Raw genomic sequence first — 144,179 nt, 5'->3', positions numbered from 1 at the left:
GATGTACATTCACAAGCAGTAGGGATCATAACTAATGAGATGTTAATGGATTTTGTTACACTTTCTTAGGAAAAACGTTTTGTGACATGAATTCAGAGGACAGACGAATAGCCGGCCGGTGTGGCCGAGCGGTTCTAGGCGCTTCAGTCTGGAACCGCGCCACCGCTGCAGTCGCAGGTTCGAATCCTGCCTCGGGCATGGATGTTTGTGATGTCCTTAGGTAAGTTCGGTTTAAGTAGCTCTAAGTTCTAGGGGACTAATGACCTCAGATGTTAAGTCCCGTAGTGCTCAGAGCCATTTGAGAGACGAATAAATTTTGTCCAGTGTGACGATATTAGAGATACCTTTTTGGAAGAGAAGAGAGACAATCAGAACATCTTAATCCATCCTGTAGTGTCTGTTTCTGTTGGAAAGGTTTATTTATCAGCGATATTAGACTAGGGTAGTCTTATTTCAGTTATCAGTGAGGCATCTTTCAGTAAATGTCAGGAAGAGACTGTCTGTCCAACATTTTCATTGCAACGAAGCAAAATTAAGTGTGTAATTACTGGAAAAACTGTAGAGGTGATGAAACAGACATGTTTACATTTCATTTGTCAAGGTCATCATTTCTCTGCCAACTTCTTAATCGTGCCCCTTATTATCACACAAATGATATTAGGTGTTGATTTCTAGACTGAATTCAAGGCTATTCTAAATTTTAATGATGCTAAGGTGAAAGCTACCGTCCGTGGCAAGTTAGTTTGTTTACAATTCGAGGACGCGATTTCAAAGGAGGAAGCAGACGTCAACTGTTTAAAATTTATATCTTCGTGAAAATTACAACCTTCCACGGAACCTGTCGGTCGTAAATCAAGGACTTTTCAGGAGGTGGAACAGTCTTTTGATATCTCTGAAATTGTACACGATAAAGTAGAAATTGTAGCAGTTGCTTCTGCAGTAGACAGGCAAGAGTAATTTTATATCTTACAGTCACATTCTGAAGTCTTCGTCAACAAACCTCACACCACACGAAATGTTCTGTATGAATTTAAAGGCAAGGAATATAAGAAGTTTTTCCGCCATATGTTATTCCATACGTATACAGGGAAAGAGGAAAGAATGAAATTCAATGTAGGTAGAAGATCCATCTCTCTATGATGGTACATCAGCGGGCAAGTAATCCCTCCTCGAGCTGGGTATTACTATTCCTTCTTTTAATTCACGGTGCACTTGACTACTTCCACTGTTATATTTAAGCAATGAGAGTAAATAACTCTCTCCTACTATCCTAGTGTAAGTATGGTGGACCTTCCACCACAAGAAATTATTTTACTAACTTGATAACTTGCTACGAATTTTTAATAATTTGTGATTCATCTTTCAGAAGTCTACTGTAGTGATGGCTTTTTGAGATATTTGAGAATAACTTTGTGAAGCTAACAATCCTCAGCTTTAGGCTACTGATAATACAGAAATATTACTTGCAAATTACAGCCTCATGTTTATACTGTGAGAAACTCAACACAGTGTAAAGAGTGATTGACGATGGGTAAAGTATGACATTTATGTAAAAAAAAAATTACTGAGACCAGAAAGTAAGAAATGATGTGCTTATGATGTATTTGTATGATGAAATATGTTGACATTATGCAATAATGTAAATGCTACTTTTTTTGAGCAGTAATCAAGGAATAACATTTATGAATTATGACGTGTATCTAGGTGAAGATATGTTTTTAAGAATAAGTATTTTAGGAAGCCAATGAGGAGTATAAGATGATGTATGTGGATGTTTTTATGGATTATCTTTTCAGGTAGCCAACGAGGGGTAAAGGAAGATTTTTGTCTCAGTAGTGATGTTGTACGTGGTTAATATTATCTTTACAGGAACCCTGTGTGGCAGTGGAAACAAGAACCAAAACCCACTTAAAATGAACATTTTCTTTCAGAGTTGTCCTCTGTATGTGTGTCTTTATGAGAAATTCATTCAGCAGGTAGTAGAGCTACTCTGTGGTTGGCATCTTAACTCTGAATTTTCAGGAACTTGAAACTTGGACATTAATATTTCTTTGGAAGGTTGGCCATTGATTCTAGTGTGGTGTGCATACACGGACTCTGAGATATTGTTATCGCGAGTGGTAGCGAGTGAACAGCTGTTGGGAGTAGTCGGACGCAGCCTGCAGTGGAGAGAAGCTGTCCAACAGATGATGTCACTGCCTGCCGTGACCGTGCTGGAACGCTGGAGGAGACTTTGGTTTTAAATGAGGGATTCTGGTAAATTGGGCTTTTGCTGCGCGTAGTTGCTGCTGCTTGTGCACTGGAGGGACTTTGTCAGATTTGTGTATGCATAAATTGAGAATAGTATTCCTATCTTTGTTGTGACCAGATATGTGATTGTTTATTATAGACATTGTGGGATAATTAAAATTGTTGCTAATCAAACTGTCAAAAAAAACCAAAGGTCCAAGTAAAGTTTGGCAGTGCTTAAATGGTCAAATTTCAGAATATAGTAAATTAAAGGCTTTTTTTTTCCTTACTTCGCTCCAGGCTTGTTGACCAAATCCCTCCTGATCATTCAGTTTATATAAATGGCAGAAGTCATAACAGTAGTTGTGACAATGCAGTGCCCTTTGCATGGGTTGCAGTTTTTCTTTTGAATTATTTTAGCATGTTGCTGGATGCAAATCATTCACGCAGCAGCAAGATGAGGTAAGTTGTCTGTTGCGTGCAGAGCATTACTGTACTAATTGTTAGGAGATTTTAGAGAATATTTTTATAATCGCAGTCACATACAAGATAGTTTGATTTTTTATGATATTATTTATGCTTGTTTCTTTTCTGTTCTCAGTCAAGATACTAATATTATCAGTGGTAGAGCTTTAGACATTTTTCTATACCTTTCACCAGAACAATAATAACTACAAAATTGTTGTTGTTGTCGTCTTCAGTCCTGAGACTGGTTTGATGCAGCTCTCCATGCTAATCATACAGTAAAGCTGCATGTCCTCGGGAAAAATTACGGCTGTAGTTTCCCCTTGCTTTCAGTCGTTCGCAGTACCAGCACAGCAAGGCCGTTTTGGTTAATGTTACAAGGCCAGATCAGTCAATCATCCAGACTGTTGCCCCTGCAACTACTGAAAAGGCTGCTGCCCCTCTTCAGGAACCACATGTTTGTCTGGCCTCTCAACAGATACCCCTCCGTTGTGGTTGCACCTACGGTACGGCCATCTGTATCGCTGAGGCACGCAAGCCTCCCCACCAACGGCAAGGTCCATGGTTCATGGGGAAAGAACTACAAAATACGGAAGTAAATAAATTTCACCTGGTGACCATACCAGGATTTCGTTTTGTTGGATGATTTCGCAGTTAGAAATGATTTGTCTTGCTACCACATTTGCACAATTTAATGCTATATTAGTTGATCAATAGTTGCTGCATAGGATTGTTGTTGCTTGCGTGCTGCTACGAATTAGTTCATTTTTTTATTTCAACAATATTCTGGTTCAGAATTTGTTTATTAATTTTGTAACAGTAAAGTTAACAGTTTTGTGTCAAGATATTGGTTTTGCATTTTTGTGTCGTTTTCTTCAGTACTACGACAACTATGAAAACTAAGTTTGTTTATAAATAGCTCATCTGCTACCAGTAACGACTTTCTTTATTTTATTTTTCGCACGACGCGTTTTGGGAAATGATTCCCATTTTCAAACTTGTATATTATTTTCCTTGATTGCATTGTACAGCATATCAATTTCCTATTATGTGCATAACTCGTGTAATGTTATGTTTATATTTGTTTTTTACCACTTCTGCAAAACATCTGACGCCAGTTTTTGTGGTGTCACCGCCAGAAACCACACTTGCTAGGTGGTAGCCTTTAAATTGGCCGCGGTCCGTTAGCATACATCGGACCCGCGTGTCGCCACTATCAGTGATTGCAGACCGAGCGCCGCCACACGGCAGGTCTAGAGAGACTTCCTAGCACTCGCCCCAGTTGTACAACCGACTTTGCTAGCGATGGTTCACTGACAAAATACGCTCTCATATGCCGAGACGATAGTTAGCATAGCCTTCAGCTACGTCAGTTGCTACGACCTAGCAAGGCGCCATTATCAGTTGCTATTGATATTGTAAATAATGTACAGACAAGAGCTACGTTCAACATTAATGGATTAAAGTTAAGTATTCCACCATCTGCGTCCGTTTTTCTAATTTCTAATTTCCTTGTCCTGTTCCAGATCTCACGCCAGCCTGCGTGAGCTTAAACGCGTGCCTTTCGGCTTCCTCTAAATTTAGTGTGTTGGTCTTCTGCCAATCCACAACAGTTTTCTCAGTTTTGTTATGTAAGAATGTTACGTTTTGGTCTTTGTCAACATATTAGGAAAGAGGCACCCCGCAAAATTCTTAATAGTGAGGGTGGGGTTATGAAAGTTGGACGCTGATATTTATTTGGAAAACTGCATCTGATTCTACTGTGGTGCGCATACACAATCTGTGAGGCTGAGATATTACTATCGCGAGTAGTAGCGAGCGAACAGTTGTCGATAGTAGTCTGACGCAGCCTGCGGTAGAGAAAAGCCACACCACAGCCGAGGTCGCAGCCTACCGTGACCAAATATTATCGTCTCAAATATCTCCGAAAGTCGTGAAATTACCGATAATGTTGTGGGGAAGCCAAACCAAAGACTACGTTTTCTTGGCATAACACTTAGAAGATGCAACAGGTCTAACAAAGAGACTGGCTACACTAGACTTTTTTGTCCTCTGCTAGAGTACTGCTGTGCTGTGTGGGATCCTTACAAATACGATTGACTTTAACATACACATTGTGTTTACTGAGGTTTTTTTGCTATTATTTTAGCTTTGACCCGTTCAAGAATCAGTAGTAACGTCATTGACTACCACAGGCGAATATTCTAACAAAGTACCTATTCCTTATTTATTTGCCGGGCCTGTTGGTTTCTACGATGGTTTTTGCGAGTAAAGTAACAGATCACTTACTATCGACCACGTGGAGACTACCGCAAAATTTCTGTCTCATACTCACTACTTAAACATTTACCGGATTCTTAGTGAATGTGATTGGCATTCCGTCTCACACTGTGAATAACCGCTGTGCTCAATACGCTATATTAAAAAACGCCAACTTTAAGTAACGTGCACAGACAGGCCATTTTAACCACCAAATCTCAGTCGTTTTTGTTTTGTACTTACCTGGATTCACACTGTATGCACGACAGAATTCTTCGTTCTTCTAGTAACGTAGAACAAGCGTTGCTGGCGTTTTCCATTGCCACCTTATATCTAAAGCGTTAATTTCTCTTTACTTTCCGCGACAGTTATACGCAAGTCCTACCTAAGGATATTCGGAGCCTAAGCTAAGTTCTGGTGCTGAGAAACGTTGTTGTCCAGTTGTAGTTGAGGGCTAAGAAGTTAAATCCGATATTCTGAGAATAGTATGTGTTTTTTTCTCCGAACACCTTATGAAGCAGTCGTGCCGTTCCGCGTAAGAGATTGTGAAAGCGATCCTGGAAGCTGCTTCCCATCAAAAGGCGCACACGTGCTTCGTTGCACCTGCTGCCCGCCACATAAGATGCCTTCCAGTCGCTGACCACAAGACGGGCCGTGAGTCGGAATGTCTTCTTGTTACTACGAGAACAGCTTCAAATTTCAAGGTTGCCCTGTTCCAGATAGGCGGGTAACATTTAGACGAAGACCGCGCGTCTCGTCTAGGCGCATGAACCAATCCTGGGTGAATCAGCTGCTCCTACCACTGTTGTTTTGCACAACATGCAATGTTATATCTGGCCTTCAAAAACCATGAACGTGATTTTCATATTCGCTACGCGAAAACTATTAGTCCTACAGAAAAAAAATGAACGGGATCTTTCTGTACGAAATTCAATACAATTAAATTTTTTACGGTGATTAAATTTGGTATTGAAATACATTTTTACTAGAGGACGTAGTTTCTGAGTTACTCAAGGTAAACGTACAGAAGTGATCTTCAGACCCCCACACTCAGCCCCTTCCGGTCAGGATTTCTAGTATGCTGTCCATGGTACTCCCTCCTCCCAGCCGGCCGTAGTGGCCGAGCGGTTCTAGGCGCTACTGTCTGGAACCGCGCGACCGCTGCGGTCGCAGGTTCGAATCCTGGCTTGGGCATGGCTGTGTGTGATGTCCTTAGGTTAGTTAGGTTTAAGTAGTTCTAAGTTGTAGGGGACAGATGACCTCAGAAGTTAAGTCCCATAGTGCTCAGAGCCATTTGAATCATCCCTCCTCCCACTGTACAAAAGTTTGCGACTGCACGAATTATTTGCTACATGCAACCTTTTTTTTTTTTTCTTCATTGACTGGCCTTATTACACCACTGGATCAGTCTAGCACTTAAGAAGTGTAAAACGGACGTTTGGGTACATTTTACCTAACAATTTTGTGAATTTTAACAGCTTAAAATAAACAGTTACATCGTTGTATTTTCTTTCATTTCCCTCATAGGCACGTTCAAATTAATATGTTAACGAAATAGCCGGCAATGCTGATGGCATAATAGCCCAGTCAATAGAGACCAAAGAATGTCGAATATTGGAAATAGTTCGTGTAGTAGGTGCGTTTGTTGGTCACTTTTGTACTTTTTTTAAAAATAATTCAAAAACCGTGGCCACTGGCGAAAAAGTATCCCAGTACGAAATTTAACAAGATTAAATTTCCTACAAAAAAGTCTTGTTCATTTTTTCTGTAGGACTCTTAGTTTGCGTGCAACGAGCGAAAAAGTATGTAAACCTCGCGTGTGGTTTTTGAATGCCAGATGTAACATTGCGGGTTGCATACAACGACATCGGTAGGGGCAACTGATCACCCTGTGTAATTTAATACAAGAGCCAGGGAAAAAACACAGTGAACGAAAGGTTATCTGCAACTACAGATACCAGACTGCAATTTGAAAAGTCGAAGGATACGAAAGAGAAGCAGTAGTTGAGTGACAGGGTTGTGGCCTATGTCGATGTTTTCAATCTGTATATTGCGAAAGCAGTAAAGGAAACCAAGGAGATATTTGGAAAATGTATTGAAGTTAAGTAATAATAAATAAAATCTTTCAGGTTCACCGACGTTATTGTAACTTTGACAGAGGGGGCAAAGGACTTGGAAGGTTAGTCGAGTGTAATGGATAGCAATCTGTAAAGAGGATGTAAGACGAATATCAAGAAAGGTAACACCCAGGTAATGGAATGTAGTCGAATTAAATCCGGCGAACCTGACAGAATTATATTAGAATGTGAGAGTAAAAATAAATAGATGAATTTTAGTATTGGGCAGCAAAGTAATTGAGGATGGCGAACGAAGAGAGAGTATAGAACCAATCTAGCTTGGCAACAGAAAAAAAGTGTTTCTGAAAAAGAGAAGTTTATTAATATTGAATACAAATTAAAGTTTTTCGAAGACTTTTCTGAAATTATTTCGACTTAAGGCTATACGCAAGCGAAACGGGACTGATGAACAGTTCAAATAAGAACAGCATAGAAGCTACCGAAGATCAGATGGGTAGATAGTGTAACTAATAAAGAGGCCTTCCTCTTCTTCTTCTTTAGTGTATCTGTCTTATGATAGATTTCAAATGAAGGTTATCCGCTACGTCCTGTTATGAGCATCTTCCTTCACCTTTTTGTAAGTTCGTTTCCTTCTAATGACGTTCATCATTCCAGTTCTCTTCCTCACTCTCCCTTTCATTCCTTCCGATCTTCTCTCTATAATCTTTGTTGCAGACAATTCCTGCTCACTGTATGTCCCAGCCAAGTTGTTTTCCTCTTTCTTCTTTCTTCCCTTATTTTCTTCATTCTTACGTCTGTCAGCCCACTTCACCTTCAGTATTCTTCTCCATAGCCAGATTTCAAAACATGCTAATTATCTTTCTTCTTTCTTTTTAATGATTCACTGCTGTATAACACTACGCTCCATATATAACAGTTAGCAAAGATTTCCTCAGTGTCATTGGAATTCTTCTAGATATGAGTAAGTACTCCTCCTGTCTTTCCCATAGATTTTATCCGCCTTTTTTGTCCTGTATAGCTTCTGTTCCATGCCACTACACTTCCCAGGTGCAGAAAGGATTTTTCTCGTTCCATCTTTTTTCTGTCTAACAATTGGTTAACTGGAGCTACCTTCTTGCTTATTCTCATCACCCTTTCAAATGTCGTCTTTCCCATAGATATGTTCCACCTCTTTTGATCTGTATAGCTTCCGTTCCATGTCATTCCACTTCTCATGTGCAGAAAGGATTTTGCTCGTTCCATCTTTTTTCTGCCGAACAGTTGGTTAACTGGAGCTACCTTCTTGCTTATTCTCATCACTTTTTTCTTTCCTGTATTTATCTTTATTCCATACCCCTTGTCCCTTCTTGCAATCCTCTTCATCATCTTCTGTATCCCTTCTTCTGATAGCGCTAACACTGGTTCATCATCAGCATATTTTATAGTCTTTATCAGTTCTCCTCCAATCAGAATGCCTCTTGCATTCTCTATAGCCTTACGTATCAGTTTTTCTTCGTTCTCATCTATCGGTTCTTCTCCTCTATCAGTTCTTCATCGCCTTACATCCTTCAAATGTTCTACTGTTCCATCTCCTCATTCCCTAGTCTGTTACATTTTGCTTTATATGCATCTCCTTTATTAATGTTCCATATTTCCAGTCTATACCAACATATTTTCAAATTTTCAGCAATATACTTCAATTGGCTCTATCGAAAGCCTGAGAGGTTCCATGCCCCCTTTTGCAAGTCGCCTCTTATTTTCATCAATTTTATTAATGTTCTATGTCATTGCACGGTAGTAACAGACCGAATAAGGTTATTGTAGTGAGAGTATTTGTACTGAGAGCTCAAAACATACTTTTCACTTGATTCCTAAACATGTTTTACTTCCCTGGGTGGTCAGTGCGAGGCAAGCATTGGAGGACGCATCACACTGCGTTTCCGGTTGGGGGCTGCAATTCCCTGAAGTCTGAGGGATTCGTACAATAGGCTTAAGCGCCTGACGGAACGACTGACGTCCGTCGAGTTTCGCCCATTGTATGTAGGGCGAAACGACCTGTGAGACGTCTGTGTGTCGCCGCAGTTTATGTGGTTACTGTTCCGGCGCGCCCGGAACGAAGATTCCTGGCACCGACTGACTGCACTGTTCTCTTGATTCTGAGAATATTTGTGAACTGTGCCCTGCTGGGTGTGACTATCTGGCGCGGGTTGGCCGGTGGTCTAGGCAGGTTGTTTTCATAGCTGGTCAAACGGCAAGTTCACAGCCCTCAGCTGAATAGCAGAGGCATGATTGGTCAACTTAAACTGAGGCTAGTTGACGTCGTAAAGCCCTGCTCGAAATTGGAGGGAACGGTCGCTATTGGCAAGGATGATGCTCTGAGACAGCGTGGGATAATTTTGGAATCAGAACTGAATGCGGATTCGCATTTTTTCGAGGAGAGTGAGGAGCAGAGCAATGTTGGCTTCACTCTTGCGTTACGCGGGCAGTGGATTCGGGATCTGATCTTCGTCGGAGTCGGACGGTCTTGCGACTTGGTCGCTCGTTTTCGGAAGAACTTAGAATTCTCGGACAGCCTTCGGGGCCAGGGGTTGACACAGAGCTGCTGCACACCAGAAGTCGGCGTCTACATCAACAGAAAGCTGCCTACCGAACACCTGCTACAAATTTCAGGATTGGGAAAGTATTTTGCGGCTCCGGCATTGTAGGACCTATCAATTTTATACTGAAGTCCTCAGCAGCACGCGCGCTCGCTTTGCACAAGTCCTCCTTGCTTGTTTCTCTATGTGATCTCATGTGAGGCCTCATTACTAATCGCGATACTGTAATATAGTCGAGAGAGTTCGTACCGACTAAGGTCCAAAGCGAGGGGAAAGATCCACCGTGGTATAACAATCATGTACGAAAGGTACTACGGAAACAAAGAAAGCTTCATCATAGGTTTAAGAGTAGTCGAATCATAGCTGATAAGGAAAAGCTGAACGAAGCGAAAAAGAGCGTAAAGAGAGCAATGAGAGAAGCATTCAACGAATTCGAACATAAAACATTGGCAAACAATCTAAACAAGAACCCTAAAAAGTTTTGGTCATATGTAAAATCGGTAAGCGGATCTAAATCCCCTATTCAGTCACTCGTTGACCACGATGGCACCGAAACAGAGGACGACCGAAGAAAGGCAGAAATACTGAATTCAGTGTTCCGAAACTGTTTCACTGCGGAAAATCGTAACACGGTCCCTGACTTCAGCCGTCGCACGGACGCCAAAATGGAAAATATTGAAATAAACGATATCGGAATTGAAAAACAACTGCTATCACTTAGTAGCGGAAAAGCATCCGGACCAGACGAGATACCCTTAAGATTCTACAGTGATTATGCTAAAGAACTTGCCCCCTTTCTATCAGCAATTTATCGTAGATCGCTGGAAGAACGTAAAGTACCTAGCGACTGGAAGAAAGCGCAGGTCGTTCCCATTTTCAAGAAGGGTCATAAATCAGATGCGAATAATTATAGGCCTATTTCGCTTACGTCAATCTGTTGTAGAATAATGGAACATGTTTTGTGTTCTCGTATTATGACGTTCTTAGATAATACAAATCTCCTTCATCATAACCAACATGGATTCCGCAAACAGAGATCATGTGAAACTCAGCTCGCCCTATTTGCCCAAGAAATTCACAGTGCCGTAGACACTGGCGAGCAGATTGATGCCGTATTCCTGGACTTCAGGAAGGCATTTGATACGGTTCCGCACTTACGTTTAGTGAAAAAAATACGAGCTTACGGAATATCGGACCAGGTTTGTGATTGGATTCAGGATTTCCTAGAAGAAAGAACACAACATGTCATTCTTAACGGTTCAAAATCTGCAGATGTAGAGGTAATTTCGGGAGTACCGCAGGGAAGCGTGATAGGACCTTTATTGTTTACAATATACATAAATGACTTAGTTGACAACATCGGTAGCTCCGTGAGGCTATTTGCAGATGACACGGTTGTCTACAAGAAAGTAGCAACATCAGAAGACTCGTACGTACTCCAGGAGGACCTGCAGAGGATTAATGCATGGTGCGACAGCTGGCAGCTTTCCCTAAACGTAGATAAATGTAATATAATGCGCATACATAGGGGCAGAAATCCATTCCAGTACGATTATGCCATAGGTGGTAAATCATTGGAAGCGGTAACGACCGTAAAATACTTAGGAGTTACTATCCGGAGCGATCTGAAGTGGAATGATCACATAAAACAAATAGTGGGAAAAACAGGCGCCAGGTTGAGATTCATAGGAAGAATTCTAAGAAAATGTGACTCATCGACGAAAGAAGTAGCTTACAAAACGCTTGTTCGTCCGATTCTTGAGTATTGCTCATCAGTATGGGACCCTTACCAGGTTGGATTAATAGAAGAGATAGACATGATCCAGCGAAAAGCAGCGCGATTCGTCATGGGGACATTTAGTCAGCGCGAGAGCGTTACGGAGATGCTGAACAAGCTCCAGTGGCGGACACTTCAAGAAAGGCGTTACGCAATACGGAGAGGTTTATTATCGAAATTACGAGAGAGCACATTCCGGGAAGAGATGGGCAACATATTACTACCGCCCACATATATCTCGCGTAATGATCACAACGAAAAGATCCGAGAAATTAGAGCAAATACGGAGACTTACAAGCAGTCGTTCTTCCCACGCACAATTCGTGAATGGAACAGGGAAGGGGGGATCAGATAGTGGTACAATAAGTACCCTCCGCCACACACCGTAAGGTGGCTCGCGGAGTATAGATGTAGATGTAGATGTAGATTAGGACCTCCAGTCATTATCGTCAAGCTATTGCATCACAGAGAGTAGGAGCCCCTTGTTCTCGATCCAGCTCATATTCTCATAATATTTCAGTATACCCTACCCTTTAACCTACTGTTTGTGTCGATAATCATGTGCATTTATGTTGTGATGTATAATAAATATCATTGTAATATTTAATCCGCATATCATTTCGCAGATATATGTAGAATCCCATTTCCTGTTGTTTGTTACGATAAAGTTCTCTTTTTTGAGTAGATCACGATTTTTATTAAATTATTGTGAGTGTGCACTCCTTATTTTACCAACTAGCAGGGTCCACCATCATTTCCTTCCGTTACCGTTGCGCGCATAATTAATTACCTGGTAGATAAGGAGGGGATCAAGTGCATGTCTCGTTCTCATGGTAAAGTCGTCTGAATTAAAGAGGTACAAACTCTTCTCCACCCCGGCACCTCGCAAGCCTTCTACCAGTTGGCAAAACAAATATACACCTCCTTATTCATTTCCATTCTTCTTTCTCCAATCATTCAAGACAATGTAGAGCATCTTTTTTCCTTTATTCTTTCTGAACCCGAACTGGTCTTCCACACTTTTTCCCAGAATTTTCGTTTCAGTTCTCGTTAGATAATTGCCTGTAGTCTTTGCATTCTTTTGCGTTGCGCTTTTTTGGTAAAGTCGCTAGAATGAAGTACATATTGAGGCCAGATTCCTGTGTCGTAAACTCTGTTTACTATCTCAATCAATCTGGCTACTGAATTTGGAGCTAAGATGGTATTCTATCACAGCCCATTGCTTTCTCTTCCCGGATATGGTGACTTGCTTCTGCAGTTCCCTTTTCAGTATGTTAGGCCTTCGGTCGTCTCCATTCTGCTCACCTGCATCTTTCAAAACCAGTCCGGTGTTATCCGCCTGGGCACCTTGCAACACTGCCACATAATGTATCCAAACTTATTTCTCCTCTTCTATACACACTATCTTTTCCCCGTGCTCATTTAACATTCATTATTTGCTTATATTTCTTGCTTTTCTTCTTGTTAAGGATTGCACTGTTCTGTACACTCAGTCCATAGAGTGGTCAGTTACGTTTTTAGTACATTGTTCAATTTTCTGTAGTGGCTTCTGCCTTCTCCCGAATTGTCTTCTTTACATTTCCTGCACTTATCCGTTTTATCCGTTGTACCTTCTGTTATTCGCTCTTTCTTATTACTAGTTTTTTTCACCTCTTCAGTTTCTAACTCGAGTCCTTTTAACAATGGACTTTTAATGGTATTCCATTCTTCAGTCACTTCTTTATTTCTCCTTACATGCTCCAATTTATTTTCGCCTCCTTCTTAAAATTCTCATTCTTTCATTTCTCAACGTCCTGTCACTATATCTGTTGTCTTATCTTGACATGCTTTAATCTTTTCCTAATGTCTGCCACGAGTATGATGGGTGTTAGCATACGCACCTTGTTATGGAATCAGGCCAATGGTACAACACCAGAGAGTATCGATATCTTCAGTTATGTAAAGGTGACTTCATATAAACACACATTCATAAAAACTAGATATTTCACACTTACATATTCATATTTTACGTATGAAATAATACTAAACAGTTTTACTCAAAATTCCGTTCATTCATTTTCTTATTATTTTTTACCAGAAAATATCATTGTCACAGATGAAGCCTCTTTGCCTTATGTGTTATATCTTTGTTCTTCTTCGTTGTGCACATTCAATAAGTTTATGAATATCACATCACTTTCATAAGTTAACTTTCTTACTAGAAGTACTTTCATACGAAAACAAGGTTCGTGACTAACATCATGCACTTACAGAAGACAACGAAATCATAACGAGAAAAATTAGTTAGGTAATACTCTATGTATTTAGATGTTGATGCATGCTTCGATGCAGCTCTCTTTAAAATAATGATCAGCGTCCGTCTTGAAGACAAGTCATTGTAAATTGTACATTGAAGAGACTCATGTTGTTGTGGTCTTCAGTCCTGAGACTGGTTTGATGCAGCTCTCCATGCTACTCTATCCTGTGCAAAACAACTTGGAAAGGTTTTTGCCATCTTAATGCTGTTTTTGCTTCTCTGGTTAACTATAACAAAATTATTTGATATTTAGCTATATCAGCTGTAGCTTACCATGAGTATAGTTTTCACTGACAGTGCTTAAACTAAGTATTAGTAACCTAGAAATCAAATCGTTCACAAAAGGCTGTCAACTTTTCTCAACTTTCATCAGTGTTTCCAGTCCTGAGTGTCCAACTAGATTGTCTCTTCTTCTCTTCCCCACTATGCTATTCCAGTCTCATATTATTACAGTTCTTACTTGTCCTTCCCATTATCTTCGTATGCTTTCTCAATCCGCTCATATATTTTTTTCACTTTCTCTTCGTTTGCTTCTGATGTTGGCATGTAAACTTGAATAATCAGAGTATCTGTAGAGTTAGCCTTTAACTTCATTGCTAACACTGTATCAATAACTGGAATACTCTTACCTATGCTCCTGAGCAGGTCGTTGATTGATTGTCAAAGATCTTGGGCCACGCTCGAGGCCGTGCTACCTGCTGCCTTGCTAGGAGGTGATAGATTTGATTTGATTCAATTTTTATTTGGTCCAATTGGATTATATTTTGTACAGAGTGTGTACTGGTAATATAGGTCAAGTCAGCTTAAACCTATTTTCTTGCAATATTTAACCTATTTATTACAATTTAATACATCAAAGTGGCAATACTTACGAATATAATAATGTTGCATACATTTTACACCCATTTTTTAGGTCCTGAAAATCATTTACATACTACATTATATTCATATTTACATTTTTCTCTCAGTATTCTTGTTCTCAAGTTATTTACATACCACACTATATTCAATTTGTTACAGTACCTCTATAACAGTAATAGCAGTATTTTTCATTCATTGATACAGATACTCTTCAACACTATAAAATTCTTTTTCCATTAAATAATCCTTTAAAAGTTTTTGGAATGTCTTTTTGCTCACATTGTCCTGCAAATTCTTTGGAAGGCACTTTATGAGTCTGACACCCAAGTATCGAGGATGTTTATCAACAACTCTCAGTTGGTGTTGTACACTTCTCAGCTGGCCTTTATTTCTTGTTTCATATGTAGGAACATATGCGTTTCTTTCTAGTACTGCAATTCCGTTTATTAATGATGTTATTGTTTTGTAAATGTATAGAGATGGAAATGTCAGTATTTTTAGATGTGGAAAACAGTTCTGCATCAGACTCTTTGTTTCTTGATCCATATGGTCCTAACAGCTTCTTTTTCCAATGTAAATATTGTTTTTGTATTTTTGCTGCTGCAATTTCCCTAAACTGTGATTCCTTATTGTAGGTATGGCTCAAATAGAGCATGGTACATTGTAAATAGAAGCTCCTAGTTGGTGTAATATGTAAACTGTGTAAGTAGGCTGTTTACGTTTTTATGTTGGTAACACCACGTAGCGCTCTGTATGAAAATCACTGACTGTGCTGTGTGCAGTCTGTTGCTGGTTAGCATTGTTGGAACATTCGCTATTGTAGTGTTGGGCAATTGGATGTGAACAGCGCGTAGCATTGTGCAGTTGGCGGTGAGCCGCCAGCAGTGGTGGATGTGGGGAGAGAGATGCCAGAGTTTTGAGAGAACGATCTGGACGTGTGTCCGTCAGAAAAAGGAAATTTATTTAATTGGATGTCACAAAATTACATATATATATATTATGACTTTTGAACGCTATTAAGGTAAATACATTGTTTGTTCTCTATCAAAATCTTTCATTAGCTAACTATGACTCTCAGTAGTTAGTGCCTTCAGTAGTTAGAATCTTTCATTTACCTGACAGTATTGGCGCTCGCTGTATTGCAGTAGGTCGAGTAACGATGATTTTTGTGGGGTAAGTGATTCATGAAAGGTATAGGGTATTGTTAGCCGGGGCCATTCTTTTGTTGGGATTATTGAAAGTCAGATTGCGTTGCGCGAAAAAAATATTGTGTGTCAGATTAGTGATGTTCAGAATAAGTAAAGAGAGAACTGACTGAGTACGTTCAGTTTTGCTCAGCTGTTTGAAAATCAAATAACATAGGAGGTTTATCAGCACAGTAATTCATGAATTTTTCAAAGTGGGTGTTTCAACTGTTTCATAACAAATATTGCAGTGCTTAATTTACAGCAACCATTATCTATATGTTGAATCTCGGCTCTGCGGGAATAACGGAGCACGCACGGTCCTACTAAGGAGTCTCTGGGTCCCGTCTGCAAGCAGAGCTCCAAATGACGCCGGACAAGCAGTGTCTGCACCGCCAAATCTGTTATTGTGAGTTGAGGGGAGATTCTATGGGAGTTGTGCAGCGGCGCGCTGGTAGTTGGATACGTGGTGTCGTTCCTTGGGCGACGTAGCGCACCTTGCAGTGCAGTTACCGTATTAGCCATAGCGGATCGTTGACAGATATTGCCTGTTAATAGAGCGGGTCAACGTCGGAGATCTGAAACACCAGGCGGAGTTGTCAGTCACTCTCCATATAAGTCGCCTGCTAAGGATGCTTTCCGAGATATGTTGCTGATGAAGGACAAAGCAACACTTCAGTGCATGATGAGCATCACGTTTGCATGCAGTTGGCATTAGGACAAGAGGCTCATTCGTGCTCTGAACGTTCGGGTGTGTGTCTGGTCTTTGAAGTTCCTGAATCTGACAGGCCCTAAGGCTTTGTTGGTTCAAGAATTTGTTGTTTTAAGAATAGAGGTTAAACTGTTTAAAATTCATTGCGTGTTTGTTGAGTGAATACCTTTTAAGCGTTCTTATTGTGTTGGTCCTCTTATTTTAGTGCCATTAAACTTTCTGTACCACATTTTTAATGTAAGTGATTACGATGCTTGAAGCAAGTTACAAAAGATTACAGATAGCTTGTAATGCCTTGTGGCCCTCCGTCAGCTGTCTGTACTAAGCCGAAATTAAGTTTTCATAAGTTGCAAACGTTAAAATTCTGCCTTAAGATAAAGTGCATTTTCTGTCAAAATTTTGTCTTTGGCCTTCCTAGTCATAACCTTTTTAGTGAATATTAACTTCTATTACTGGCTCTTGAACACACCTAATTTAGTCGATTTTCACTACAAGATCGGACACATAAGTGTCAAGCAGTTTTGCTTTTAATGATGTTGGATGATTGTTTGTCAGTGTACGTTTTGCAATTTTTTAAATTTATGTATGTTCCAAATAGCTGACCCGTATTACTGCATTCTATGAAGGCTGCGGTCAGCATGGCCGTATTGGTTGTTTGTTTGGAGGATATGCCGTTCGCTCTGTGCCATTGTCACCGTTATTTGAAAATTTTGTAAACTATCCAGACAGTTATTTGTTCGCAATTTATTATTAAATAAGTGTATATAATATATGTGTGTTTCTCTGGGTTTGTTTCTAATGTCCTTTGACGACAGAATTAGGCGCACTTACGTTTTTATCCAGTACTACGACTAGGACTGTTCAGTTCTTATCTATATGTTTCCTACATATAATTTCATTTCCCTTTCTTTCCAGTTCTTTGTAAATTGCGTTGTATTCTCCAAATTCAAATTCTCCTTCCCATCGAACTTCACTTAGACCTAAAACACTGATATTATGTCTCTCCATTTCTCTCTTAACGTTTTCTAGTTTTCCTTTCTTATTCCTCATCTTCAAATTCCATGCAGCACCCTTCAACAGACATGTCTCCCTTTTCCTCTTCTTATCTGTTTGCCACCCTTACAAGGTACGGGTAATAAAGAGGGTGAAGAAAGTTCAAGTAAGAGTTACATGTTCCTTCAGATTTAAGTCATTGTGAGAATGTCACGTTGCTCACCCAAGCCGGCCGCTGGTGGCCGAGCGGTTCTGGCGCTACAGTCTGGAACCGCGCGACCGCTACGGTCGCAGGTTCGAATCCTGCCTCGGGTATGGATGTGTGTGTTGTCCTTAGGTTAGTTAGGTTTAAGTAGTTCTAAGTTCTAGGGGACTTATGACCTCAGCAGTTGAGTCCCATAGTGCTCAGAGCCATTTTGCTCACCCAAATCCAGTGGTATTTGTTACAGGAGAGGGATTGTGCATGATTTATAGGTAGGGACAAGAAAATTTTTTTTTAATTTTTTAAAGTTTTTTATTGGAAATTCCGTTGTTACTTTTCTCGAGTTTCAGTGTCATTACTTTTCAAGTAAGTAATGTCTTTTTCTTCATATTTCATTATTTTTCAGTATTACGTTAAAAAATAAGATATATGTGCCAACTGCGGTACATGTATTGACGTCACACATCTCATTATTGCCGTTATTAGAAAAAGATGTCTTTCAACTAAACCTATTAAATTTGATGACTTAAATAATAAATAACTCTGGAACCGAAGAATTTTGAAAGTTTTCGTAAGGAAGTTCCTTCCAGGCTCTCTCCCCTGAGACGTTATGCCGCTGGTCCATCAACATAACTGTAGTATAAAAACTGCTCTTGGGATCTACACTTTAATATGGAACCCAAACCATCTTCAGCAAAACATTGGTCATTTGACAGCGTTTATATTTTCTGCTGACGGGGAAACTTCCTTTTCCACTTAATTCTGAACAAATTAGTATCCCTTAAGAACATCTGTACTGTAGAGACCTGCCATTCCTTTTGCCTATGTCGTCATTCGCAGACAGTTCTTTATCATTCTAGAGTTGAAACACTAACCTAGAACTGTGAACACGGACTAGTGTGGACCTGTGATCACAAACATTGGCAGCTTAGTTTGGAAGTGCTGCCCAGGGCATATCAATGTTTTCTCCACCATTGTCTGAAGTTTCTGTCGTCATGTTCATCCAAAGCTGGCTATTTAGTTTTATAATCAAAAATTCCTTTTCCCATAATAACAAATCAATCTTCAAACCATTTTAACTAAGAACAGAAGTAAGAGTTTTATCTGCGGACGTCATTTTCCTCAACTGTTCCACAATAATTTGTCCTAAAAGCAATACACTTGAAGTGGTATATAACATGGCTTATCAGTTAAATTGTATATTTTTCAGTGCTTCCTTCACCTGTGCTTGAAGTATTTCTGGTTATGTTTTACAAATTTTGCTAGTTCCTGTATTAAAAACTCCTTTTCACATAATAATGAAGTCATTTTCAAACTGTTTTAACCTGGGACAGAGTTAAGTCATCCACCAACATTACGTTTGCCAACACTCTTAAATAACAAAATTACATCAAAAACTATTAATTTTGGAGAGATTTTTGTGTTGCGTAGCGGCTGAACTGCACACTTCCTTAGCGCACAGGTATTAGTGGAGAAATCTTTCAGTGACAAACTGCCCATTGGCTTCCGTCTCGGGTTCTTTGGCCGACGTTCATCTAATGATTTTACTGACGTTTCGCCAGCACGAGGGGCTGGCAGTGTCAAAGCTTCACCCTCCATTTCCGGTGGTGAACTGGAGCAAAGCTCTCTCTCTCTTTTTTTTTTTTTTTTTTAAAAAAAAAAAAAAAAGAGGTGGAGCCCCTCCACGCCCACACCGGCATGATGGGCAACACAAAAGGTCTACTGCCATCTCTGCATAAGGTTTAGTGTTCACTAAAAGTGAGGTGTTGCAGGATGTGGGTACTGCGATGTTTGCGTACGTCTGGTTAGGGTTAACCATTAATACACGCTCATCTGGAGATAGATTGGTCGAAATCGAACGAAGTGTAGCGTTTTGAAGGGCAGAGGAAAAAAAGTGCCAAGGCAAGAGCCAAGGGAAAAAAAAACCTCTGCGATAGTTAGGTCGGGTGGTAAGAGCAGTAGCGGAAGTCTTGCTGCCTGCGATAGGTCGTGCAAGGGTAGGCTTTGTTAGTAGTGGGTATCATGCATGTCGATACCTTGACGTTGTGCGTTTGTGCTGCTCGGCGGCTGGCGCTGGGTGCTGGTACAGAGTCCTCGTTCAGCGTCAGCAACATGCAACAGTTAGGTTTGTTATCGATCTTGTGTCCGATAGGTCATATACCGGAAGCACAGTGTGAGGGAATGTTGGCAGATTGTTCGTTCGTCTGTGGGCGAGCTCGTCGGTGTCCCCGCTGTTGCCTGTTGGTCGGCTCTAATAGCAGCTGGTAGTGGCCAGTCAGTGTTGCTGATATGCAGATCAAAGTGTGTCTTAGATCGGCAAAGGAGGAAAAAGGAACCCACTTGCAATGTCAGAAATATACCGTATACCATGCACATGCGGAAAAGTTTATGTCGGATTGACTGGACGATCAGTCAACACCAGGATCAAAGAATATAAGCGACATTGCAGGTTGGGGCAGGTGGAGAAATCGGCCATTGCAGAGCACGCACTGAGTGAGACCGACCACGTAATAAAATTCGCTGACACGGAAGTTCTGGCTGTAGAGAAGCACTATCACACGCGCTTGTTCAGAGAAGCTGTAGAAATACAAAAACACGCGAACAGTTCCAGCAAGAAAAAGGAAAGCCTTAAGGTAAACGGATCCTGGCTCCCCGTACTGCAGCGAACGACCGTCGCAGGTAGCAAGTACTGCAGCGAACGACCGTCGCAGGTAGCAAGAAGAGAATCGCACCGGAAATAACAGCGGAGAAGCCCTCGGACGTTGGCGTTCCAGGTACATATAGTTTGCGGCCGCGAGCTCGGCTCCAGTTCACCACCGGCAATGGAGGGTGAAGCTTTGACACTGCCGGCCACTCGTGCTGGCGAAACGTCAGTAAAATCATTAGATGAACGTCGGCCGAAGAACTCGAGACAGAAGCCAATAGGCAGTTTGCCAATAAGTGGCCACGAAAGCCTTAACAAATTTGTAAACCTTTAAGTGCAGCATTTCAGCTTCGCAAAAACATACTTGAATATTGTTCCTGAGTCTATGTTCCGCACCAGATAGGATGGAAGGAGAAAACATAGAAAATCCAAATAAAAGTACCGTACTTCTTTACAGGTTCATGTAGTAAACGTGAAAACGTCACAGAGGTGCTCAGTCAGCTCCAGTGGCAAACGCTGCAAGAGAGGCGTCCTGGGTCACAGTATGATCTACTGTTAAAATACCAGGAGTGTACATTAGTTGAAGAGTCAACGAATATATTGCTTCCTCCTACGTATATCGCGCGAGGAGACCTTGAAGATAAAATTACAAATTCAAGCCTACATGGAGGCTTACCAACAATCGTTCTTCCCATGAACCTTACGCGACTGGAACAGGGAAAATGAATAAGTGCCCACAGGGAGATCCGATTGTGGGCCTTTTCCGGAATATTTCTTCTCAGGAACAACCATATACGAGAGCTCAGTCCAGCGTTGCCTTCCGTATCCTATGCCGTTGGCCTTGCGACGCTCATTCGCCTTTAGGAGTGGTTCCCCACTTCAAGCGCAAGCGAGTACCTTGCCTTCTCACCGCTCATCCACCCTCCAAGGATGCTGTTGAGACTCGGCAGAAGGGATCTCCTTATCATGGGAGATGGTCAGTCACTGCGTCTTTAGGCGCTCGTGAGACATAGTGTTACCCTCTTCTCCCACGTGGAGGTGACGTCAGAATTTTCCTTTCATAAAGATACTGAATCGAATTAGGGAGAAATAATGTTTTTGGCACTACTTGGCTAAAAGAAGATATCGGTTGATAGCACACACAATCTGAGGCATCAACGAATCATGAGTTGGGTAGTGGTGAGAAGTGTGCAGGATAAAAACTGTAGAAGTAGAAGAAGCCGCGACAGGAAGCCGGTTGAAGTCTACAGTACGCAGTTTACAGGGGTTACACGGAGATGAAGAAGCTTACACACGATAGGTCAGCATGGGGAGTTGTGTCAAAACAACATTCTGACTGAAGACCACAGCGACAACAACAGCAGCAACAAGAACAAAAGACACACATCCACAGCGATTATAATTCTGCAAATATAATAAGGAAATATGGTTCTCCTTCGAGCAGATACAAATTCTTCATGTTTAACACCCAAACGTGTTCCGCTGAAGTTTCATCATCATCAGTGACTTCATTTATTCTCTGTCGAATAACACAAAGAAATCTGATAGTGAATAAATTAACCCACTTACGATGGTGAAACTTAACCGAAACATTTTTGGGTTGTGAATAAGAATAATTTATGTTTTCTCAACTACATTTGCATAAATATATATCTGAAAATAAAAACGGACAAAATGAGAGTTTCAACACGATTAAAGATGAATAATTCTGCGTAATACCGTCATTTAGTAATTTTAGAAATGGAAGTTAAAGGGATTGTGTATTCTCCAGACCTGTGCTATCAATGTTCAGAAGGACCAATGGCAGCTGCATTTGTAGGACATTGCAGTTGTAAGCTATGTGCATACACAGGAAAGTGTGTCGTAAAAAGCCAGCAGTTTGGACGCATTTGCATTCTAGGGATTGTGTGCTAATCTAATCTTCTTTACATTTTACCAGTACCTAGCACTAGCCAACATTTCGATTGTTAGTCTGGAATCATTTATCGAACCTTAGTTTAAGTAAATTGTGCCACCCAAACTATGATAGGAGCTGCAAAGTTTGTGGGACGAAAGTTTCATGGGACAACGGGGTCATAATATGACGTTGGTTTTTTGTTGCTAGGTGGGGTCGCGTCAGAGAGATGAAGGTCAACTTTGTTTTCTTAAATGTGATGCTATAGATTGGTGCTTATTTTCTGATAGCGGCTATCGAATCGAATCCAATGATGCGTAACAGTAAGGTCTTTGAAGGTCAACGAAGCTCAAAAAGGTGACGAGAACGTCCATTTGCAGAAGGTGTTCGAAGTGATGATCATTGATATCAATGTAGTGCTGCGATCTTCTTATCATAGATTGAGTGGTATACCTTATCACTTCGGCACTTATCGAACTACATACTCTGACAATTCTCTCTCGTATATCGTGCAAATAGTAAACATTCGCCGAATACTGCGTATCCATCAAACGTGCCATTGACATGTAAACACCATTCGACGGTTTCGCAATGCAACACTAATGGGAACGGTAAGACTAGTATCGTCGAATCAAGGGGATGTATTCCTTTAAGAACAGGTCGATATGCTTCTCATTTACGGAAATTGCCAACGAAATTCAGTGAGAGCTAGAGACTTACACGCTGAAAGGTATCCTCAACGTACTCACCCTATACGCCGTACATTTAAATATGCGGATGATAAATTGAGAGCAACTGGATCTTTCACGCATCGGTAACATATCCGGCAAAGGAAAGTTACTCACTGTGTGTTGTTGTGGTCTTGAGTCCTGAGACTGGTTTGATGCAGCTCTCCATGCTACTCTATCCTGTGCAAGCTTCTTCATCTCCCAGTACCTACTGCAGCCTACATCCTTCTGAATCTGCTTAGTGTATTCATCTCTTGGTCTCCCTCTACGATTTTTACCCTCCATGCTGCTCTCCAGTACTAAATTGGTGATCCCTTGATGCCTCAGAACATGTCCTACCAACCGATCCCTTCTTCTGGTCAAGTTGTGCCACAAACTTCTCTTCTCCCCAATCCTATTCAATACTTCCTCATTAGTTATGTGATCTACCCATCTAATCTTCGGCATTCTTCTGTAGCACCACATTTCGAAAGTTTCTATTCTCTTCTTATCGTCCATGTTTCACTTCCATACATGGCTACACTCCATACAAATACTTTCAGAAAAGACTTCCTGACACTTAAATCTATACTCGATGTTAACAAATTTCTCTTCTTCAGAAACGCTTTCCTTGCCATTGCCAGTCTACATTTTATATCCTCTCTACTTCGACCATCATCAGTTATTTTGCTCCTCAAATAGCAAAACTCCTTTACTACTTTAAGTGTCTCATTCCCTAATCTAATTCCCTCAGCATCACCCGACTTAATTCGACTACATTCCATTATCCTCGTTTTGCTTTAGTTGATGTTCATCTTATATACTCCTCTCAAGACACTGTCCATTCCATTCAACTGCTCTTCCAAGTCCTTTGCTGTCGCTGACAGAATTACAATGTCATCGGCGAACCTCAAAGTTTTTATTTCTTCTCCATGGGTTTTAATACCTACTCTGAATTTTTCTTTTGTTTCCTTTACTGCTTGCTCAATATACAGATTGAATAACATCGGGGAGAGGCTACAACCCTGTCTTACTCCCTTCCCAACCACTGCTTCCCTTTCATGTCCCTCGACTCTTATAACTGCCATCTGGTTTCTGTACAAATTGTAAATACCTTTCGCTCGCTGTATTTTACCCCTGCCACCTTTAGAATTTGAAAGAGAGTATTCCAGTCAACATTGTCAAAAGCTTTCTCTAAGTCTACAAATGCTAGAAACGTAGGTTTGCCTTTCCTTAATCTTTCTTCTAAGATAAGTCGTACGGTCAGTATTGCCTCACGTGTTCCAGTATTTCTACGGAATCCAAACTGATCTTCCCCGAGGTCGGCTTCTACTAGTTTTTCCATTCGTCTATAAAGAATTCGTGTTAGTATTTTGCAGCTGTGGCTTATTAAAATGATTGTTCGGTAATTTTCACATCTGTCAACACCTGCTTTCTTTGGGATTGGAATTATTATATTCTTCTTGAAGTCTGAGGGTATTTCGTCTGTTTCATACATCTTGCCCACCAGATGGTAGAGTTTTGTCAGGACTGGCTCTCCCAAGGCCGTCAGTAGTTCCAATGGAATGTTGTTTACTCCGGGGGCCTTGTTTCGACTCAGGTCTTTCAGTGCTCTGTCAAACTCTTCACGCAGTATCGTATCTCCCATTTCATCTTCATCTACATCCTCTTCCATTTCCATAATGTTGTCCTCAAGTGCATCGCCCTTGTATAGACCCTCTATATACTCCTTCCATCTTTCTGCTTTCCCTTCTTTGCTTAGAACTGGGTTTCCATCTGAGCTCTTGATGTTCATACAAGTGGTTCTCCTATCTCCAAAGGTCTCTTTAATTTTCCTGTAGGCAGTATCTATCTGACCCCTAGTGAGATAAGCCTCTACATCCTTACATTTGTCCTCTAGCCATCCCTGCTTAGCCATTTTGCACTTCCTGTCGATCTCATTTTTGAAACGTTTGTATTCCTTTTTGCCTGCTTCATTTATTGCATTTTTATATTTTCTCCTTTCATCAATTAAATTCAATATATCTTCTGTTACGCAAGGATTTCTACTAGCCCTCGTCTTTTTACCTAATTGATCCTCTGCTGCCTTCACTACTTCATTTCTCAAAGCTACCCATTCTACTGTATTTCTTTCCTCCATTCGTGACAATTGTTCCCTTATGCTCTCCCTGAAACTCTGTACAACCTCTGGTTTAGTCAGTTTATCCAGGTCCCATCTCCTTAAATTCCCACCTTTTTGCAGTTTCTTCAGTTTTAATCTACAGGTCATAACCAATATATTGTGGTCAGAGTCCACATCTGCCCCTCGAAATGTCTTACAATTTAAAACCTGGTTCCTAAATCTCTGTCTTACCATTATATAATCTATCTGATACCTTTTAGTATCTCCAGGGTTCTTCCATGTATACAATCTTCTTTCATGATTCTTGAACCAAGTGTTAGCTATGATTAAGTTGTGCTCTGTGCAAAGTTCTACCAGGCGGCTTCTTCTTTCATTTCTTAGCCGTAATCCATACCCACCTACTACGTTTCCTTCTGTCCCTTTTCCTACACTCTAATTCCAGTCACCCATGACTATTATATTTTCATCTCCCTTCACTATCTGAATAATTTCTTTTATTTCATCATACATTTCTTCAATTTCTTCATCATCTGCAGAGCTAGTTGGCATATAAACTTGTGCTACTGTAGTAGGTGTGGGCTTCGTATCTATCTTGGCCACAATAATGCGTTCACTATGCTGTTTGTAGTAGCTTACCCGCATTCCTATTTTCCTATTCATTATTAAACCTTCTCCTGCATTACCCCTATTTGATTTTGTGTTTATAACCCTGTAGTCACCTGACCAGAAGTCTTGTTCCTCCTGCCACCGAACTTCACTAATTCCCACTATATCTAACTTTAACCTATCCATTTCCCTTTTTAAATTTTCTAACCTACCTGCCCGATTAAGGGATCTGACATTCCACGCTCCGATCCGTAGAACGCCAGTTTTCTTTCTCCTGATAACGACATCCTCTTGAGTAGTCCCCGCCCGGAGATCCGAATGGGGGACTATTTTACCTCCGGAATATTTTACCCAAGAGGATGCCATCATCATTTAATCATACAATAAAGTTGCATGCCCTCGGGAAAAATTACGGTCGTAGTTTCCTCTTGCTTTCAGCCGTTCGCAGTACCAGCACAGCAAGGCCGTTTTGGTTATTGTTACAAGCCCAGATCAGTCAATCATCCAGACTGTTGCCCTTGCAACTACTGAAAAGGCTGCTGCCCCTCTTCAGGAACCACACATTTATCTGGCCTCTCAACAGATACCCCTCCGTTGTGGTTGTAGCTACGGTACGGCTATCTGTATCGCTGAGGCACGTAAGCCTCCCCACCAACGGCAAGGTCCATGGTTCACGAGGAAACAAAAATTTGTACACTTGCCACTGTGGTTCGAGATCCTTCTTTTAGTTCGCGTCAAATCGCAAGGGAATCTGGTATGAGCCAGACTAGTGTTGTTTGTGTTCTGCATCGCTGTAAATAACATCCTTACCATATCAGTCTCCGCCAAGAATTATCTGGTACGGATTGTATGCGTCGCATTGAATTCTGCCGATGGGCTCAACTACAGATTAAGAGGGATGTCACATTTATTAATTTGATTTCATTTACTGACGAGGTTACATTCACGAACCAACGGAAATGCTAATTTTTTAGGCAACTGAAAATCTATGTTGGCTGCGAGAAGTTGCACACCAAAAACCGTGGTCGGTGAATGTATGGTGTGGGATTCTGGAGCACAGAATTATAGGCCCCTATTTCATCGAAGGAAAACTTAATGACAGGAAGTACACCATATTGCTGCAAGAAACATTAGGTCTGTTATTGGAAGAAATACCTTTAGGAACAAGGAATAGAATCTGGTATCAACACGGTGGGTGTCCGGCACATTTTTTGCTGATGACTAGAAATGAGATGCAGAGACAATTCCCAAATCGTTGGATTGGACGCGAAGATGTGTCATGGCCGGCTCGTTCGCCAGGCTTCACGCCTCTGGATTTTTTCTTTTGGGGATTCGTAAAAGACCTCGTTTGTAAAGACGTTCCAACTACACCTGAAGATATCCGAGAGAGATTTGTTAGAGTATGTGCTTCGATAAGTGCCGATGTGATAAGGAATACCACTCAATCCATGATAAGAAGATTGCAGCACTCCATTGATACCAATAGTCATCACTTCAAACACCTTCTGTAAATGGACGTTCATGCCATTTTTGTGACCTTCGTTGACTTTCAAAGACCTTACTGGTGTACATCATTGGATTCGTCTTGATAGAGGCTATCAGCAAATAAGTACCAAATCATAGCATCCCATTTAAAGAAACAAAGTTGACCTTCATATCTCTGAAGCGGCCCTACCTGGCAACAAAAATCCAACGTCATATATGGCCCCCGTTGTCCCATGCAACTTTTGTCCCACAAACTTTTCAGCTTCTATCATACTTTCAGAGTTATTCTTTGTGGCAATAGTTAGTGACTCACCCTTCATATATAGAGTCTTCGATGTCTATACTTACATCTGTAAGAATGATACAGGTGTCCCATGTTAATAGCAGCACTCGCTCCGTGTTCAGGCCATGAGTGGCCTACCGCGACCATTCGATCGCCGTGTCATCCTCAGGGGAGGATGTGGATAGGAGGGGCGTGGGGTCAGCACACCACTCTCCCGGTCATGATGATGGTATTCTTGACCGAAGCCGCTACTATTCTGTCGAGTAGCTCCTCAATTGGCATCACGAGGTTGAGTGCACCCCGAAAAATGGCAACAGCGCATGGCGGCCTGGATGGTCACCCAACCATGTGCCGACCACGCCCGACAGCGCTTAACTTCGGTGATCTCACGGGAACCGGTGTAGCCATTGCGGCAAGGCCGTTGCCCATGTTAATAGCAGCAACATAAATAAATGGTTAGGGTTTGAGACCGATTCGACTAAATCAGTGACATACAAGCAATTAAGCTATTCTTTTGTTCCGATATGTCAGAGCAGTCAAGGAAACTAAAAAAATTCCTCTGAGCACTATGGGACTTTACATCTGAGGTCATCAGTCCCCTATAACTGAGAACTACTTAAACCTAACTAACCTAAGGACATCACACACATCCGTGTCCGAGGCAGGATTCGAACCTGCGACCGCGCGGTTCCAGACAGAAGCGCCTAGAACCGCTTGGCCAAAGCGGCCGTCAAGGAAATGAAAAGGAAATGAAAAAGAGAAAAGAGAGAGTTACAGGGTTTGGATAGCAGCGAGTGACGCTGTTTAGCAGAGACGCACGGAAGAAGCTGTGTGAGTTGCGTCATTATGTGTCCACGCGTTCTGTGCTGTCTGGACGGTTCGACGTTGTGAGTGCACAGGTTGCAGAGAGCTGATAGTGCCTGCCTGTGTCTAGCGTGTTTACGATGAACGCCCTAGATGAAACGAGTGAGACCTTATCAAATGTGGCGGTAACGCAGACGACAACGTGTGGCGCTTTTGAGGCGTCTTGTTTTGACAGACAAGACTAGAATTTTGAAGAAGCAACATTAATGTGACCGATATCTACTTTCTTTTATCGTCGTTACACCAGATCAGAGCAAAGTCAAATTGATATACAGTTGAGTGAGTTCCTTAAAATTGTGCGATGTTTCGATGAGTGCCATTCCTATCATGCTGTGGCGAGGCCTAAGGTTTTACCAAAACAATCAAATAAGAAACTTTTTTTTTGTAAAAATCGTCTAGTTGTTTCTCAAAATATTCGTCTTCAAAATCTATGTACTTAGTGTACATTCTAGCCAATTCCGAAGATATGTTTTGCACTCTAGTGTCGGTATGTGGGAGGCATGATTCTGTAACAATTCACAGCTTCGGGACGACATGGATTTCGCTGTTCACGGATTTTCGTTTGTGATGAGGGAACAAAAATAAGTCATTAGGTGATATATTAGGTGAATACAGGCAATGAGACATTTTTTCTCTGTCAAATAATCAATTGTTTAATGTGCTTTGCAACTTGTGCGACGCTTCCAGTTCTACTGTTTCAATTCATTCATGACTTGTGGCAAACAACTTGTTTTACTATACTATTCGGCACTTGCTGTCGATCCTCTAACGCAATGGTCGAGACATGTCCAATGTAATGAAAGAAACAAGCGATCATTCTCTGGGAAATGCCTCGAAAAAGGAAGGAAAATGATGTTTCAACGTTTCGTCGACTTCGACATCATTATAGACTGAGAACATCATCAGAATGTTTCAAGCATAGGGAAGAAAATCGGCGATGCCCTTTCAAAGGAACGAGTTTAGGAGAATCACGGAAAATCCAAATCTCGGTGGCTGGACGCGGATTTACACCGTCGTCCTCCCGGATAAAAAACCAGTGTGCTTACCATTGTCCCTTATCGCACAGTGGGAGTGGCTTGCGAACGAACCATTGCTGCTGGTTTTGGCTCATCGCGAAAACAACCAGATGTTTGAGTGCTGCTTAGTTTCCGGCTCGTACAAACATCATTAACAATAAGTCTCATCTCCCGTTTTGTTGTTGAGTACTGATTTTGCACTAAGTCCGTCATATTTACCCAGCATTTTTTTCTTTTTGAGCTCTGTACAAATCGTTTACAATCCGTATGGAACATATCTTTTTCACAGTCGTACAAAAGCTAAAGTACTAGAATCTTCGATATACCTAAGGATTTCTCTACATGACATCTCTTAAGACACATGCGGTACTCTCCACAGCTTCTATGTTTTTTGGAAAAACTCTGATTTTCGTCTACCATCTAGGGATGGATGTTATCGCTGAAACAATTGGTATTTCGGTTATATCTGTTTCTTCAACGCCAATTTAACGTGAGTATTGAAACCGCTCAAAATAACTAGTTTCTGGAATGACCGATTTTCGGTTATTTAATCCTGTTATTTCGTGTAATAAACGTAAAAATCGAAGACAAGATAGAAAAATTTTGGCCCTCTCAGTTTCACGATAAACATAATCTGAATACTAAATTAAATAGGCCAATAAAAGAAAACTTAAATGGGGCAAGTCTTGCTCACTTTCTGTATATGCGTACCATTCAGTAGGCCACTCCGTATGGTAACAGGTTCGTCACTGTCTCCGCAATGCTGTACCACTCCTTAAGTCATGTGTTTGTTGCTCATTGCTGTCGGCATTTTTATTAAAATAGCACTGAGCGCTTTTCACATTTTTATAATAACGCAATATTTCGAAGAAATTCAAATTTTTCGAATTAAAATTACTCTTTTTAAAAAAAGGTTTACCTAAAAATAGAAAAGTTTAGCACTGCCACTTTGGTTAACAGATATTTCGTTTTTTCTATCCTGTTATTAGCAAAAAATAAAAAAAAGCCTGTTATAACCCAGATCAAACAAACCCTGAAAAATATCGGTTATTCAGAACTGAAATGCTGGTATTGGTTTTAACTGGTCGGTTTTCCCATTCCTACAACCTTCACGAAAGCACGTAAGCACGGTCGAGGTGAACTACTTCAGATAAGTTATACTCAGTTTTTTCTGAAGGTGATTTGATAATCAAAAGTTGAAGCCAGCGATTGAAGACATTGTTGTAGAGTTGGAACTTGACGAAAATACGTGAAGAGAACCATTCAACAAAAATTTCACTTGGAATTACTTTTTTTTACAAGGCTGTTTATTTAAATTCTCCCTATTACAAATCTTAGCTAATTTTTGAGCTACCACTGTCTTAATAATGATAGATGAAAAATTTTTAAAGCCATAGTAATGTCACATGCAATGGCGTCATCTTTCTACAAGCTTGACTGACCAGCCTCATAGTAGTGGCAATAATTGGTACTGCTCGTAGAAAAAATTAAAAGTAGTTTCAGGGATGAGAATAGCGAAGAGAGAAACAAGAAAGAGCTGGAAGTTGCCAGAAGGAAACAGAAACTCGCTGTGCAAAGGTAAGCGCTTTGGAAGAGGAGGAGGACGTCGATAGGGAAGAGTAAGTGTTACAATTACGTGGCCGGAGTTTGAGGTAGAACTCAACACTGAGAGTTCAGACCCGTCAGCTGCACATCCCTCAAGTACCTTCAGAATCGCTACAATCGATGGAATGCATATCAACTACGCTATTTGTTTGGTAATACAGTGAAGAACCAAAGAAACTGGTACACCTGCCTAATTTCGTGTAGGACCCTTGCGAGCACGCAGAAGGGGCGCAACACGACATGCATGGACGCGACTAATGTCTGAAGTAGTGCTGGAGGGAACTGACACCATGAATCCTGCAGGTCTGTCCATAAATCGGTGAGAGTACGAGGGGGTTGAGATCTCCTCTGAACAACACGTTGCAAGCATCCCAGATAGGCTCAATAATGTTCATGTCTCAGGAGTTTGGTGGGCAGCGGAAGTGTTTAAACTCAGAATAGTGTTCCTGGAGTCACTCCGTAGCAATTCTGGACGTGTGGGGTGTCGCATCGTCTTGCTGGAACTGTCCTAGTCAGTCGGAATGAATGGACATGAATGGATGAAGGTGATCAGACAGAATGCTTACGTACGTGTCACCTGTCAGAGTCGAATCTAGTCGTATCAGGGATCTCATATCTCTCACACCATTACAGTGTCTACATCAGCTTGAACAGTCCCCTGCAGGGTCTACTGATTCATGAGGTTGTCTCCATACCCGTACACGTCCATCTGCTCGATACAATTTGTTACGAGACTCGTCCGACCAAGCAACATGTTTCCAGTCACCAACAATCCATTATCGGTGTTGACAGGTCCAGGCGAGGCGTGAAGTTTTGTGTTTTGCAGTCATCAAGGGTATAAGAGTGGGCTTTCGCCTTCGAATGCCCATATAGATTATGTTTTTTTGAATGGTTCGCACGCTGACCTTTGTTGTTGGCCCGCCGTTGAAATCTGGAGCAATTGCGGAAGTGTTGCACTTGTGTCACGTTGAACGATTCTCTTCAGTCGTCGTTGATCCCGTTCTTGCAAGATCTTTTTCTGGCCACATCGATGTCGGAGATATGATGTTCAACCGGATTCCTGATATTCACGGTACACTCGTTGGTACACGGTTGGTCGTATGGGAAAATCCCCACTTCATCGCTATCTCGGAGAAGCTGTGTCCCATCACTCGTGTGCCGACTATAACACCACGTTCAAACTCACTTAAATCTTGATAACCTACCATTGCAGCAACAGTAACCGATCTAACAACTGCGCCCAAAACTTATCTTTTGTAGCCGTTGCTGATCGCAGCACCGTATTCTGCTTCTTTACATATATCTGTATTTGAACATGCATGCCTGTATCAGTTTGTTTGGCACTTCAGTGTGAAAATCTGAAAACAAAATTACGCAACTGGCCATTAAAATTGCTACACCACGAAGATGACATGCTACAGATGCGAAATTTAACCAACAGGAAGAAGATGCTGTGATATGCAAATGATTAGCTTTTCAGAGCATTTACACAAGGTTGGCGCCGGTTGGCGCCTATCGCGATTGCGGTTTATCGTATCGCGACATTGCTGCTCGCGTTGGTCGAGATCCAATAACTGTTAGTAGAATATGGAATCGGTGGGTTCAGGAGAGTAATACGGAACGCCGTGCTGGATCCCCACAGCCTCGTATCACTAGCAGTCGAGATGACAGGCATCTTATCCGCATGGCTGTAGCGGATCGTGCAGCCATGCCTCGATCCCTGAGTCAACAGATGGGAACGTTTGCAAGACAACAACCAACTACACGAACAGTTCGACGACGTTTGCAGCAGCATGGACTATCAGCTCGGAGACCGTGGCCGCGGTTACCCTTGACGCTGCATCACAGACCGGAGCGCCTGCGATGGTGTACTCAACAACGAACTTGGGTGCACGAATTGCAAAACGTCACTTTTTCGGATGAATCCAGGTTCTGTTTATAGCATCATGATGATCGCATCCATGTTTGGCGACATCGCGGTGAACGCGCATTGGAAGCGTGTATTCGTCATCGCCATACTGGCGTATCACCCGGTGTGATGGTATTGGGTGCCATTGGTTACACGTCTCGGTCATCTCTTGTTCGCACTGACGGCACTTTGAACAGTGGACGTTACATTTCAGATGTGTTACGACCCGTGGTTCTACCCTTCATTCGATCCCTGTGAAACCCTACATTTCAGCAGGATAATACACGACTGCATGTTGCAGGTCCTGTACGGGCCTTTCTGGATACAGAAAATATTCGACTGCTGCCCTGGCCAGCACATTCTCCAGATCTCTCACCAACTGAAAACGTCTGGTCAATGGTGGCCGAGCAACTGGCTCGTCACAATACGCCAGTCACTACTCTTTATGAACTGTGGTATCGTGTTGAAGCTGCATGGGCAGCTGTACCTGTACACGCCATCCAAGCTCTGTTTGACACAATGCCCAGGCGTATCAAGGCCGTTATTACGGTCAGAGGTGGTTGTTCTGGGTACTGATTTCTCAGGATCTATGCACCCAAATTGCGTGAAAATGTAATCACTTGTCAGTTCTAGTATAATATATTTGTCCAATGAATACCCGTTTATCATCTGCATTTCTTCTTGGAGTAGCAATTTTAACGCCCAGTAGTGTATTACCACCAGATTTTGTGTAAAATTCTATTTCTGCCATCGAAAGAAGGATCAGTTAAATGTGAGAACAACAGGATATTGCAATGAGGTCTCTTTATTATAAGAAACACAGTAAAACTATAACAAGGAGAATAAGAAGAAAAACTGGAAGGATCGTAACTGAAAGAGATACGTGTTCTTTCGACACCTTTCTTTGATAACACGCCCAAAATCAACTCTTGTATTTCTTCTATCTCCTTAAAATTAATCTCATGTGGCGCAGTGCATTAAGTAATATAGGCAACAAGTCTTGCAACCTTGAAATTATCTTCCGTCTGTTTTCGTAATGAAACTCCTAGTAGAAACTCTTAGCAGACCTCGGAGTCTTATTTGTCTTCCCCCTGCCCCTCTCCCCCTCACACACACATAAACGTACACCCACAGCCACCAAGTAAGGAAAATATGCGATGGCCGCACAAACGATCGCTATAAAATGTAAGTGTCAAGTTTTGTACAGTTACAAGTTCACTACAAGGCGGACTTCGGCGAACGCAGAGTATCCTCGTAAAGATACGTTGTATCTGCATTGACTATTACGGCCAGCGACCAAGTCACGTGCCAGGCATTTGTCACTCATTCACTGGCCACTCAGTCGGGCTTACACACATCAAGCGTACTCCGTCCACGGGGCCAATGCCAGAGCTTGCAGTATCAAGGCCTCTCGCCCGATGTGCTGCGCTGTTGTTTACCACCCGTATATCTCTCGATGCGGTTTTTATTAGTCAGCAACTATTTCTACTCTTGTGTGCAGGGTTCAACGTCTTGTCGACAACGACTTCCGATGAAAACTGATCTAAATCATATTTACAGTTGCAAGGGCAATTGACAATATGGAAGTAACTGTGCACAGGTATGCCAATGAAACACGATCAGGTCTGTAAATCGCACTTCTTTTTTCAGAAAGCGTAAGGCAATTAACCATTGCCAATTACAGACATGTGTGCTGCAGTTCCATAGTCAATGTAATTTAATGAAATGGATAATTACTGTTCGCAGATTCTTTCACGACCGCTTTTTCAAAATTTGTTTCCGAGACAGACTTCTTACTTGAAAAATGACATCGTTCTACCAGACTGTGTTTTAAAGTATTTTATTTGCACCACATGATTCGGACAATACTCATTCTCAGTTGCATCTAAAAAACATACAACACGCCAAACAAAGGAGTAGAGCAAAAATATTAGTCATATAACTACACTGGATGTAGCGATAAACAAACAAAGTAGTCACCTATGGTAACAGAAATAGCTATATCATTTTCAGTTCCATAACAAATCGAGTGCCTTGTTCAAAAATGTTCAAATGTGTGTGAAATCTTATGTGACTTAACTGCTAAGGTCATCAGTCCCTAAGCTTACACACTACTTAACCTAAATTATCCTAAGGACAAACACACACACCCTTGCCCGAGGGAGGACTCGAACCTCCGCCGGGACCAGTGGCACAGTCCATGACTGCAGCGCCTGAGACCACTCGGCTAATGCCGCGCGGCGAGTGCCTTGTATATTTGTGCACAGAACGATTGTAAATGGTTATCTTGTAAAACATAAAATACATGACATGGCGTGCTTTTGAGAACAACAAAATTACTACTCTTTTAAAATGTCAAGCACACAAACCCTGCAATGTTTACTACAAATCACGCTATATACACACATCAAAAAAAGTTTTGCTTCACCCCAGTTCCCAGAACTCCTGAAGATAGACGTTGACTGTGGAAATTATATCACAGACACGGTGCCTTTGACAGAAACGTCACGAAACCCGCCCAAAGATGTAAACAACCACTCATGAGCAGCACCTATTAGACGCAAGGGGTCCGACAGCCGTTCAGTTCCAGTAATTCCACCAGGAAGGAGGTACACGGCTTGTGTTGTCTGTACTTCAACCATGCCTAGACGGTCAATACCGCGGTTCGATCGCGTCCGCATCGTTACTTTGTGCCATGAAGGGCACTCAACAAGGGAAGTGTCCAGGGGTCTCGGAGTGAAGCAAAGCAATGTTATTCGGAAAGGAGCGTATGGCATCGTTGACCGGGAAGCCCCTATTTGGGGGAAGTTCGACCGCCAAGTGCAGGTCTTATTTCATTCGACGCCACATTGAGCGACTTGCGTGCCGGTGACGAGAATAAAATGATTATGAGGACAACGCAACACGCAGTTCCCGAGCAGAGAAAATCTCTAGCCCGGCCCGGAATCGAACCTGGGCCCGCTTGCATGGGAGGTGAGCACGTTACCACCCAGCTAAGCATGCGGACGGACATGCAGCATATACAGAGAGAGATAGGAACTGTCGATAACATGCCTCGCTCAGGCCGCCCAAGGGCTGACTGCTATCGGCTCGGAGGAACCCTGACAGCAACGCCACCATGTTGAATAATGCTTTTCGTGCAGCCACAGGACGTCGTGTTACGATTCAAATTGTGTGCGATAGGCTGTACGATGCGCAACTTCATTCCCGACGTCGATGGCGAGGTCCATCTTTGCAACAGTAACACCATGCAGCGCGTTACAGATGGTCCCAACAACAAAATGCGAATGGACCGCTCAGGATTGGCATATTCTCTTGACAGATAAGTGTCGCGTATGCCTTCAAATAGACAATCGTCGGAGACGTGTTTAGAGGCAACCCGTTCAGGCTGATCGCCTTAGACACACTGTCCAGCGAGTGCAGCAAGGTGGAGGTTGCTTGCTGTTTTGGGGTAACATTATGTGGGGCCGACGTACGCCGCTTGTGGTCATGGATGGCACCTTAACGGCTGTACGATACGTGAATGCCATCCTCCGACCGATAATGCAGCATATTGGCGAGGTGGATGACAATTCGTGCCCCCATCGTGCACATCTTGTGAATGACTTCCTTCAGGATAACGACGTCGCTCGACTAGAGTGGCCAGCATGTTCCCCAGACATGAACGCTATCGAATATGCCTGGGATACACTGAACAGGGCTGTTTATGGACGACGAGACCCACCAACCAATCTGCGGGGTCTATGCCGAATCGCCGTTGGACTAACAGTGCCTTGATGAACTTGTGGATAGTATGCCGCGACGAATACAGGCATGAATAAATCACAGAAGACGTGTTACTGGGTATTAGAGGTACTGGTGTGTACAGAAATCTGGACCACCACCTCTGAACGTCTCTGTGTATGGAGTACAACATACAATGTGTGGTTTTCATGAGCAATGAAACCGGTGGAAGTGATGTTTATGTTGATCTCTATTCCAATTTTCTGTACAGGTTCCGGAACTCTCGGAACCGAGGTGGTGCAAAACTTTTTTGGTGTGTGTACTTGTTCATGTAACTGTCTCATGTGCATGAACGCACGCGAAAATTTCAACTGTCTGTCAGAAAATAGAAGTACAAGTATCTCACTGTATAACTGATACGATCTCAGAGTACAACTCTGTCTTATACTACCAGTGAAGTGGGAGTCATGAGTACCTACACACGCAAATCAGTGTAACATATATGCACCAGTTCAGTAACTTTTAGTACAATTGTCCAAACATGATTAGTGAGTGGAACATAAATATTTATACCATATAATTTGGGTACAGTGTTGCTAAGCGACACATACAGTGTGGAATCTCGAAACTAATATCTTAGTACATAAAACTGAAAATGCCTAATTTCTTCATTAATTTTTGGATTGCTCTAGGCTGAAGAGCAAGATATTGTACAACTGGCAGCGCCCCCCACCTATATGGGTCCAGGGGGTGAAATAATAAGAAGGGGGAAGAAAAATGCCGACGTCGTTATTGTAAAACAAAGCATCACAACTGTACCACGTGGAGAACAGACATCAGAAATCATACGCGGGTGAAATTAACTTGTTAAGCCTTTTATATTACCGATCTCCGCACGGACAATAACAAATTTGAAATAGTAACAGTGAATAACGGGTAAAGCGAACAACATCAAGGGGTCAAAATATATGTAGTGCTTTACATGATATATTTCTTTATACTGTACGGGATGTGTCTATGAGTTTGTGTTTACAGCTACTCATGGCTGCTGATAGTACAGCACAAACCATCTCGTACAATACAACAACTATTTGAAACTGTTCAGGAATTAAGAGATGTTCCTTGCAATATCATAAACTTATCCATTGTACAAGAAACCGCCAACATGGCGAACACATTCATATATAAAAATTCAATTCTTTTTCGTTTGGTTCTCTTGTTTTGGTTAAGATCCATCAAGAAAGACGTGTAGAACGTCTTTTTAAAGGAGAAGTAAAAGCTACACTGAGGTCACAGATCACGCCATAGAAGTCTGTTGTAATGCTGTCCAGAATACCACAGGGTGCAGTGTTCCTAGCGATCCTAACAGGACATGTGAGATGCCTCTGCCCACACACGTATTTACTGTGACTAACGTCTACCTGAAAGTCCAGCGTGAAGTGAGAGATGTCTGCATTGTTGCCAAAATTTATTCAAGATGGTAGATCCAAAATGGCAGCGATGATATGGCAACATTGCAATGATGTCATGGCGGGAAGTTTAAATTTTGAATGGTGGGCTCCAATGGTTCCCAAGTCGTGCAGCGACCGTAAATCATAAAATTACCAAATATGCAGCAACCAGGCGCAAAATATTGTTTTATTTATTCACTTTTGCAAATCGATTTCAACTCATTAACAGCCATCATTGGTTGAAAGCACCGATGATGACTGCTAATCAGTTGAAATCGATTTGCAAAAGTGAATATATGAAACATGATTTTGCTGCTGGTTGCTGCATATTTGGTAAGTTTAAATTTTGGCAGAAAAAAGGTCACTTGGGCTACCTCCATTAACCTAACAAAATGGTGGGAAAAAAGGTCACTTGGGCTACCTCCACTAATCTATGTCATCCGACCGCCAGCTCTTCCTAGGAATTGGTGGGGAAAGGACAGCCTTTGATGGGATGCTATATAGGACAGATGTAAGTCTTTATTTTGCATGCAGTGTTTATTTAAAAAATTTGAGGCAGTAGCTCCATCCAGTGTATTCACCATGAAGTCTGGAGTCCAGCTGACCTAGTATACAGTACTGTCACCAGAAGGCACTGTTATCCCTTCCGTGACATAATACAAGATGGCGGTTTGGAGAGAGAAGGGGAAATGGCGGAAAAGGACTCAGCCTGTGCTGGGCTGCTGGAGAGCGGATGGAGTGTACTTTAGGTATTTTTGAACAATTTATTTTGGGATGGACTTCACGTAGTTCATTTATTACACTAACACGAAACACTCGCTCTGACATGCTTGGGGTCATGCTACATAGCCTACAGACCTGCCAACTACACGTAAATTATCGAAACAATGCAGTACACTTATGCACAGACACGCAAACAACTCGTAAATTACCGAAATAATGCATTGCATACCCTGCAGAGGTATTTCTCCATCTCAAACAAGCGATGTTAGTCAATCATTATGTGGTAACTAATAGCATACCAGCGGATGGATGGGATGGAAGAGACAGCATCAATGGGCTGTAATAATAAGCTTCACAGTTGATAGTGCGAACAGTTTTAACAATTTTACAGTAATTTCAATACCAACCAATGATGCAACAACATGTTTTCCAGTTTCTGAATCATCACTAAACCACCCCTTTCCTTCTTCGTGAGTATCATTGCGAATGTATATAGATGACTGTGCAGTACATCCATCCACTGTTAATTCACGAACATATACATAATCAAAGTATACCAGACAGCACTCTACATATCTGTAGCACCTCGAGCATAGTGCTTAATTTACAGACTATCTCTATGTGGATGGGAGTCACAGGGCATTCTCGCAGTCTTAGGATAAAATTAGAGACTGAAAGATCCCCTCGTACTGTCTTTGACCAACCCACCGTGCAGCATCGTTACCAATTTAATCTGCAGCCAACCAGAAGCACACCGCTAAATGCCGTGTCTCGTCAGTGAGTGGAGCTTACCAAGTCCTCACACATCCAAGTGCACAATATTTCTCCAGATGCGCCCGTGTTGAGGAGGATAGCACTACTTATCAGCGATTGTTAACAGATTTGATAGTGTTGTGATGTAATAGAAGCAACAGGTGATGTTTATGCATGTTGGAGCTCCAGACGGGTGTATTCGAAGCATTTTATGTAAATCAACTACGCATATGTCGTAGACGGTTCTCAGGACCCGATCCTCCGGATGGTGGATAAAACTTCGAACATAGAACACGTGTTTGGACACAATGCGTGGTTGGTCCACCTGCGAGCCCTTTCCCAGATGCACGTGTGGTGGATCTGCCTCTGAACTTACGTCTGGATATATAGTGTGCAGCAGATGCGCAGATCTGCATCCTAACATCGCTCCTTACATTGTTCGGGCGGATCCACCTTCAAACTCTATCCCGGATGTGGCATCTCTTGGATCCACATCCCAACGTTGCTCCAGATATAATGCATGGCGGATCCACACTCAAATGTTAACTCAGGTCTACTACCAGTCCCGCTAGCCATCTGTGACACATGCATATACATAGACTTACAGAAAACGGAGCACACACTCAGCAAATGTGGAATATATGGGGTGGAGGCGACTGGATGCAATCGAGTACAGTGCTATTCTGTGCCTCCCGATCAGAAAAATAGCACATTTGTGCTAGGTGTTGGCAGCTGTACTACATTTACAAGCGATTTTAGAACATGGAACGAGAGACTATATCATGATTGCATGGGTAGAACTAACATAAAATCGACAGAATAGCGAAAATGATGGGAATATACATATAAATTGACCGAATATGCATCGAAATGCAGGGAAATTGAGGAAGGACTTGCGTCTTCCGGTTGGCGCAGAACATGGGGAAAAGTTTGCAACAGCAAGAGGAGTCCGAGAAAAAGTCGACATAGAAGCGAAAGGAATCAGGGAAACTGTCACTTTTTTCTGTCGAAGCAGCATTTTACTGTATGTCTATTGAGGTAACAGTGACACACGGAAGTTGCCTACTGTGTTTGATGCTTTTCAGGAAGCCTCTAAACTGACATGCATCTGCGTTAAAGGATAACTGAGATAAAGGATGACTGAGATGGTGCTGTAACGAGGTGCGATTTAATGGCTAACTGATGATGCATTCTAGTGAGGAAGAAGTTGCTGCAGGTCATTTGACCATCTTTTCCACTGTTCTGTCAAGATGCATCAGTCGCATGACATAGTCTGCATTCGACTTGTATACAACCACATGTTCTATATGTCATTTAGAGCACTGTCTTCTTGCGATTGTTAATGGCAAACCTCTCGGTCATCAGAGGACTTCCATCTCATGTGTGATGAAACGTGACCACCCTGTTTCGAATGAAGATTTATACAATGTACACCATCTCCCTGTCATATCTTGAGTGTAAAATTGAGACTTCAGTTTCATAACTAAGATGATTCTAAGTTCGCAATAGGTGTTTGTGAGACACTGAAATCCCCACGTGTACATCTGCTTGACAGATGTGCTGTTTACTGAGTTAGTGGTGGCATGACTTGTAATTTCACATGTCGAACGCTGCTGCTATGCGTTTATCTGTTTCCTTCTAAGAGGTATTCTCCATTACTAACGATCGATTGATATAGGACTGATGTGAGCATAGTATAATTTCTGAACCATGATTGGATGTGAACAGTGGACACTATACATCGCTGGAAAGCTATACTGTGCGTGTACTACACAGAGTCAGTGTTTTAAGGAAGTAGTTTTTTCGTTTTACAGTTTGTTACCATAGTTTATCGTAGAGAAACCTGCGAGAAGGATGTATGTCACGCGCTGGAAATATATTTCTTACATTGGAATATTAACAGCGCTGCATCCCATTTGACTAATAGGTTGGAAACTCAAGTAATCTAACATTATAGCCTGTTTTATGAGCAGAACTGTGTAGCCTTAGGAGTGCATGTGTTTATGTTCTCTCTTACCAATACCCTCCTGGTACTGATCCCAGACACAAGAACAACACGTTAAATTTGATAGCGTAGCTGATTTACGTAAAATGCTTCAAACTGTATCTGTCTGGAGCTCCATCAGGCATAAAAATCACCCGTTTCTTGTTCTTCTTAACCATATGCTATTACAGCACAACACTTCCCAATCTGTTCCTATACACCAAACAGGAGTGCTAACCTCCTCGACATGGGCGCATCTGCAGAAATTTTGTGCACTTGGATATGCGAGGACTCGGCAAGCTCCAATCATTCATGAGCCAAGGAATGTAGCCGTCTGCTTCTGGTCGGCTGAAGATTAAATCGGTAATGGTGCTGCAGGACAGGTTTGTGAAGACAGTGTGAGGGGATCTTTCAGTCTCTAATTTTATCTTAAGACTGCGAGAATGCTCTGTGACTCCCAACCGCATAGAGATAGATCGTAAATTAAGCACTATACTCGAGGTGTTAGAAATATATAGAGTGCTGTCTGGTATATTTTGATGATGTATATGTTCTTGAACTAACAATGAATGGATGTACTGCGCAGTCATCTATCTACATTCGCAGTGATACTCGCAAAGTAGAGAAGGGGCGTTTTAGTAATGATACAGAAACTCGGAAGCATGCTGTCGCATCATTGGTTGGTGTTGAAATTACTGTAAAATTGTTAAAACTGTTCGCACTATCAACTGTGAAGCTTATTATTACAGCACATTGATGATGTCTTTTCCATCCCAACCGTCCACTGGTATGCTGTTAGTTACCACATCGCTTGTTTGAGTTTTAGTGGAGGGGCAACACCTCCTGGGGATGGCTAACACCAAAACAATGATAGCATACGTGACTGCAATACGAGGAATCAGTCGAAACAGAATGCTGAGCCATCAGCTTTTCTGTCACTGTTACACATAAGGTTAAATGTAGGGTCGTCAACCACCTTCGCATAGCAGTTTGAAGATACTCAGCAACGTCACCAAACTTTTACAGTTTCCTTATGTTCTACCTGTCTTTTATTTAAAACCACCCAGTTTGCATGGTGTATTAAGGTAGTAGCAGTAACATATGATTTACACTGTGCGACGTCTAGTTTTCTGTGAGAAGCAATGGATCAGAATGTGTTAATGTCAGTTTAGAACCTGACAAAGACCTCGAATTGGTGGTGGACTAAACAACATGTATGTCAGTGTATAAAGCGCGTTTCAGCAGAAAAAAAACAATGTTTCAAACAAAGTCACAGGGTCAAATTGAGCATGTCATGCTACATACAGTATGGTTTGTGGGATACGGTCATCCTCCTACAGTACAGGAGATACAACTTTACACTGGTCTATGCAATGGATCAATGCCTGTATATTTAATAGGATCATCACATGTGCTCGATGCCGGCACACAGATGGTATTTGTTTTTGGTATATGGGAGGAGAGAGATGCAGTAAAAAATTGCGTTCTCTATCAGATGAAGTTAGTGGAGCTTTCATAGTTCGTAATTTTTCTCTGTTGGATGGTACAGAATAATGATGATAGCATGTTGGGGGTGATAGACTTGAAAGAGCCCTGAGGGATGCGGATCTGCTTCAGACAGCAGTACCTGTCTGTGGTTTGGATACACACCACAATACTGTAGCAAAATCCTTCTCCTTTTCTCCTTCTCCCAGTTCCTCCACTGTATTTTCTACTACCTCGTGTTGCAGGAGCAGGCTTCATTTGGTGCTGACCTTACACATCGTATACTGCTAGCGGAGCTACGACAACTTGTCCCCACTTCCACCCAATTGGTCAAACCATGGTCCTGTCGCACTAACTCAGGTCACTCTGTTTCTACATGGGTCGCAGAAGGTGGTAGATACAGCTCTCTCCGACTTCTGCTCAGCTCCAATTTAAATTGAAACGATCACATGCACAAAGCTACAGAAACAGTAACAGTTGCAAGAGGCATAGGGACTAACTGAAATTTAACTGCAGCAGATAGGTTCGAAAAAGGTGACTCGTTTTGAGATATGAGAGTGCCAGAAATATGACTCATTTGTGGCTGCAATCATTAAAGGACTTCTCCATCGGATACAAAGCATGTATGTGGTTGAATGGAAACTCTTGATTCCATATCATAGACATCATCTCTAGCCAAATGCGCAGCACTAGAGATCCGTAAACCTAGTGTATATTTCTTACGACCTCAATCAGCCCAGCATCTACTGTTTGTGATCCTTCACAATCAACCATCATCTATAACCCAGTTGATATATTACTGAACCTCTGACGTGCCATTGAGACAGACCGCTTTACAGATACTGGAGAAACTACTAGCGGTGGCGTGAGGGAGCTGCAAATACCGGCTACATATCATATTCCTTTGTCGAATCACTTTCTAAATTCGGTGACTTTATCACGAGGTTGCTCCATCGATGATGTGTAACCGCACTGTTGGCCTGATAATATACATTCCGGCGATCACTGTCTATATTCAGTGTCGCAGTATTTGTCCGGACAAACCGCTTCATTCAGAGGTAATGCCATATCTCGATTTATAAAGCCGGTATAGCTTTTAACATGGATACTTGTGTGCATCTGTAGAAACAAGACCGATTGTGATAATAATATGGTCGTTATGATCGTGTTTTTTAACATCTGGCAGTTTGTAAGACGATTACACCTCTCTTTCTAAGACACATCGGTACCACTCGCAAGCAAAAATTATGAGACATGTCCACCCATCGCTGATTTTCTCTCAGTATTACTTCGTATCACCAGCAATCAGTTATTGGCGAAGTATTATACTTAGCAGCAGGGGGAGCGTGATAGATTCGCCATCAACATTAGGCTTATAAAGTATGTGTGTGTGTTCCAACAAGTGCAAAGGAAATGACTATGTTCAGTAGTAAGGGAGGTATAGATTTGACATGGAATACTGTGATAGCAAAGGGGAACGTATGTCAAGTAGTAAGAACAGTACAGATATTTCTATTTCCAGGGCACAGCCGTCAACAGGGTGTATTTCCAATACTTCGCTAATTGTTGACTGTCATCCAATTGAGACTGCAATTGTAACATTTAATTGTAAGTATAGCGATCAATTGCGTATGTGACTGGTTTCCTAGGTTAATACTGTCTAGAGGTGTGTGGCGCGCCAGCGGTGCCAAGTGGCAGGAATGACTCACGTTTCTGGCTAAAGGATGGAGCAGTCCAAATGGAGAGGCCTGTTGGGATCCAGGAATGTAGCTGACTTAACCGTGCCGTCCTCTGGACGGTCTAATAGCGAACTAATACTTAGTATGGAGCTTTTGTGATCGCTTAGAAATTTGAGAAGATTCAATATGGTGATGTGTTTGCACTGGATCATTATTTCCGCCCATGTAAATTGTCTGACTGACTGCTTCTTCACATTTCCCATCTTTATTTAGGTGAGAGAACATTGATTGTGGTGTCGACGTATAGCAGGTGAAAGGCAGGTGGAAGACACGTTTACTGGTTTTCTAAACGTGAGAAACACCTTAATTGAAGTGAATTATACGGATGATTTGGAATGTGTTAATCCATGACATCGGTACTCGTGAGTGGAAATATCAGTTTCCTCTATTTTTTTCGAGTTTTCACGTAAAGGTCTTCGCAGATGGAATAAGTTTCTAGTTATACAGTGGTTTACAGCACACTCCACATCTCTAAACTTTCGGCTTTGTAGAGAAATAATTTCTAGTCTATATCTTCAAAATTACGTTGCTCAAGCAGTACTGCTGTTCAAGCGATATTGCTGTGTGCTTGATATCGAGAAATATTGCGCAAATGGTGTAATATTCTGGATAACTATGTGAAAATACATGTGTTCTTATAACCACAGAATGTGGAGATGCGTGTAAGAAGCAAGCAAGCAAGCACGTTGGGGCCAGAAACAGTAATGCCTTTGTGCTGAGGGGAACCGACCCTGACTTTGTAAAACCGTTCTGAGAGTGACTTCTGTCTACTGAGGGCACTCTGGTCATGTATTGGGAATGGAGGACTTGTGACTATGAGCTGTGGTTGATGGCCACCCGACCTCGCAGGAAATATCTAGTTCAGCAAGGAGTATACCTAAGATGCATGTCGTTACGCTGTCTGTCTTTGAGGTATATGCACGAGTGTCTGGCATTCATTAGCCATAAGCATGATGCAAAAGGTCCGATTTTGTATGCCACAGGATATGAATTGCATGTTTTCTACATTGACATGGTACGCAGTGATACATTGCCAGTTTGGAGATTGGTTTCACATTCTAATACTCTAGCTTCCATTCTCAGTTGCAGAGCAGCAGTGATATATGACGATCTGTACAAAATAGTTACGCCACTGAAAGTCTCGCCTGCAGAAAGAAGAACAAAGAGGACAGTGCTTCCACACTGGCAGCATCAGTAATCTGGCTGGTAAAATCAGTAAGAGCCGATCAGAATACTCCATTCATTCGAAAGACATCCTTTGTGCTGTGTATCAGGAGCATCCACATAGTGGCGAGCACATTTGCCGTTTCAGAGATGTATGTTGAAAGCAGGACGTCGCGATTTCCAGGAATGGTAACATGTGACGTATGGGGTGCCTCGTTAGGACGATCAGGAAGAATGCAATCTGTTGTGTCTAGACAAGACAGCCTAGACACAATGAGAGGAAGCCCAAAGGCACGCGCTAAGCTAAAGTAGGATGGCGTGAAGTCTGAAACAGGATACATAATGAATGTTATAAAGAAAAGTACGTAGCTTCTGGAATACTTAACTTTACTCCATCCTTTTGGTACATCTGGAGATTGTGGCGATACAAGTGAGACTCTTTAGATACATGCAATGTTACTAATGGCGCCTTGCTAGGTCGTAGCCATTGACTGAGCTGATGGCTATTCTAACTATCTGCTCGGCAAAGGAGCGAGGCTTCGTCAGTGTGCATCGCTAGCTACATCGTCCGTACAACTGGGGCGAGTGCTATCCCGTATCCCGAGACCTGCCTTGTGGTGGCGCTCGGTCTGCGATCACACAGTGGCGACACGCGGGTCCGACATGTACTAATGGACCGCGGCCGATTTAAAGCTACCACCTAGCAAGTGTGGTGTCTGGCGGTGACACCACATTGTTCCCCCGCAAATCGGCGAACGGTCGTGTTATAAGGCTTCCGCCCGCCGTGGGGAGGACCCGATGTTGACGTATGCGATGAGGTGGGGAGCCTAACAACAGGCGAGGCTGTGCCACCCGCACCCGGCCATTCGGTCCGAGGGGATCTAGGAAACGCCTGAAAACCTAGTCCAGGGTGCACGTCAACATGCGGTGTATGCGCCCGTAAAGAGACAGGAGGGGCCGAAGGGTCGACCTCCATTGCGTCGGGGTATCCGACGCGCGATGACGTCATATGGTCCGGAGCGGGCAAGAGTTCCATGGCAGAGGACAGCTGGTCACGGGAAGCGATCAGCGGCGCGTGACCCAGGGAGGCGCTTGGCGGCTGCAGCGAAGCGTCCACTGCGGGCGGCACCGGCGGGAGAACAGGCGGCGGCGGCGGCGGCTGCGGCGGCGCGTCGCCATGGGGCAAATTGGAAGGCATCGTCGGTAGCACCTGGGGATGAGGCGAGCCAGTAGATGGGTCCCCAGGGCGCTGACCGGACGGCACCGTCGCTGAAAGCAGACGGGGAGCGGCAGAACCCGTGCGACGACAGAGGCGCAGCTGATTGAGATGCCGACGCACCTCACCAGAGGCCCTCAAAACCAAATACCTCGCGCGGCCGAGGCAGCGAAGAATGCGCCCTGCGAGCCAACGCCGTGAACCGCGAAAGTTGCGATAGAATACAACGTCGCCTGGAGCAAAAGCAGGAGTCTGCCGCTGCACAGAAACCTGATGCGGCAGGTGCAGCAAAGACATCAAGGTTCGATGAGGACGACCGTGGAGCAACTCAGCCGGCGAGCGACCATCTCGGGGCTGAGAGCGATACGACGACAAAAAGAGCAACAACGCGTCCTCCCGAGAATGCGACTCTTACAACGTCAACAATTGTGACTTGAAAGTCCGGACCAATCGTTCAGCGGCACCGTTTGACTGAGGCGAAAACGGCGCGGATGTCAGATGTTGAATACCATTGGCCTGGCAGAATGAATGAAATTCTGCGGACATGAATTGTGGGCCATTGTCGGAAACAATAGTCTGCGGAAGACCTTCAATGCAAAAGATAGCAGACAACGCTTGGATGGTGGCAGATGACGTCGTGGAAGACATCCGGACAACAAAAGGAAAATTACTGAAGGCATCTACCAGAACCAACCATCGAGCATTCCAGAATGGACCAGCAAAATCGATGTGCAAGCGTTGCCAAGGGGAAGTGGCTTTTGGCCATGCAAAGACTTTCCGCGGCGGTGCGGATTGGTGTTCGGCACATATTCGTAATCGCAGCATCGATTCCGAACCAAGAACAGTGCTGACGAGCAAGTTGTTTCGTTCGCACTATACCCCAATGTCCTTGGTGAAGAAGCCGTAAAACAGAGGACTGTAACGAACGTGGGACCACGACTCTGGACTGATCATTATCAGAACGCAACAACAAAACACCACGTCGAACAAAAAGTCTCTCCTTGTGAGCAAAAAATCGGCGAACCAACGGATCCTCGATCCGAGACTTTGACAAAGGCCATTGCGTAGCAACAAAACGCAAAACGGTAGCAAGGACCGGGTCAGCAGCTGTGGCTGTAGCTACACGACGAAAATCAATCGGAAACGATTCGACCACTTCATCGGTTTCCGAATCAATGAACAGGCAAGCAAGTTCGGAAGAATCGAATGCTCTATCCTCAGCAACAGGCAAACGGGACAATGCATCGGCGTTGCCATGCTTTGCATGCGTGGGTTCGTATCCCATCCTCGTCGCCAAAAATTGTTGTGTCTAGACAAGACAGCCTAGACACAATGAGAGGAAGCCAAAAGGCACGCGCTAAGCTAAAGTAAGATGGTGTGAAGTCTGAAACAGGATACGTAATGAATGTTATAAAGAAAAGTACGTAGCTTCTGGAATACTTAACTTTAATCCATCCTTTTGGTACATCTGGAGATTGTGGCGATACAAGTGAGACTCTTTAGATACATGCAATGTTACTAATGGCGCCTTGCTAGGTCGTAGCCATTGACTGAGCTGACGGCTATTCTAACTATCTGCTCGGCAAAGGAGCAAGGCTTCGTCAGTGCGCATCGCTAGCTACGTCGTCCGTACAATTGGGGCGAGTGCTATCCCGTATCTCGAGACCTGCCTTGTGTTGGCGCTCGGTCTGCGATCACACAGTGGCGACACGCGGGTCCGACATGTACTAATGGACCGCGGCTGATTTAAAGTTACCACCTAGCAAGTGTGGTGTCTGGCGGTGACACCACACAATCGGTGTTATTCTGAGATATTTTCGTAAATAGCTCCTGTTAGGACAAGAATTTCTATACAGTGAAGCTGAGTCATCTCGAATGCTCCAACAAAAACGACCATTAACTATTTCGGGAGCGTTTTACTATTTCCGAGAAGTTGACTTGGCTTTTGTTTACACAGACATGTGACATCAGTATAACATTGAGGACCTATTAGCTTCACCTGCATGGATGAGTTGCTATGCAGACATCTCTTGCTTGACACTGCACTTGCAGGTAGACGTAAGTCACAGTAAATACATGTGTGGGCGGAGGCATCTCATATGTCCCATTAGGATCGCTAGGAACAATGCACCCTGTGCTATTCTGGGAAGCAATGCAACAGATTTCTATAGCACGACCTGTGACGTCAGTATAGCATTGACAACCTTTTAGCTGCATAAGCGATGATAAGTCGCTCAGCACTTAGGTCTTCTATGGATCGCAGGTAGAGAGGCATCGCGGCAGCAAAGGTAAACACGTGCGTGTCCAGAGAGTGACATGGCTCTTACTTACAGAGACATATGATGCAGTATAACACCCGTAGAATTCCGACTGTATACCCGAAAATAGCCTCGACTTTCACATACTGGCTATATGCGGTAGCAGCCTGGGAGCAATAGCTCACACCCCTGCATTCATCTGTCCAGCGGTGGTTCGCGTCGGCGACGGGGCGTGCACATGTTGGAGTCTCTGATACGTTGCAGTTGACGATAGTTCAAAAGAGATTTTTACGTCACTGACTGTTTGTGCACTGCATTATTTTCGGCTGTTTAAGCGTTGTGAGTGTGTTTGCAGAGCCATTTACATGTATTATTTTTTTTAAGAATTAACAAGTTGTTTGCAAGTCTGTACATCAGTGTACTGCATTATTTACGAGAAGTTTTCGGGTCTGTAATCTATGTACTGCATTATTTCGACAGATTACAATTAGTAAGCGTGTCTGAAGAGCGTTTTATGTGCATTATTTTGACAATTTTAGAGTTGTTTTCGTATCTGTGGACTGTACAATACATTACTTCGACGGTGAGCGTTTCTGCAGAGCGGTTTACACGCATTATTTCGGTGATCTACGAGTAGTTTGCAGCTCTGTAGCGTGTGCAATGCATTATTTCGGTAATTTACGAGCTGTTTGCGTGTCTGTACATAATTATACTTCATTATTTCGATAATTTAAGAGTAGTCTGCAGATCTGTACGCTATGTAGCGTGACCCCAAGCCTGTCAAGGCGAGTGTTTTGTATTAGTGCAATAAATGAACTACGTGAAGTCCATCCCAAAATAAATTGTTCAAAAATACCTAAAGCACATTCCATCCGCTCTCCAGCAGCCCAGCACAGGCTGAGTCCTTTTCCGCCATTTCCCCTTCCCTCTCCAAACCGCCACCTTGTATTATGTCACCGAAGGGATAACAGTGCCTTCTGGTGGCAGTACTGTATACTAGGTCAGCTGGACTCCAGACCTGATGGTGAATACACTGGATGGAGCTACTGCCTCAAATTGTTTAAATAAACACTGCATTCAAAATAAAGACTTACATCTGTCCTATCCAGCATCCCAGCAGAGGCTGAGTCCTTTCCCCACCATTTCCTAGGAAGAGCTAGTGGTCGAATGACTTAGGTTAGTGGAGGTAGCCCAAGTGACCTATTTTCCCGCCATTTTCTTAGGTTAGTGGAGGTATCCCAAGTGACCTTTTTCTCCCAAAATTTGAACTTCCCACTGTTTCCTGTGGGGGGAGGGTGGAGGGGTTGGGGGGGATGGGTGGGTGTTAGGTTAGTGGGGGTAGCCCAGTTAATCTATTTTCCCGACAAAATTTGAACTTCCTGCCATGACGTCATTGCCTCATGCCGTATCTATCGCCGCCATCTTGGATCCGCCATCTTTAATACATTTCGCAACAACGCAGAGTGGGGTGACACATAAGTTGTCACACTACTCGCGACAGGAACTGATGATAACTGTAATGAACTCTTTTGTCGATCTTATAATTACAGTATTAGTCCCTACGCATCAAACATCTGTACACAACACATTGGACGTATACTCTTTGCGATCAATGTAAAACGAAGATCGCAAGTGTGCCTGATTGCACCCTTGACTCAGATTAGCTATTCTGCAAAAAATGTTGCCTGTGCAGTACATAAGCGGTAGACAGTGTTCTATTTAGGTTATGGTTGTTGCTGGGCAACACAGCTGCGTAGCAGATATCGTGGTACTCTTTTACGTTATTTTACTTGTGCCTTTGCATGAAATGTAGCCTAAGGAATGACTCTCTTAAAGCATCGAAATTCTCAGACAGGACATATTTCTCACGTACGTAAGCGCATCTGGCAGAAAGGTAATCACCCTCACGAGGCATCACACTAATACCACTTCTACACTTGCTAATGACCTCAGTTCTGCAATGAAGAGTGTCCACAAGCGTTTTTGGATATCCCGTATCCAGCTGAAGCGATTCATTGGTGATTACGACACATAGAACTACCAAAATTGCGGGGATGTTGACTGCTACATTTCACCAGCTGCCCCAAATAGTTCTGGACATTGTCCACGGCATTAATATCGGGTGATTTAGAACGCCAGTCGAGGTATGATAAGATGCCCTAGTCTTCGTCAAACAAAGAAAGTATACATGCAGCCCAGTGAGCACAGCTGTTGCCATCTTGGACGACGAGAGTGTTCGCAGCATACTCATCATGGACAATGCTGAAATAAACATCACGAATGAGGCAAGTCGTAGTGTGAAAAACACACCTACAATGTCACAGAGCTACCTCTGGCCTGAACTGCATCCTACAAACGCTGCGAGGTGAATGGCCCATTGGACAGTCAGTGTGCCCAGTGCCTTGTATTACACTCTTTTCTTTTCTTTTTTTTTTAGTGGGTAGAAAAGACCCACCCTGAAGGAGTTATCCGAATTTGGCCTGTAATCTTACTGACTGCCCTGATGACCACTGAAGACATGTCTGGAGACGCCCTGGACAGCAGTGGGATACCAACCTGACTGTCGCCAGCCATATGGCCTGACAACCAGGAGTGATGGTCTGTGGTACCGTTTTATTTCATAGCAGGACCCGTTTGGTTGTCATCCACGGCATCCATACAGCACAGCGGCACGTCGACGATATTCTACGTCCCGTTTTGTTGCCCTTCATGACAAACCATCCTGGGCTTATATTTCAGGAAGATAATGCTCGCCCACACTGGGCGAGAGTTGCTACCGCTTTTCTCGGTGTTTGCCAGCAAGGTAGCCCGATCTCTCCCCAATTGAGAACGTTTGGAGCAGTATGAGCAGCATATCTAAGTATATTGGGATTCTGACGATCTAACGTGCCAATTGGACAGAATTTGGTACAATATCCTTTAGGAGGACATCCACCAGGTCTGTCAATCAGTGCCAAGCTGAACACCTGCTTGCTTAAGGGTCAGATGCGGACCAACGCGTTATTGGCTTGCAAGATTTATGAAGCTCGTTCTCTTGAATTAATTATCCAAGTTTTCTTAAATTGTAAACATATATTTTTCTGTACATGCACACCACATCGCCCGATATCCGTCCTACTCGTGTAATTCCTTCATGGTGTCTTTTTTAATTTTATTTTTTACGTGCTTCTAGTCAGCTGATATCCATTTTATGTCTTGTTTGGTCCAATTGAAGACATGCAGCATTATTTGCAAAGTACTCTACTCAAAATGTCTGCGTGCAATTCTCTTCCGAATATTCGCTCTGAAGCTGGTTGAGATGGATCTGCGCTCCCTGACCCCAGCGATTTCTGTCGGATGTGAAAGCGATTGTCATTGAAAGACTAGAGACTCGTCTCCAATCTGCTGGTTAGGATCTTTTGACGATCGCTTTTCATATGCCGTGTTACGTGGCTGCGAATGATCCAACATTCCTTGAGCACACGGATCATAGTCCGCGCTGATACACCAAGAGACAGGGGACCTTCATTTTCAGTGCAGTCGTGGGCTCGTTCCGAAACAATAGCTCCTTTCTGCCGTCCCGTCATGTCTCCATACCGGCCAACCATATTGCGATACTTTCATGCAACTGACTGGCACATACGAACTACTTCATTGGCGTGGCTTTCGTCAGCGATGGGAGATCACGTAACATCCTCGTACCAGTTCTACAGAATCTACAGCGCTCCAAAGCGATCAGTGTGCTCTTTTAAGAGAGGTATATATTTTATCTAGTGAGCTTGTTTTACTTTTTCTTTAAATAGAGACTCCACATACATCAAGGACACATTCTTTAAATAGGAGCGGTCTGTCACTTTTGTGTGACGTTTTATAACATTACCGCCTATAATTATGTGAGATTTGTTATATATATATATATAATGATCAGTAACGTTGAATGTTACGTAAAATTATTTATTGAAACTCTGTCTTTGGCGGAAACGTTATAAGAAAACGGGGACTAAATTACATCTTTGATTAAATCTCAATCGCTTTCGTTAAGATGGAGAATGATAGTAATACTGTTACCTTTCATTCACTTTAAAACTGTAAACCAGCTACGGCCCACGGCTGGCTTGGGAACAGTTCGTTTGGTATTTTACTGGCCGTGAAAAGAAATGAAGATTACTTTCGTAATAGTCACACCCGGAAAAATTCCCGGACTTAGGAGAAAAGTAAATGACAGTAGGTTCAAATGAACGTAACATGCAAATACTGATTGTACACAAAATGGTTTCTGAAACAATCACGAACCAAGTGAAAAGTTTCTGTATTTAATTTCCTCGCTTTTTATGAATGAAATCAATTTTCTTTTTTATCCAAAGTAAAAGAGAATCTTCAAATAACATAGTCGTAATACAGACATAAATACAGCTCACAACAGAGCTTTTTACAGCCGTACATGTCCTTTTACAATACTCGGACACTGTCACCTTTGCATAATTTTTTTCTTAGTGCTAATTACAAGGTTCACGCATCGTTGCATTACATAGATATTTTAATCAATAAAATTAAACACTGTTTCACTTAAGCGAACAAGACGCCGTCATTTAGCAATTATTTGTCTTGGTATGGGGGAAAATTCGTTAAATCCGACTGTGACGCCACAGTTTGCAGGCTTTTTATTCGTGCTCTAATTGTTCTAGGATTTTCTTATTGATTTATGCCAACATGTACCCCTGCCATTTGGCTGAGTATAAGTTGTTGTTGCAAGTTAATATAAATTGTGATTCGAATTACAATGGGCATTTTGTGTATTGCAAGTTTCAATTAATAGTGAACTACAACTGAAGTTGGTCATGAAAAAAGTAAAGGAGCTGTGCAGTTATAGTCGCTAACCGATAATTTGCCTGTTCAGTAACAGTATATGATTCGGTACAGACACTCAATGCGTAACATTCTTTCACAGTTTTCCAAATTAGCTATCAAGACTGTGGCTGAGCTCTCTCGACCGAGGAAGACAATGTACTGATGTACCGGAATGGTTAAATAGCCCACTTCTTTCACTTCCTGGACATTATCCAACCGAACTAAGTTGGAAGAGCGTGGGACACAGAACATAACGATAGGGATGCAAGTACTAGTTGAATACACAGATTCACGCCAGCAGAAAGATTCATTCTGGAACAAACTCCTCTGCATGGTGGAACTTTTACTCTGTTACCGCTGCCATTCATGGAAAGCACACTGAATTATTCGTAGTTACCACCTAACCGATATACCACTCGAGATGGTGCAGTAATATGATAACGGACTCTTATTCGAGAGTTGCGTGGTCTACAGCAGTAATAAATAATCAGATTTGTTCTTTCTGTATATAGAGAACACACTTTTCACGCCGTGATCCCAATGTACACACTTGTAATGTTCCCAGAACCGGTATCAACAGTCTTATACTACCATCATCTGATCCAATGGGAAAACATGAACATAGTGAGAGAGGGAAAGAGAGTACAATTAATTTCACCAATTACATAAAACACAAAATTACACGTGCCTTATGATACTTATTATAAAATTGCCATTTACGTTGTATGAGTTCAAAGGCAAAAAGGCTTGCCAATAATTCAGTTGATAGAATGCACACAGTTGATAAAATCCTCGCACCATCCATGCATATTGACAGCGAACATAGCTTTCTCAAGCTTGCTGCCGGCGGAATGTTAACACAGAGACGGCATATCCGCTACAAAGTTAGCTATCTCGCCTCTGGATAGCGTATGTAGCTAAATGATCACATGTTGTGATTGCAAGCAATGAACAGCAGTACACTAGAAATAAAGGTGGATTTTTCAAAGAGCCTGATATAACAATTAGGAGCGCCACCTGACCATACACATAAAACTACCATGGTCTGATGCTCCGTGTAAAATCTATACTAATCACAAAAAGGAAAGGTTCAAATGTGTGTGAAATCTTATGGTCATCAGTCCCTGAGCTTACACACTACTTAACCTAAATTATTCTAAGGACAAACACACACACCCATGCCCGAGGGAGGACTCGAACCTCCGCCGGGACCAGCCGCATAGTCCGTGACTGCAGCGCCTTAGACCGTACTATTACATACTCTGTGCTTATTCATAGTGAGAAAACAACAGCAATAACCAAATAATTCAAAAATAACCTATATTTTTATTTAACGAAATAATGTCACGTTTCTCTGAATCAGTTAAGGCAAATCCCATGATGGTACCTTTAAAAAGCTTGACCTCTGTCTCTCTGATCTTTGATCTCGTCGTCAACGGGACGTTAACTCGTGAGCTTCCAACCTCCCTCCCCACGTCCCACTCCCTGTGTCTGACCGGCAGTATATTATGTTGTGACTCATAACAGATATGCGTAAGAGGAAAAATACACAGGAAAGAGGAATCTTGAAAATTGCCAGTTATACGTATTATATGGTGCAGTCGTCGTCGTGGTAAGACACGGCCCCATCCCACAATACAGGGTTAGGTTATCTGTGGTTTCCATAAGGTGAATGCCAGAATCGTTTCTTCGAAAGGGTACGGCCGATTTCCTTCCCCATTCTTCTCCTGAAAGTTGTAGGCCTCCGTGGGCACTTTGTCTCAAAGAATCTGGAGTCATTTAGACATCTGCCGGGACAGGATATCGCTGGGTGGAAGCTTTAAGTCTTCTAAACTTTGATGTGGTTCAGCTAATAGAAAAGCTTAACGGGTAGACTCGTTTTAGTTGTCGTCACACCGAACGAGTTAGCTAATGTGAGGGACGTTACTTCCTGCTATTTCACGTTGAGGAGCCATTTTGTCACGCGAAACACAAAAAAGTTCTGCGATATTTCGGAACGAGCCAACTAAAATATAATCAGTAGGAAGCAACAACGATCCCTTCGTCACAAGCAGAAAACGACACGCCATATTGTATTTTTCGTGTTCCGTGGCAGCTTATATTCGGTGGGTTTTATATTATGCCTTACACTCTATAAATATCTGTTGCTTCTAAGCATTAGGTCATCGAATGTCTTGAGCAGGAATCGTTACTAATACGATTTGCTGTGCTAAAATAACGGGAAGCATATTGTTGGTTAAAGAATTCTCATTTTTAGTTATTTTCGTGTTATAACTCGAGTGTTATTTGTGCTGTTTTAAGGCGACAACACGTTGAAGATTCATGAAAATCGCGTCATGCTTGTTAGCATTTGTTATAATTAAATGTGAATAAGATTTCGGCGATTGAAGCTTCCAGAAGGCATAACATAGAAACAAGATCGCTGGCTGCAGAGCCTCTTCCTAGCGTAGTTGGTTGGTGCACCATGTTTCGGAACAGAGAGTAGACTGGTAGAGGGTTTGTGCGATGTTGTTTCAATTTTATTTGTTTGCGTTTCCTGGAAGGTTGTGGGACTCTGTTGTGGAATTAGCAGAAATAAATTCTGTAATATTTTGTGTTACGTAAATGAAAATGCGTTCTCAGACGGGATTAAATGAACTTTTATTTGTTGTTGCCTTACTGACCGATCATGTATCTTTCCTTTTTGTATTACTACATGTTCACAATTATTGACGTTTATGTTTATGTGTACCACAGAGAGATCAACGTGACTGTCACATGGACAAGGGAGGAAATGTACGTTTTAAGAGAGCTAACGTAGGAATTTTACGGTGTACATTTTCTTGAACAAATCGTCTGATTTTTGAGACAAATAAAGCCGATAACTGACGCTGGAGAGCGGCGAGAGCGCGAAATCACGTTAACCAGTTGGTGGCGTGTGCCAGCGGCTTTAGCGAGGGCCGTGTCGTTGGCAGACAAAGCGTCTCTCTCGCCTGGACTCGCTTGCTGCTGTGAAGACGTACTGATTTATTCAGTACAGACGCTTCGTCCTGTGATAATGAAATGAGCACTTTGAAGCGACTTCACTCAGGATTATGGTGAGGTGGTAGCTAGCTCACATGCTTGCACTGCATTTGCGTAATTATATCTTTCGTGGTTTTGCGGAACATTATATTTCTTTCCGCAAGATAGCTTGTAGTTTTAATTAACGTGGAACATGTTACATCTTTGTTCACAGCTTCTTTGGAACATTTGGAAATCAATATCCAGATTTCGTCAGTCATCTGAGTTTCCATACTGTTTATCAAGTTGCCCTTGTACTCATCAAATAATATTTCGGGCATTAACGTCAACTTCTGAAGTTTTTCTTTCCCTGTTATATGTCTCTGGTAACGTAAAGACACGGGTTCGGTTGAATGGGATTTTTAAATGAAGCACAAGATTTTTTATTCAACTTCTGAACCGGACTTATTTCTCAGTCCTTCAGCCTTTATTCAGGGTAACCTTTTCTTTCATGTGTCTCATATTTCTACATGTGTTCACTAAAGGACTACTTTCTAGAACGCACTCCATTCGCTTAAAGTACACGGCCCAGTCACATTAACGTGCTCACCTTTTCAGGAGTCTGAATAATCACGTTTCGTAGCGCGGACCGCTGCAAAACGTCTGGGAAGTATGTCACTGAGGTTCTGGAAGGTACCGACATCAATGTTATAATGGTCGCCTAGTCGTAGATATTGCTATAATCGCACTATTTCACTCCCATTTACGGAGCTTGTTAGCACTTGATGTTATATTGGCGCCATTAAAATGCATTGTGGTAATCGGTGCTGCTTGCTGGATCGCTTCTGTGTCTCGATGCTAATGCTGGCTCTAAATCTGGTTGTCTAGGGGTAAAAAGACGAGGTCCCGTGTTTTTGATGTGCTTTTGATGATAAATATTGAGCGAAACCAACAAATATTTAAACTTCAAATATTTATTACTCTGGTGGCCATCTTAATTCCACTGTCCACCAAAGACTATGACCCAACACAAAGTAGCACTTCTTTTACATGTTCTTTGCAATGTTTATCCATCTCGAACAATAACACACATACACTTTACCAAAGTGACATTCACACTCCGCTCCCGACCCTGCTTGCTGCTAGTATTTATAACCTTGTCAAAGAACTACTAAAAAAGAGATATAGTTTATAAGTCACATGTACATCTGTTATCGTAATTTGTGCAGAAAAGTTATTAATTTATATCGAGTGACATAATTTAACAGGTTATTAAAATGACAGACAGATTTGTTGACTTGACAGAATAATTCTTTGATACAAAAAGGCCGTTTTTTAGAAGTTTGTCAATTGAGTTCTCTAATTTGCATAAATAAGTAAATAACATGAATTATTAAGAATTACATTGGTTTTCGTCTAAAATAGGAGTGTTTACGTGAATACTGAGTGAAAACGGTTCTAGTGAACAAGTAGGTTTCACTGGGTGATTTTCATTTAAGGAGACCCAAAATACGTAAGTTGGCCACTATTTTTCGTACTTCATATTAATTATTTAAGATGAACTTAGTGTTTTTACATGATGACATTTGCTGAATCAGTGATCAAGTGATATTAACTTTTGTGTGAGTCAGTTATTCAGTATAATTTAATGGGTTGATTGTTTATGGAGACATGTTATGCAATCACTGTTAACATACACAATAACTTTTCTATAATCATAAATACTCGTTAAACTGGTTGAATTTGGAGGGTATCGCATACTCCGGTAAAGCCTTTAATAGGTTCCGTTACAATGTGGAGCCATGCCGACTCCAGTTCCATGGCCAGCAGTGCTAGACTTTATGGCTGAGGATCCACGGGGTGAACAGCCAGATCGAGGTGGCCCCACAGATTATCGATTGACTTTAAATCCGGGGAGCTTGGTGTCCAGGGGAGTACGGTAAATTCACCCCAGTGCTCTTCGATCCGCGCACGTACACTGCAAGCTGTGCGACTCGTTGCAATGTCCTGTTGGCAGGTGCCATCGTGCCAAGGATAAAACAAACTGCATGCGTAGTGGACATGCTCCACAAGGATAGATGCATACGTATGTTGATCCACTGTCTCTTCCAGAAAAACGAGATCATCTAGTGAATGCTACGAAAACATTCCCCAGACCATAACAATACCTCCTCTGGCCCGGACCCTTCCGACGGTTGTTGGAAAGTGATTGCTTTCAGACGTTTCAAGCCGTACGCGCCAACGGCCATCTGTCCATTGGAGCATAAATGGGCCTCCAGTTGCGGTACTCGCGTGCAAATTCGAGCTTATGAGCCGGCCGGTGTGGCCGAGCGGTTCTAGGCGCTTCAGTCTGGAACCGCGCGACCGCTACGGTCGCAGGTTCGAATCCTGCCTCGGGCATGGATGTGTGTGATGTCCTTAGGTTAGTTAGGTTTAAGTAGTTCTAAGTTCTAGGGGACTGATGACCTCAGATGTTAAGTCCCATAGTGCTCAGAGCCATTTGAACCATTTTTGAACCAGCTTACGTCGCCGATGAACAGCAGCTAGCATGGGCGCATTTAACAGGCGCCTGCTGCGGAGGTCCATACGAGGCATTCGCCAGACGATCTTTGAGGAGGCGCTGTTGGTAGCCCCTTGTTCATCTGGGCAGTCAGTGGCTTAACAATTTTACGTGTAGTTGCATGCACACATTTCCGCAGCTGTCGTTCACACTTCCCATCTATGGCCCATGATGCACCACAGTTGCCTCGTCGCCGATTTCGTAAAGTGCCATATTACCATCCACGGTCTACTTTAACATCAACGGCACGCCAACAGTTTACAAACGTAGCCGTTTCGGAAAAGCTTACATCTTTGGACTGAAAGCCAATGACAATGCCGTTTTGGACTTCAGATAAATTGCTCCGTTTCTGCCTTACGACAACGACTGCACCGTTTTCCGCTTCCTCCAGAAGCACTTTATACAGGGTATTACAAAAAGGTACGGCCAAACTTTCAGGAAACATTCCTCACACACAAATAAAGAAAAGATGTTATGTGGAAATGTGTCCGGAAACGCTTAATTTCCATGTTAGAGCTCATTTTAGTTTCGTCAGTATGTATTGTACTTCCTCGATTCACCGTCATGATTTCATACGGGATACTCTACCTGTGCTGCTAGAACATGTGCCTTTACAAGTACGATGGAGCTCCTGCACATTTCAGTCCAAGTGTTCGTACGCTTCTCCACAACAGATTCGATGACCGATGGATTGGTAGAGGCGGACCAACTCCATAGCCTCCACGCTCTCCTGACCACAACCCTCTTGATTTTCATTTATGGTGACATTTGAAAGATCTTCTCTACACAACCCCGGTACCAAATGTAGAGACTCTTCGTGCTCGTATTGTGGACGGCTGTGATACAATACACCATTCTCCAGGGCTGCATCAGCGCATCAGGGATTCCATGCGACGGAGGGTGGATGCATGTATCCTCGCTAACGGAAGACATTTTGAACATTTCCTGTAACAAAGTGTTTGAAGTCACGCTAGTACGTTCTGTTGCTGTGTGTTTCCATTCCATGATTAATGTGATTTGAAGAGAAGTATTAAAATGAGCTCTAACATGGAAAGTAAGCGTTTCCGGACACATGTCCACATAACATATTTTCTTTCTTTGTGTGTGAGGAATGTTTCCTGAAAGTTTGGCCGTACCTTTTTGTAACACCCTGTATACCCTCCACTGCTAGTGGAATAAACTTCCTGCAGAAATGACTATATTTTTTATTTTAAATGAAATTCTCAGAAATGCAGGTAAATAGTATTGCTGTGGAACTTCATTACATGTGCTTGCTCGAACGGAGAAAATTCTGCCATAGCGCTATCTCATATCTTTTCCATTTGCAAGGTGTTGTAGGATACAGAGTGCAAAAACATTTCATTGAACGAATTCCTTTACAAAAGAAAAGCCAGGGATATTGCCCCAATTTAATTTTCGCAAATTGAAAAGGTCCGTGAAATACGAGGGTTGTTCGGAAAGTAAGGAACGATCGTTCGCGAAATGGAAACCACAGTGAAAATCAAAACTGTTTTCTTTGCACATTTAGCTACACCTTCCAGGTACTGCTCTACATAGTCGCCGCTCCGACTTAGATATTTGTTGGAGCGTTATACCAAATTTCCAACGCCATCGTCATAGAAGGCAGCCGCCTACGCTTTCCGATAATATTGTCTACGCTGGTCTATAGCGCGTAGCCTGCGCCCAATCGTTGTCTTCGTATCCAGCGTTTCATGTGAACAGAGATGATACTCAGGACGAGCCAATTAGGGCTGTGTTGTGGGTGATCGAACATTTCCCATCGAAAAGGCTTCGGGAGCGTCTTGAGTGCCCCTGCAGAGTGCGGCTGAGAATTGCCATGAAGAAGGAAGTGCGTGGCAGTTGTGTTAGGTGGGCTGCATTCATTAAGGCGAAGCTCTTAGCGGGTCCTCCTACTTGGCGGGTGACATTGATGTTCCAGACAACTTTACTCGATCACAGTGCTCTCACAACTGAAAAGAGTGTCTTGAAACGATCGATGGGCGTACTAGAGACACTGCCCAAAACGTCTGTGAAAAGTCTCGTTGGATTTTCACAGTGGCTTCCATTTCGTGACCGATCTTTCCTCACTTTCCAAATAGCCCTCGTAGATATTAGTGTCAGTGGCGTTGAAAACAGCTGAAATCAGTAACACCGGACAAAGCTCCGGGGCCTGATGAAATTCCATTCAGATTCTATACTGAATTTGCAGCTGGGTTGGCCCCCGTTTTAACTACAATCTACTGCAGATTCTGTGAACAAAAAAAATCATCCTCAGTAGTTGAAAAAAAGCACAAGTTACACCTATCTACAACAATGGTGGCAGAAGTGATACACAAAGGTGCTGTCCAATTTGTTGCAGAATCTTACAATTATTCTAAGCGCAAACTTAACGAGGTATCTAGAACAGAATGAACTCCTTCGTGCCAACAAACATGGATTCCGAAAATACATATCATATGTAACACAGGTTGCACTTTTTTCACATAACATACGCAAAGCCATGGATAAAGGCAGCTAGGTAGATGCAGTATTCCTCGATTTCCAACAACTCTGTGCCACATCAAAGCTTATTATAAAAAGTACCATCGTATGGGGTATCAAGTGAAATTTGCGAGTAGATTGAGGAGGACGCAGCAAGTTGTCTTGGATGGAAAGTCATTGACGGATATAGATGTAACTATGGGTGTGCCCCAGGAAAGTGTGTTGGGGCGCCTGCTGTGCCTGCTGTACATTAATGACTTCGCAGCTAGTATTAATAATAATCTCAGACTTTTCTCACATGATGCAGTTGCCTGTGCTGAAGTATCGTCTGAAAGAAGCTGTGCAAATATTCAATCACATCTTGACAAGGTTTCAAAGTGGTGCAAATATTGGCTACTTTCTTTAAATGTAAGAAATGTAACACTGTACAGTTTACAAAACGAAAAAATGAAGCATCATATGTCTATAATAACAGTGAGTCATAAGTGGAATAGGCCAACGCATATAAACACCTGGGTGTAACAATTTGTGGCAATATGAAGTGGAACGATCACATAAGCCCAGTCGTAGCTAAAACAGGAGGGAGACAGCGATTCGTTTGTAGAACACTAGGCAAATACTTTCAGTCTACACAGGAGACAGCTTACAAGACACTCCTGCGACCCATCCTAGAACACTGCTCAAGTGTGTGGGACCCTTAGCAGACAGGACTAACAGTGGTTAATGAACGGATACAAAGAATGACAGCAGAAATGGTCTCAGGTTTATTTGATCCACGGGAGAGTGTCACGAAGATGCCGCAAGAACTCTGGTGGCAGACACTAAAAGACAGATGCAAAGTATTACAGTACTTAGAATGTTTCTTAGAACCAAATTTAATTGATGAATCTAGGAATATGTTACAACCCCCTATGCATCGCTCCCATAAGGGTCGTGAAAACTGGATTAGACTAACTATAGTATGCGGAGAGGTTTTAAGCAATAATTGTTCCAGCGACCAATGCGCGAATAAAACTGGAGAAAGCCTTAATAATTGTTAGAATGGGATGTACCCTCTGCCATGCACTCCTCAGGGGGCTACAGAGTACTATAGACGTAGATGTAAATTACACCTATACAGTGTAATTCATACACACAGATAGTAATTAGCTGCATAAGATCTGATGTAAGGATTATTGTTTTAGATTTTGTCTTGATTTAATTCCCGTTGAACCTCTCTTCAATTACTCCGTCGCTCTATGGGAAAGTTCCTGCCACTGCGAAATTTCAAAACAAACTTAATCAGATCACGTTTATTCATATATGGGTCAGATTCAAATACATAGTTGTAATGTTTCAGGGCATTAAAACCAAGGTCATAGTCTGTTACGAACTGACATACATAAAATAGTGCAAGGCTTTCAATCTCAATTCCAGATTGTGCTCCAACCCTAATGACGTCGTCGAGATGCTGTTGAACCGTAATCTTCCTTCCTTCCTTCCTTCTTCTTTTTCGTATTCTCCAAATTTAAAGGAAAGACTGAAGGAGAAATGCGTTCGAACGGACACAGACGAGCATTGAGAATCTGAAGCAAGTGATGAAGACGTTGTTACGTAAAGGTAGTACTCGTATCTGCTCTCGTCATTACCGTAGTGAGAAAAAAAATTCAGCGCCTTCGACTGGGAAGGTCGGGTTACTTTAAAGTAGAACTGCGCCTCCGGTACCGACTCCACATGACACCGGATGACGTCAGCACGGCCGCTGACCCCTCGGCAGCACGTTCATGAATCATGACTCTCGAGAGAGAATTTCCGTGAAATCGTTACACCAGCTTGGGAGGCAACCGCTACCGACGCCGCTATCGCAGACGCATTTTTCGGTAGCGACCGATACAGACTCTTTTTCCTATTATTGTGATTTATGTTTCAAAGTAGCATTTATCAGGCAGTACCATAGTTGTTTCGAAAGCAGCCATATCCTCTTCTGAACGTTTTGGCGAAGAAAGATTTTATATCTGAAGAGTTTACGATGATGTTGGGACATTTTCATTCATGGCAGAAGAATAATTTTCGGACAAAGCGTTCAGTACGATTTCGGGCGACGTTTTATGCCTACCACCAAGTGAAACTGTATTTCCGCCAACGTATCGAGGTTAGACTGAAGTCACTACCAATTATAATTGTATAAGTGGGATGCCTGTTTGAAACGAGACTCAAGTTTTCATTGAACTGTTCAGCAACTGTATCAATTGAGTCACGGGGTCAGTGAAAGGAACTGATTATTAATTTATTCCGGTTTTTTAAGTATAGCCTTTACCCATACTATCCTGCAAGAGCTATCTGCTTTGATTTCACCACAAGTAAACCATTCTAACAGCAACAAATATTCCACCAACAACTCTATTTAATCCATCCTTTCTGAACACCGTTAGGTTCTTTATAAAAATTTCGGCTGAACTTTTCTCTGGCTGTGGCCAGCTTTCAGTACCTATAATGATTTCAGCTTCAGTGCTTTCTATTAACGACTGGAGCTCTCGTTCTTCCCCGACACAGCTACGACAATTTACAATACCGGTTGTTACTAGGCCTACCCTAGTCCTGTGTTTTCACAGTACCCTTTGAGTCTGAAGCACTTTCTGTAATTTCCTGAGACCCTCTAACCAAAAAACCGTCCAGTCCACTTCACAAGCCCCTGCTACCCGTGTAGACGTCGCGAAATAAAAACCACTGTGAGAATCGAAAATGTCTTATTTGCTACAGTTACGTACACCTTCCAGCTACTTATCTACATAGTCGCCGCTTCGACTTAAACATTTGTCCTAGCATTGTCTCACCTTCCCAATATCCTCGTCATAGAAGGTAACCGCCTGTGCTTTCCGCCAATTCTCTAAGCTTGACTACAGCTTGTTGACTGTGCCAAAAAGTTGTCTTCAAAGCTAGCGATTCATGTGAGCAGAGATGAATCTCAGAGGTATCCAGTTTCGGGCTGTATTGTCGGTGATCAAACATTTCCCATACAAAACGATGCAGGAGCATCTTCGTTGACCCTGCAGAGTACAGCCGATAACTCTCATAAAGGAGGAACCGCATGACGGTTGTGTTATGTGCGCTGCATGACATCACGCGAAATCTCTCACTTGGACCTCATTGTGCGATCAGAACTGAAAAGAGCGACATGGTACAATCGACGGGCATTCTAGGGACGCTGCCTTATTCATCTGTGCAAAGCTTTACCGAATTTTTACTGCAGTTTCCATTTCACGTCCGATCAGACCTTACTTTCCATATATCCCTCGTCTTAAGTGGAACACGAAACGCCAACACCCTATGGCACAAGTGGAGGAATCTGCAGGCTACATACCCTGAGAACCATCCGAGCCTCTGCTTCAGATCCTCCACCCAACTCTGTAGCAAAGATGTGCAGTCGGTCCTGTCGACGATGCTGCAGATTGCCAGCTTCACCTTCATCTTGCAAAAAAGACTGACAGTCTTTATTGCTTCAGACAGCCGCCCAAAACCGGAGAGAGCCTCCTTCTATCCAAAGCCACACACATCTTTAGTGCTGACATGAGCTAGCACCAGCTGCTGGCTGCACCCTGTGCTCATCATGTAAGCTGGAAGCACCTGTTCCATATCTGGGATCCTCCCCTTCAGTATGCTTACAGGGTGCACACTGGACTTCTTTCTCTTCTTGGCAGACATATTTCTAAGGCAAGCCATTAGGTAGCTAACATTGGAGCTTCAAGTACCAGTGATCCGACTCTCTGAGACTGCTAAGATCTGGGCAGATCTTGCAGGCCGAGAGGCATTCTTTGAAAAAGGGCAAGCGACTGCTTCTGGCTCTGGTTATCACACAAAGATAGCACCTAAAACCTGTTCAGCAGATGAACTGGTGAGGCCTTTCGGTTGGTGGTCGAGCAAGGCTTTCGCTGCCTGCCATATCTTGAAATGTCCAACTAGTCGATCATGGATGAGGAGTCAACATCATTCTGAGCAGTACTTCGTGCAGCCATAGTGGTGGACCGATTGGAGAATACATGGGATGTGCTGGACGTCCCTTAGATTCCCACGTCTGATCTGTCACAGAGATGCCCATTGGCGACAGCCTTAAGCTGGCTGGAGCGAACACAACCTGGAGCTGAGAACGAGGCTTCACCATCTCAAATCGCATCTGAACACAGCAGTACTAAAGACAGCGGAATTACACACTAGACAGTTATTAAAACATCGTAATGTGCTTAGTACATACAAAAACACACAATAAATATAGGGATTTAAGCTACAAAATGCACAGGTAAACCAAATAAGTCACTTATTATTACAAACATGTAAAAAATTACAAACGAAATAGTGTGTTCTGATGTGCTGCTACAGAGATGGAAGCTAACACGTATCTAAAATTGGGGATGATGTTTTATGTCTGTCACCGACCAGAAATATGTATTTTTGCAAACTTATCGAGGGTTATAAGTACCTGGTAGACTTTGAAAGGGGCCTCATTGTGGGTCTCCGTTTGATTGGCTGATCGAATTGTGCAATATCCAGATCTTGGAGCCATTCGGGTATGAAAGTGCTCCAGTGTTGGACTGCATGGGAAAGTGAGGGCAGGCATACTCGTCATCAATGTTCCAGTCAACCACGCCTGACCACCTAGAGGGAGAATTGCCATATTGTCCACCAAGCACACTGCCACCCCTTCACATCTGTGTATGCCAACCGTGAACAAGTAATAAACCCTTTGAAACATTCTATATCATCCAACACCATCGGTCGCAGAACAACAGCAGTCGGACTGGGAAATTATAAACCTGTGCGTAGGCTGCCATTAACACCACAAGAAAAAACGGGTGTGTTTGGAGTGATGCCATTTATGGAAAACATGGACTGCTGATGAATGGCATCCCATTGTGTTCAGCAAAGAATCACAGTTCTGCACTATGCCGGTTGACCGTCGTCTAAGAATATGACAGTGACTTGGAGAGAGGTCTCGTTCTTCCAGTGTTTTGGAGAGGTACAGCTGTTATACCAGGAGACGCGGTATGGTGAGCCATCAGTTATGGCTTGACGTCACGGTGGGTAGTGACTGAACGAAGTCTCACAGCACAGTGGTACTCACGGACATTCTGCATCCTCATACCTAACCTCTTCTGTGACATGTCGTGGTGACATTTTTCAACAGTGCAGTGACCGTCTACACATAGCACGTGTCTTTATGAACTGTCTGCTTGATGCTGAGGTACACTCGTGATCAGCTAATTTTTAATCTGGTTAAAAAAGAGACTGGTTAGAAAGTGTGCCATCAACAGTCTCATCATGGAGGCTTCCAACGACAGGATTTGAAAATATTTTGATATCTACGTCATTCATAAGTAATGATTGCAGCTCCGGTAGTTACTCTAATATTTTCAGTCAGACTGCACTCACATTCCTCAGACCACAGTCAATAATGTATGAAACAGTTAACAGCCCTTGTTACGCCGTTCACCATTTCTATGCTTGTTCCCATCTTTTAGAAACACCACAACCGTTCTGAGATTTAGTCACTACACAGTTCTTGCCAAAACATCCTGTTTTCATTACCAGTTTCGCTTTTATTTGATGTCTTCACTCCACTCATATTAACAGACAACATCTAAGTTGATAATTGAGTAAAAAATTGACATCAACTTTCTTACCTCAAACGAAGAAAAAAAATATTGTGGAATGAAATACCCAAATAGAAATACGCAATATTCTTTATTTTGAACCACAACCGGTTTCGTAGCTTAAAGCCACATCTACAGGTGGTATCTCAATACAAACGGGAAATACCTGTAAAAAAATCGAATGTTCCCCCAATCGCTAATAACGGCAATAACAAATAAATACATATAATTACATTATTTGAGATCCAAATGTGGGAGGGGGAGGGGGCGGGGCTCAGATTCTACTGTGCAAATAAAAATAATACACCAAGAGAACGTACTGTGTCAATATCCCCGGAAAATCAAGCCGGAACCTGTAACATAGTCAGACTGAATGTACCCTCGAAACGGAACTACCTAAATTCAGGAACAAGATCTCATCGCACCACATGAACTCCAGCAACATGTCAGTACTGAGCCTGCAGGAACAGGCGGCAACCTACGACAGCGTGACGCATGCATGTCGGCCTGGCACATGCCGCACCATCGTAGTATAGTCTCACACCGTGAGCTCCTGTCCAGAAAGGGAAAGTTTAGTACCTCCTTTGCAAAACCAAATTCCTTTTAACAGCAGACGACGACAATCCAACGTTACATAATTACCACTGGACACAAGCCCACAAACTACTGACTTACGACAAGGTGTAACTAAACAACATCTGATCCAACAAAGCAAGTGAAAAGTCTTGTTAATAATGGAGAATACTTCACTGGTATCGATCTAAAAATACCCACCTCCTGTCCCCCTATCCTATGAAGAACCGCTCACACTTGAATCCAACTACTTAAATCATACAAGTGGCAGTGGACTGAAGTCAGTACGCAGGAACCGTGAAACAAAGTAGTGTGGTTGGGGGATAAGTCCTCCCAGTAAAAAGCTACAGCAAGCCCCTACACCCTGTAAAAACTACTGCTGACAATTTTACATAAAAACTATAAAAGGAACAGAAAAAACAAAGAATAATAGCACAATTAAAAGATAAAAGCCGAATACCAGTAAGGAATTGACGGTTACCGATTACGACGGCTAGAGAAAGATGAGAGGCAAACTACTTCTATAAAAAAAAAAAAAAAAAAAAAAAAAACTAGCACTAAATGTATACAACATTCGATATTTTTTACAAAATTTTTCCCTAATAATAAACACCCCAAACCGTACCTGAGTTACGTGTTTTATCACATTTGGTATAATATGGCAGACGTTTGCAGAACATCTTCTCCTGACCTCTGGACAGTGGTTTGTGGCGCTGTTATTTTTATGCAAGTTGTCTAACGCTTTTTACAGATCGACAGATTCTATGAGCGTGTCTTGATTTTTCTTTAGTCCTGGTTCCACTATCAACCGCAACGCAGGATGTGCCTCTCGGGGGCTTTTATCTTTCCTAAAGCCAAACTGACCGTCATCTAGCTGATCCACTACTTTCTATTCCTTTCTTCTGTGTATTGTTCTTGTCAGTAACTTGGGTACATGAAGTGTTAAGCTGACTACGCGATAACTCTCGCACTTGGCAGCTCTTGCAGTCTTCGGAATTGTGTGGATAATATTTTTCCAAATGTCAGATGATATCTCACCAGATCATATGCACGTAATCTACAAACCAACGTGAACAGTCGTTTTGTTGCCACTTCCCTTAATGATTTTAGAAATTCTGATGGAATGTTATCTATCCCTTCTGCGTTATTTGGTTTTAAGTCCTCCAAAGCTCTCTTAAATTCTGGTTCTAATACTGGATCCCCATCACTTCTAAATTGACTCCTGTTTCTTCTTCTATCACGTCAGACAAATCTTCCCCTTTCATAGAGGCCTTCAATATACTCTTTCCACCTACCCGCTCCCTCCTCTGCATTTTACAGTAGAAGTTCTGTTGCACTCTTAATGTTAATATCCTTTATGCTGATTCAGTCCTTCCCACAATCATTTCTTTTTCGATTTATTTATATTTTTAATGCAGCCATTTCCCTGCCCTTCTTATTTATTTCATTCCTCAGCGACTTGTATTTCTGTATTCCTGAATTTTGCTGAACGTTTTTGTACTTTCTTCTTTCATCGATCAACTAAAGTATTTCTTCTGTTACGCATGGTTTCTTCGCATTTACCTCCTTTGTACGTATGTTTTTCTTTGCAACTTCTGCGATTGCTCCTTTTAGAGATGTCCATTCCTCTTCAGCTGCACTGCCCACTGAGTTATTCCTTACTGCCGTAACTATATCTTAGAGAACTTCAAGCGTATCTCGTCATTCCTTAGTACAATCCAGTATCTGTTTTCGGAATCTCTGTCTGACCATGATGTAGTCTAACTCAAATCTTTCCATATCACCCGGCCTTTCCGAAGTATACCTCCTCTTCTTGTGTTTCTTGAACAGAGTATTCGCTACTGCTAGCTGAAATTTAATACAGACCTCAGTTACTCTTTCTCCTCTTTCATTTCTAGTTCCAAGCCCATATTCCCCAGTAAACCTTTCTTCTCTCCTTCCTCTGCAACCGCGTTCTCTGAGTCTCTGCTCTACCTTCCTATTCATAACGAATCCTACTCCCGTTATGCTATTTTCTGCTGCTGTGATTTTACCGTATACTCATCTAACCAGAAATCCTTGTTTCTTCTCACTTCACTTCACCCACACCACTATGTCAATACTGAGCCTTAAAATTTCAATTTTCAGACTTTGTAGCTTCCCTACCACGTTCAGACTTTTGACGTCCCACGTTCCGACTCGTAGAACGTTATACTTTCGTTGGTTGGTCAATCTTTTTCTCATGGTCACGTCGGGCGCGGTCGCCGAGCGGAACCATGCGGCTGCTACGGTCGCAGGTTTGGACCCTGGATGTGTGTGATGTTCTCAGGTTAGTTAGGTTTAAGTAGTTCTAAATTTAGGGGACTGATGAACTCAGCTGTTAAGTCCCATAGTGTTTAGAGCCATTTTGAACCATCTTATGGTCACCTCCCCCTTGGCAGTCCCCACACGGAGATCCGAATGAGGGACTACTCCGGAATCTTTTGCAAATGGGGAGATTATCATGACACTTTTTCAATTACAAGCCACTTGTGCTGTGGGGTCACACTATGTGTCTTTAATGCAGTGATTTCAATTGTCTTCTTATCCCCTTGCCGTTATCATTACTGATGCTTCCACCTTTTTGGGCAATTTCCTACCAAAGGACAAGAGAGCACCCTGAACCTCTGTCCGCTCCTCCGCCCTCTTTGACAAGGCCTTTGGCTGAACGAGAGTGACTTCTTATGACGGAAGTCTTTGGTCGCCATTGCTGATGATTTTTATTCAAAATTTAAGAGGGGTTGTAACCCGTGACCGCGGACGGTTTGATTACTAATCATAGACGTTGCCCCTAGCCACAGGTCCATAATTCAGTATTGCACAATGTCTTGGTCTATGCTTTGGACGCCAAATGGTTATGAATGCAATTCTAGTTTAAATAAATACGTATTGAGACTGAAATGTTTAGAATAGCTAATTCGTTTGGGATTAGCTTATGTTTAAAGGGTTCATTACACTCAATGAAAATTTGCTAAACTGTGCATGCTATCGTGGAAGAGAAATATCGGGAATGAGGTATAGAAATATGGGTATCAGGAAAAGAAAACATTAATGTTTCGAGAATTCGTTTTGAAAGGTTGAAGAAAGCATAAATAACACAAAAATTTCAGAACTGAATGATGATTGATATATATATATATATATATATATATATATATATATATATATATAATCTTTCACCTTTCATTTTCCAGAATAGATAGTGACATCAGCTGATGCACTAGACTTGCATGGAATAACTTACTGATTTTTATGTGTGTTCGACGTTGCTTATTTATTACGATCGGTTTCTAAACTCTTATGTCTTTATCATCAGGCACATTCAGCGATAATCAAATTCCTGCACACCAGCAAAGTAAGCCCTATACACAAGGAAAGTGTCCGGACTGTCCCATGCAATAAAGTGTTGATGGTTTACAGCGCTATTGACCACTAGAAGTTGCAGGAAGCGGACCCACCTGCGTAAAAGGAGGCGGGATGTATTGTGTTTTAAGTAGAGAGGCAGAAACAGCAGTATCGGTCGGTCAGGATTGTTCAGTGAGACCGAACGTGGACAAACCATTGGATGTTAGCCGGCCGAAGTGGCCGTGCGGTTAAAGGCGCTGCAGTCTGGAACCGCAAGACCGCTACGGTCGCAGGTTCGAATCCTGCCTCGGGCATGGATGTTTGTGATGTCCTTAGGTTAGTTAGGTTTAACTAGTTCTAAGTTCTAGGGGACTAATGACCTCAGCAGTTGAGTCCCATAGTGCTCAGAGCCATTTGAACCAACCATTGGATGTTACCTGAATAAAAGTTCCATCAAGGACATTTCAACTCCTCGAAAACTGTCTAGGTCTACGGTCACGTGACTATGAAGTGGAAACGCGAAGGGACAACCATAGCTAAACAAAGATCAAGCAGACCTCGTGGCCTGACGGTCTGGGACAGCCGACCATTGCGGAGGATGGTTGTAGAAAATTGGGTACAATCAGTGGAAGAAATCAGTCGCGTGTTTCAAAGTGCTACCAGCACTCTAGCTAACACGATGACTATGCATATGGAGTTAAAAGAACGGCATAGAATGTTGGAGGAGCTACTTGTCAGTCACACACTTTTGTACCGAACACTAGAGATGGTAAAAAGAGCGACGGTACTGGACAGTGGATGACTAAACGAGAGATTTGGAGTGATGAATCAGGCTGTATCCTGTGACTGTCCGATGGATGGGTTTGTGTTTGGCGGAAGCTTGGAGACAATTACCTGCAATCACGTGTAGGTCAAATAGTGTTGCGGTATGGGGGTATTTCTCGTGATTAGGGCGTGTCTCACTTATTGAACTTACGAAAACGCTAAGTGCGGAAGGAAATTAATATACACTCCTGGAAATGGAAAAAAGAACACATTGACACCGGTGTGTCAGACCCACCATACTTGCTCCGGACACTGCGAGAGGGCTGTACAAGCAATGATCACACGCACGGCACAGCGGACACACCAGGAACCGCGGTGTTGGCCGTCGAATGGCGCTAGCTGCGCAGCATTTGTGCACCGCCGCCGTCAGTGTCAGCCAGTTTGCCGTGGCATACGGAGCTCCATCGCAGTCTTTAACACTGGTAGCATGCCGCGACAGCGTGGACGTGAACCGTATGTGCAGTTGACGGACTTTGAGCGAGGGCGTATAGTGGGCATGCGGGAGGCCGGGTGGACGTACCGCCGAATTGCTCAACACGTGGGGCGTGAGGTCTCCACAGTACATCGATGTTGTCGCCAGTGGTCGGCGGAAGGTGCACGTGCCCGTCGACCTGGGACCGGACCGCAGCGACGCACGGATGCACGCCAAGACCGTAGGATCCTACGCAATGCCGTAGGGGACCGCACCGCCACTTCCCAGCAAATTAGGGACACTGTTGCTCCTGGGGTATCGGCGAGGACCATTCGCAACCGTCTCCATGAAGCTGGGCTACGGTCCCGCACACCGTTAGGCCGTCTTCCGCTCACGCCCCAACATCGTGCAGCCCGCCTCCAGTGGTGTCGCGACAGGCGTGAACGGAGGGACGAATGGAGACGTGTCGTCTTCAGCGATGAGAGTCGCTTCTGCCTTGGTGCCAATGATGGTCGTATGCGTGTTTGGCGCCGTGCAGGTGAGCGCCACAATCAGGACTGCATACGACCAAGGCACACAGGGCCAACACCCGGCATCATGGTGTGGGGAGCGATCTCCTACACTGGCCGTACACCACTGGTGATCGTCGAGGAGACACTGAATAGTGCACGGTACATCCAAACCGTCATCGAACCCATCGTTCTACCATTCCTAGACCGGCAAGGGAACTTGCTGTTCCAACAGGACAATGCACGTCCGCATGTATCCCGTGCCACCCAACGTGCTCTAGAAGGTGTAAGTCAACTACCCTGGCCAGCAAGATCTCCGGATCTGTCCCCCATTGAGCATGTTTGGGACTGGATGAAGCGTCGTCTCACGCGGTCTGCACGTCCAGCACGAACGCTGGTCCAACTGAGGCGCCAGGTGGAAATGGCATGGCAAGCCGTTCCACAGGACTACATCCAGCATCTCTACGATCGTCTCCATGGGAGAATAGCAGCCTGCATTGCTGCGAAAGGTGGATATACACTGTACTAGTGCCGACATTGTGCATGCTCTGTTGCCTGTGTCTATGTGCCTGTGGTTCTGTCAGTGTGATCATGTGATGTATCTGACCCTAGGAATGTGTCAATAAAGTTTCCCCTTCCTGGGACAATGAATTCACGGTGTTCTTATTTCAATTTCCAGGAGTGTATTTTTCAACATTTTGTACAACTACAATAGAGGAACAGTTGAAAGGCGACGGTTGTTTGTATCAGGATGACTGCGCACCAATGTCATAAAGCAGCATCTGTGAGTTAATGATTTGTGTGCAATAAATTCCTGAAATGGACTGGCCTGCCCGGCGTCCCGTCCTGTACCCAACAGAACACCTTTTGCATGAGTTGCAATGTCGACTTCGCTCCTGTTCCCAGGGTCCAGCGTCACTACTTGCTGTGGTTTTGGCCCTTGAGAAAGAGGCATTCAGAAGCCTGACTGAAGGTCCCCCAACAGAGTTCAAGCCTTCACAAAGGCGAAGGGTTGTCACACTCTACATTAATGTCCATTAATAGGTGTCCATATACTTTTTGATAAGCTAGTGCATATGCATAATCATACAACATTATGAAATATTGCTTCGGCTTACCTGCTTGTCATTGACGGTAATGAAATATACACATATACATTGGTATTGGAAGTTCTGCGACGCTGGCAGCAATAATGTCAGAATCTGCCGGCAGGGGCAGTCATTGACAAGCAATAGCGATTAGACAGACACATTTCAGGCCTCCAAGATGTAACACCCCAATTATAGAACCCATAATAAACATCCTTTTGTTGCAAAAATAAATAGAAAAACCAACAATCCTGACAGTGATGACAACTACTGACAACAAAATTTACAAAAAGCTCTGAGCACTATGCGACTTAACTTCTGAGGACATCAGTCGCCTAGAACTTAGAACTAATTAAACCTAACTAACCTAACGACATCATACCCATCCATGCCCGAGGCAGGATTCGAACCTGCGACCGTAGCGGTCACTCTGCTCCAGACTGTAGCACCTAGAACCGCACGGCCACACCGGCCGGCACAAAATTTATACTCTTGACAGTTTGATTAACTAGAATGTTATGTAAATACTAATGCTTATCATAAAGAAAGGACTAAATGAAAGAGTACCATACGATACGAAACAGAAACTTTAAAGAAAGAATTCAAGAAAATTATTATTTACGAAGGTTAAAGCCCAGACCATAATTTGTCCAAAGATAACATTTATCCTAGAAGAGAGTTGTAGCCGCAACGAGCTGTAAGTTCGCTGTGACTACAATGTAACTCGGCAATGGAGATGTTCATTTCTGCCTTGTACTCTTACAATATTATTAAGCATGTTAAGCGCTACCAGATTATTTTAAAACCGATCTGAAGTTTAAAAGTTTTACAGTTGGAAGTATTAGTCAGAAGACAGACTGAAGTAAAATCATCTTTTTCGTTTAGAGAAATAACGGGATAGTTGATATATGTGACAGAAAAATAACTTGTGTGATTGCTGATGTTTGATGGGATTTAGCCTCCGTGATACTTAATAGTCATGAACATCAAAGGACACAGAAAGAGAGAGACTGATCACCGACATAAACTCAATTATTAGACTTGAGTAGGCGACAGACAAACGCAGTCACGAAGAACTTACAATTGCGCCGTGTTGTCAGAAGCTATCGTCAGAGTCAGAATTGCTGATGCTAACAGACGCAATTCCCTGAATGAAAAATCGGTGTGTGTGCTCGGTGTAGGGACAAATAATTTCGAAGAACAATAAACTTTATTTAAACTTTAAGTCTAATTCTTCGTCTTGCATACAACATTTAATGGACATTTAAAGTGTATTTGTGGAATTAACTGATTCTTCGGATAGCATAAAAGTGAAAAGTGATTTAGTGACAATTTAAATGTAAACAGCAATAAGTTTACACTGAAATACGACGCATTCTGAACGTTGTTCAAGGGTATGTTATCTCTGGAATTACGTCGCGTTGTTGTTAAATACGCGACATAGCGACGCCTTGACGACGGAATAATAATTAAAAACTCAATATCCTCGCAAAAATCATAATGTGACATCGGCTTGGGTGATGGATTGATGATTCAAGACATTATATTTTCAACATTTGAATATCCATTCTCAAACCGGGCATAAGAACTGCAATCAGCAAGTTTTCGTAAACTGGAAAGTCTGTCGCGAACACCCAGAGACTTTTGGTTATCATTTCAGATCAAGGTGCAGTCGCTATATTTATAAGTAGAGAAGATCGATACACATCGAACACCATTTCTTTAATTACAAGCAAGGGCTTCACACACACTCCGGCGTGCTGCTCCATCGAGACGTTGATATCAGTTTTGAGAGACAGTATCTGAAAAATAACCAAACCGCACGAGGAATTGCTTTTTATAGTAGTTGCGTACTGGCGTTGTCGTGATCGACGGACGCCGTTCTATGTCATCTCGGCTGGGACAAGCATCACCACCGAGCCGAGACAAAACGAGACGTCACAGTGACACCTGCAGGAAAGCGTTCTGGAAGTGGCCTCCCAGGTTCTGACCGGAATCGCTGCTCACGAAGTGTCCTCATGCTCCGCTCATCTACATCTATATTTACGTATACACTCCGCAAGCCACATTACGGTACATCTCAGAGGGTATCCTGTGTCAATACTATACGTTTTCTTTCCTGTTCCACTCGCAAATAGAGCGAGGGAGAAACGACTGTCTATATGCCTCTGTATGAGCCCAAACTTCTCGCATCTTATCTCCGTGGTCCTTACGCGAAATGTTTGTTGGCAGCAGTAGAATCGTTCTGCAGTCAGCTTCAAATGTCGGTTCTCTAAATTTTCGCAATATTGTTCCTCAAAAACATCGTCGCCTTCTCTCCGTGGATTCCCATTTGAGTTCCCGAAGCGACTCCATAATGCTCGCGTGCTGATCAAACCTACCGGTAACGAATATAGCAGCCCGCGTCTGAATTGCTTCGATGTCTTCCTTTAATCTGAACTGGTGGGGATCCCAAACACTCGAACAGTACTCAACAATGGGTCGCCCTAGTGTCCTATCTGTCGGCTCTTTTGCAGATGAGCCACGTTTCCATAATATTCTCCCACTAAATCGAAGCTGACCATTCGCTTTCCCTTACATGCTCGTTCTATCTCGTATCACTTTGCAACGTTACGCACAGATATTTAAAAGACGTGACAGCATCAGACAGGACACTTCTAATGCTGTATCAAACGTTATGGGTTTGTTTTTCTTACTCATCCGGGTTAACCTACATTTTTCTACATTCCATTCATCAGACTGACTACAAATTTTGTCTAAGTCATCTTGTTTCCTCCTACAGTCACTCAATTTCCACATCCTCCCGTACACCACATCATCATAAAAAAAAGTTCAAATGTGTGTGAAATCCTATGGGACTTAACTGCTAAGGTCATCAGTCCCTAAGCTTACACACTACTTAACCTAAACTATCCTAAGGACAAACACACACACCCATGTCCGAGGGAGGACTCGAACCTCCGCCGGGACCAGTCCATGACTGTAGCGCACCAGATCGCTCGGCTAATCCCGCGCGGCACACACACCATCATCAGAAAACAACCGCAGATTGCTGCCCACCATGTCCGCCATATCATGTATACATAGAGAGAGTAATAGCGGTCCTATAACACATCCATGGGGCACTTCTGACGATTCCCTCGTCTCTGATTAACACTCGCCGTCGAGAACATGCTGGGTTCTATTACTCAAGAAGCCTTCGAGTCACTTGCATACATTGGAACCTATTCCATATGCTTGTACCTTCGTTAACAGTCTGCAAGGGGTACAATGTCAAATGCTTTCCGCAAATCTAGAAACACAGACCCTGTCTGTTGCCCTCATCCGTAGTTCTCAGTATATCATATGGGAAAAGGGCAAGCTGAGTTTCACACTAGCGAGACTTTCTAAAATAATGCTGATTGATGGACGTAAGCTTCTCGGTCTAGAAAATTTACTTTATTTGAACTGAGAATAACTTCAAGTGTTCTGCAGTGATACGTTCTCCAGACAATGCAATGTACATTGGGAACCTATGGCTTGCACTAAGTCTCTCTGATGACAGTTTACGCATTCATCAAATAGATTCTTACAGGAACACGTTGCGTTCGGAATTTCCATGTTTAGCGTGCCGAGATCTTCTGGCAGTAGGAAATTTCCTCCAACAAACGGCCAGGTTCCCATCGACATGCGTATTTGATGTAAGTGTTCGGACCGCTGCTGTTGTTCTCTGGTGACGGACATTTCCTGTGTCCACGTTTATGGCCTACGGCTTAAGAGCTTACAGGGGTCTACCAGGCCACCTACCGACTAAGAGCTAACGGGAAGTTTCCAGAAACATCCGTTCTTGACCTAGCGGTATGACCTCCTTCTCCACGAACTGTAGTTGTGAAACTAAATCGTATACAGTGCCTACATAGGTACCTCCGATGAAATCACACGTAAATCACATATTATATGTCTTCACGCCTTCGTTTGCCACCACTCGTACACATTTCTCGCTTAGGAACGCAGTACTGCTACAAGAATTAGATGTTACTGAAGTATATGTTGCAAATAGGAAAAACAGAATGACAGAAAACAGACAACATGATGGAAATTCTCGACAAACGAGAAAATACAGGTGAATATCAGGTACACTACATACTAAACAAGTAAAACCACCAGTAAACATCAGATATAGAATACAAACAGAAATGCCAATAAGTGTCCAAAGAAATCATATTACCAAGAAATAATGTGGTAAGGAAGTAGTATGGAAAGAGTAGGAGGTTACTATGGATAAGACAGGATTGAATATCATCATAGATGAAAGTGAAAACGGAATTTTGTGCATAATGTGAAACGAAGAAGATTTTTGCTTGAGGCTGGTAAGAGAGGAGAATTGCGTTGTACTGAAGAAATAATTTATCCAACTTTTGATCTGAAGCAGAGACAGTTTTGCAAGAAGTGATTTGGTACAAGGTTGCAAGAATCAGCCATGCATTCTCAGAAATATTTTAAATCTTAAGAAGCATAAAGCTGTTTAATGGGTTTGATCACAATGAGCAAAACCACGTATAAAACACACGCAAGGAACTGTGACCATAACGGTAATATTTATTTACTGAAGTGCTCAGGCTACGATGAACGAATATTAAGAAAGTACGAAGAGACACTGCATTATCATCAGTCTCATTTTGGCAACAGACAAAGTTCTGTTTTTTTAACAGTATTAGAAGGTAGAAACAATATAATTCTAAGATATTTCTGTAATACTTGCAGATATAAGAAGTGATTACAATTAACACTTGAGTACAGAGAAGGTTGCGAAATTTCACTAGCTGCACGTCAAAATTCAGAGTTGTAGGAATTCCGCTGTTAAGAAATACATTCAGTCGACAAGGTAAAGAAAGCTAGGAGTTAGATTGAAGAAAGTAGTTTCAAGCCTGAGTTTGAGTTTGAAGTGTCTGAGAAAGTTTATATGGTTTTTTTTTTTTTTTTTTTTTTTTTTTTTTTTTTTTTTTTTTTTTTTTTTTTTTTTTTTTTTGTGAATCCAGTCACTAGCAACTAAACACTCAAAGTAGATACGTATGTCTAATAGAGTTCTCGAGACTCTTCAAATATCTTACCAAGTGTGATGAATCCTACGGTTTCCATTATTCCCTAAAGAACTACAGAAGAAGACGAAGACACAAATTTGTGACGTAAGTTCTCATTAATTTGATTTCTAATTTTTTTCTTACTAGTGCAAAGAATCTAAGATTTTCACAAGACAACAAAAAGTCTTTGCCATGCCTAATGTAATAATAATAAAGTGATCCTACTTGGTCAATAAGACGTAAAAAAAAATTACAGTAACATAACGAGGAAGTCATTGACGCTATATTAGGCAAGCCCAAAAACTGCTGGCCTATAAGATGGTCGCTTTTCATTTCCTCTAAATCTGTCCCGTAAGTTCATTCAGTAAGTTCACATCTTAACTTGCCGTAAACTTATGCCTAATTTCCTACGAACTTGAAGTACATCACAGAAGCCAGATAATTCAAAATCTCCGTTTTTTGTAATGTAGCAGGTGTCCTCTGAAAGTCTTCAGATGAAAATCAGTAGTTTCAATGCAGTATGCAGAAGTAATTGTTATTCGATTATTTGAGCTGTTAAACGTTATTCTAGATTAACGTGGCGAATCATAAAATATCATAGAAACAAACTCGCGAATTCGATACATAAACTATTCTGTGTCATGGTGTAACACCGATGAAAGCTAGTTGCAATACTGCGCTTCAGAACCGAATTCTCGAATATCATTTCTACGTATTTCATTCACGTCAAGCGCCATTGACGTACAAGATAGAAAGCGTGTACGCAAAGAAGTTGATACGTTTCGTAATCATCGAAGCAAACATGGTTACGTCATTGTGTGGCGAATTGACTACAATAGGAAATACTGTTTTTGAGCAATGCTGCGTAATACACAATCAGACATAAAAGAAGAATGGGTTATTCGACGTCATTAAGCTGGGGAAATTGCACGTTTGAACTTACAGAGAGCAACGTCAGGAAAACAGTCGTTTGCAAAAATTTCTCGCAGAATTTGTACACGTAAACTTGTGCTAACGTAATCAAAGCTGCACTTCCCATATTAGTCAGTTTAATTTTTACGAATAATTTGTGTCGACCACTTTAAACTAAAATTTAACATTTTTCGTATCTCATTATTCTCAAATGAGTGTAAACAAGGAGCGCTCGACCTCAAGGAATACTGAAAAACGGCTTCGGTGGAGTTACGTAAACTGGAGTAGTAAAAAGATTCTTTTTACACCTACATCTACCTTCTGCATATTACTGTATACGCTTGACAGAGGGTAGTTTTTTTACTGCCCAATAATTTACGGTTTCCTCCCATTCCATTCACTGGTGAGAGACGGTCAGAACTATTGCTTAGAAACGATGATTCGGCTGAACTGTTCACCTCAGATATTTCCGGAACCGTTTAAGATATCGTAACTCTGTTTTAACACAGATGGCGTGTGAAAAAGTACTCAGAAAACGACGTATACTACCATTCCACATCTACATTATTATCAGAGAGAGCTGCATCAACTACTCTTTTTCAATGAGACTACAGTATTTTCTGCTGTTTGTATCGTAGTTGTAAGAAAGGCGAATTCAACGGCGTTTTACTCTTCAAGATCTGAATGGTTGTTTCGCAGAAATTATAATTTTAAACATCAGGATTTATCTGTTTCCAATATGAAATCTGTTGCTGTCTTACGTGGAAGTTCTTGATTTCATACCCAAATAAGGTGATACGTCACATCGATTGCACTGCCGCGATGCTGGTATAAAAGGAGCACAGAGGATATGCAGCTTTCATTCTGCCTGTATCGTTTAAGTGTGCCAAATGGTGGCTATTTTGAAAAAATAAAAAAATAAATATCTTTAATAAACCAAGAGAAACTAGATTTGCTGCTTCTTTACGGAAGATGCGGGAGGAACGCCAAATGAACAGTTGAGCTGAACGCATAAAGGTATCCTGACAGATATTGTCCAGCAAGACTGCTAATTCAGCGAATGTGTAAAAAATTCTTATTGGGAGTGCACTGAAATACTGCGTACAGGGCAAAGAGTTAGCATGCAACAAGCAGAACGAATAAAATAGATCTTTTGACAGTTGTTGCTCATAATCGACGTGCTAGTTCCAGACAAATTGCAAATGGCTCTGGAATAAATTAGCTCAGCGTTCATCGTATTTTGTGCGCAAACAGCTTCCATCTGTATCATGGGTCACCTCACCAACAAATTAACCAGCGGAATTTTATCGCTCGATTCTGTTGCGACACTAGGGCTATGAGTTCTCTCTTCAAAGAATTCTTTTTACCCATAAAACTCCCTCTACGAATAATGGAGAGCTGAATGTAATAAACATGCATTATTAGGCCGCTGAGAATCTGCTCTGGTTGAGACAGGTTGAATGTCAGGGGCAATGGAGTGCAAACGCTTGGCACATGATTAGTGGTGACTGAGTGGTTGGTCGTTATTTCATTGTCAAAACCTTAACAGGTAAACGATACGTACAGTTTATTACTAAAGAGCTATCGGTTATGCTAGAGAAAGTACCGGTTGAAGTACAGTAGGCAAATATATGTGGTACCAGCACGATAAGTGCACGTATCATTATTCGCTTTCCTGGTGCTGGAATGTAAGTGAAAGCCTTGTCATTGACGTCACTGGACTTCCTTCTCTGGGATAAACCAAAAAGTTAAGTCTATGCACAAGTTCCGACTATCTAAGAGGATTTAGAACATTACATTATTGCAGCTAGTGTAATGATATCGAAGGAATGTTTTCAGTAAGTCCAAAAGTCCTTGCACCAGTGTTTGCAAACGTGTATTTCTGTAGACGGTGAGCGTTACGAGCAGTTGGTGTCATAAATGGAAATTTAAGGAAGTGTTTATGACGACATTCTTTTGTAATTTCGCCGGCCGCGGTGGTCTAGCGGTTCAGGCGCTCAGTCCGGAACCGCGCGACTACTACGGTCGCAGGTTCGAATCCTGCCTCGGGCACGGATGTGTGTGATATCCTTAGGTTAGTTAGGTTTAAGTAGTTCTAAGTTCTGGGGGACTGATGACGACAGATGTTAAGTCCCATAGTGCTCAGAGCCATTTTTTGTAATTTCCTTTTTCTTGCTGTTGCAGATGTAGTTCAGCAATGTAGGGGTGTATCTTGTCACGAAACTCATGACACGAATTTACGAACCAATGGGCCCACAGCATACAAAATATCTCTTAGAGACATTATGTAATTTATACAGACTGCTGCTATAGTAGTTTAATTATATTGCGATGAAACCATTTCGGCTAAAGGGCATCTTCAAACCATCTGCGAGAATTATAACTGTCCAGGGAAACACCAAGAAAGACTAAACCAACATACATACGTGTAACGTATTTAGGTACAATATCAATCAGATTAAACGCAGTAATAGAGAACACACGTATCCAATCCGCCTAAAGAACCGACAGCTATATCCGGCATAGACTTCACTCAGGAAAAACAAAATTACCAGTATACACAAACCCAGGCATGTACAAGAACGAATGTCTGGATTAAAATAAAATTTGTACATGAAAAATAGATCACAAGTTCCATATAATATATAGAGAACACACGAGCATTACAGAAAATAATCCATCTACATTCTCGAACCACCTAAAGAACGATAACCACAAAAAGAAAGAATAGAGTTAGCAATGCAAATTTTACATATATTAACTAAAGGTTTAACAATCAACGTACTTGAAGAGACAGAAATCTGCGTACACGCAATACAACACCCTGATGACATTTTAAATGAACAAATGGATTTAAAAACAGAAGCATTTCATAGAAAATTTTTTGTATTCCTAACCAAAGATAACGGATATACACAATCAACTACCCACAGACACATCGATTACAAAGATCATACCCATAGCAACACACCATAGCGTAGACCATAGAGAATATAGACTGCGCATGGCATCATTTTACTGAAACCAACATCTAAGTCACGTGACTCGGGCCACGAAGCCGAGGATGTCTTTACGTATTAATAGTGCACAATTTATGACATTTTAGTTACAGATCAAATGTTGTGCTTTTTACTAGATGCAGAAGTAAAGACCTTCACATATGCTCAGATTAGATAGTTGTTTTGTATCCCACAGATTAGGTAAAGTGGCGAAAATCTTAGTTGTGTAAGTGAATTACTTTAAAATACTTGCAGAGGTATTTCCAAAAGTTGAAAATTACTTTCGATGTTGGTCCTTGGATGTAAAACTTGGTGAATGACTAAGACATATCCTTAATATCTAGCTCACTGGTATAATCAACGTTTTGTAATATATTATGCTTCCTATCTTGATGCCGTTTTGGTGAAAGTACTGGATTAAGCAAAAGTCAGAAAATTGTGCTTATTTTGTGTCAATACCTGACATTATGCACATAAACGAATTTCCTTTCTTACAAAAGCTTACTAAAGCATTTCACACATATTCTTGTGGAATCGTTAGAAAACTACGCTGCGTTCGAAATTGTTATTTTGTCTTTCACTTCTGTGAAAGCGGCAAACTACAAGAATTCACAGCGCAAAAAAAAGAAAAAAAAAGCATTCAGTAAAGAACAGTCATTCTGCCGCTGTTAGAAGAACTGTCAATACATTTCAACTCGACGACATGTAAAAACGATAACCACTGCTTCGTTATCAGGAAATTTGGAGAAACTAGGCTAACTGCACGACTACATGTGTAAGACTAGTACTACAGTTCGCTGAATAGTCAATATCAATGCTTGATTTCAGCTATAAATGAGAGAAACTGTAACTGAAGTGGTTCACACAGCGCATAATGACAGGAACTAGGCTTTCTGCCCCAAGTCACGTGACTCAGATGTCGATTTCAAGCGTTAACACGGCAGAGGTAGGTACAACCGCGGTCTGTGTTATATATGGTCTATGCACCGTAGCAACTGTAACCATATAGAATCTTTGGTCTACTGTCACAACTGTCAGCCTGTCAAATCTGACGAAGAAACGTCAAATTATAAGAATTACAAGAAAGGACATTAAGAACAGGAGCAAACCATAAAACAGTTTGTAGCATAAGAGTCCTAAACCTATAACGCGTTGTAATACAATGCAGAGTGACAGCGACTACAGATGATATACGGAGATAAGAACCAAATTTTTATATCCAAAATTATGATCAACCAACACCATAATGAAACGAAAATGTTGTACAACTTTCTCAGATTGTTTGAAGATGACATTCTAGCCGAAATGGATTCATCACAACAAATACATCACAAAACTTAGTACTGCATCAATCTGGATTTTATAACCTGATACGAAGTTGTTAACAATCTTTACATCTCAATTCCCTATTCAAAAAATCCAATCAGTTTCTGACGTGTGCATTTCTTTCAGGGTTTTTGCAGATACTAGAGCCGAACTGTTACCTTTCGCGGTCGAAAATGAGAATAATACAGGTAAAGGCATGCCCCATCCGCTTGGACAGACCTTCGCCGAAGAATCCTGTGTTCAACATAACTTGTAATTTCTAGAATACCCTTCCATTTTAGAGACTCTTAATTTTGGTGCCACCTTATTATCTGAAAAGTAACTGATGTACTTAAATATAGAAACGCTTTCACCAAAAGGAGTGCCGCCGCTGGACTCTGGAATCATGAAGGAAAGTCGCATGTACTGATACGTCGTGGACACGTTAGTAAGTGTTCGTTGCGGAACACGAGGGCATCGAAAACTACGTATGGAAATTTTGAAGATGCCACTATAAACCAAAAATATTTTTTGTAGTAATGTTTGTTTGCAATATTGACCTACTGGCATATTTGTGGCTGGCGTGTCTCAGTGTGATCTATAAAATACCTTTTTTCCGTCTACTTTATGTTCATTACTTCAGAAATTGTGGGTGGGTATGATTAAAGTGCTGCTTCTCACAGACATCTACTGTGGGCTAAACTGATCATATGGCAGCGAAACGTGGTAGACATTGTAATGCGCTAATACGGAACCGATTTATGCTGGAAAAGAATTGGTTGCAATTTTGGCCACCAGGTGCAAACCGGTGCTACGAATGCAAGAAAGACATAATATAAGTGTTTCCGTACGTAATGGATTAGGAACTAGATGTGGACGGAGAAGGACAAACAAGTGAGAAAGGCACATCGTTCATTTTATTATTCATCGCTGCTTACACACTTCGCTCAATATGAGCACCAGAGACATTGACAAGGTGCTGTACAGCGCCAGATTTGCACCTGGTGGCCACAATTGGAAATAATGTTTTCCAACGTAAATCGGTTCGGCATTAACACATTAGCGTATCTACCTTATTTCGTTGTCATAAGACAATTACAGCCCTCACTGGACCTCTGTGAGTAGCTGCATTTTAATTATAACCAACCAATATGTTGTGTTATTCCTTGAAAACTATTTATTTGTACCTAAATAGCGTATTTCTCTAGGAAGAGAGTGTTGTTCGAATAACGACGCACTCTAGAGTGGGAGACCTTTCAGGCAGATGATATTCGAACTGTTAGTGGGACAGATGGAGTGAAGGGACCTTCCAGAAACCTTGACCAAAACTGGGAAATGAGACCTAGTTTTAATTTGATTGCGGGACAATACGTCCAAGACAAAAATCTGAAATCCTAAGGTAGCTGAAAGTGTATTTATTCATACGTGTTGAAAGTAAAGTCTTTTACTTGCTCTACATTTGCAGCCCACCTACACTTATGAGTCAAAACATTATGGACACATGCTTAATACCGTGATGGGTCACCTATGGAACATAATACGGCAGCGATTCTAAAGCCGGCTTTTCTTAGGAGTGGGTATTTTCAGCCATGTGGTACGGAATGCGCCTGGTATAGTGCGTATTGTGCCAGTCCTTTACGTCAGGTGTGACAGACGAACTGTGTCGGAACGAGTCTCTTGCCCTCTAGATTACATTAGATTAGATTAGATTAATACTAGTTCCATGGATCATGAATACGATATTTCGTAATGATGTGGAACGAGTCAAATTTTCCGATACATGACATAATTAAGTTAATTTAACAACATACTTAAGTTAACATAACAACTTTTTTTATTTTTTTGTGTTTTTTTATTTTTTTTTAAATTTATATCTAAAAATTCCTCTATGGAGTAGAAGGAGTTGTCATTCAGAAATTCTTTTAATTTCTTCTTAAATACTTGTTGGTTATCTGCCAGACTTTTGATACTATTTGGTAAGTGACCAAAGACTTTATTGGCAGTATAATTCACTCCTTTCTGTGCCAAAGTTAGATTTAATCTTGAATAGTGAAGATCATCCTTTCTCCTAGTATTGTAGTTATGCACACTGCTATTACTTTTGAATTGGGTTTGGTTGTTAATAACAAATTTCATAAGAGAGTATATATACTGAGAAGCTACTGTGAATACCCCTAGATCCTTAAATAAATGTCTGCAGGATGATCTTGGGTGGACTCCAGCTATTATTCTGATTACACGCTTTTGTGCAATAAATACTTTATTCCTCAGTGATGAATTACCCCAAAATATGATGCCATATGAAAGCAATGAGTGAAAATAGGCGTAGTAAGCTAATTTACTAAGATGTTTATCACCAAAATTTGCAATGACCCTTATTGCATAAGCAACTGAACTCAAACGTTTCAGCAGATCATCAATGTGTTTCTTCCAATTTAATCTCTCATCAATGGACACACCTAAAAATTTGGAATATTCTACCTTAGCTATATGCTCCTGATTAAGGTCCATATTTATTAATGGCGTCATACCATTCACTGTACGGAATTGTATGTACTGTGTCTCTACGCTGCGTACTAATGAAGGAGTTGCTCCAAGTCAAGTCAAGTTCACGTACAAAATGGCTACAAACTGAGGTAAAACCTATAAGTGTGTTTCAGTGCCGATGAAGATAAACTATTAATTAACGCAGCGACACAAACATATTGCTAACAGTTTTTCTGCGCTCTGCATAGGCTGGAACAGATAGTCAACTTGTCCATCATCCATTACACAAGGGTTATGGAGAACGGCAAATGTGTGAATTTGAGGTAAGGGAGCCTGGTCCAAAAACGACTGAATGGAAAGATCTACGCGAAATCGTTCTGATGTATCTGACAGTAGAATACATGTGCTGGTGCTCAAAACAAGAAAAAATGTCTAGTAAACATGAGCTCCAAAATGCTATGGGCACTTGTTCATCTTCGCTACTGTGAAACACATCTCTTCTACTGAAGAAGTGGCCTTAGATCTTAAGGCACGTATTCATAGTCCATGTTTACGAGACGTTTATGTTCTGCTCCATACTACGACCTCTGAAAGTTGCCAAATCTATAGTCTTTAGTTACAACAACACCGCTATACGTATTCCGTTGTCAGAGGTATCAGAACGATTTTCGTTTCCATTCTAGTCGGTCGTAACCGGACCAAGGTCTCTTACCTCAGATTGATACATTTACCCTCCTCCATCATTTCTGAAAGTTTGTAACATCATCACGGAATCACTCTGTATGTTTACTGTCAGCTACCACAGGACTTTCCTTTTCCTTTCTCTCGCCCCATCCATCATTACTGTCCAGTATACAGGATGTATAAAAAAGAATCATCCAATTAAAAAATATATATAACTGTTATGTTATTTCAGATATGTGCGTGAGCAACGTAGATCCTACTATTAGAAGGAGCAAACTCACGAGTTATACACGGTACCCGCTAGGGAGGGCAGTGTGCGCCCACTTCAGTTTTAGTAAAAATAGTGTCGGGGCAACAGAAAGCGATTTGTGTTCTAGTTTTACGCAGTAAGTGTCAGTAACAACTGTTCAGCGTGACTTTCGTACTAGGTGTGGCGCGGATCCTCCTACAGCACACAGCATTAAACGATGTCATGAACAATTCCGAGAAACAGGTTGTTTGTGTGAAGGTAAATCGTCGGATCGTCCCCGAGTGTCTGACACAGACGTCGAAGGCATCCGCCATAGTTTCAAAAGGAGTCCGCAGAAATCCGTTCGCCGTGTAGCTCGACAGCTCAGCATGTCCCCGACGTCCGTCGTGAAGGTGGCAAACAACAACGTGTGAAATTCTGTAATTTCGTTCTTGGCAAGATGGAGGATGACAGTTTTCTTCCACGCTTGGTGTTTAGCGCCGAGGCAACATTCCGTTTAAATAGAAAAGTGAACCGTCATATTGTGAGAATATGGGGTACGGAACAACCACATGAAGTTGTAAAACATGAGAGAAACTCTCCAAAATTTAATGTGTTTCGTGCAGTTTCACGGGGAAAGGAGTATGGTCCATTTTTCTTTGCCCAGAACACTGTTACAGGAAGCACATATGTCGATATACTTTAGAGCTTTCTTTCCCCACAGTTGGAGACTGATTCGAACGACTTCATTTACCAACAGGACGGGTCACCGCCACACTGGCATCTGGAAGTGCGGGAACTTTTAAATCAAACGGTTACTGAACGATGGATCTGTCGCTCTGGTCCAAAAGATTCAGCCTTACATTACTGGTCCGCAAGGTCAGCCGGCCTGACTGTATGTGATTATTTCTTGTGGGGGTATATGAAAGACTCTGTTTATGTGCCTTCGTTACCAACAACAGTGAATGAACTGAGACACCGTATAACAGCAGCTGTGGAAGCCGTAATCAAGACATGCTAACTGCAGTGAAGGAACAATTTGAATACCACAATGACTTATACCGTACATCTCAAGGGGGCACACTGAACACCTATGAAAAAGTGTGAAAAAAAAGTTTTTTGAGTTTCCCGTTCATCAGAAAACAAAATTCATTGTATATGTTTATTAGTTTCAGAAATGTAGACGCGCCAAATCGAATGATACTTTTTGGTACACCCCTTTGGTTAAAGAACAGCACATTGAACGCTCTTACCAGACAGCACGTGTGGACTGAATAGTTAATACGCTTAATGAACAACGTATTTAAGTTTAGTTTCCCTTCTGACAGAAAACGCCCTGTTGTGTTCGCGCCGAGCAAAATTCCTGCTCACTGGAAAACCCGACTTAAGTGGCACGGAATCAGCGTGTCCCGGTAGGAGTCGTCTGCTATGGAGCTGCGGTGGTGGTGGTGGTGGTGGTGGTGGTGGCGGTCGTGGTTAGTGTTTAACGTCCCGTCGACAACGAGGTCATTAGAGACGGAGCGCAAGCTCGGGTTAGGGAAGGATTGGGAAGGAAATTGGCCGTGCCCTTTCAAAGGAACCATCCCGGCATTTGCCTGAAACGATTTAGGGAAATCACGGAAAACCTAAATCAGGATGGCCGGAGACGGGATTGAACGGTCGTTCTCCCGAATGCGAGTCCAGTGTGCTAACCACTGCGCCACTTCGCTCGGTTATGGAGCTGCATTTGCAACTATGTGCACTGAACTGTGCGCTCCGAAACACTTGGGCCCCTTACCGGCATTGCTCTCTGTTGTCAGATATGCCACACACAGCTGCTACACCTGCTTTAACAGAGCGGGTAACAGTCCGACATCAACGATCTATGATGAGGCGTGGACGACCAACCACAGATGCTCATTACAGTGGGACACGAACAGCCTATCAGTTTCTGCTTAAGGGCAGCTTTAGATTCACAAGAATATGGTAAAAATTTATGTTGTAGCTCTAGGACGAAAATGGCTCACCACATTTTGTGAGACGGAAGCTTCACATGTTTCAACATTCGTTACTCGACTTATGCCCCTTCCCGACAAATTTATGAAGATGTGTTTGATTCCCTTGTTCATTGCTGTGTTTCGGAACACTCTGCGTCCTGTGGTCTACTTTCGAAAGACCTCTGATTATATCGTTTTCTGGGTTCCAGTGATCCGCTTTTAACTGGTTTGTCTTTCCTTTAGCAGAGATTGGACGATGCCAGCTAAATGACCTTGTTCGTTGGTTTTCTTGTTTTGATTCGTGGAAACGAGATATGCAAATCTATGATGTACACAGAAGGCAGCGGCTTCTTTCTTCTCATTAACGGAAGACAATAAAACGCAAAATCATACAATTACCTAACATGTCTTTACTACTATCGACCACAAGCAGTTGTAATTCATTCCGCAGTGATGTTTCAAGCATGCTTTGCTTTGGCAGACAGACAAACAAACAGTTGTCAAGGCACAATGTTGTATAAGGCACAATGGCTATTGGAATGAAAATGAAATGCATGAATAATTGAGGTGAGAGGATGGAAAGGAAACTGGATGGGAAAGAGATATGAAGGAAATAATGACTTGCAGCTATACAGGGTATTGCAGCAATGCAACGGCGAGAGTTGTTTTTAAGTGATCACAAAGCAGCCATGACAGGGAGGGCAGGAGAGCCAAGCGGGCAGGCGTCGCGATCCGAGGTCTCCCAGGGACGTCACTACCACCCTGCTGAGACGGATGTGACGGGAAAGGAATTAGTGTCTGGGAGAGGGTGGAGGGAGAGTCATACGAGGCCAGGACCGCGACATCGCGTGGAGACAAGCACGTGAACTAAAACTAAAACTCAGAAAAAAAGCAGGCAGTCGGCCATTCAATTCTCCTGCACACATTCAGCTCGTCGGCATGGACTTGTTAGTACGCTGCACCCTACACGTGTCCAGGAGATTGGGTGCTCCCCAACTACATAGTGGAGGGGGTGTTGTTGATCACACTGTGCAAATAGTTAGTCAAGGTCCGACGATAGGTGAGTGAACGTTAGAGCGTACTGTGAGCTTCCAGTATATGGCTCCAAAATAGAGTGTGGGGTATCACAGCCAATATACAGTGTATTAGGAGCCGGACGTCGAGTTTCTTTGTGCATGTTAGGTGGTGTTCGTCGATTTCTTTGTATAGGCAACCTGTGTAAAGTGGCGACGCAGTCAGACCGATACAGTTTAGTCTTTGGTTATTGAGTAACTTACAATTAATAATGTCGTATCAAAACGCCCTGATGTCAGACGGAAGGAAATGTGATTGCACAGCCTTCCACGCTGTCTATCACCGGACGTCCAGGCTTTGTGCCTCCAGTGCGTTCCAGGGAGTCTGCATCAACAACTCAAAAAAACCTTTCGGCTGTGGAGGGTGCGTTGTAGGAACAGCATACGTAACTAAATTCGACAAAATAAGTGGAAATGTGAGACAGCGCCAGAGCAATGTGTTGATCGGTGGGACAGGTTAAGTCCAGCGTAAGCATTTTCAGGATACAGTGTGTAAGGGATGGTGAAAGTTCCCTCTAACGTCTCAACATAGTGTGTATATGTAATTTTTTTGTTCTGGCCCAAACATGGACAAGACAGAGGCCACCTTTTGTAAGAGGTATCGCATCCGATTTTGAAGATGGTACCAGCTGAAATGAAATACCAAGTTGCCTGCTGTAGTTGACGTCCCAGGATCGATGGTAGGGGGAGCACTTGGGCGGTAGGGGCCAGTTTATATGTCACGTATGTGCTGACAAAACTCACTATCTGTAGTGGGTTCAGAGTCCCCAGGAGGTTCTGACAAACGTGCTAATGGATGGACTGCAGCAACCGGCGGTATGTTTTCGCCACTGTATAGTGGATGGACCCAATAAAGTCGGCACACAGGTAACGGACATGCCATTATGCACTAAGCGACGAATGGTGTCTATGAATGATGGGTGGAACCCCATGTGTTCTGCCACCGAGAGGAGAAAATGGTGGCGGCTTCGGTCGAAGGCGCTGCTGAAACCTATTGACATTAGCGCTGCACAGAGGCGGCAGTATGCAGCCAGTGCAGTAAGGTCCCGATATCCACATGTGGATCTCTGGAGGGTGGCCCCTTAGCCTCGCAATGTTTGTTCCGCAGAAAGTACTGCAGGTAACACCACACACATGATTGTTGCCAAGACACGTGTGTAGATTTTATAATCCATTTTGAGCACTGTGAGTGTGCGAAAGTGAGTGATGCTCCTTACACCTGCCGGTCTCAGCATCAGTATCAGAATGCCACTGACGGGGTCTGGTGTTATAGGGAAGGAAGGACTGAACGACTGCTGGAACATCTCAGCCCAATGTGGAAGCATCAATGTTCTGAACGTCAGATAAAATTCAACCAAAAGCCCACCAGGATCGCCTTTGGCGATCGCGTCCGCCACCTCATCTGCTGTGATCTTTATCACCAAGGATGATACCACCACGTTGTTAAGGGTGTGGGTGGGAAGTTGGAGAACGTCGTCGGAAACCGTTGCCGCCGGTTCGTCATCATAAAAACGCTGGTAATTATCAGCGAAGGCTGATACCACCGCTGCGTGGGTATTGGGACACAGTAGCCGTTCTTGGCAGTAAGGGTACAGACGAATGACCGTCGTCGACGACAGAAGTCGGACGTATATGTTGCATGGTTGGAGGCTCCTTGTCGGTGGTGTCTTAACAGCGTGACTGGACCACCGCGTCTCGTAGCTCCTTGTGCTGAAGGGACAGAAGCTTGGCTTTGATACACCGGCGTTCATGATAGACGTCGAATGAAGATGGGAGGGCATCAAGCTCACATAAGATGGTATAATAACAGTGTGTAGTATCCCAGTGCCACACTGCTGCATCTCTGCTGCATTGAATGGACTCCCTCTTGATCACTGACTTAGCACAAGTGATCGACCATAGCAGCGTTAAAGGGTACTGAGGAAGTCATTGCTTGCAGTAGGTCCATGTAACAGCAATGCACTGTCGACAAACTGGGGAGAGGGAGAAGAAGTGTGAGCTTTCTGGGACCTCGAACACACCAGACTGGTTGTGGTGGCAGTTGCAGACCACAGATGGACGCGCAATGGTTGGAAAAAGCCAAAGGTCACGTTTCCGTGAAAGACACACCCACTGGGAAGGTTGCAAGAACGTAAGTCTGATCGATTCGACTGGTTGAATGGCTTGTGTGGTGGGAGTGACCAGAGATTTCGCCGTGTATGATCTCCCATGCGTCGTTGAAATGAAAATCATCCATCAATGTACATAAGGCAGGACATCGTGAGTAGACAAGAGTCTCATCCTTTGGACAGAGGACGCAGTTGAAATCGCCTCCTACAATCTAATGGTCGTATCGTCCTGCAAATAACGGTGCTATTTCACTAGTATAGAATGCAGTTCGTTGACGGTGGTGTGTCGTACCTGATGGTATCAAACTGTATGAGGGCCATACCCTGCCCAGACAGAATAACAACATCTGTGAATGGGATACCTTTCTGGACGTAGAGCGCCAAATGCACCTTGTGTGACTGCCGACTGAAAAAAAATCGAATCTATAAAAAGTCAGAATAGTAGCAAGACACACCTCCTGTAGAACAGCGACATCAAGTTCTTATTGCCTGAGCATGTAGCGAAAGAGTTGCAACTTCGCTGTGCTGTTGTCAGTTTTGGTACTGAGAGTTTCACACTAGTAACTGTGGAGTGGTGGTGCTGGAGCACCGGCAGAAGCAGCGGATGTTGGTGTCGATGGTTGTCACCACTCTGTCTTCCACAGTGTGGATGAAAGCTATATTGGGTATCGGTGCAGGACGGTGACAGCAACTCTGCGTGACGTGCCAGATCGTTCTCGACGTCGTCGCTCCACACTCCCATGTTTGGGGACTACATTGTATCCATAAGGTCTTCTCTGAAGAGGGAAAGGAGGTCGTGTGATGACTGTGGGGAGACTGTGGTCTCAACTCAAGTGTCCAATGGAAAAATTCCATAATAGTTGATGGCCACAAGGTAACTGTCGCGCAAGGCTATTCATCACAGTTGCCATTGTTTGACATAATGGTGAGCGTCATCTGGCCAGGCAGGATCAGCGTCGTCATGGGGGACAAGGTCGTCACGCCCAGTAACAGAAAACAGCAATGAGTGCAACGTCCCACCTCAAAGGCCACTGTAGACACAATAAATGTATCGAACAGCTGTAGGATGGAGTTACTCCTTCTGTTGTGGGCCAGAGGAGAAGGCCATAAGGCAGCATTCTCGTTGTTAGTAAATGCAGTGATGTTTTATGGTTCAAATGGCTCTAAGCACTTTGGGACTTAACATCTGAGGTCATCAGTCCCCTAGACTTAGAACTACTTAAACCTAACTGACCTAAAGCCATCACACACACCCATGCTTAAGGCAGGTTTCGAACCTGCGACCATAGCAGCAGTGCGGTTCCAGACTGAAGCGTCTAGAACCGCTCGGTCACAACGACTGGCGCAGTGATGTTTGAGTGATAGTGGGGAGACGCATGGTGCTAATCAAGGTAGACATGTGATGGACTGGAAGTTGTTGTCATCGCGGTGAGTGCTGCCACATACGTCACTGGCAGGAGAAGTGTGGTGATTGGTGGTGGCATGACCTTCACAGGATATTGTGCAACACATCGTTGAACGCATTCTGTTGATGATCCTCTTTCCCGCAAACAGAGCATGTTTGTGGTTGACCACCGATCAAAATTATGGTTCAAATGGTTCAAATGGCTCTGAGCACTATGCGACTTAACTTCAGAGGTCATCAGTCGCCTAGAACTTAGAACTAATTAACCTAACTAACCTAAGGACATCACAAACATCCATTCCCGAAGCAGGATTCGAACCTGCGACCGTAGCGGTCGCTCGGCTCCAGACTATAGCGCCTAGAACCGCACGGCCACTCCGACTGGCTCAAAATTATGGCCCTGCACCCTCCAAGCAGGTAGCAGGAGGGTACATGGCTCCAAAGTTTGATGCAAACTTGCCGAACACAATTCAGGACAGGATATGATCTGAGTTGTGCCCACCTTTCGGCACCATTTTCGATGAACATACTGTAGGGTTGAGGGCCTTGATCACAAGATCCACATAGAGTTCAAGCTGTAGTTTGAAACCTCTGATCATTATGACACTGAGACTGCATGGTCTACGGTAACAGGCCTTTTGTTGTCGTCGGAATGAAAAAGCGTAGTCCACGGTGGACTTCTAGTATACTTTTGTCACATGCCACATTGACAACCGTTTTCATATAGACACAACTACTGACTGTGGAAGGACAGATCCCTTTGACGTCGGTCGGCGGTATCTTCGCTCCGTTCCACAGTAATCATTCAACATCAAGCGTCTTGGGGCAGGCAGTTTGGGGCAAAAGCTGAACCATAATGTTGCTTTACGATAGCTCTTCACCATGATGTATCGCTGGGAACGGCGGCACGCGGTTATAGCGATGGTAAACACTAACACCTGCTAGCCGCGCCTCGCTACAGAACAGTCACGCCGGCCGGGTGGCCGAGCGGTTCTAGGCGCCTCGGGCATGGATGTGTGTGATGTCCTTAGGTTAGCTAGATTCAAGTAGTTCTAAGTTCTAGGGGACTGATGACCTCAGAATTTAAGTCCCATAGCGCTCAGAGCCATTTGAACCATTTAGAACAGTCACGTATCTGTACCGTAGCACTGCCGAAGGCACACTATCGGTCATCCGAACACGCTTTCCATCAGACCCAAATTCCCAACTTGCCGTTCGCCATACCCCAACGACCCCCTGCATTAACCACCTACTCGTAGATTTCTGATTCCCATAGGAGTTCGGTAGTTTGTAATTTTTTCATCAGACGATTGTCGCGATGCTGTTCTATTGGACTTGGCCGACCAAGGAAGATCTTTGCAAGACTCCAAGAGAGTAAAAAATACCAAGAGGGCGACATAAGGGAGGATGTGTAAATTGGACAACGAAATATGCAGAAACAATATGGAAGCATACAGATGGAGATCGAAAAGTCTATAAGAAGCCTGTACTCAACAATAATTTCAGATAACCGATTATGAGGTTGCAGCATATTCTGTGGCTCTTGTGACTACGGAAAGAGTTGTTTGATGGCTACAACTCTGGGAGATTCGCTGGAGCAACATGTAAATATCGACATACCTGTTCTCTGCACCGACTACATGCACAGTAAAAAGAATCAGATAAAGCTAGATGTGTTTTTTGTGTGGAGTATTCAGTGGAACACTCTGACACATTTCAGGAGCAATGACGTGGTATGATCTGTTGCTCAAAGTATTATTCTCCTACAGGATACTAAAAGACAAGTGCTTGTCACCTGCCAGGAGGTTCTCATGCAATTTTCAATTGTGAGACGTTGTCAGAGTTACAAACATATGAAGGTAAACTGCAGAGTTACAAATTTTGGTAAGTGTTACGAATGTAGATAAGTGAGATTCTTACAGCAACTTTCAAACAAAATGCAGTACTCCGTTATAAGCAGCGTTAAATCTAGCACCTTTCGTAGAAATGGATAACGACGATAACGATAAGTGCCATGTAATTCTTTTAAAGAGCGGATTGCCTCCAAAAAGATGCTGAAACGAGTGAAGATTGCGGAGAATATACATCGACACTCACGAACTAAAATGGATGAAGATCGCAGGGATTATGCATAAACATGTATGATCACATGATGCTCTGACGACGCTCTACATACGTATATAAAGAATTACAGCAAGCGATGGGTGCCGTTAAAGAGTTTCAAAAACTCTGGAGGGAGGAAATTTCGAATTCATTTTTTGAACGATTGAAACGTATTCTCAAAAACTTTTCGATTCATTGTGTGGCTACAGACGAAACATCAATACACCATTTCATCTCACGTGCAAAACTACATTCTGTTCAGTGGACAGGAAAATTTGAAAATGCTCCTGAGGAAGTGAAAACTGATGCATCTTTGGGAAATAGAATGGCGACACGCTCGGCAAGACACAAAGCTATCATCAAATTGAATATTTGTTAAAGACTAAAGTAGTGACTGGTTATTATTATAGTGTAAATGAACTGTTCATTTTGTAAGCTGTAAAAGATGCGATCAAACTTATCTCTTATACTGAGGCAACGCACGTGTTCATGCATTGCCCGTTGAGATACAAAGTGAAATACACTTTCTGGAAAAAATGCAACATATTTAAAACCAAGGTAATAGGGTAACGTGTAGTTCATCCTTGCAGGAGTGTATGATAACAAATGGCTCTGAGCACTATGGGAATTAACTTCTGAGGTCATCAGTTCCCTGTATGATATCAAATTCAAACCAAATAAAACACACATGCCACAGTAAAGGATGCCCAAAGAGTCGCATCAATACACAGTGTACATAAACTGGCGCCAACGCAGACGTGAATTCCTGCGTGCAAACGATGATAAAGGCGCCGAATGGCATCCTGCATTGACTTGTCCCAACTACATTGCGCCTTTTGTTGCAGTTCGGCAATGATCCATGCGGCTTCCGAAGAACGAGCAAGTTCCCTCTTCACTATGCCTCACACGTGTTCAATTGGCGAGAGTTCTGGAAACTTGCTGGCTAAGGCAGTTGTACACAATGAAGAGCACGTTGCGTCTCAGCAGCCTATGTGCATGTGCATCGTCCTGCTGAAAAAGCACATCACCTTCCAGTTGAAGAAATGGCAGTAACGTGGAGATAACAACTGTGCTATGTAGGTGTAACTATTTTTTTCCGTTATTGTAATTTCCATTCCCCATCAGGGGTGTGCTGTCAGCAGCACAAGCGCTGATCTTCAGCCGAGAGACATAAGCAGAGAGGAAAACATTTAAAACAATATAGAGAAGAAAACATGGCGGAATATAGAAACAAAAAAGGCAGGAACTTAAGAAAAGAAATCATACAAAGCGGTGACTGTAAAATGGAGGTAAAAATCAGAAAAAGTATTTTACACAAAAACACACACTGGTTAAAATACACCAGGCAAAGCATGGCCAGCGCATAAAAAGTCACAGGACGATTAAAACAGCCACGTGACAGATGTTGGAGCATGGAACAATCATGGACAATAAACATGTCGAGCACACAATTAAAACCACATCACTAGATGACTCTGTATAATGGCACTGAAACACAACACTAATGCAGTACACTGATAGTGAATAAAAACCTGAGAGGATCTTCCAAGGGAGGTGGGGACAAGGGAGAAGGGAAAAGCAGGCGAGCATGAGGGTAGAGAAAGGGGGATGAGGTGGGGGGCGCGCAAAAGGAGGGAAGGGGAAGTAAGGAATGGGAAAGGAAAACAGCTGAGGAGGGGGTGCAGGGACTCAGGGAGGGAAGGAGGAAAGTCCGCTCTGGGAGAAGGAGGGGAGAGGAAAAAGGGGGCTCTGGGGAGGGAGGTACAAGGGCAGGTTACAGTTGGAAGGAAGGGTAGGTGTCACGGTGAAGTTCAACAACTGGGAGGGGGAAGTGCTGGAAATAGCCCTGATGAAGGAGATGGAGGGTGTGGAGGTGGAGAGAGGGAGGGATACAGCGATAGAGACATGGCAATGGGCGGGGGGTGGAGAGGAAGGAGGAAACCATGGGGTGGGGGGGATCAAGACTGTGGACAGTGTAAAGGATGCAGAGATGATGTTGGAGGAAAAGGAGGATGTGGGGGAAGCAGATGATGTCATACAAGAGTCATGTGGGGGAAGGAAGGCGGTTATTGAAGGTAAGGTGGAGCACATGGTGTTAGAGGATTTTGAGGGCCGTGTAAAAGTGGGGGGAGGCAATTCTGGCATAACAGAGGATAGGACGAATGAGGGGTTTGTAGATGCGGAGGATGGTGGAAGGATGCAATAACCATGTACAGCCAGACAGGAGTTTCAGAAGGCATAGGTGGGAACGAGCTTTCTGCTGGATAGTCAGGAGATGAGGGGTCCAGTTGAGGTGACGATCAAGGGTAAGACCAAGGTATCTCAGGGTGGGGATGAGCTGGAGGAGATGATCATAAATTGTGAGGTAGAAATCGTGGAGACAGAAGGAGTAGGTGGTGCAGCCTATGATGATTGCCCCAGTTTTGGAGGGGTTGATACGAAGGAACCACTCGCTGCACCTAGTGGTGAACTGGTCAAGGTAGGTTTGGGCGTTGGGACCGTTGAAGGGTAGGATAGAGAGCCAGGAAGGCGGTGTCATCAGCATATTGGAGGGGGTGGACAGGTGGAGGTGGCTTGGGCATATCTGCTGTGTACAGGAGATAGAAGAGAGGGGAGAGGATGGAGCCCTGGGGGACGCCAGCCGTGGAATAAAAGATACAGGAGTTGATATTGTGGAGGATGATATAGGATGGACGGTGTGAGAGGATGGAAGCGACCAGATGGACAAAATTGATAGGCAGTGCGTAGGTTTGGAGTTTAAAGAGGGGACTGGGGTGTGATATGCGATCGTAGCCATTTTGGAACTTGATGGAAACAAAAATGGCAGAGCAACGGGAGTTAAGCTGGAGGGAGAGAAGGTGGACGAGGTTAAGGAGTCGGTCTTTGGCGAAGAAGGAGAGTCAGAAGCGACACTGCCCCAAATACTGGAGACTAGGAGCAAATGGAGCAGCCGAGGTATCAGTGCGTTCCATGACGGAGGGAAAAAGAGATTAAGGTGGTGATGGATACGACGGGAGAGGATGGATTTGAAGACCTTACTGAAGACGGTGAGGCAGATGGGACGATAGGAAGAGGCGACGGAAGGGGGTTTGTTGGGTTTGAGGAATAAGAGGACATGGGAAGTCTTCCACAGGTTGGGGTAGAAGCCTGTAGAGAGGATGACGTTGTAGAGTGGCAAGGACAGTCAGGAAGGAGAAGGGGCTTTCTCTAAGGTGGCAATAGATGACACAGTCGTGACCAGAGGATAAGCTTAATGTCTTGTGCTGTGATTGGAGTGTTGATTTCGGAGGGGACAACTGCCCCAAGTACTGGAGACTAGGAGCAAATGGAGCAACCGAGGTATCAGTGCATTCCATGAGAGAGCCGAAAAGAGAATAATCAAAGTGCGTTGTAGCTAATGGCCTCCCACACCATAAAGCTTGGGGTGGGACCAGTGTGTCGTGAATTAATATATACTACAGAGTAGGTAAATGACCGAAGCTATTCAATACGATTACGAAGTCATCGGTGGGGCATGGTTGTACCCATAATGAATGTTGCAAACACTTTTCACCTCTAAACAGTTACTGTCTGCAGCGCCAAAACAGTGGGCGCACAAGTAGGCCTCCCTAGCCCCATCTAATGGCCGATGACCGTGACAAATGAATCACTAACACTAAAACCCCTCAGTGTGCATATATTATACTCCAGTGCCACTGAACGTATGAAAATTAATGAGCATATCTGGGCTGCCTTGTAACGTGCTGTTAAGAAGAGATCTCCACCATCTCGTACTCTTACGGATTTATGGACAGCCCTGTAGGATTCATGGTGTCATTTCCCTCCAGCATTACACCAGTCATTAGGGAAACCATGCCACCTCCTGTTGCGGCAATTCTGCGTGCTCGACGCGGCCCTACACGATGTTAGGCAAGTGTACCAGTTTTTTGGCTCTTGAGTGTATTTTGATGACAGACTGCTTCACCACAATCAGCTCCCGAAACATCAAGGGGTTATACTGGATCGAACACCGTTCTACAAGAAGCATCTGGAAAACACTGCAGTGAAGATACAAACTAGGAGAAACATCCTTCATAAGTTGTGCAGAATAACCTTGAGTTCCGCTGCTGAAACTCTGTGCACTTCAGTACTTGCACTAGTATACTCTGTTGCAGAATATAGTGCTACTGTATGACTCAATAGCGTGCACACACAAACGCTCGACGCACAGGTGAACAACTTAGTGAGACTTATCAGTGGTACACTAAGAGCAACCCTCGTCCAATGGCTGCCGATACTGAGCCACATTCCTTCCCCTGGCCTAACTTCTTCTTCTTTACTGTGCCTAATTCTGATTTACTGCTGTTCTGTTAAGACTGTTTATGAAAAAAGTTGCAGAGACTGTCAAGTTGCAGGGACTGTTATTTGCCTAAGTTTTTTATAATGATTTAGATTTTGTCCTACAAGTAAATACGCAGCTGATACATTTTCCCACCATGTTAATTAGCTTGTAAAATTTGAGAGTGCTATACTGCACGTAGCACATAAAGATTCCTTAGCATAACGTCCATCAAAATCCCTCGTAAACTGTTGGGATAAAAGAGCTAAACACCTGTCTCTTTAATACAACCACCAGACAGTTTGGTTTTTTATCCTGAACTAGTAAGTTTCTGATATTATCTGGTAGATAGTGTCTGTCTCTAAGAAAGGTTGACAGGCACCACAGACACAGGACACGAGCACACTTAAATAGTATACAAAATGAATACATACAAGTGAAAAGCATAAACAGATAAAATATCTACTAATATTAATTAGCAAGAGCTGCAGTAACAATAAATAACTGTAGGCTATTGTTTGCTATTGAAGATGGATGCTAATCGACAGGAATATTGTTGCGTCTGGGAGTGAGGGCGCTTCCTTGGACTTATCGTGAGTCAGCACGTAATCATGGTTGATAGTACATATATCCACTACTGACGCGAAAGTATTGACAGTCTGATGCATTTCCCTCAGTCAGCCCTATACTTGTTTACTGTAAAGTCATCGCGTGTTCCCAATAACGGGCAAGTGCAATAATATCGTAGTTGATTAGTATGTGGATAGGCAGTGCAGCCTTATTACGCGCAAACATCTTTGACAAAACCAGTAAATTTGATGCTTATTGGCTTATAATTGATAGTAATTTAAATCTGTTAGAAATTAGCACGTCCTTGGTGAGAAACTTCAATTATTAACCACTGCAATCAAGAAACAAGTAAACGAGCCCTCACTGGAATAAAGTTAATGGCAGCACTGTAGAACGAGTAGTGATCTGGTTTGGAATGGCGCAGCTTAAACAGTTTCAACTTCAAGTCGTTGTTAATTGATTATAAATGCCTTTATCGTTTCTTTAATAATGGTAGTTGACAACGTCAACAGAAGAAAATTGTCATCCCTAGTGTCTTCAAAATAACGTTACTTGACAAGTAAGTAAAGTTCTGACTTGAAATCACCCTTAACAGCACAAATGTAACTTTCATTTGAGGTGTTACTGTAAGAGAACTGTTGAAAGGTAAATTGAAAATAGACTTGAATCTATGTAACACACTTTACAAATTTATTTGTATTTATACTCCGCAGCAATGAAATGTCGGTTGACAGTCGACAGTGTGATTGCAGAGATGTGCTTAACATCTAAGAGTTTATATAAAAATAAAATATATCTGTGAGGTAGCTTAACATAGAAACATATCAAGTGTGTATAGTGTTTTTGTTTTACTTTGTGTCTATGTATGCATGTTATTACGTTCACATAAAGTTACAACAAAATTAAGATAAAAATCACAGCAGGTTATGGCCCCAGAGCAATAAGAAAATAGAAAAGCTAAAAATAGAAGGCATGAATAAGGAAGGAAAACAGTTGAAAGGTGCAGAGCAAGTAAAATGCAATGTTCATTGTGTGTGCTTTAAAAAAAAAAAGAATAGTGCTTAAAATCTAAGAGTTTGTATAAAAATAAAATATATCTGTAAGGTAGCTTGACATAGCAACATATCAAATGTGTATAGTGCTTTTTTTATTTTGTGTCTATGTATGTGTGTTATTACATTCATATAAAGTTACAATAAAATTAAGATAAAAATCACAGCAGGTTATGGGCCCAGAGCAATAAGAAAATAGAATAGCTAAAAATAGAAGGCATGAATAAGGAAGAAAAACAGTTAATGATGTTTCAAGAAAACGAAGAATTGCGTGATATACAAGTGCTTAAAGATAGTAGTACATTCAATCTGTGGGATGTTGAAATTAGAATATTACTCAATACGCAAGACCTGTGTGATATTGTGGATGGAACTGAAACACTGAAAAATTGCAAAACTTTAGAAAAACAGAAAAACGGCAGAAAATGGACAGCAAAGCAAAACATTATGTATTGAGAACAATTGATAAAAAGGTAAAGCCACATGTACTATGTTGTGAAACTTCCAAGGTAATGTATGATAAACTTAAAGTAATTTATAAAAGAGATGCATCTCAAAGAACTCAGCAGTTGCTTCAAGAATTTTATAGTTTCAAGTACTGTAAAACCAGAGACATAGCTAGTAATATAAGTGCACTACAGAATATAGTATTTGAACTAAATCATCTCTACTCAGAAAAGATGACAGATATTATGATCATACCCAAGATATTGTCTATTTTGCCGGAAGAATACAAACATTTTTCTCCAACATAGGTTTCGTCGCCCAGGGGTGAGAAGACTATAGGAAATCTAATTGCAAGGTTTATAAGAGAAGAGGAACGGCTGAAAAACAATAATCAAGAAGAGGGTATTGCCTTTGATGTTGAGTTTAACAAAAATAAAATAAAAGATATAATTTGTAAAATTGTGGAGGTTATGGACATTTTGCAAGAAATGCAAGAAGCCTAAGAAGAAAGAACACTATTCTATATGCAAGTGTTACTTTAAAAATAAAAATAAAATTCAAGAACCAAAATTGAGATCTTTCAAGTCCTGTCCTCATTGCAAAAAGACTAACCACAAAGGAGCAGATTGTTATTTTAAGAACAAAGGCCGCGAAAGAATATCATTTTGCACTTTTGAAGACATAGCAGAAGATCTAGTCACTCAATGAAACAAGAAACAAGACATGATGAAGAAAAGAAGGTGGAAGACACTGAACATATTGCATATGAATGTAACAAAGGAAATATTTCACAAGAAGCCAGTAAGAAAGAAGATATGGTCATGGTTGTTGATAGTGTATGTACAGGACGTTTGTGTAATGAAGTGGACAAGTTAACAAATGTGAGACATTATGATAGTATTGCAAAAGTTGCCAAACAAGGTGTATCAATGAAAATAGTTGCAACAGGAAACTTTGTAGGAGATAACTGTGTTCTAAAAGATGTTATGTATGTTCCTGAACTTTGCAGAAATCTGATGTTTCTAAATGCAATCACTGAAAAAGATTGTGCAGTTGTATTTACTGAACATTCTGATCAAATCTATAAAGGTGAAATACCTCTTTTGAAAGGACAGAAAACAAGAATTGGGTCGTATGAAGTGAACATTAAATGAGGAATGCAATCACTACTGACACAAGAAGAAAAACAAGAATGGCATAAGAAAATAGGTCATCCAGGCATAAGCTGTACTTCAAAGATCAAGGGAATGTGTGAAGGAGTTCCTAATAGTTTATGCTCAGCAGAACAATTGTGTGAAGCCTGTGTGAGAGTTAAATTAACAAGAAAACCATTTTCTACTGTGATAGAAAGAGCAACAAGACCTCTTGAAATCGTACATACTGATATATGTGGAGAGATAGCACCCCCAACATTTAATGGATATAGGTACTATATGACTGTTTTAGATGATTTCACTCATTTCTGTGTAACCTACTTATTAAGATATAAGTCAGAGGCTGAAAGGTTCATAAGAAAATATGTGTTAGAAAGTGAAAATAAGTTCAATACAAAAGTGTCAAAAATAAGATGTGTTAAAGGTGGTGAATACACCAGCTGTGAGTTTAAGATTTGGTGTGAAGGAAAAGGAATTGTGGTAGACTATAGTGTTCCTTATAGATCTCAGCTCAATGTGAAAGCAGAGAGACTAAATCTGACAATAATGAACAAGGCAAGAGTTATGATATTCGACAGCAAACTAAATAAAGAGCTATGGGGAGAGGCAAAAAAATGGCTCTGAGCACTATGGGACTTAACATCTGTGGTCACCAGTCCCCTAGAACTTAGAACTATTTAAACCTAATTAACCTAACGACATCACACACAGCCATGCCCGAGGCAGGATTCGAACCTGCGACCGTAGCAATCAAGCGATTGACTGAAGCGCCTAGAACCGCACGGCCACACTATCCGGCTGGGGAGAGGCAGTGCTCACAGCTACATACTTAATCAATAGAAGCCCAACTATCAATCAAAGTGGCACACCTGCAGAGAAGTGGTTTGGGAAAATACCAGATCTGTCAAGACTACAAATTTTGGAGCAAGAGTTTTGCCAAGAATTTAGGCTATTTGAAGAAACTAGATGTAAGAAGTAATGCATACATTTTTGTTGGTTATGCAACAAATGGCTACAGACTGTTTGATGCAGAAAGAAGAAATATTGTTGTGTCAAGAGATGTTGAATTTGAGCAGAAAGTGACAAAAGAAACTCTACAGAAAAGTCTTGTTTTTGGTGAGCTATCAAATGATATTAGCAATCAAGAAAATGAAATAGAATACCATGACAATCAAGGAGAAGAAAATCAAAAAGTAATAACATACAATGAAGACACAAGAAACAACAACCTTAGGAAAAGAACTAGTTTGAAGAAACCTGTAAAATATAATGATTATGAAACAGCTTTACTTACCTATGAAGAATGTATGAGTGGTCCAGACAAAGAAAATTGGTTAAAAGCAATTGGAGAAGAAAAGAGATCTCTTCAACAGAATGAAACATGGAAGTTGGTTAGTCAAGAGGAAACAAAAGGGAAAAGAATCTTAACAAGCAAATGGATCTTTAATGTCAAAGATGATGGACAATATAAGGACAGACTAGTTATCAGAGGTTGTCAACGATAAAAGGATATAGATTTCAAGGAATTATTCAGCCCAGTATAGATATATGTCCATTGAGACTGTTGTTTGCGCTGGCAGCAGAGAAAAACTTCCATATGAGGGTGTTTGATGTCGAAACAGCATTTCTCTATGGGAAACTGGATGAAGAAATTTTTATGAAGATACATGAAGAAAACAAAGAAGCTGGAAAAATCTGTGTTTTGAAGAAAGCTCTGTATGGACTTACACATGCCCCATCCAGATGGAATAAAACATTGACAGATTTCCTAAAATCAGAAGGATGAATGCAATTGAAATCAGATCAGTACATATTTAAAGATGCAACTGAAGAAATGTACATGGCTACACATGTTGATGATGGAATAATGATAGGAAAAAACTTGGAGAAAATTAAAAATATACTAAAGAAACTTAAGAAGAAATTTGAAATGGTTGTGGTAGAAAATCCAGATATTTATTTAGGGATACAAATAATGAAGACAGAAGATAGAATATTTTTACACCAAGAACAGTATGCAAAGAAAGTACTCGAAAAATTCAATATGACTCACTGTAAGATCATGAAGTCTCCATTAGTTCCAGAGGGAAAGACAAATGAAGAAAATCAAGAAAACGAACACATTGAATTTGCATATCGTGAAGCCATAGGAAGCCTTCTTTATTTGTCCTGTAAAACCAGACCAGATCTTGGATTTACAGTAAATTATGAGAGCCGCTTCACAGAAGACACCAAAAAAGAGATTAAAAAACGTAAAAGGAACTCATAGGTATCTACAAGGTTCCAAGAATTATGGTCTTTTCTATAAGAAAAAAGAAAGTGGAGAAGATGACAGTATTCATCTAAATGTTTATTGTGATGCCGATTATGCACAAGATTTAAGAGACAGAAAAAATACAAGTGCATACATAGTTCTTTATAATGGTGCTCCCATTAGTTGGTGTTCTAAGAAGCAAAGTGTGACAGCTACTTCATCAACTGAAGCAGAATACATTTCAGCAGCAGAATGCACCAAAGAAATAAAACGCATCAATACCCTAATACAAGAGTTAACCAGAAGAAAAGTGAAAATCATTCATCATGAAGACAATGAAAGTGCTATCCAAATGATCTAATCAGGACAGTTTGTTAGATGAAGCAAACATATAGATGTAAAATTTCACTATGTTAGCGAACAATACAGAGAAGGTTTGTTCGAGATAAAATATTGTAATACGGAAGAACAATTAGCAGACATACTGACCAAAGCTCTACAAAGATCAAAGTTTGAGAAATTTAGAAATACTATTATGAAACAATTACCATAACTGTGTGATACCTAAAGTTGTGAAGCTTGTGATTTAGAGTCATTAAAAACAAACATTTTATTTTAAGGGGGGATGTTGAAAGGTGCGGAGCAAGTAAAATACAGTGTTTACTGTGTGTACTTTTTTTTTTTTTTTAAAAAAAGGAATGGTGCTTAACATCTAAGAGTTTATATAAAAATTAAATATACGTGTAAGGTAGGCTGACATAGCAACATATCAAGTGTGTATACTGTTTGTTTTACTTTGTGTCTATATATGTGTGTTATTACAGTCACATAAAGTTACAACAAAATTAAGATAAAAATCACAGCACGGCAGCTTCCTACCTCAGACGACTGCTGCAACATCTCTGATGCCGACGCTCCGTTGTCTCGCTGATCCGTCAGAATACTCCATAAATAAAACCTCATTGGAACAAAAGCAGAACGAGACAATACCAATCGAGTTAATGTATTAACAAGAACGCAGATTTCCAGAAACAACAGTGTACGTTTGGCCGAGCACCAACCCCGACGCTTAGTGCGTCCGTTTATTTTCCACTTCATCAAAATTAAACCGTTCAGGAGCTCCCACAGATTCCAATGCAGTTTTGAGCATACCAAACAAGACATAAACATGTCATTGCCCCATTTCACTCGTAAGATTCAGCTTAATGCGTAGTTGCAACGCAACGCTCTTCAACTGTCACTCTGCAGCATTATTCACAGATATTAATTTTCCTAGAGGACCGAAGTTCCTTAAATAACAACGAAATGTAATTAACATTACACGATAAATAACAATACAGTATTTACGTAATATATTACATTGCATGTGTACGTTCAATATCATTACAGTTCAAAGTATTCAACGTTAACATAGGAAAGAGAAAAAACACGAAATAGAAAAAATACATACTGACCTCGTTAATATCATACAGAGCTGTAAACGAGTAATAGTGGTAGATGAACAGTACAATAACGTAAGCCGAATAAGCCCGTCACAGCACGCTAAGATCAAATCCTCTTCGAATGGCTGCCCATATGGAGCGACGTCCCGTAATCTGGCCTTCAACGGGAAGCAACTCTTCTCATGAGTTTAAACCAATACAAAACAATGCGCAGTTTCCTGTCCATCAAGACGCGGTTATCCTAGAAACAAATCGCTTTTTATCGAGAAATCCATCCACGAAAATACCCACGGAACTTCACATGTCAGTTCGGCTTAACCGAATCATGGAAACCAGACTGGAAAGAGGCTTGTCCTCCACACTGTCAGCAGAACTTGCACAGCATAAGGAATTCTGCTTCGACCAATCGCACAGAATATGGACAACGGCTGACAGAGTAGGCATCAATCATGTCAAAGGCGCAGACACACTTCATACGTGGGGTAAAGCTCCATCTCCAAAACGCGTTCTTCACATTGTTACAGAATGTACCACCGGGGTAAATTGTGGAACTTTCAACGATTTCCTGATGGCAACGAACAACGCAAGTGATTATATTAAAAATGTAAAGGTCTCTTAGTGAACTACATGTGCTACTGTCTGTATTTGATTTTATCTCCTGCTTAAAAACAATAAGATAAACAAATAAATAAATTTACCAAACAGATCAAGCCGTCTTAGACGAAGATTCTCTGATCATTCTTCATTCGCATTTCCCATAACGCATAGTTTGACGGTACACACAGCCTGAACTGGATTGCGCTGTCACAGGAAGTCCATCACACAGTGTGCCTAATCCTTAGCGACTGCTAAAATATACTACGAAAGGATGCTGAAAATTATATGGATTGATAAGACAAGAAATGAAGAGATTCTGCGCAGAATTGGCGAGCGTAAGATCAAGTGGAAAACATCAAGAGGAAGGGAGAGGGTGATAAAACGTACGTGGAGACATAAGGAAATATCTACTATTGTACTAGATTGAGCTGTAGAGGGCAAAAACTTCAGAGGAAGATAGAAGTGGGAATGTATCCAGCAACGTTGAGTGCCGGTGCTCCTTGGAAACTGAATGGTCCTACAGGAAAGGAAATCGTAGCGAACAGCACAGAACTAGTTTGAAGATTGATGAAAAAAAATCATTCCAAGCGATCTTTCGAGGTTCGAACACACATTGAAACATTGGCAAGTAATATTGTGTTCATGCTAAACTCTCTGTCAGACGACCTATGGTTAGAAGAAGTACTCACATCAACAACAAGTTCTGTATAACATGTTGAACCGAACGGCTCGGGTGGTACGTCTACTCGCATGTTGTTGCCCAAACTTGAGTTGGCGAGACTCCTGCATCACTTTGGCCTACAGTTCCAGGTCAGCAGACAACTCATCAACGTCCTTAATTAAATCTTAAACCTACCCGTCGTGTCTCATGAATAGATGGCAAATGACGATGGAGAAAGGGGTCTAGCCCTATGGTAACAAGGGTCAGGGAGCGCCGACCGTTTGAATTGTAAGAATGAGGCGATGAAAGTCATGAGATACCTCCTAATATCATGTCGGACATCCTTTTTCCGGCATAATGCAGCAACTCGACGTGGCTTGGGCTCACCAAGTCCTCTACAGAAAAATGGGCCCGTGCTGCCTCTACAGCCAGCCAAAATTTCGAAAGTGTTGCCGGTGCAGGATTTTGTGCACGAACTGACCTCTTGCTTATGTCCCATAAACGTCCGATGGGATTCATGTCGGGAGATCTGGGTGGCCAAGCCAATCGCGAACAACTATGGACCAGTGAAATCGCACGTTGTTGGGAAAATGAAGTACATGAATGGCTGCAAACGATTTGAAAGTACACGAACACAACTATTTCCATTCAATGATCGGTTCAATTTGACCAGAGGACCCAGCCCAGTCCATGTAAACACAGTCCACGCCATTATGGAGCCAAAACCAGCTGCATAGTGCCTTGTTGACAACTTTGGTCCATGGATTCGTGGTACTGCGCCACACTCGAACCCAACCATCAACTCTTACCAACAGAAATCTGGACTCATCGGAGCAGGCCACAGTTTTCCAGTCGTCTAGGGTACAACCGATATGGTCACGAGCCCAGGAGAGGCGGTGCAGGTGACATCGTGCTGTTAGCAAAGGCATTTGCGTCGGTCGTCTGGTGCCATAGCCCATTAACGACAAATTTCACCCCACTCTCCTAATATTTCCTGACTTTTCTTTGGTTTATTCGGTTTGATTCGGTAACGTTCATCACTTGGGCAACTTCTGCCTCCGTGTTTGTTTTTGGGAAACAGCTGAATTTGTAACTCAGTGGGTAACAGTTCTATGGCATTTTTAAGTCGAAATCAGTCTACTAGAAGTAAAAGTGTGTTAGATAGTAGAGGCTGACGTTTCAGTTAGTGAGAGATTTATAGCTTAGTTTCATCTACGTCTACGTCGTCTTAAGTCTCATATTGATTTCTACTTGTCACCTCAGCTTAATTCGCACTTGTTTACTTAAAAATTAATATTTCAATATAAATTGAATCTTGTTATATCCCCAGCATTGCACAAATTCTGTAGAGTAACATATTTAATATGATAATTAGATACAAAAACATTTGTGACACCTTGTAGTTTAAGCATATTTTCATAAATATTTTTATAATGTTTCTCATTTTTCTATTAAGTATGAGTGTGGGCTTAAACTGTTGATATGAATAAGCACGTGTGAATGTGGTTTTGTTTCATTTTTTCCCTACATCCTCGTTACAGCGCTCATTGTGTCTGTGAGCTGCATTCTAATCAGTGTTGTAGCCGTCATTATTGTAGCATTATATTTTTGCTGTACTAAAGCCTGTATCTCTTGAAGTACTATAAGATAATATTTCCTGATTTTTCTTTGGTTTATTCGGTTTGATTCGGTAACGTTCATCACATGGGCAACTTCGGCCTCCGTGTTTGTTTTTGGGGAAACAGCTGAATTTGTAACTCAGTGGGTAACAGTTCCATGGCATTTTTAAGTCGAAATCAGTCTCCTAGAAGTAAAAGAGTGTTAGATAGTAGAGTCTGACGTTTCAGTTAGTGAGAGATTTATAGCTTAGTTTCATCTACGTCTACATCTACACTCAGCAAACCTCCGTAACATGTATGGCATTTGGTACTTTCCATTGTATTAGATTGTTGCATCAGTTCGTAGTGTGTTTGTTTTGTGTGTTGGTATTCTGCTTGCTATGGGTTTATTGACCGATTGTCGTTTTTTATTTGTAGTTCAGTGTCACTGTTTGAATTTACATATTGTCATCCTGTGATTTGAAGGTAGTGAGTGGAGCTGTGGACGCTAGAAAATGGAGTGCCAAGTGGAGAAATCGAAACATTTCCGACGTATTCTTCTGTCTCAGTTCAGCAGAGCGATGACAGCAGCGGAGACAGCCATAAACATTGGGGAAGGTTAAAAAAATCGGGTATACGGATATCGCACGCTCTAAGCCAAAATTACAAAAATCAGCGGGTGGGCATAGTTGCATCTTTGCTTGCTCGACATCAATTGGCTCGTGAGCAACACCGACCTTTCCTATCCTGCATCGTTGCTGGTGATGAGCAATGGTGCTAACATAAGGAAAATAAAGGAATAGCTGAGCCCAAATAAAGCAAAAACTCCCCGTACAAAGAACTGCGCGCATCCACAAAAGATAATGTTATTCACCTCGAGGAAGAGCGACGGTGTGGCATTTTACGAATTGTTCCCTCGGGGTGTAATCATCACTGCTGACATTTGCTGTTAACAACTGAGACGTCTTGCAGACGCGTCCAAGAACAACGATCAGGAAAACTGCGTGAAGTGATTCTACCCAGAATCTGCTATACTGACAAAAAACACTATACAGGAGTCGGGTTGGGAAGTCATACCGCATCCACCTCATTCACTTGACTTTGCGCCCTCAGATTTTCACCTTTTCAGCTCTCCATCGAACAAAATTCAAGGAACTTCCTTTCCGGAAGAAAATGAGCTCCGAAAATGGCTCAACCAGTTCTTTGCCTCAGAACAACGCGACTTCTACATCGCGGAATCGAAAAGTTACACTAGCGTTGGCAATCTGTTGTAAATAGTGAAGGAAGATATTTTATTGATGACTAAAGTCTCTGTCATGTGTATCTGTCGTGTAACCTAGGGAAAATCTCTACGAACTTACGCACCAACCTAATACTACTTATTTGGGTTTCTTAACATTCTACTCGGGTATGAAACGCGGGAAACATGGTACCATAAATGCTGCAATTAGTGTATTGTAGCCTTCATGCTCCCTACAGGAGTGAACGTATGATGTAGTGAATTCGTCGACTCCTCGCTGAATACTGGTCCTCCAAACTTTTTAAGTAGGCATTTGTGGCACATTTGGCATTTATTTTCAAGCAACTGCTAATTCAGCTTTTTTTAGAATCTACGTGACGTTCTCCCAAAACAAACCTCTGACCATACGTCCTAGTATTCTTTATACATATTCAGTATCATCCGATAGTTGTGTTTGGTACAGGTCCCACACACTTCAGCAACCTCCTAATGAATCAAACTCTGCCATCTGCTTTATCTACGGCTGAGCCTATGAAAAAAATTCCCTAGTTCCTCCAAGGTTCCGATTGTGAGGCACTGACATTGTGATCATAGAATACTATGTTTCTTCTTTGGTGAAATGCACAATTTTAAAGTCCTGAAAACTGAAAGCAGTTTACCAATCTCTGCAATACTTTGAAATCCTATTAAGATCTAGCTCAGTATTTGTGCAGGGTTCCTCAGACACTACTTCATTACAGATAAAATAGTTTGTAAAAATTCTGAAGTTACTATCAATATTGTTGCCCGGATATGCACACACACAACATGAGCAGCAAGGATTCCAATACCCCCCCACCAGACAGACCTGAAGTTATTTATGCATTTATGCAGCTGTTGATGACTCTCCATCCAAAATAACATGCTAGACCCTCCTTGCCAATAAATCCTCAATTCACAACTAATTTCTTTTGATACTTCATATATTAATAAACTTCGGTCGGTATCAAGTGTAGTGTGGAAGATAAGACTACCTGACTGCCTTGATCCACGTCTTTCAAGATATCATTTGGGAAAAGCATCTGTTCGTTTTCGCATGATCGATGTTTTCGGAATCCGTGCTGTTTGCCATTTAGTGGGTTGTTCTGCTCGAGATACCTCATTAGTCATTAGGCTTGAAGTCAGAACATGTAGGACTGAGGTCTAGGTAGATGTCAAAGATATTGGACAAGAGTTTTGTGGATCACTTCTGGTATCCTTAATGTAGAGTGGCGTTATTTGTGCTTTCTCCTACTGAGCACTGCTGTGTGTGACAAGACAATTGAGCTCTAGTTTTTGTGCTACACCTCGAATGTTGAGTGCGTTGTTTAACTGCGTCATAAACGTTTGTTATACGAACCGTTAACGTTGCAAATTTACGGTGAATTGAGCACGGACAGTAGGCTTGTCTGAAGGTGAGGGCGCCATTGTATCTTTGGCTGCGGTATTCTGGAAAGGGATCTACTACGTACTGAGCCAAAATGTATAACGGAGTATAGAAAAGTACCAACACAGTCAGATCTAATTTTTGTAGATTATTTTCATTGTGTAAAGAATGGACATCATAAGGTAATACCGGAACCTATTTTTAGCGACAAGAAATGAGCCGAAAATGTATGTGATTTAATGCGGAAACTCATACTGTTGCTTCGTTCCATCATCTGTCGGATGCAAAAAGTTCTAACTGGTCAGCGCAACTGGCCGTACTGACCATGCGGCGATAATCAGTTCGAAAAGTCTCAACGAACTTGATCAGGAAATATGAAGATATGGTAGAATAGTGCACTAGCAGTGCTCATTGTTTGAGCTAGTAATGCCGAAAGCTTCGAAAAATGAAAATCACAAAGCAATGAAACAGTGCAAAAGGATATTCACAGGCGTCATCGAATGCTACAAAGCAATTTGAAAGTTAAGATTAGGGAATTTCACATATTTCAGCTCTGCAAATCCATCTAGTCCTATTGAAAAAACTATTCTGAATGATATTCCGAAAATTCTGCAACGAGGATGAGACTGCTTTCATGGTTGGATATGTGAAGGAGGGACTTACGCTGACTGAAGACTTGATATTCGTTGCGTAGTACGTTGGTACTATGCAGTCGGTGTGCAACAGAGCCGGTGCATAGTGAAGCAGAAGCACTGATTTTCGTCGGGATCCTCATGTGTACAATTACAGTTCTTTCTATTACCAACATCCAGTTGGCCGAAGTACGCAGTTATTGCTTGGCGTCAAGACGACGTTAGCCTCACAATGTAAGAGTGTGCCGCTCAGATGATCAGTTCTATGTCAGACCGCAGCACGGTCACGTGTTCCACCCAGTCACTCAGTTCTCCGAAACGACAGGAGCATTAATTCTGCGACACGACAGTTCTCTCTAATTCAGTTGCTGTCGGTCACTTAACCTGTTCAATAACTCTTTCCACCGAAACGAACGGACCGCTGTCCTCCTTTACACGATTCACTTGTCTCTAATACCATTACTTATTGGTGTTTTTAGTTGTTTATAAACTCAGAAAGCTTATATTTTGAAATTGTTCCAACACTTTTCGGGATACAGATTTTATACTTACGTTTGTAAAGTATTTGTTGGGTCCCGTCCGAAATTCATTATTTTGTTCTTTGTTCACAAAACTTAAACAACAAAATTTGAAAATCTCATCGTTATGGGAAAAGTTTACTTGTGTACTTATCTGATAGAATCATATAGAATTAACAACATTAGAACTATATTCGGTATTAACATTTACCAAAAATACTGTTACGTTTCTCCGTCCTCTTACTGCAATGCAATGCAGTTTGTGAAATTAGGGTGTTCTCGTAGAGCGAACTCCTAATCTACATGAAATGCTGATTTTTTCAGCTTTTTTAAACTTCAGACAACGGATATATCATATGTGCTACACATATGTGTATTCCGTGTATAATCTTGAAAGGGATCCACGAGGAAAAAATGTATTTAATTACCAATCTTCTCTGTATCCTGTGTATAATCTAGAAACAAATACTCATAAAGTGAAAAAACTGACAAGCATCATAGACAACACTGTTGATAAACTAATCAAAGACCGCAAGCTGAAGCTCTTAAGGAGTGTACAAACAGTTTAATGGTCGAGCAACGCATTCCAGAATATTTGGGACCACAGTTGCCACCTTCTTAACCTATCTATCGCTTGCGCCTTGTCCCGCGGTGACGCAGGGTCGGCCATGGTTAATCGGATTTGGCATGTTAATGTGAAGGGGTGGCCGGATGCCTTTCCTGCCGCCACCCCATACCCCCCAGGACGGAATTAGTGTACCACAGCTGTCTGCGTCTAGAGTAAATCGGGAAATAGCGTGAATGCGTTTCAGATGTCTGTGAGTCGTGTAACTGAGGCGGGACGTGGGGACCAGCCCAGTATTCACGTAGGAGGATATGGAAAACCGCCTAAAAACCACATCCAGGCTGGCCAGCACACTGGCCGTCGTCGTTAATCCGCCAGGCGGATTCGATCCGGGTCCGGCGCGCCTACCCGAGTCCAGGAAGTAGCGCGTTAGCGCTCTCGGCTACCCTGGCGGGTTACACCTTCTTAACCCACATAGAGAAAAATACGTTTAACAGTAGCATACCATGTTTGCAAAACGTTAAGTACTATAAAAGGCATATGGATGAAGGAATATTGATAATATAAGGCAACAATAAGCAAAAAGTAGAAGCACTAATCGAAGCTTTTAATAGTATGAACAAAATCACTAAATTCTTATGATTACGAATATCAGTGTTCAACAAACTTCCTTTACTTCATCATGGTTCAAATGGTTCAAATGGCTCTGAGCACTATGGGACTTAACATCTGTGGTCATCAGTCCCCTAGAACTTAGAACTACTTAAACCTAACTAACCTAAGGACATCACACACATCCATTCCCTAGGCAGGATTCGAACCTGCGACCGTAGCAGTCGCGCGGTTCCGGACTGCGCGCCTAGAACCGCTAGACCACCGCGGCCGGCTTTACTTCATCATCTCCAGAAAAACAGCGAACATATTCTTAGCTTCTACAGAAAACCTGCTACAATTGATATAAACGTCCATGTATTTTCATATCACTCTCACACATGCCAGCTACCAGCATACAGATCCATGTTACATCTAGCACAAAAAATGCCACCGAACAGTGAAATGTGCGTAACTGAAATTGAAATAATTGAATAAATAACAGCTCCGAATTCTTTACAACATATGCTTATGCACAAGATGTCCAAGAAAGTTATGAAACAGATGGTTAAAAATAAGAAAACAAACACACATACTTCAGGACAGAATGCATTTCATATTTTGGTATCATTTCACAGAAAACTGGTAATGCGTTGAGACTACACAATGTAAGATTTTCTTCTTCCACCAACAGCGAATTATGTAATCTACTACCAGGCAACACAGAAACTATCAAACACAATTTACCAACATCTGAAACATAGCATGCAATGAGTGTTCAGTTAAGTATGTCTGCCAAACTGGACAAGGCTTCCATATTAGAGTTAAGGAAAATGTAATTACATTTAACTACAACACGCAAAATAAGTCTGCCTTAGCTACCCACATTAATTAAATGAGATAGATTTTCCAAAATATAGAAGATAAGCTAACAATAATTCCTAAACTACACGAAGGCCACAAAATGAATCTCTTTGAAGAGTTGGAAATTTTCATTCGCAATAGAAAACATGGACAGAACTTACTCAGTACCAAAGATGAGACAGTGGCAGTGAACCTTCGTATGAGCTTCTCAAGCGTAGTCGACGACACGCAACAGTTTTTACTGCCATCTACGCTTTAGTGGTTGAAATTATGGAAACAAGAACTATATCGAATTTATTCGTCTAAGTAATTTATGTAGACTATGATTATGTGTGAAAGGTATTAAGATGTAAACGCTTACATATATGATGTCTCTATAACTGATTCGAACTCTGAGCTTGTAATGCTATTAAAGTTACAAGCCACTATATTTCTGTGCTTGTACGGTTTCTGAGACTGGTTTTGTTTCGTGTTTATGTGTGATACTCATTGGTACAAATGCGTACACATAAAAGCCAGCTGTGTCCTTTTTTCTGATAAATCTTTAAGATTTCTTATTGTTTATAATGTATATTGTTTATAATGTATATTATGCTCAGGCGACCCACAGTAAATAATTTGCAGCGAAATGAGGAATAAATGGAAAAATTACTACATCGAGAAAAAGTAACAATTACGTGAACTACTGATTCAACTGAAAATGAGGATGTAAGCCCCCGAAACGCTTTGTTAAAGAGACCTCCACCCCCTCGTTCTCTTACAGATTTATGGACATCCCTGCAGGATTCATAGTGTCAATTCCCTCCAGCACTACTTCTGACATTAGTCGAGTCCATGCCATGTTGTGTTGCGGCACTTCTACGTGTTCACGGTGTCCTACACGCTATTTGGCAGGTGTAACAGATTCTTTGGCTCTTCAGTGTATATTAATAATATGTTACACAGTCACTTTCCACCGGTTTTGTTGATTACTTTGTGACGAAATGTACATTACCAGCCAGACTGGTCTTTGATTGTTGTACGTATTATGCCGTGCACTACTAGGATAATATGCAAACAGCGTAAGTAGCTGAACTCAAACGTTTCAGCAGATCTTCAGTGCGTTTTTTTTTTTTCAGCTCAACTCCTCATCAATGCATACAGCTAGAAATTTTGAATATTCTACCTTAGCTACTGATTTCTGATCTAAGTCTATATTTATTAATGGTGTCATTCCATTTACTGTGTGAAACTGTATATACGGTGTTTTGTCAAAATTTAATGAGAGCCCATTTGCAGAGAACCACTTAATGATTTTCTGAAAAACATCGTTTACAATTTCATCAGTTAATTCTTGTCTGTTGGTTGTGATAGCTATACTTGTATCATCGGCAAAAAGTACCAGCTTTGCAGCTTCGTGAATATAGAATGGCAAGTCATTAATATATATTAAGAACAGCTGAGGCCCCAAGACCGAACCTTGCAGCACCCCATTCTTGATTATTCCCCAGTTTGAGAAATCACCGGTTTTTTGCATATTATGTGAACTGCTTATTTCAAATTTCTGCACTCTTCCAGTTAGGTATGATCTAAACCATTTGAGCGCTGTCCCATCCATACCACAGTACTTGAGCTTATCTAGAAGTATTCCATGATTTACACAATCAAAAGCCTGTCAGAGATCACAAAAAATTCCAGCGGGTGACTTCCGGTTACTCAGAGCATTTAATATTTGATTAGTGAAAGCATATACAGCATTTTCCGTTGAAAAACCTTTCTGGAAACCAAACTGACATTTTTTTAAAACTTTATTTTTACAAAGGTGTGAGGCTACTGTACAATACATTACTTTTTCAAGAAGTTTGGATAAGGCAGTCAGAAGAGAGATTGGGCGGTAGTTGTTGACATCAGACGTACCCCCTTTTTTATGCAGTGGTTAAACAATGGCATACTTCAGTCTATCTGGGAAAATACCATGCTTCAGAGAGCTATTACATATGTGGCTAAGAATCCCACTTATCTCTTGGGAACAAGCTTTTATTATCCTGCTGGAAATGCTATCAATTCCATATGAGCTTTTATTCTTGAGAGAGTTTATTATCTTCCAAATTTCACAAGGAAAGGAGGGTGGAATTTCAATTGTATCAAATTGTGTGGGTAAGACCTCTTCCACTAACTGCCTTGCTTCTTCTAATGAACATTTCGATCCTATTTTCTCTATAACATTTAAAAAATGATTATTGAAAATGTTTTCGACTTCCGGCTTGTTGTTTGTCAAGTTTCCATTCGCTTTGATGGTAATGCCGCGGGGGATTAGCCGAGCCGTCTAAGGCGCTGCAGTCATGGACTGTGCGGCTGGTCCCGGCGGAGGTTCGAGTCCTCCCTCGGGCATGGATGTGTGTGTTTGTCCTTAGGATAATTTAGGTTAAGTAGTGTGTAAGTTTAGAGACTGATGACCTTAGCAGTTAAGTCCCATAAGATTTCACACACATTTGGACATTTGATGGTAATGCCGTAATCCTGTACTCTTGGTTGCCATGACTCCCTTGTAATAATATTCCAAATTGTTTTTTGTTATCAGAGGAATTAATCTCAGACATGATGCACATGCTTCTGGATTTTTTAATAACCTTTCTTAATGTGGCACAGTAGTTTTTATAATATTTGGTTGCTACTGGGTCATTACTCTTTCTTGTTTTTAGATACAGTTCCCTTTTGTGGTTACAAGATATTTTTATTCCTTCAGCCCAGGTTTTTTGCATGGTTTCTTATAATTAGATTTAACTACTTGGCCAGGTGCGGTGGGTTTCTCGATTGAGGATCCATAGCACGAAGAGCCCAATCGAGGTGGTCCAACATATTCTCGATTGGGTTTATACCCTGGGAATCTGGCGGCCTGGGGAGTACAGTAAACTCATCTTGGTGCTCTTCGAACTGCGGACGTACACTGTGAGCTGTTCGACATGTTGCATTATCGTGCTGGTAGAATCCATCGCGTTGAGGAATGACAGACTGCATACGTGGTCCCCAAGGATACATGAATACTTACGTTGAGCCAGTGTGCGCTCCAGAATGACAGGATCACCCAAGGAAAGCACCGAAAATGTACCCAAGGCCTTAACGCATCCACTCCGCGTGAACCCTTCCAGCGATTGTTGCAGGGCCTACACGCCACTGGCCAACTGTCAGATGGGACGTAAAACATGGTTTATCTGAAAAGGCCACCTCTCGCCCCTCAGTGGACGTCCAATTGCTGTATTTGCGCGCAAATCCCATCATTCGTCGCCGATGAACAGCAGTCATCGTGGGTACACGAACCAGGTGCCTGGTGCGGAAGCCCATATGTAGCAAAGTTCGCTGAACATCGTTGAGGTGACACTATTGGTAGCCCCTTGGTTCATCTGGGCGGTCAGTTGCTCGACAGTTGCACGACTATTTGCCCGTACGTATCTCTGCAACCGCCTTTCATCTCTGTCTTATATGGAACGTCGTGCACCCTATTTGCCTCCGCGCCGGTTTTGAAGAGCACCATTTTGCTATGCACGGAATACTTTAACCACGGCGGCATGCGAACCGTTTACAAACTTAGCCCTTTAGAAAATGCTACCGCCCGTGGCCCGGAGGTCAGTGACCATGCCGTTTTGGAAGTCAGATAAATCGCTCCGTTTCCCCTTTCTGACTGCGGCTGCGCTGTTTCCCGCGTCCCTGACACGCTTAATATGCCCTCCAGTGCTATTGCTGCCACCTGTAAGTGGTTATTGCACGGTAACGTCTAACGCAGGAGGTGGTGGCATTGGGCCGTGTAGAAAATGCTGAATGAAATACAACTGTTCTGTGCTCCAAACTTACATTCTCAGATATTTTTTCCTCAAATTAAGACCTATGTTTGATACTAATAGACTTCTCTTGGGCAGGAATGTCCTTTTTGCCAGTTCTGATCTGCTTGTTATGTCCTACCTGCGCCCTCTGTCATGCGTTAAATGGTTCAAATGGCTCTGAGCACTATGGGACTTAACTCCTGAGGTCATCAGTCCCCTAGAACGTAGAACTACTTAAACCTAACTAACCTAAGGACATCACACACATCCATGCCCGAGGCAGGATTCGAACCTGCGACCGTAGCGTCAAGGGTTATTTTCCAACCTTGGTAGCTGAATTTCTTAACTTCATATACTTCGTGTTCACCAGTTCTGATATTTAAGTTTCTCGCTCTTCTCATTTCTGCTACTTCTCGTTACTTTCGCCTTTCTTCGATTTACTCTCTGTTGTATCCGTGGACCCAACCAACCAACCAAACCAACCAACTCGCACACGCTCGCCCTGACCGTGACATCGCTGGCCACTGTTTTTGTCGCGGCCGTCGGCGTCTCAGGGCGTTACCGCCGACGGAAGAGGTCGCGCCATGGCTGAGCTCGGGTCCGCAGCGCCCTCTGCCTTTTGCATATAAGGAGGAGCGCTGGCCCCGAGACGGGTACACTTAGCACTGAAAAAAAAAAAACCCCGAGACGGACAGTCTATTATCGATTGTCTATTGCTAGCCTTTCGTGGAGTTTATAGCGGAGCCACTGCAGTGTGATATTTGCTATTGTATTCGACTAGGCTCAGTACACCGATTACTCTTGGATATTACTTGGACTTGTATTGCTGGTACACGTTTCGTCAGAAATAAAGATCTCTTCATTCTAGCTGGCGCAGTTCTTGTATTTTTTTCGGCCAACAGACATAGCTACATCCTGGTCACCACCAACGCTTTATACAATTTGTGGTGGCTGCCCCAAAAGTACCGCCGAGGACCTTGACTTTCGGAGAACTCTCATTCTATTTCTGTACTGATTATACTGTTCATTCCATTCCGCAAAACATGTAAATCTTTCACTGATGATAGCAGTGTCATCTGTGAATCTTATCACTGATATCCTCTCACCTCTCACCTCTCACCTCGAACATCTCTTTTATTTCCGTCATTGCTTACTCGATGAACTGAACAATAGGGCGAAGTACTACATTCCTGTCTTACACCCTTTTTAATCCGCGCACTTTGTCCTTCGTCTTCCACTCTCATTGTTCTCTCTTGGCTGTTGTACATATTGCACATTACCCGTCTTTCTATAGCTTACCCCTACTTTCCTCAGAATTTCTAACATCTTTCACCATTTGAAATTGTCGAACGCTTTTCCCAGCCGACAAATCCTATGAACGTGTCTCGATTTTCCGTTAGTCTTGCTTCAATTATCAACCGCAACGTCAGAACTGCCTCTCTACTAGCTTTACTTTTCCGTAAGTCAAACTGATCGTTATCTAATTCTTCCTCGGTTATCTTTTCCATTCTTCTGTATATTATTCTTGTCAGCAACTTGGATGAGTGGACTGTTAAGCTAATTGTGCGATAATTTTCGCTCTTGTCTCTCTTAAAAACTGTGGAAATGTGTGGATGATGTTTTTCCGAAAGACAGATAGTATATCACCAGACTCATGATTGTACACACCAATGTCGTTTGGCTGCCACTTTCCCCAGTGATTTTAAAAATTCTGATTTAATGTTATCTATCCCTTCTGCCTTATTCGACCTTACGTCATACAAAGCTCTTTCAAATTCTGACTCCAAACCGGGTCCCCTATCTCCTCTAAATCGACTTCTGTTTCTTCTTCTATCACATCATAAGACAAGTCTTCTACCTAACAGAGACTTCCAGTGCACTCTTTCGAACTATCTGTTGTCTTCACTGCATTTATTAGTGGGATCCCAATTGCCCTGTTAATGTTACCATACTTGCTTTTGGTTTTATCGGAGATTATTTTGAATTTTCTTTATGGTGAGACAGTCCCTCCCACAATCATTTCTTTTGAGATTTCTTCGCGGTTTTCGCGCAGCCATTTCGCCTTAGCTTCCCTGCACTTCCTATTTATTTCATTTCAGAGTGAGTTGTATTTATGTATTCCTGAATTTCTCTGAACATTTTTGTTCATCCTTCTTTCATTGGTCAGTTGAATTATTTCTTCATTTACGCATGTTTCTTCGCAGTTACCTTCTTTGCACCTGTGTTTTTCTTTCTAACGTATGAGATTGCCCTTTTTAAAGACGACCGTCCCTTTTCAATTGAACTGCTTATTGCGCTATACCTTATCGCAGAATCTATAGCCTTAGAGAACTTCAAGCGTATCTCTTCGTTTCTGAGTGCTTGCGCACTGGTATTTCCTGACTAGTGTCTTAAACTTCTGCTTACTCTTCATCACTATTAAATTGTGATCTGAATCTGTATCTGCTCCTGGGTACACCTTACAGTTTAGTATCTCATTTCGGAATCTAGGTGAAATCATCCCGTATCAACCGGCCTTTTCCAAGTACCGGGTGATCAAAAAGTCAGTATAAATTTGAAAACCTAATAAACCACGAAATAATGTAGATAGAGAGGTAAAAATTAACACACATGCTTGGAATGACATGGGGTTTTATTAGAACAAAAAAAAGAACACCCCATATTGCTAGACGCGTGGAAGATCTCTTGCGCGCGTCGTTTGGTGATGATCGTGTGCTCAGCCGCCACTTTCGTCATGCTTGGCCTCCCAGGTCCCCAGACTTCTGTCCGTGCGATTATTGGCTTTGGGGTTACCTGAAGTCGCAAGTGTATCGTGATCGACCAACATCTCTAGGGATGCTGAAGGACAATATCCGACGCCAATGCCTCACCATAACTCCGGACATGCTTTACAGTGCTGTTCACAACATTATTCCTCGACTACAGCTGTTTTTGAGGAATGATGGTGGACATATTGAGCATTTCCTGTAAAGAACATCATCTTTGCTTTGTCTTACTTTGTTAGGCTAATTATTGTTATTCTGATCAGATGAAGCGCCATCTGTCGGACATTTTTTGAACGTTTGTATTTTTTTGGTTCTAATAAAACCCCATGTCATTCCAAGCATTTGTGTCAATTTTTGATCACCCGGTATATCTCCTCCTCCTGTGATTCTTGAATAGAGTATTGGCTATTACTAACTGAAATTTAATGCAGAATCCAATTAATCTTTCTCCTCCTTCATTCCTACTACCAAGCCAATATTCTTCCGTAACCCTTTCTTCATCTCCTTCCCTACAACATTCCAATCCCCCATGACTATTAGAGATTCATTTGGTTTTACTTACTGAATTACCCGTTCAATATCCTCATACACTTACTCTGTCTCTTCATCTTCTGCTTGCGATGTCGGCATGTATACAATGATCCATCGTTGTCGGCGCGAGGATGCTGTCGATTCAGATGAGAACAATGCTATTACTGCCGTACCTTCCTATTCACAAAGAATCCTACTTCCGTTATAACATTTTCTACTGCTGCTGGTAATATCCTATGCTCGTCGGACCAATTTTCTTTCCATTTCATTTCACCGACCCTCACTATATTCAGATTGAGTCTTTCCTTCCTCATATTTTCTGTCTTTCTTAACACATTCAAATTTCTGACATTCCAGGCCCTTAATCGTAGAACGTTACCCTTTCGTTGGTTATTCAATCTTTTTCTCAAGGCCTCCTCCACTTTGGCAGTCCACTCCCGGAGACCCGAATGGGGGACTATTTCGGAATCTTTTGCCAGTGGAGAGAACATCATGCCACATGTTCAATTTCAGGCCACATGTTCTATGGATACACTTTATGTTTATTTAATGCAGTGGTTTCCATTGCCTTCTGCATCATTATTCCGTTGATCATCTCTGATTCTTTCTCCTTTTGGGGTATTATCCCAGTCCAGGGCAAGAAAGTGCCCTGAACTTCTATCCGCTCCTCCGCCGTCTTTCATAAGGCCATTGGCTGAATGAGGGTGTCTTCTTATGCCAGAAGTATTCGGTCGCTATTGCTGATGTTTCTCATTCAAAACTTAAGCGTTGACGAGCTTCGAACCCGGGACCAAAAATATTTTGATCTCTATTCTAAGACGATACCACCTCTTTTTTTTTTTGTCTAGGCGGACGTCACAAGACATTCCTTCAAGTTCATAGTTCATCGTGGAAGACTTCATTCAGATTTTTTTTTTATTACTGAGGGCAGCCAGCCCTTTGAACGAGCACGTTACTCTACCGCGCCATCTTCCCCTAGACCACGGATAGAGAGCCGTAAAACACTACACCTTCAAAAATGGCTAACACTTAATTTTATTTTCGACGTTAAAACTTTCTCATTGTCAAGGTCGCTTTTGTCGCCGTTACCATTCTGTATGTAATATTGTCTCCTTTTCGACTATCGTCGGTTATTTTGATTCCCAAATAGGAAAACTAATTTATTACCGTACGTTAAGAGTCTCATTTTCTAATCTCACATATTGTAATCTATTTCTCTCTGCATCCCTGAGTTTTACTTCTGTTGACACTCATCTTACACGCACCGTATGACACAATCCACTCCGTTCAATTGCCCATCCGAGTCTTTTGCCGTCTCTGACAAAATTACAGTGTCATTGGCAAACTTTAGTGTTGTTATGTCTTCTTCCTAAACTTTTAATTCCCTTTACAAAGTTCTCGTTGGTTTTTTTCAAACTGAAGACAGTTGGAGACAGGCCACAAGCCTTTCATTTCGAATGACTCTTCAACTGCAGTCTGGTTTTGTGTATACTTCTTTTCCACAGAAAACCATAACCGTAGTTTTCTTTGTGGATACATTGTTTCGCCAATGCACGGAAGGACCGTACAGCTCTTTGTAGCTAGTCTTCCATATCCACCAGCATAATTTGTCATCTGCAAAAAGGATTGAAATAAGTACCTCTCTGTTGATCTATCACGAACAAGGGACATCGGCCTGTTAAGTAATTGTCAATATTAATAAAACTCTCCAACCGCCGTGTAACTGAGATGTTATTTTATTTTATTTTTAAGGCTGCCAGATACGGCCCCATAAGCATCTCTCCACGTAATGTCATATAGTGCCATAAATTCCTGGATATAGTGAATTTAATCGTTTCTATCAAGTCTTCGTTTCACTAGTGCCTCATTCGAAGACTTGATAACAGTTGCTATCGTGAAACTTCCTGGCAGATTAAAACTGTGTGCCCGACCGAGACTCTAACTCGGGACCTTTGCCTTTCGCGGGCAAGTGCTCTACCAACTGAGCTACCGAAGCACGACTCATGCCCGGTACCCACAGCTTTACTTCTGCCAGTATCTCGTCTCCTACCTTGCAAACTTTACAGAAGCTCTCCTGCGAACCTTGCAGAACTAGCACTCCTGAAAGAAAGTTTCATACCAGCGCACACTCCGCTGCAGAGTGAAAATCTCATTCTGGAAACATCCCCCAGGCTGTGGCTAAGCCATGTCTCCGCAATATCCTTTCTTTCAAGGAGTGCTAGTTCTGCAAGGTTCGCAGGAGAGCTTCTGTAAAGTTTGCAAGGTAGGAGACGAGATACTGGCAGAAGTAGAGCTGTGGGTACCGGGCGTGAGTCGTGCTTCGGTAGCTCAGTAGGTAGAGCACTTGCCCGCGAAAGGCAACGGTCCCGAGTTCGAGTCTCGGTCGGGCAGACAGTTTTAATCTGCCAGGAAGTTTCATATCAGCGCACACTCCGCTGTAGAGTGAAAATCTCATTCTAGAGTTGCTATCGTCTTTGAATGAAGCACTAGTGAAATGACTGAATTCACGACATCGAGAGATTTATGGCACTATATGATATTATCGTTTATTCGGAGAGATGCATATGAAGATGGCATAGTGGAATGCCGAAACTGGTAGCCTTCAAAATGAAATAAAATACACTACTGGCCATTAAAATTGCTGCACCAAGAAGAAATGCAGATGATAAACGGGTATTCATTGGACAAATATATTACACTAGAACTGACATGTGATTACATTTTCACGCAATTTGGGTGCATAGATCCTGAGAAATCAGTACTCAGAACAACCACCTCTGGGCATTGAGTACGAAGTGGCCGTGCGGTTAAAGGCGCTGCAGTCTGGAACCGCAAGACCGCTACGGTCGCAGGTTCGAATCCTGCCTCGGGCATGGATGGTTGTGATGTCCTTAGGTTAGTTAGGTTTAACTAGTTCTAAGTTCTCGGGGACTAATGACCTCAGCAGTTGAGTCCCATAGTGCTCAGAGCCATTTTTGAGCATTGAGTCAAACAGAGCTTGGATGGCGTGTACAGGTACAGCTGCCCATGCAGCTTCAACACGATACCACAGTTCATCAACAGTAGCAACTGTCGTATTGTGACGAGCCAGTTGCTCGGCCACCATTGACCAGACGTTTTCAGTTGGTGAGAGATCTGGAGAATGTGCTGACCATGGCAGCAGTCGAACAATTTCTGTATCCAGAAAGGCCCGTACAGGACCTGCAACATGCGGTCGTGCATTATCCTGCTGAAATGTAGGGTTTCGCAGGGATCGAATGAAGGGTAGAGCTACGGGTCGTAACACATCTGAAATGTAACGTCCACTGTTTAAAGTGCCGTCAATGAAAACAAGAGGTGACCGAGACGTGTAACCAATGGGACCCCATACCATCACGCCGGGTGATACGCCAGTATGGCGATGACGAATACATGCTTCCAATGTGCGTTCACTGCGATGTCGCCAAACACGGATGCGACCATCACGATGCTGTAAACAGAAACTGGATTCATCGGAAAAAATGACGGTTTCCCATTCGTGCACCCAAGTTCGTCGTTGAGTACACCATCGCAGGCGCTCCTGTCTGTGATGCATCGTCAAGGGTAACAACAGCCATGGGCTCCGAGCTGATAGTCCATGCTGCTGCAAACGTCGTCGAACTGTTCGTGCAGACGGTTGTTGTCTTGCAAACGTCCCCATCTGTTGACTCAGGGATCGAGACGTGGCTGCACGATGCGTTACAGCCATGCTGATAACATGCCTGTCATCTAGACGGCTAGTGATACGAGGCCGTTGGGATCCAGCACGGCGTTCCGTATTATCCTCCTGAACCCACTGATTCCACATTCTGCTAACAGTCATTGGATCTCGATCAACGCGAGCAGTAATGTCGCGATACGATAAACCGCAAGCGCGACAGGCTACAATCCGACACCTTTATCAAAGTCGGAAACGTGATGGTACGCATTTCTCCTCCTTACACGAGGCATCACAACAACGTTTCACCAGGCAACGTGGGTCAACTGCTGTTTGTGTATGAGAAATCGGTCAGCACGTTGTAGGTGTGACCACCGGTGCCAACCTTGTGTGAGTGCTCTGAAAAGCTAATCGTTTGCATATCTCAGCATCTTCTTCCTGTCTGTTAAATTTCGCATCTGTAGCACATCATCTTCGTGGTGTAGTAATTTTAATGGCCAGTAGTGTAACAAGTCAGTTACACGGCATTTGGATAGTTTCATTGATATTGACAAATGAAATGTATACTGTCCATCTCAGTGAGTAGCAATCTTTCATTTACTTTTCCTATTCAGTGTTCTTGTTTATGTTTAAGATAATATGAAACCACTTCCATAAAAGACTAAGAGATTCTTCGTGTCGGTATTTATGGCTCGGAACACTCGCGGCAGATTTCTGTAGACTCCCAAGCCACGCCATCGACTCGAGGACGGAGATGTGGAAGTGCGCTTTTCTCGCTCGCTTGCTCGATGTGGCTGGGTGTCTCGTGTTCCGATGGTCGGCGTCCACAGAGTTTCCGGGACGCGGCGGCCGTGAACCGCGCACCAGCTGAGTCTGCACCACACGGTATTGTTCGTGCCGCTGCGGGCCCGGGCCGTGGGAGCGGCGGCGCTGCCGCGTCAGCCGCGGCAGAGCGCCGGCTGCCCGGACACTCGACGCCTCTGCTCTGGGTCACCGGCGCCTTCTGCGCTCGCACCGCGCCTGCCGGCCGCGTGACCGCGCTCTCCATGTGCCCCTGCAGCCCGCCGGCCCCAGCACGCCGAGTAGCAATGAACTGCTGCTACCCGTTATTTAACATTCCCGCCTGCGAGCAGGTACTACGCAGCAACCTGGAACCGCCGCGCCGCAGCGCACGCTTCGCATGCATGTATGCGGCGATGGAAAGTACTGATAAATTTCGTCTGCGTTCCTGAGCGAGTGCAAAGTTTGACGGTCCCGAAACCTGCATCGTTTTTCGCCCGAAAGATCTCAGCCTCGATCAGCAAACACAGCGTGTTCGTTCCTTGCTCTTTAGTGGACTGCAGGCTGTCTGCTTAGCATAGGTCCCTAGCATAGGCAGCCGGTGCGAACTTAGGTTGTTGAACCACCCCCAACACTCTTGTGGTTCCCTTTTTAGGTACTCCATGTCGACGTCTGCTCGTAGATACGTATCGTCGGCAGGATTTCTGGCTTTACTTCCCGACGTGACAGCGACGACTCTCCGATGACGTGCGGGCCTTGTGTTTTGCTATTACTGCGAGTCTTGTAAATATCGCTTTTATTTAGTAATTTGCCCGGCTAAAACTCTCCCCTTTTATGATTAAGACAGCCTGCGCCACCTTTCGGAGGGAATGGGGACGTCAAAGAGTCACAAAAGTTCATATTAAGCAGTCCGTAAAACACGTAAACGTTCACTTCAGTTAGCGTGTTAGTTAATGCCTACGCTTTCCGCTAGATGGTACTGACTTACTGCTGAATAGCTTTAGTTCCGTAAAACCTTCACTGATTAGTACTAGGTAAATGAAATAAGTACAACACTCTTGTATTTCACTTTCACTCTACATTCAAGGATTAAGATGGTGATGGGTGATGGTCCATTTAAAAGGTTCCTAGCCTGGAGGTATCTAGCTCGGGAGTGTCATCTTTGTGCCGCCTTTTTCGTGCAGTGTTTTACAGTGAATGTTCTACAGTGAGTGTTCCGTGTTGTGTCTTTTGGGCAGTGTTGCGAACGGCCATCATACTGTCGCTGGGTGTGATTTTTTATCTCTTGCGAACAGAAACCAGACTGTCGCCATGTTTTTTAATTGTGTGTCTACTATGTTACTTGTCTGATTCCTGTGTATTTTATTAACATTGCCAACCCCTTTGCTTTCTGTTTTAACTTACCGCATTTTCCCGCCATTTTACACTTTAAGTCACCGTTTTATCGCCTGTTTCTCTTGTTTCTTTTCTTTTAAAAAAGTCTTTACGCTGTAGAGCAGCGTACTAAGCTGCTGCCAGCCCGCCCCCTCCGGGGGGGGGCAGGGGGGGGGGAATTGAAAATTAATAAAGAACAAAAAAAAAAGAGGTATCTAAATAGTCCGCAAATGCCGATATGCACGCGCTCTACGTCCAGATTCGCAACTAACGGCACACGACACTTTCAAAAGTCCACACGTTAATATCTGAATACCGGTACCTCTGAATTCACTCATATCAGGAGATAATTTGAGTTTCTGTCGTCTATATGTCCGTAAAGTTCCAATCTAGCACTTAAGTCCTAAAATCCCTTAATAATCCGTTGCTACCAACAGTCAGAGATCGTACACTACATCACTTTTAATCTCCGTAATATTCTAACAGTTTATCGTTTTATCGTGAATGTTAACACGATAAAGTCCAATCTAATTATTGTGTCGCTGACTGACACGGGTTCCCCGCCCGAAAAAAGGTGGCAATAATGACGATCAGGCCTCTTTATAGGTTTTTCATCACAAGAGTTTAACGCCACTGCCTTCTCCATGACGGAGCTTCCGTGGCTTTGCTGTACTTAGACATTAAACTGCTTGCTGATATACTATATTTTTTATCTGCAATTACCGAACTCTGATTCTACACTATTTTCCCCTCTAAAAATTCTATTTTTAATTTTTAATTATTCTTTCTATAGCTTTTATCACTGTAAACTGAACCGAGGTGTTACATTGTGGACAGGAGCAAAGCCAGTGAAGGAGGGGGTCATTGCGGGGTTATGACCTCCTGCCCAACGACGAGTTCGTCTTCTTTTTTGTGCCTTCTGTTCCGTATCTTCATGGGACTGCAATTGGCCTCAAGGGCATTGTTTCGGCAGATATTTACAATTTCGTTTTTGCACTGTGTATCTGGAGTCAGCCCAAACAATAGTGCTCGTCACGTGTTTCATGCGATGCCCATTGTCGACATCGGTTTGCTTCCCGTAACAAACAAAACCATTTTTAAAACGAAATCTTACGTCCCCGTTTGATAGAGCAGTCCCACATTGCTCTAGTGCGAAATTTGTTTTATGATCATTTACGAACAAGAACAGTAAATCCGAAGAATAACCAGTACTGCAGCAGCGGCAGCACTGCCCTGGCTCGCACTGACTGCCACAGCCAAGGGTGCAGCACTACTGGGTCGCTACTGGATTGCTGTTCATTCTTTGCGCCTTACTGCCCCTGCTAACATACGAGCGTCGGAACTTCAATAGTGGCAACTACTTATTCACAACCGTTACAAAAAAGTTACATGTTTTTCCCTGTTACTGTCCTTCAAAGTAGTCACCAGCATTGTGTAGAATCAGTTGCCAGCGATGTGGGAGGCTTAGTATACCGTCAGCAGAGCCTGTTCTGTTGATGATGCGAATGGGGCGGTCTACTGCCTGTCGAATCTATGGAACAGTTCTGAAGCGAATGCCACGAAGTGGTTCCTTCATGTTCGGAATCAAATCAAGGCACAAGGACTCAAGTCCGGGGGGAGTATGGTGGATGGTACAGTACTTCCCAGTCCCATCGACCAAACAGAGCAGCCACAGTTTGCGCTGTATGCGGCCGCGCGTTGTCGTGCAAAATGATGGGTGGGTTGCGCAGAAAGCGTCGCCGCTTCTTTCGCAAAGCTGGTCGCAGGTGATGCTCCATAAACCAACAGTAATACTGTGCATTGACGGCCTGCCGTGGAGGAACGTAAAGCGTTAGGATAACACCATCACAGTCGTACACGAGATTCACCATACCTTTAGACCGCTCCATTCGCATCATCAACAGAACAGGCTCTACTATTGGTGCACTACGCCTTCCACATCGCTGGCTACGCAATCCTGGTGACTACTTCGAAGGACAGTAATAGGTGCGAACAAGTAACTCTTTTGTATCGGTTGTGAATAAATAGTTGCCATTATTTAAGTCCCAACCCTCGTACATTGCTAAAACAAATATCGGACTAGACTGATTTGAGAAAGCTCTATCGAATGAGCACATAAAATTCCAATTTGAAAATTATTTTGTTTAAAATGGGGAATAAACTGGCGCTTTCTGTTGACACTGGGGCTGGCCGCAATGGTCTAGCGGTTCTAGGCGCGCAGTCCGGAACCGCGCGACTGCTGCGGTCGCAGGTTCGAATCCTGCCTCGGGCATGGATGTGTGTGATGTCATTAGGTTAGTTAGGTTTAAGTAGTTCTAAGTTCTAGGGGACTGATGACCACAGATGTTAAGTCCCATAGTGCTCAGAGCCATTTGAACCATTTTTTTGTTGACACTGGGCGTCACATTAAAGACGTGGCGAGCAATTTTTTGGGCTGACTCCAGCTACGCAATGCAAAAACGAAACTGCAAACATCTACCGAAACACGAGAAAATGCGCCACACGACTCTGGGGAGAGAATATATGGTTCTCAGGACGTGCCCATACACTTATCGCAACAGTGGAAAGCGTGTTACAATTCAGAAGATTCATTGGGGTCAATCCGTAACAGGTGCGAAGTTATATAGGCTTCGTCTTGTCATGTGTCGCCATGCAGGTGACTTCTGTGTCAGTTATGACGATACGAAGGTAAGGACAACACAACATCCAATGTCCGAGACGAGAAAAATCTCCGACCTGTCCAGGAATCGAAACGCCCCCTTCTGTTAGCAACCTGTTGCACTGACCCCTCGTGTTAATTACTGGGTATGCTCTTCCCGTCGCCACACCTTTACCCCCAGAAAGGAATTCGTGCAGCCCACCTGTTTGCGCCTACTGTTATCTCGAGTAAAAGTGTGCGAACTTTCTCTAAATGTTTGTGAATCGTGTAATGAGGTGAGACGTGGGTACCAGCCCGGTATTCACTTAGTCGGATGCGGGAAACTGCCTAAAAACTACATTCAGGATAGTCGGCACGCCGGTGTTCGTCGTTAATCCATCGGGCGGTTTCGATTCGTGGCCGGCGAGGCTCTCCGAATGGCGAAAGCGGCGCGGCGTGCTAACTCACGCGGTTAGCCGGCGGATCTAGAGATCAATTATTAACTAGGTGAACACGGCAAGTGTCATATCAGATGTCTCAGAAACTTCACTCAGTGGCTAAGGAGTGAAAATAAGCTCACATTTGTTTCGGCTTGTCCGTAGATACTCGAGCGTTTCTGAGAAAACGACGGTCAAAGTTTTCGACGTAACGTAAACACCTTTTAGCGTGCTCTAGTGTTAGTCTAAATTGTGGCGTTGTGGTTATCGCTGCGGCTTTTTTACTTCTGTGCTCCGAGTTCGAAACCCGGTTATTCTTTTTATTTATTTATTTTATTTATCCGCCCGTGTCCGTCAAAGATTATGGCAAAAACGTTTCTTATCAAGTTAGGGAATACGAGGCTTTACATAAACTGTTAAACTACAACTGAGTTTCACAACAAGTGTCATACATAAACTGTATAATATGTGTGTATGTATGATATTTTCAAGGGTACAAGCTTTTTAAATTCTCATAGTTTTATATTTCATACTTAACATCAGTTCATATATTATTTCTTATATTTTGTTCTTATGTTTATTCTTAAGGAAGATCGGGTGCACATCCTTGGATTACACCGATTGCAGAAACATTCGAAGTATAGAGCATCATGTGAAGGCAGTTTTGCCACAGTGACAATCTCACTCGGGAAAGAAACGTCGTAATATTGTTAAAGATTTCATGCAATGGCTATAATTTCTCAGAGAATCACGCATAACTGGTCACTTTACCGAAAACTGGAACTTGCAATTGATTATTAATCGAGACACACTACAGGAATTTCATTGAATACAATGTCAAATAATTTTCTCATTCATTCTTTTACCTTTTTTCCTTTTTTTTGTAATTTATACGCCAGACATACAATTAGTACACGAATAAGGGTAACGTTATTTAAATATACACTGGAAAACATTCGTGTTTCAATCTTCTAACGGACATGGGTTGATAAATAAGAAACTAAAATAAAAATAATAATCGGGTTTCGAACACGGGGTGCGAAAGTATGAAGCCGCCACGCAAGCCACTGTGTCACAGGTTCTACTGAACTGCATGGTAGCTAAAAGGCAGATTAACACTGACCGTCCTTTTCTCAGAAACTGTCGAGTATCTACGGACAAGCTTAGACAACTGTTCGCTTACTGTGACCCCTCTTCCACTGAAGTTTCTGAGAAGTCGGGTTATGGCACTTACCGTGTTCTCCTTATAAAACCTAATATACAGGTTGTCCCGGGAGAAGTGGTCAGTATTCCGGGATATGACAGGAACGATCGTTTGAAGCAAAAAACTTCCTATGGAAATATGCCCTTTTCCGAACGGTTTCTGAGAGAGAACACATTTAATGTACAGTTATTTATCTTCTGTGTTATTCAGTACATATTCATTGTTTGCAACGTACCACAGTAGCGAGAGGAATTCGAGATTAACAAATCGTATACGACACTCGTGTTCCATCCAGTCGGGAAACTCAAACTGGCCCACAAAAACTACCTAAGCTACAATGCATCTGCGTCGCAAGAGCTTTTCAATATTCACTCGCTATCTTCGCGCAAACTATTTGTCCTAGAGAAGAAACAATTGTAACCTTTTCTATCAAAAATTTAATGTACTTTAATTTCGTAATGCGATATGTTTTCACTAGATGCCGTGATTTTCTGGTTATTCAAAAAAAACGTTCAGAGTTGACATTCAGTGTGCTCCATCTCAGAAACTATTCGGAATACAGCATATGTCCATATAAAGTTTTTTACTTCAAATGAGCGTTCCTGTCATGTTCTTGAATATTAACCATTGCTCCTGCAACAACCAGTATAAAAACGAATGTTTTGTTCGTTTGATTGATTGTTTGTTTTCTTTGTTTCCCTACACAAGTCATCCGATTACGATGAAACTTTATCCAGTGGCCACGAGGGTTTCTGACAACAACAAAAACGAAGTGTTCGTTTCTTTCTTCGTCTTCTGTGGGTCTTTAGCTTTTCTCACAGTCAGTGAAACAGGTCAAATCTTATCTTCGCCCATCGTAATATTTTAATCACGTGGAGAACATCACTGAGGTATAATCTGTGCCCATATTAAAAAAGTTTTGTTTCGCCTCTGCGGCTCCCGCCATAGATGACCATACATTACGTTTAAGTATGTTAACATTGTGTTTTCAAGTGGTTAAGTGACGTTATTTGTTTGAAAACTTAAAAAAAAAAGACTCTTCTGAATTCTGGCTTAATTAACAGTATTTTGCTTTGCTTGCCGTTGTTGATGCTTTCTCCATCAAAATAATCATGCGTCCTAAAACTCCAGTAATGGGTAATCTACCGGCGGAGCACAAAACAAAAAGCAATTGCGAACTTCTCAAACAAGGTACGAAGCAGTTTTTTAATGAGTTGCTTTGTTATGTACATCAAAATCAGAAAAGCAACAAACAGTATGAGTCAAAGTAGAACGTTTACGAGCCACCAGTTACAAAAAATTGCTAATGGCTTTGGGGATGTGATATTTTTTCAGCAAAAAGCACCGACATTACAGTCCACTACGCAATCTACTAATAAATTGCGGGCAAGTCTACAAGTCAACTGACAGCGTCTTGAATGCGACTAGGTTTTAAATTATCCAACTGATTTTTAAAATTCGTATTGTCTTTCTGGTTTTCCATGATAGAGATTGTCACTCAATATCGCGCACCAATAATTCTTTTGCGCAAAGTTAATCCAACACGATTGTGAAATGCAACCAGGCTCGCTGATAAAAATCTCATTCCAAACGTCATCAAACAATTAATTTGTGGTAAGTTCGTATGGGACCAAACTGCTGAGGTCATCGGTCCCTAGGCTTACACACTGCTTAATCTAACTTAAACTAACTTACGCCAAGAACAGCACACGCACACACATGCCCGAAGGAGGAGTCGAACCTCCGACGGGGGTAGGCGCGCGAACCGTGGCAAGACGCCCTAGACCGCGCGGCACGTCATCAGAGTGACAATTCTGATTGGTAAGCCAAAAGGAGAAGATGTGCTGATTTAATGTAATACCATGATTACCACCTACATGTCATCCGATTTTAACCCTAGATTAAGAACCGTCGTAAAATTTGCTATTGTAGTGGGGTATAAAATAGAACATTTTGTACTTAATTTGGTATGTGCTACACCGTTGGAGATCCCATAATGGTAATTAACTAATACATAACCCATACATTATTGCTTCCTTCTAATAAAATGTGTGTGATGTCCTTAGGTTAGTTAGGTTTAACTAGTTCTAAGCTCTAGGGGACTAATGACCTCAGCAGTTGAGTCCCATAGTGCTCAGAGCCATTTTTCTAATAAAATGTGGAGTAGTAAACTTTACGATGGTTTAGTAGCAATATAACGTTGCCCCCCTTTATTGTTCTAGGGTTAAACTTCTATAGTTCCCCTTTCGCTTTGCGTTCTCAACTACCATCAATGCTTCAATCGCTTCAAGCGTGTGGATTGAATCTGGAAAGTCCATGCTTTTTACACGGTCAGTTATATGTTGCATTCTCAAGAGCAGAACAGAAAAAATAATAGTTGTTTTTGCAGAAAACGGAAAGACCAAAATAATGTATATCCCGTAACAGGTGAATAAAGGTTTTCAAATTTAATTTAATCCAAAAACATCATTGTCTTTATTATTTATTAAGAGAATGTGCCTCCTTTGTACATGTGTAGTACTTAGAAAGAAAAAGAGGCACTGCAGCACATGTCGGGAACAACTAGCCACTTATATGGTTATATACAGGGGTTGTTCAGAAATATGGAAACACCTGAGAGATACCAAATGCCTTGGCTTGTCCTCTCATTTATTTTCTTTTATTGCTCACTTGGCGGGGGAGGGGGGGGGAGGGAGTCGACAGGAAGGCGATTGAGTATCAAGTGCTCGATTACTCTTTGCTCGAATTAAATAAGGTAATGGGTCTTACTTCATTTGCTATATTTTCCAAGGTCTGGTGGTTGACTTTCTGTGGGGAAGAGCACGTGTGCCAAGGACGTTGAGTGCGGCCGCCTCCACCAAGTTCCATGAAAGTCAAGCCCAGGTGACAATGGCGGTGGTCGGGGGTGGTCTCTGTCAAAGGCGTCCTCAGCAGCCAGGCATCACCGGTTTTCTCTGGGCCGGATGAAAGGCAACGAAGCTTGCGTCGACTGCTGAGAGCACCAACAAGGTGCCGCATTAACAGGTTTACAGCCAGAGCCCGGCACCCCGAATGATCACAAAATCTGCCAGCGCGACGCCGAGGCGCCTGTGCTACGCTCGTAGAATCGCAGCTCGGTGACAGCAGGGTGTCTGCCAAGCCGGCGCCTCACGTATACACGTTATTTTGCTGTCAGCTACTCTTCCCATGCCATAGTCTTCCCGTGCACACTTCAAAAGAGCAAGCTGACTGGCAGACAGTCGGCGACTCTTGCAGACATAAGAAGGCGTCACTAATTTTTGGACGGCAAGTCTCTCAATTGGAGTAGGATTTCTCGTAGTGTTCTGGAGCGATGGTTGCAAGACAGTTGCCGGCCGAAGTGGCCGAGCGGTTCTAGGCGCTTCAGTCTGGAACCGCGCGACAGCCACGGTCGCAGGTTCGAATCCTGCCTCGGGCGTGGATGTGTGTGATGTCCTTAGGTTAGTTAGGTTTAAGTAGATCTAAGTTCTACGGGACTGGTGACCTCAGATGTTAAGTCCCATAGTGCTCAGAGCCATTTTTTGCACGACAGTTCGTGTAGGGGTGCTTGGCGCTAAGATCCTTGACCGGGCATTATCGGCAGCCATGTGGCTCGGTGAGTTTCGGCGCATCTTAATTTCTCGGAGTTTGTGTAGAGAACTGAATTTTCTAGGGGATTCCATTCCGGACAGCCGGAGAGAGAATACTGGAAGTGCATACCGGACATCCAGTCTAGTTAAGAGTTTTCACTGTCTCGGTCGCGCAGGGAGAGTTTTGCAATGGATGATCCATACCGCAGGGCAGCGCAGCTCGGTTTCAGTATCGCCGCTTAAACATCGTTCATGGCCACAGCTCATCAGGGAGAACAGCAGTCCTGATTTCAGCCTGCAGTGCAGCCCATTGCTGATAGCTGACTCCACGCCAATCGAGCACGGCGTTTGTTAAAGTATTTGGCCGCGCTGGCAAGGTAGGGACTCAGTCAGTTATTTTTGACGCCCCCCGTACCGCACCTCTGCTGATCTGATTTACCTGTGGGATTCCGAGGACTGAATTACCAGTCTATTACGATAACCAGCCGCCTCACAATAGAGGAAAGTGAACTAGAATCACTGGTAGGTTTCACTTCATCTTTACCAACTAATTATTCATGGGAACTTTTTCTACTTGTCATGTATTTGAATAACCATATATTCTCATAATATTTGAAAATTGTATTTATTTGTTCTTCATTGCGATACTAAATCCCGCTATCATTTCAGTAATTACAGAAGCTCATTAGAATACCATGCTTTAATCACAATTTTTGGGGGCATGTTATCCAATATATAGGAAATTATGTGAAAGGGAAAGACCATGGATTGTCATAAAAAACAGAACCAAATAGATTTTTTGCATTCAGATATCCTTATGCAGAACAGGGAGAGCGATAGTTCTTGGGTGTGGTGTAAATCTTCACAACATTGAGATACAGGTTTTACTCAAATCAGGAAACTACTTTCACCTTGCCACCAGACACCCTTTCATAATACGGCCACCCTGCCATTGGTAAGATTCGTAATAGGAAGTGCTGAGATGCAACAGTCATTCAAATTTCACAGTTTGTCATTCAAATTTCACAGTTTTCCCTTTTTAATTCCGCAGTAAAATAGTCTGCAAGCACGAATTTATTAATTCACGCGTTTCCTACGAGTATATGTTTGTTTTTAAATTAATTTATTGTTTTGTGTATAGTACATTTGTCTGTTTGTGGTCTCTGCACCGCGTCCTATCTTGTGGCTGATAAATGGCGTCGATAGCAGCATTGTTGATTATTTTGGATGTATTTTTAACTGTGCAGATATTGTGTGTGTTAGGTTTATGCATTAGGAGAAATTTAATTTTTCGGGTCATTTCTGTGGCGTCATGTGCACACCTTACGTGAATACTAACCAGGCGTAAGGTTAGATGAAAACAATGCGGGAGTCGGTTACTATACGATAGAGTATGCACAGGATAGAGACGTAAATTTATCTGGGGATGAGATTTTATATTATCTCACGTAGCAGGAAACCGCGAGTACAAACGAGAGCAGCAGTTTAGGAAATATACGTGAGGTTTTGGAGGAAATTATCGATCTGAGCGAGGAGGAAGACACGGATAAGGTTAATAGACATGTTGATGCTATTGCCCATATCTGTAAGGATTCAGCCGATAGCGCGAATAGGTCTATCACCCTACTTCAGTGCAGTGAAGGGAATCTAGTGTCGCGTCACCTGTGGGAGTCATGGAGCACGCTAATAAAACGAATTTAGTACTTCAAATACTGAACGAAATGAAAGAATTGGAAAAGAAACAAGAACAGCCAGAACAGAAGAGAGAACAAGAAACCAACGAATTAGAAAGGGAGTGAGAGGAGTCCGAACAGAAGAGAGAGCAGGCAGAATATAAGAGGGAAACAAGAAGCGAAAGAATTGGCACAGAAGATGGACAAAACTGACGACCATGTAACCGAAGCAGGCAAGATCAGCATAAAAGCTACTCAAACTGCGTTAAGGACGAAGAAGGAGACTGGTTTGGCCAGAATAGAAGCGCAGGCGCTAGGAAATTAGCTAACGTGGCAATAATCAAGCCAGACAAGCTAGGCATGCCGCAAATGTGAACAGTGTAGTGTCCTCATCACTTCAAATGGAAGATCTCAGTGCAGTTGCCGGGAACTCACAAAGGTTCGAAATGGTGGAGGACCGCCTGGATCAGACTGAATAGCAACTGCAAAAGGGGTACATCACAATCCGATGTAACCGAAGAGGCACACGGAATAGCGTCTCCGGCGGGATGCCAAAGGGATGCCGCGCCCAGACGACATGCCGAGGAATGGAGAGCGAAATTACGCACAGTTGCATACCGATTAGGTAGTGCAATTCGGACTGCGATTGCTGTGAGAGTGTACGACGAATTGCTGTCAATATAAGGCATGAACTTTCGGGAAATGAGGAGCATCTACATCTACATCTACATCTACATCTACATTGATACTCCGCAAGCCACCCAACGGTGTGTGGCGGAGGGCATTTTACGTGCCACTGTCATTACCTCCCTTTCCTGTTCCAGTCGCGTATGGTTCGCGGGAAGAACGACTGTCTGAAAGCCTCCGTGCGCGCTCTAATCTCTCTAATTTTACATTCGTGATCTCCTCGGGAGGTATAAGTAGGGGGAAGCAATATATTCGATACCTCATCCAGAAACGCACCCTCTCGAAACCTGGCGAGCAAGTTACACCGCGATGCAGAGCGCCTCTCTTGCAGAGTCTGCCACTTGAGTTTATTAAACATCTCCGTAACGCTATCACGGTTACCAAATAACCCAGTGACGAAACGCGCCGCTCTTCTTTGGATCTTCTCTATCTCCTCCGTCAACCCGACCTGGTACGGATCCCACACTGATGAGCAATACTCAAGTATAGGTCGAACGAGTGTCTGAATCAGGAACAACTACAAGCTCGACAGCAGAACCGGCATTCAAATACATGCAAAAATGTTCAAATATGTGTGAAATCTTATGGGACTTAACTGCTAAGGTCATCAGTCCCTAAGCTTACTCACTACTTAACCTAAACTATCCTAAGGACAAACACACACACCCATGCCCGAGGGAGGACTCGAACCTCCGTCGGGACCAGCCGCACAGTCCATGACTGCAGCGCCTAAGACCGCTCGGCTAATCCCGCGCGGCCGAATATATGCAGATTTCCGGAACACCGTCATATCTCTCAACCGAAAGGTATGGCTGTCCCAATTCAATAAGACGTTGCCCTCATCATGGCCATTAGAGACAAAATTAGAATCCATCTGTGGTCGCACAGAAACGATGGCAGCAGAAAATATGTGCTGAATAGCAGAAACTTGCTGTACGTCCCAAGGATTCAAAGCAGCCTTTCTCGGAATCTTTTGGTACCGAGAAATGTAAGACAACATGAAGCAAGAAATTGTTTTGTGCATGGATTTGAGGAGTCGTCTGGTTATACACTGAAGAGTGAAAGAAACTAGTATATCTGTCTAATATCCTGTTGGGCCCCGGCGAGCTCGCGCAAGTGCCATGGTCTCGACTAACATTTGAAGTAGTACTGGAGGGAACTGACACCATGAATCCTGCAGGGCTGTCCATAAATCCGTAAGAGTAAGAGAGGGCGGAGATCTCTTCTAAACAGTACGTTGCAAGGCATCCCAGATATGCTAAATAATGTTCATGTCGGGGGAGTTTGGTGGCCAGCGGAAGTGTTTAAACTCAGGAGAGTGTTCCTGGAGCCACTCTGTGGTAATTCTGGACGTGTGGGGTGTGGCATTCTCCTGCTAGAATTACTCAAGTCCGTCGGAATGCACAATGGGAATGAACGGATGCAGGTGATCAGAAAGGATGCTTACGTGCGTGTCACCTGTCAGAGCCGTATCTAAACATATCGGGGGTCCCATATCATTCTAGCCGCACACGGCCCACACCATTGCAGAGCCTCTATTAGCTTGAACAGTTCCCTGCTGACATGCAGGGTCCATGGACTCATGAGGATATCTCCGTACCCCTATACGTCCATCCGCTCGACACAATTTGAAACGAGACTGGTCTGACCAGGCAACATGTTTCCAGTCATCAACAAGCCAATATCGGTGTTGACAGGCCTAGGCGAGGAATAACGTTTTGTGTTGTGCAGTCATCAAGGGTATACGAGTGGGCTTTCGCCTTTAAAATCCCATATCTATGATGTTTCGTTGAATGGTTCGCAGGCTGACCTTTGTTGATGGCCCAGCATTGATATCTGCAGCAATTTGCGGAAGGGTTGCACTTGTGTCACATTGAACGATTCGTTTCAGTCATCGTTGGTCCCATTCTTGCAGGATCTTTTCCGGCCGCAGCGATGTCGGAGATATGATGTTTTACCGGATTCGTAATATTCACGGTACACTCGTGAAATGGTCGTACGGGAAAATCCCCACTTCATCGCTGCATCGGAGATGCTGTGTCCCATCACACTTGCGTCGACTATAACAACACGTTCAGACTCACTTAAATCTTGATAACCTACCATTGTAGCAGCAGTAAACGATGTAACGACTGCGCCAGACACTTTTTGTCGTATATAGACGGTGCCAACCGCAGCCTGTTTACATATTTACGAATTTGAATACACATGCCTAAACCAATTTCTTCGGCGCTTCATTGTAAGAGACCAATGAAAATGTCTGTCAGTTTTCTAAAGAAAAATAAATTCTTGGACACACACTGCAGTAAGTGCGAAATAATTAAATTCCGCTTCTCAAAACTGCCATGGAACTACCAGCAGGCTCCGGTAGGCAAGAGCAGAGACAGCGTCGTATCATTTAAAAGTACTACGCGATCTTGAACTGATATTTGAGAGAAAGAAAAAGAAACCAGAATGCGAACTTCCAACAGCAACGCAGAAATAATAAGTGGAGGAATGAGTAGGAAGCGCCGTACGGAAGGCAAGAGAAAATGATTCAAATGGCTCTGAGCACTATGGGACTTAACTTCTGAGGTCATCAGTCGCCTAGATCTTAGAACTACTTAAACCTAACTAACGTAAGGACATCACACACATCCATGCCCGAGGCAGGATTCGAACCTGCGACCGTAGCGGTCGCGCGGCTCCATACTGTAGCGCCTAGAACCGCTCGGTCACACCGGCCAGCGAAGGCAAGAGAATAGGGGATTTTAATTTCGGTTCTCTCCAATGAGTATCTATTGTACTGAAGTTGCATAGTAGTCGAATTTATTTCAAGCTGTTAAAGTATCTCTGAGTGCATCCATGGCATAGTGGCCGTCGGCTTTCAGCCGTGACATGATGTGGACGGCTTCAGTACGCTGACCGTCGCTCCGCAGGTGTGCTCGTTTACCCTCTAGCGCGCGGTGCTGCGTGTTTGTATAGACTTATAGTACCAACAGCCAAGGTGTTGTCGTAGCAACAAGCTACAATGAAACTAATGTTCGACGTATCATACAGAAGGCCGGAGGTCTATGAAATAGAATGATTTATTTGAGACCTGATGCACACAGAACCGCAAAAGCTAATAGGCATCCATTTATCTATTGTATCCGGCACAATATACCTCAAACTGATTGACAAAGCGGCCTGTGACAGACTCCTACAACGATCTACCAACGGCTTCCACTTATGCCATGCTCACGGTACTCTGTGTGTGGTAGTGGCTGACCAAATTGGTCTACCGGTACATGACATACGCATCTTTCAAAAGCCATTCGAAGTTCCCACCAACCTCGTCGCTGACGCTCTGGGGCCGTACGGCACAGATTAGAGCCACACAGAAGAGAAATGGAATATATTTAAGTGTACACTGTACTTAACGGGGTACGTCAAGTAAGCATAGGACTTAATAAGCACGTTCCATTATATGTTTTCGTTGGCGGCTACTCCTCAATTGTTATATATGATGGACAACGAGGGCCAGTTCTGGCTGTGGTGAGGAGAGCCATGTCTATCTGAGAGTCTGTAGGGACCCCTCGTCCAGGTGCTCCGCGCGAAACTTCCTCAGCAATCCACGGTGACCTCCGTCCTGCGAACGTATGTGGAGGTGGCACGACATGATGTGACGGATGATCAAAACATGATATCCCCTGAAGCCACTACGAATTCTGTTGGAAACCCAGCACCGACAGAGATGCTGACGCCACAGCCGCCGCACATTGCAGAGGTTCTTGCAGCCTCTGCACCTGGCAGCGCTGGGGGCGCCGCCTTCACTTTCGGGTTCGGAAGCAGGAATTCCCGATGACTGTGCCAAACCCCACCCTCAAGTAGATGTTGAGTCGTCGACCCGCAAGCAAAAGTCACCCAAGCGGCAGAAGAAGGGACATCTGTCAGTTGAAGGCGATTTGATGTTGGAGAGCGACAACGACACCGCCACAGAATCTATAGCTGCAACGGATCACAGCAGTCTCATTCATCAACAGGCCCCAAGTGTAAAACACTCTCTACCTCCTGGTGGTCCTGAAAACGAGGCAAATCGGGTCGAAACCGGGAATGTGGGGTCCTTCAAAAGCGGTCAGCCACCACTGATCTCCCAGTTCTCTCTGAAACGTCCCCTTTGAACAATTTTATATGAATGTGCTTAAACTGACACACAATATTTTTTAGCGCAACGCAATCTGACTTTCAATAATCCCTACAAAAGAATGGCCCTGACTAACAAATTTTTTGTAGAATTAGTTTTTGTGGTGCAC

Source organism: Schistocerca serialis, chromosome 4 (assembly GCF_023864345.2).
Source record: "Schistocerca serialis cubense isolate TAMUIC-IGC-003099 chromosome 4, iqSchSeri2.2, whole genome shotgun sequence".
NCBI classification, from domain to species: Eukaryota; Metazoa; Arthropoda; class Insecta; order Orthoptera; family Acrididae; genus Schistocerca; species Schistocerca serialis.
The sequence above is the reverse complement of the archived record's forward strand: the minus strand, read 5'-3'. Positions refer to the sequence as shown.